We start from the raw sequence: 144,179 nt of genomic DNA on the forward strand, positions 1-144,179 counted from the left end.
GCCAAGATGGGTACAGGCACTAAGGGCCGCGGACAGGGCAGCTGAAGCAGTTTTGATCAGCAACGAACCCGACCGCATCTTGCTCAGGGCGTCCACTTTGCCAAATTTGTCTTCAATGTGTTCCACAAAGAATAAAGGTTTGGTATTGGTGAAAGTATCCCCATCAGTCCTGGTGCAAACCAGATAGCGGGGGAAAGGCTTTGCCCCTAGTGACGAGCCTGACCCTCTTCCCAGGGGGTAGCCATGGAAGGGAAGGCCGAAGGGGGCAGGAGAAGCAGCACTAGAAGAATCAGTTCCATGCAGAGATGGCTGCAGAAGAATGGCCAGAGTTCTGGACCAATATGCGTTTCATTTGCATAGCGTTCGCCCTGATACCACCCACTCCGATCAGGGGCTCTCCTCACGGGCGCCACCCAGCCACAGCAAGGGCTGTCTGGCACGGCGGTCATTGCCGGGAGTTCCGATGCTCCAAAATGATGAGCAGCCTCTCCAAGGCTTGCATGAGGTGGTCACAGCTCAGGTATCAGAAGTGTGATCCCTGTGTGTTCAGAGGGCTCAACCAAAAGGGTACATAGTGACCCCACCACACGGGCAGGCTACTGTGCTGGCTATGCACCCTAGCATCAGACAACGATGTGAAAGAAAAGGTGGAATGAACTAGGAGGGCACACGTCGGAGACACTAGGTAAGGTGCTCTTCCCCAAATGGCTCACACTACGGAAGAGAAATTTAGTAATGGAGGTCAAATCCCAGGGAGTGCCAAAAGGAGGTGATTACGCAACAAAGCTAAATTGCAAAACCAACATAACCAGGAGGATAGCGGGGCCAACATAAGCAAGGACACCAAGAGAGGGTGAGGGGGAAGGAGCAAGGAGAGGAAAGGAGGGGAAGGAAATGCCACCCTGGAAAGAAGGAAGGCTGCAATAGCTCGGGGCCCCATGTTCGCCCTGCATGTACTCACGAAAGAATCGTGAGCCCCCTGGGGGAGGTCTCGATATTGGACGTGTTATGTCATATGTGCACATTTTAGACTACACTCTCACCAATTCTGCAGTCACCGATAGTGTGTTTACCTTAACTTTCATTTGATTCATAATTTTATAGTTGACTTGGTTCGAGCTATATATGTCACAAGTTGCACTCCCAGATATGGCAAATCTTATGGGGGCAGAGACTCTACACCAGAAGTGGACAAGAATTCAGCTCCTGGACAGTACCCTGGTACGAGTGCCATAGCACCCAGCCTGGCTAGCACATTTCCATCACTGCCATGCCATCTCAGCAAGAGGAGTGAACTCCGAATGTTCAGCATTTAAAAGGCAATAAACTCACACTGCTAATGATTTGGTTTTTAAAATAACAGTTAACTACATAGACCAAAAATACAACAAAATTTCAGTATAATTTGTTTTTGGCGTGCTGAAGAAGTATAATTTCGGCCTGGTACAACCTGTTGACATATGGACAGATGTAGACAATTTTATAGATCTTTGCACTTGGGTTGCCATGTAATCATGACTTATACAGTATTTGGCTTCATAATCGACAAGTCTTCCTCCCACACACACATTGTAGCACCTGGGCAACCTCATTGTGTAGACATTGAAACTACCTGAGAAAAGCAATACAGACATCCTAGACAGTTTTAATATTAAAGGGATTTGTCTAAATTGGGAATTGCCATGCAGATGAGTCAGTTACATCTGCACATGCACCGGGATGCTTTCAGCTGAAATGGCACACAGTCTCAAAAATATACATATGATTGGCAGTTTAAGAAACTATTCTTGTAATTCTTTTCAACGCCACAATGAATTCTTCAAACCTAGTGTTTTCTTTAATGCCAGTGAGCTTCGAGAATTGGACTGTGGTTTGTCAATATGTATCCCTTATACAAAGCAGTTTTCTTTTTGAACGCATCCCCATCAAAATAGAAATAAGTTGTTTGCAATGTCTTACTGTGGGAGATATCAGTCAAGTCCACTTAAAAATGCAAGGTCCGCAATCCACTCTGTATGTTATAATTTTCGTTCCTGCACTGTTTTCCTTCTTTAGATTCAACAATACTGAGTGTTATACAGAAATAGCATTTGTGCACTACATTTTCCTTCTTAAGCACAATACCAAGTGTTATATGGAAATACTGTTTCAGACAGGCCCCTTGACTTAATGAACGCACTTTTCAATAATATATACTCTCTGTAGAGTACCATCAAACACTGTTGGCAGCTGATGGCAGAAGGATGTTTGTGACTTCAGAAATTTTACTATTCATACCACTAACTTCTTCACGTGCTCCATGCCTGCAAATTTAGCATTAAGTACTTCTTGATGTACAAAGCACTGAATCTTGTCTGTCGATTGTTGTAATCTTTTGTCTTTCATTACCAACTAAATCTTTAACAACTTTCTGCATGGTATTATGATGTCATTTTGTAGAAAATCTGATGTACATGTTGCTTATGTGACTGGATAATAAATAGTGAGAATCCTCATCCCCCTCTACTGTCATTCTCATTAATTTTTAAAGGGTTGTGACAACTGATCACTAGACTGCTTGTTTATGTGCTACCAGCCACTCAACCTGTAAACATCCTTCACAACACAAATAGCAAATGGTAAACAAAACAAATGACACCAGAATTCTATCAAACTGAAGAGAGTTGTACGAACCAAAATATTCAGTGAACTGTGGTGCTGTTTTGGGTAATTCCAAGGACTAAGTAAAGTCGAGACAAGCCAGGTCTTGGGCCCACTCACCCTGCACTACACATTCTATAACAAGATGTGTTTGAGCATGTGGAAACACTAATTGGCACCTGAAGAAGATAGTCAGGACTTGCATGTGCATGTTTTCAGTGCCTGTGGAACACAGCGTATGGCATTGCTGAAGCACTGAACACTCCATTGCAGTGTGTGGAAGGTTCATAACTGCAACCATCTTGAAAAATTCCAGTTTAATAAGTTAATATTAATAGACAAATTGCAGTGGATTATACTGGCACACACTGAATGACTCATTTCCTCTTCCATTTATCTGGATATTAAGAATCTTTGACATTAAGATGTCAATTTCAACAAGGATACCGAGAGAAGTCTGACCTATTGCTATCAACATCTGAACTTGCAGATGTTCCAAATCATCAGACTACTGAATAATAATTGAGAGGGTTTAAAGGTGCTACATGTACTAGATGTGGATATACGGACATCACCTAGAGAGATGGGAGAAGATATGAACTACCCCTGGAAATATCAATGCTGACAGCACAATTATGAGAAATTTCAATGGTACTTGTGCTATGTAAAGGCTATTATTAGGGTTTCTAGTAATTATCTGAGGATAAGATTCATGACCTCTCAACAATGTTCATGGTACAATGACAAAAACATTTTTTAATAAAACTGAATTCCAGCTGAAATGAAAGTTGGATGTGATAATTCTTATATCACTTAAACAGTACAACATGAAGAAGATAATTAGATATGACTTTTATATAATTCATTACAAAGTTTTAAACATAGACTGTAGTGAAAATTAAAGTAGAAATTTTTTATCAAATTTCTCAGTAAAAGATTCACTGTTTAAAATTTACCCTTTGCCTTTTCTATAATCAGTCTTATTTCTTGAACCATTATTTTAAGACTGGCCCCTTCATTTTCATCAGGCTTTTTTTTCCAGTCTGTACATTCTGTGAGAAGCATTCATCAGCATCAACCTCTATAGCCGAAAGTGGTCAGAGTGATTGTCATGTGAGGGACCCGGGTTTGATTCACTGTATTGCCCAGGGTTCTTCCTTGGTGAGAGGACTTGTGGACAGTGAACGCTGCCTCTTGAGGGCAACTGAGGATTTACTCAACTGAGTAATAGCCGTTCCATATCAAGAAACGTTAACAGAAGAGCTGTGTGCTGACCACATGCCCTTCCATCCATACTGCTTTTGGCAGGGGATGACAAGTCGGCTGGGCCCATCTTGGGCCAGAGCATGGAGTTTTACATTATTTTTCACAGCTAGTACAACTGTCTTCGTAATGTCCACATTCAGTTGTTTCTCACTGTTAGGTACACTGACAAACAAAAGCATCCCATTGTAAAAACTCTTTTCTACAACAACAGTATCTTCAAAGTTTTTGACTAAAATTCCTTTAAGTAGTAAAACTTACAGCACACAGACGCAAATACTGTTCATTACATATCCAGATTTCTGGTACTACATGCTAAGGACACATAATGAACCAGTTGCAATAAGGTAAAATACAAGTCAATCATAAAATAGACACCACTCGAGTTAAAACATCAAAACCACCTATACATGCACATAGTCCCCAGTAAACTTTTCATGTCAAAGGTTGTTTACAATGAGACTACTGTTTACATTTAGAACACAGCTGATTTCAGTGCAGATCATAGCAATCTACAGTACACTTTAACAAAATGGCTCTGAGCACTATGTGACTTAACTTCTGAGGTCATCAGTCGCCTAGAACTTAGAACTAATTAAACCTAACTAACCTAAGGACATCACACACATCCATGCACGAGGCAGGATTCGAACCTGCGACCGTAGCGGTTCCAGACTGATGCGCCTAGAACCGCACGGCCACACTGGCCAGCACACTTTAACAAGTCTAATACATTAACAACATGTATGAAGTTTATTTTACAGTTCATGTTTCACTATTTTAAGATTTTTAAAAACTGATGTACACAAAACAAATAAGCTTGTTGTGACTAAAAACAGTAACACTGGGTATTCCTGCATACTTTAATTGAACATAGTTTAAAAATTAAAAACATCTCGTTCAAAATCCCCAGGTTATTTTTTTTTTTAATCTTCAACAGAAAAGCCCCAGAACAGTGTTTCCATAAAATATTCAAAATGTTCCTGCAAAATCTTGATGAATACAGTCAGCTATCTGCTGCAAATGCATCAGAGTTAAGCATTTGAACTTTTGCTTTGCTACCCTCAATTTCAGTTCCTGTCTCACTTGTTAGACATACTGAGTCTTGCCCAATCATCTCACATGCAGCTTCAATTTTTATCGTGGCGTATTTGAGTTTCTTGTCTACTGCAACAAATACACTACCTACATTTCCCATTTGCCTATCCTTTCAATATACACTTAACTTTTGCCCAAAACTCCCACTGCTATCAATTTCAGGTTTCAACCAGCTTTCTTTAACTAGTATTCTGTGAGCTTCACTGCTTTTCAGGAGCACTGTGAACTATGCCACTTCGTTGCAAATGCTTCGGCAATTTACACTTACTATTTTAATACTCTCACCTGCGGGAGGCATTTCTTCCAATCTTACACTGGTAATTCTGGATTTCCTACAGCAATTGTTATCTGGATCGGATGTAGAGTCACAATCTAAAAAATCCTTGGGCACACTCCACAACCCAGCTACCTAAGTAAGGAGGCCTCTGATGTGTAGCGCACAACTGACATATTTAGGGGGTCCCTACAGTTCTCAGCCCTGTGGTGCAAGTATAGGCAGTCGCAGCCTAGACTGTCACAGAATCTTCGAAGTCTCTGGTTATGAGTCAAGTGGAAGGGCCGAAACAAAGGACCACTATCAGTTCTAGGGACAATGCTGCAAATTGAAACTCTATGTGCAAGGATGGTCTTCTCAACATTCTCTGCCAGTGGCTGGAATGACCTCGGAGCCCAGATGACAGGCATTTGTTTCAACGTGAGTCACAATCTGCAGTTGGTTGCCCCTGGTCCCTCAATGGCTGCCAGAATATACTATTTAACATGTTGAATGAGGCTCCCACGCCCACACATAGTGAACCTAGTGTTCTTTCCTGACCCTTGCCGCCATTTCCCTAACGGGCACCATCGTTCACTGTACGTTTAAACTACCAAGGAATAATGGACTGCTACCCTTTTGCATTTGCCGCCTCCTAACACAGGACAAAACAGGTGAAGTGAGTCCCCTTGGCTCAGTATCAGTTTCAGTGGAAGTCAGCACCTGACACTTGTTGGACAGGGGGATCAGTGCAACACCCTGCATCCTCCCTTTCCCCGTCCACCTGTACAAGACATTTAGATCTGCCACTGACACGCGACTCGCACTCAAGTGGATGGTTAATGACAGGTCCTATACTTCCTGGAGAGGAGACTGGATCCTCAGGAGAGGATAATACTTGAGGTACTTCTGGTGCAGGTATCACAGATATATGACTCTCGGGAATTCTTCCAACACACCGATTTGCAGCAGCTGCCAATCGTTTGACAGTAGTCATGGCAATTTCCAGGTGTTTACGAATGTCAAATAACGTCTGAAAGAAAGGATATTGTGGAGAGACGTGGCTTTGCCAAGCCTGGGGGATGTCTCCGCAATATCCTTAAGGAGTGCTAGTTCTGCAAGGTTCGCAGGAGAGCTTCTGTAAAGTTTGGAAGGTAGGAGACGAGGTATTGGCAGAAGTAAAGCTGTGAGGATGGGGTTTGAGTCGTCCTTGGGTAGCTCAGATGGTAGAGCACTTGCCTGGGAAAAGCAAAGGTCCCGAGTTCGAGTTTCGGTCCATCACCCAGTTTTAATCTGCCAGGAAGTTTCATACCAGCACACACTCCGCTGTAGAGTAAAAATATCATTTTACAAAAATTAATTTTTTCCCATGTACTTGTACAATGAAAGGAACATTGTTTTAAACAAGGATAAGCCTATTGTCCTCAAAAATTTTAAAAGAGCATAATTTAATTGAAGCCTATAATTGACTATAACAGTACTAATTTATTGTGGTATTCGCGAATGTTCAAAATTTCACACTGTATCACAACAAAAATGGGTGTTGATACAATCAATGAAAGATTACACAGAAGCAGCGATGTGAACAGTAAAAGATGTGAATCTAGAACTTTAAATAGACACACGACCTTGTACAAGCAGTCTCACACAAGGAAAAATTCATAAGCTAGCTTTTATATATAAACAAACATGCATATTGCACGTATTTTTCACTTTTGCTGATCTGTGTGCATTTAAAAACTGGCATGACACAGAACACTGCAGCATATGTTTCTCTCATCAAAATCACTTCAAAGTTCAGCACCAAAAAGCACATCTTCTGCCTGTTGCAGCTAACAATGCATGTGTATATGATATGATATGCTTGCATAAAGCAAAAATTTGAATCATACTGTCCATGATGATTTGCGAGATGATGGAAACACCGACAGCAATCCTCACTGTGTTGAGACTTGCTGTATGACTGCCATCCTACTGGCCTCACAACTAAGCTTCTACCTGAGCATAACTACGGATGCTACAAAGTTTGTAAGTCAGCTTGACCACCAGTATGCTGCTGAGGTGTCGGACGTAATTACTGCACAACCTGAAAGCAATTCATAGGGCCAGCTGTACGAAGAGTTAATCAGAAGGGTGTTGGCTTCTCAAGAAAGTTGTCACAGTCATGTTCTAACACAAGAACGCATTGGGGGGTGCAAACCATTGCAGTACTTGTGACACCTGCAGTGTATGATCAACACTGGTATTGTCCTGGACAACCGGCTATGAACTATTTTCAGTAGCTGTTTGGTACCTCAGATACAGACGATAAAAGTTAAAGCATCCCACGTGGATGTCTTCAGATATGGTGGTGGGCCTGGCGGATAAAGTAAAAGATGCAATGATGCCTACACCCACCAGTATGGTAACTGCACAGTACACACACAAGTCAGCAACTGCACCACATGCAGCCTACAATGCACCGACAGCTGAATGGACTTTTTAATCCGGCAAATTAGTGAACTATTGTCTTGCTGCAATGTTAGTAGTAGTAATGACCGACAGAGTTTCTAAAGACACTCGCATAACAAAGCACTGGCAACCTCTTCTGCACCAGTGACAGAATCTGTTGGTATCACAGTAGCTTTAGAGAACAGGCATGCTGCTATACTATGCCCTGCACGTACCCAAATGCCAGCAGCAGTCTGACGTAAGCACCTCACCAGATTGCCATCTACAACATAGCACCTGGTTGTGAGCAACTGATGGACAGGCTCCAATCTGTACTACTACCCACGAACCACATTACACCATTGTCGGCCGACAATGTTGTAATGAATAGAAACATATGGCACACAACAGTTTGAACTGAATTTGGGTCTATGCTGAGCATTCATGTGGAATTTTACCATCACAGAGCCGATTGTAGCAGCAGACTTCTCTTGCACCGCAACCCGCTGTCCAACGTAACAAATTCGCAACTGGATCTCAATGCAATATAGCCATTCACTCTAGCAAGCTCACTGAAATTGCAGACAGGAGTACACCAAGGTACTACAGGATTTTCCGGCTCTGAAAAGGCCTTCCAGCCCATCTAAGTAAAGCGCATCATCACATATTACATCAAGACCATCAAGGGATGACCGTGATCTTCTAGGCCATGGTGGTCGGCTCCGGATCGACCAGCAATAGCCAAAGCAGAATGCAACTGTGTGATACATGAAAGCATCACATGACTGTCTAGCAGTCCCTTGTCTCTGCCATTGTATTTGGTTCCAAAGAAGTGTGGCATGTGGCAGCATTGCAGAGATTACAGTGTTTAATGCCTGGACAGTGCCAGATTCATACCTGGTGCCTTTACTCAGTGACAGCTGTGTGTTGAGAGACACCAGTCTGAACAGTGTGCTACACTTCGCCAAGGCCTACACACACACACACACACACACACACACACACACAAATTATTGAACAAGATGGCTAAAACAACACTATTCGGCCTATTTGAGAGCAAGTTCCTCCGGAACGCTGTGCAAACTTGGCAGATGTTCAGCAACTCTGTTACCCAGCCTGTCATTCAGTTTCGCCTACTTACACAACACACTGGTACCCTCAGTCGTGCTGGAATAGCGCTTCCAGTATTCAGAAGGTTAAATCAAGGCAGGCGCAAGTGGACTTCCTTGGAAACCTCATTTCTCCGTCAGACGCCTTATAACTATCTCACAAAGTGGAAGCTATTCTCCAGATCTCTCTACCAACACAATCAAAGAATTATGGAATTTTCTCAGAACACTAAATTTTACCATTGCCACCTGCCGCATGCAGCTGAAATACAGGAACTTTTGACAGCTGCACATGTAGACCCTAAATGTAAAGGAAACACTACAATTTCACGCACAGAGCACACGACTGCTGCATTTGAGAAGGTGAAGCAGGGAATAGTGGACATTTCAATGCGTACCTGGAGCAGGATGCAACATTAGCATTAATAGTGTATGTGAGCCAGACAGCAGCGGATGCAGTATCATACCAATGCAACTGGCAACTTTTTGCAGTTTTCTCATGCAAACTGTCATTGCAATAACAAACATGGAGTGTGTACAACTGTACATCCGTACCTACTGTCCAACTTTAGAAGTGCAGCCTGTGTCACCCTTGCATTTCATGTGGCCTGGAATTTAGAAAGACTGTGTGAGTGGACAAGATGCTACATACAGCACCTTTGCAGCAAGATCGGTCGGTCACGTACATCCGCCAACTCTTGTCCTCACAGACAGTAACTTGTTTCACTCATGTCCACACAGATGTCATGGGATCTTTGCCTCCTTCAAACAGTCAATGCTACTTGCTAACCACGAATGGCTATCTCAAGCTATGGCCAGAAGCAGCACCAGCTGACAGTACCTCAGGGGAAACTTTGGCATACTACTTCATGCTTAGCTCTGTGTCACAATTTGGATGACTGCTCCAAATCATGATGGGCCCCAGAAAACAGTTCAAAGCAGATCTATTTACCAACTTCACAACGTGCTACAGTACAAGCCATCTTAAAACAATGGCCAGCCATGAGATGATTGAGAATTGGCATTGGTCTATCAAAGCAGTGCTGATGTGCCACAAAACCGGGTAGACATAGGCTCTGCTGACAGTTTACTTTGGATTGCAAAACGCCTATGAAACCAATATAGATGCCTCCTCCAAAGAATTGGTATATGGAGACACTGTAACTACCTGGTGAATTTTAGACTATTCTGCCTGATTTAGACCCTGCTACCTTTATCAGACACCTGAGAGATCACTTGTCAAGGATCCAACCTCCACAACCATCCTGACATACATCTTTCATATTTATCTTTACCAATCTGAGTATATGTTCACTCATCATGTTGCATACCAAGTGTCACACCGGCTCTTCAACTGCCATATAACGAGCCGCACAGAGTTCTCAAGAAGGGAAACTGTACACTAAGGTGTTTCAATGGGAAGCATTCTATATTACACTGACACAAACTGGCATGTTTTCAGTAGGCTGACCTCCCCCACATTGTCTTCACCACTGGACCAACACACCACAAAGTCTGGTTGACACTACATTGTTTATGTTTCTGCTTATTGCTAGGCTCACAAAATTTTATGTTTCTGTGTGCTGCATGCTTCAGAGAACTGACAATATCTGTGTCCAGAGGAGCTGTTGTTTGTGATACACATGGAGTAGTCAACTTGTAATGCCAACTTTATTTTAGTCACTTTCGCATTATTACCAAGCATTCAGTCCTCAATGAATTATTAGCCTCAAAGATCTAACAAGCAGGCTCACAACGTGGACACTACTTATCACTGAATTCGTATTTGATATGGTAGATAGATCGAGGAGGAAGATTTGTGAGAATACAGATGGTCTGAAGTGGAACAGATATGCCGAACAGCAAGTTAGGACATAATTGAAGGCCTGGGCAATGTGATGATGGGAACTTTCAGTGATACACGACAGGATACCTTACTAGGATACATGTCCAGAAGTTAAGTGGTCACTGTTGCATGTAACTTCTTTAGAATCGTGTAACAGTACACACGGAGCCAGTGGGATGTGCAACATATCGCTGAGCTGCAACATCATATTATTGAAAGGCTGGGATAAAATGTAGTGGTAATTAAAGAACTGTGCGTACCAACCTTAGTAAGCCACATGTGCAAAAACGGAGCCCTATTACATTGGTTGCTGAAAGCAGAAAAACCTTTGAAGATGATAGGATTGAATAATATTGTCCTTCACCCACAATCCCACAGATAATACACCATTACAATAAATTATCATTCTTTGCTACAACTGTTCAGAGAGCTGTTGCTCTCACCACAGGATCCTAACAGCTTTTAAAATGTTAATTGGAGGCCAAAAGCAGACAAAGCAAACGTTGATGCCCGATGCCATGTACCCATCAATCGCCACATGCATTTTCGTATAGTACTGTACATTACTTTGTATTTCTAATTCAGTTGACACCAGTGTACGGGAAATCTATTGCAATACCCTGTTCAATATTTCACCATCCAGAAGTATACTGTGCTAAAAACAGTGGAACATCAGGCATGAACCTCTTCTGTGCCTTCCAGGAGCCTCGCAATTGTCAGCATGTTAATACTGAGAATACTCCTCTCTAAAGTGGGTATCATGGAAAACAACAGTCCTCATATAGCATAGTAACCCATGCCAGAAAAGTTAAAAGTTACTAAGGCAGGCAAATCTCAGGAGAGAAGTATAATATGAAATGAATATAACTGGCCAAGCTGATGCCAAGGGCGACTGTGATACATTTCACACAGCTCCCTGTTTTTTGTTTCACATACGTGTATCATTCTCACCTGTAATCTTAGGAATTATCACTGGAGGTATAGGCTTCCCATAAGCATAAACATCAGCAGAATAACATTTTGTAGTTTCCGAAGATATCATTCACACTGTAAAGTCATATTGCAATTAATATTGCTCACTAAGAATTAAAATATCTGATGGAAACTAGCAGTTGTTTCAAATCATATTGTGACCAATACTACCATGAAGCTGATAAGTTACTTTGTTCAACTGGTAAATGCGAAGAGTCTGCTTTTCTCGACAATGCTACATTTTAATAATGACATTTATCTTTTACTTGTGAATTGTGTGTAAGAAAACAGCTTCTTCATTCAGAGTAAGAAACTGCAGCAGGTGAAAATTCAAAAAGGAAGCCAAAAGATGGGAAAGAATATTGAATATGCTAATCAACTTTAATCATCATATAGTGAGTGAAGCGAAGACTGATCTAAATAAGTTGCTACATAAACATATTGGGGTTGAATGGAGGAGAGCTTAGATTTCAATGTTAACATCGATCAATTGCTGGGGTAACTGACAATGAGGAAGTAGTTAGTATGTTAGCTTGCAGTTGTTTAGGAGGAGGAGGACTGTACCAAATTTGAAGATGAGCCAATAGGATGGCCATTCTGAAAATCAAAATGGCTAAGCAGAAGATAAGATTATGGATTAACAGTTTTGTTTAAGGGGAGTCTGATGGTCCTATCTTGGCCATGTTAAATTATATGACTTTAGGAACATTTTTCTCCCTAACCAATTGACATATCATCATGATTTTTTTTGTTGTTTGTTATATCTTTATCTTCATTTTAAAGTGGTATGCCTTAAAAGTAATAAAAACTTGCATTTAAAAAATATTTTTAAAAGTAGCCATAAAAATTGCAATTTTTTTACTTTAATTAAATCTATACCATATTTCTTTAAAACTAACAAATAAGGAACAATTTTTAAAATAATGTTGATAACATTAATAGTAGCCGAGAAAAATGTTTCTAACCATTGAAAAACAGATGTTGGGGAAATGCAAATAAAGATAAACTATTAAACAATGATTTTATTCTTACTTTAGTACATTCCAGCTTCATATGAAGGTCTATCTGGATCTTCAAACTGGTCCTCAATCAATCTTCTTGCTTGCTGTGTGACCTAGCAACACTATTTCTCAATTTCTGTGACAGCCTTTTCCGCTTTTTTAATCCTAAGTTCGTCTCCTTTTTCAAAAGCTTGACACAGTTCTTGCCTGGAGATATGCCTAGATGACTCAAAATTTTACACTTCGCTAAATTTCTTTCATTTAAACTTGTACTAGCTTCGCACACTCCCAACTGAAATGCAGACATCAAAATAAAAGTTGCTTTTGGTAGCCACGACCGTACAACATTGTTGAACGACTCCATGGATTTTGCGTTCCACCATGTAGGCACTTACGCAAGAGATCAGGATGGGCAAAGTCTCTAAATATGGGTTTAATTTGTTCCATGACAGCAAAGGAAGATGAGTGTGGTCATAAGGCTCATTTTTCTCTTGGGCTTTTGAGAATTTGCACCAGCTTGTCCCACCTTTGGGGCATAGCCCGTGTCCAGATGTGTCTTCGTTGGTAGCCGTCAAATGAAAACATTCTGCCCAGACCGCTGCCTTCATGTCCTTTAAGAGATTTTGTAGTATTCCTTCTTACAGCTAGGCCATAATATAGTTGTATTTGATTTACAGCCTCACCAATAAGGCAGCCACGACCCCCAATGTTTGTAACTATATGACGGTAGTATCTGTTCCCGAAAGAACAGTTACCGTCGATGACCATGCAGCATTGCTCGAAATGAAATGATAATTAAATGGACACCCTAGCTGCAAACAGGCGTTGATACACTTCATTGGGGACATGTTGAAAATGTGTGCCCCGACCGGGACTCGAACCCAGGATCTCCTGCTTACATGGCAGACGCTCTATCCATCTGAGCCACCCCACCCCAATGTTTGTCCCGTAGGAATGTCTTGTTCTTCCAAGTTTCTGTTTCAATTTCCTGATGAAACTACCCACCTGCTTCTGGACGTGACCACAACATTCCAATTTCTCATTTGGGAAGTTGGGACCATATGGTTTGGCCTTGCAAACCTTAGGGTAAGAAGCACTGTCCCCGTCTTCTAAACAATACTTGTACTGCACTCCGTGTTTCAGCAGCGATTCTTGGAACATTTCCACAACTCCTTTTACCTCTATTCCTCCACTTACTCCAGAGTGGTTAGCTAGGCAATCAGCATCATGATTGTTGGTTATTCAATTTTCACATCTCTATTACCATCATTTTCACTAACACGTTCTTCAACAGCAGCCTTCATACTCTCTTCACAGACCTCTTTTGCAGCATCTCTAAGCATCTTATTGTAATATTTGAAAGCTGGCGGAGTCGGCAAGTTCATTACACCACAGAAAGTTTTCGCCACTTCTTCATCTTTCCCAATACATTGGAATGCATCTTTCCCAATACACTGGAATGCTTAGGCTAATTGAACATTCACTTCTGATTGTTTTAGAGTCTGGTAAGCATGGAGAATTAGTAGTGGACACTTCTATCATAGCGATCTCCTCCTTTTCCATATATCTCATAATTAGCAAAGTTACGGGTAAGCTTCTTAGAAGAAGAGCTTGTTTTAGAAGCACAAGTGGTGTCGGTACTAGTACTAGGCCTAGGCTCACCTTCACAATGAACTTCAACTTCAGATTCACCATGATGCAAAAACTGTTTTTGGTTACATCTCCCCCTGCTTAACTCACGTTTTCTTTTCTTGTTTTATATTCGCAGCGTTTTTACATACTATAAACTTATTTGCTGAGATATAAACGCTGAAATACGAATACCGTAAACAAACTTCACTTTCAATCACCGCAAACAAAGTGAAAACAACAAAGTAAACTGGCAGCTGTTTTCATCATTGTTGCCAACAGTATTTCATCAGTGTTACCAACTAAGCTTTCAAACAGCTGTACTATAACAAGTAATCATTAGTGCGTAAAAGGAAGGCAGAGTTCATGAAAAGTGTGCGTTGCAAGGTTTTACTAAAATGCTTGTAAAACGGTAACCACTCAACATACATTAATAAATTTGGTATCAATTTAAACCAGAGGTTCCCAAACTGGGGGGCGTGCCCCCCTGGGGGGGCTCGATGATGTTGCAAGGGGGGGCACAGGTGGAGTTAGCGGTATAAACCTAATATTTCTTTTTAATATCGATATTTTAATAAAAATGAATGTGCAGGTATTAATGATAGATTATGGTGCTAAATGCAATCGTTTGGCGTCCCACTTCCCGCAATCCTATCTCAATAAGCTATCCTAGAACATGCAGCTTTTGAAGATCATGTTTAGAATGTCACACACAGAAACTCTCAAAATTACGAAGGCGATATACGTTAATTCCAATAGATCAGATTTGTAAACAACTTACTTCTGACAATTGGAAAACAGAAAAGTCAGGTATTAACTATTCCGTACATTTGTACACATGAACTGAACGTAATCTTGTTATAACTTTTGGCTGTAGTAGGCTATGTTCATCAGAGTAATAATCACTTATACTGGGTAACTGCAAAAATGCCGTTTAATTACCCTGTCAACCTGCGGATCCCCATGTAATGCGATTACAGTGACTTTAATAGACTGTATACGCATCAAATGAACTGGCGGGTTCGTAATTTGGACGCCAGGTTTATGCCCTTTGTCACCAGAAAAATATTCACGACGTGAATGCGAAACTAGTACAAGTGTTCGTTCTGAGCAGAGTACTTCACTCTGTTCTGGAAACATTGTCGTGAGTGCTAACACTGAAACATAACCCAGCTAGGTAGACAATGAAGTCCATTAGTGAGGCTATTTTTTTTTTTCGAACGGTCATTGTTACAGCTCTTTCATTCGGATTACTTATCTGAGAAAACAGTTATTTTTCTTCTGCCTTTTTGAAATACGGCATAATTTCATTTGGAATTAGTGTACGTTCTTTTCTGCGACAATGGCTTCTTTTGGTACGAGTACAGAGATAACTGCTTGGCACTATGCACAGTTTCCAGCGATGTGTAAGGTGTATCAATGACCTTAATTACTGTGAAATTTGACAACCAATTCATTGATGTTATCTCAAAACTTATAACACTCCGTTTATAAGTAACGAAAGATAGGGGCAAGAAAACGATTTTCGCGTAAAACCCCAGGCTGCACTGCTCAGAACAGCACCGCAGAACAGGTAGCAAATTCTTAGGGTGCCTGTGGGCTGTTTCCGCCCTAATCTGGGAAAAGCCCGTTTCTCCCAGCAAGAGCCCTGCTCGGCCACCAGGTCGCAGACACAGTGTACCGACTACCTGCGCTGTGGCTGGGCTTCCCCGTTCTTCGCCCCATTCCTCACAGGCAGTCATCTGAGGTGCCGACAGACTACAGTAGCTTTCCTTTATTTCAGTTGGTTGCTTGTAATTGTTGACACATCTGATGTATTGTATTTTGCTGAAATCACGTTGAATCTTTCACAGTTGTGCCTCAGTAAAATCAGTGTTAGTGCGGAATTATACTGATAACTTCTTGTTTTCTTTTTACTTCACCATGAGTGTCGTGAAAAAACATAAACATAATGATGATTATATCAAATACGGTTTTGCTTCTATACAAAAAAATGGTGTTAACCCGCCGCAATGTTTTATTTGCTATGAGGTATTGAGCAATGATTCCATGAGACCTTCTTGTCTGGAACGCCATTTGTGGGCAAAGCATGGTGCATTGAAAGAGAAGCCGAAGGAATTTTTTGCTGCAAAATGTGATAATTTGAAACGGATTAAGTTGGACACTGCTGGATCCTTCGCTCAGACATCAGAAAAGGTACTGGAAGCCTCGTATGAGTTATCACTACTTATTTCAAGGACCAAGAAAAGTCATATTATCGGAGAGACACTAGTCAAACCCTGTTTGTTGAAAGCTGCAGATAATGTTCTTGGGTCAGAAAGTAAACAAAAACTTTCACAAATACCGCTTTCTGACAATACTGTAAAACGTCGAATTGATGATATGGCCGAAGACATACAAAATCAATTAGTTACGGCCATCAAACAATCGCAGTTTTTCGCAATACATTTAGACGACAGTACCGATGTTGCGAATTGTTGCCAACTGCTAGCTTTCGTTTGCTATATAGAAAATGAAGCAATTAAAGAAGAGTTGCTGTTTTCTACAGAGTTAAAGACAACTTCAAAAGAAATTCATATAATGGCAGCTGTGTCTGAATTCTTTTGTAAAAATGAGTTATCATGGCAGAAAGTGATAGGCGTATGCACAGGCGGCGCCCCATCAATGCTTGGGTGTCGCTCACGATTCGTGCAGATGGTCAGAGAGAAAAAACCTACTGTTACTGCTATCCACTGTGTAATACACCGTCAAGCATTGGCAGCTAAGACGCTTACAAAGAAACTCAATGATGTCTTGAAATTGTTCAACAAAATCGTGAATCATATTAAAAAGAGTGCGTTAAATTCCAGGTTATTTACAGCTCTTTGTGAAGACTTGGGAGCAGAGTATAAAACACTTATTTCATACAGAAGTACGCTGGCTCTCAAAAGGAAATATGCTAGGAAGATTATTTGAACTTCGAGACGAAGTGATGCAGTTTTTGGAAAATAACAAACTGAATTGTATGTGGAATTTAGAAAGACCGGTGTTCATGTTACATTGGCTTATCTGTCAGATATTTTCGAATCTTCAAACACATTCAATTTGAAATTACGAGGTGGAGAGTCAAACATAATTTTTCATCGGGATTCCATCAAAGCGTTTACTGGTAAGTTGCAACTATGGAAACGTAAAATTTTAGCCTGCAATTATTCCTGCTTTCCCAGATTGTTTGGAATCCTGGAAGCAGCCCGATTTCACAACGATTTTAAGGATACTGATACTAAGAGTAAAATATTGAACCATTTGCAGCACCTCATTGATGAATTCGAACGATACTTCCCTAACAGTTGTGATGATAAAATTTATTATAGGTTAGCGACGGATGCATTTCACGTTGATGTGGATGTGTTGCCAGACATACTACAAGTAGTAGTCTTAGAAATTAAAAATGATTCTGCAGCGAAGTAGGACTTTGAGAAGATGGATAAGCCTTTATTTTGGGTGAAATATCTCACGGTGTATCCCAGCACAGCAGAACAAGCACTGAAACTGTATTTACCATTTTCAAACACTTATTTGTGCGACAGAGCATTTTCAGAGGTAGTGGCAATAAAAAATAAGCTTAGAAGCAAACTCAGTATTGTCAATGATTTACGTTGCGCAGTTTCTACTATTCAGCCAAGAATTCAAAATCTTGTAAAAAATATGCAAGCTCATCCTTCAAATTGATTTATTTGTTTGTTTCTTGCCATATGTGTGTGGAAATAATATTTTTAAAATAAATCCTTACATGTAGGTAATCCTGTAAAATTATAAAAAACTATTTCGAAGAAACGATATAAAATAAACATAGTGAATCTGATTTAAATATAAATATTGCGTGTGATCCTTATGGATTCTGATGTTACGTGTGGTATGTTATTTCAACTAATAATAGTATTTCTTCTGGATGAAGACACAGCTAAAGTTTATCCTACAGGGTGTTTCAAAAATGACCGGTATATTTGAAACGGCAATAAAAACTAAACGAACAGCGATAGAAATACACCGTTTGTTGCAATATGCTTGGGACAACAGTACATTTTCAGGCAGACAAACTTTCGAAATTACAGTAGTTGCAATTTTCAACAACAGATGGCGCTGCGGTCTGGGAAACTCTATAGTACGATATTTTCCACATATCCACCATGCGTAGCAATAATATGGCGTAGTCTCTGAATGAAATTACCCGAAACCTTTGACAACGTGTCTGGCGGAATGGCTTCACATGCAGATGAGATGTACTGCTTCAGCTGTTCAATTGTTTCTGGATTTTGGCGGTACACCTGGTCTTTCAAGTGTCCCCACAGAAAGAAGTCACAGGGGTTCATGTCTGGCGAATAGGGAGGCCAATCCACGCCGCCTCCTGTATGTTTCGGATAGCCCAAAGCAATCACACGATCATCGAAATATTCATTCAGGAAATTAAAGACGTCGCCCGTGCGATGTGGCCGGGCACCATCTTGCATAAACCACGAGGTGTTCGCAGTGTCGTCTAAGGCAGTTTGTACCGCCACAAATTCACGAAGAATGTCCAGATAGCGTGATGCAGTAATCGTTTCGGATCTGAAAAATGGGCCAATGATTCCTTTGGAAGAAATGGCGGCCCAGACCAGTACTTTTTGAGGATGCAGGGACGATGGGACTGCAACATGGGGCTTTTCGGTTCCCCATATGCGCCAGTTCTGTTTATTGACGAAGCCGTCCAGGTAAAAATAAGCTTCGTCAGTAAACCAAATGCTGCCCACATGCATATCGCCGTCATCAATCCTGTGCACTATATCGTTAGCGAATGTCTCTCGTGCAGCAATGGTAGCGGTGCTGAGGGGTTGCCACGTTTGAATTCTGTATGGATAGAGGTGTAAACTCTGGCGCATGAGACGATACGTGGACGTTGGCGTCATTTGGACCGCAGCTGCAACACGGCGAACGGAAACCCGAGGCCGCTGTTGGATCACCTGCTGCACTAGCTGCGCGTTGCCCTCTGTGGTTGCCGTATGCGGTCGCCCTACCTTTCCAGCACGTTCATCCGTCACGTTCCCAGTCCATTGAAATTTTTCAAACAGATCCTTTATTGTATCGCTTTTCGGTCCTTTGGTTACATTAAACCTCCGTTGAAAACTTCGTCTTGTTGCAACAACACTGTGTTCTAGGCGGTGGAATTCCAACACCAGAAAAATCCTCTGTTGTAAGGAATAAACCATGTTGTCTACAGCACACTTGCACGTTGTGAACAGCACACGCTTACAGCAGAAAGACGACGTACAGAATGGCGCACCCACAGACTGCGTTGTCTTCTATATCTTTCACATCACTTGCAGCGCCGTCTGTTGTTGAAAATTGTAACTACTGTAATTTCGAAAGTTTGTCTGCCTGAAAATGTACTGTTGTCCCAAGCATATTGCAACAAACGGTGTATTTCTATCGCTGCTCGTTTAGTTTTTATTGCCGTTTCAAATATACCGGTCATTTTCGAAACACCCTGTAGATATGGCAAGCGAAGAGTAGTCCTAAAATCTTATACTGGTGAAGAAATGGTGTGCAGCAAGGGAATGTAATCAAGGTAAGAAAGTTGTTTTATTCATATTTTTTTAAAGTTCTGTGTAGTCTGCAAAATTATTTCGTAAAACTTATTTTTTATTTTCTGTCTGGTTCTGGGAACTGGGCCTTTGTCGCCATTCGGTAACTGTAGTCGTTGACATAAATGCCAACCTATGCGCAATGACAATGGGGAGCGCTATAAGCGTACAAATTAGTGATGTTCGTTAACACCGTGACTATTTTTGATAATGAGTGAAAGTAATAAGCTACACAGAACGTAAAATAATGGCTCGCATCCACTAATCTGCAAAGGTCACAAATATTTTTCCTTGTTTACCAAGGACTTTCATTACTTTAGGAGTGGCTTATAATCACTAGACTAGACTGATGACGTAATAACTGAGACTCGAAACATTAACAGCCCACCATGTTACATGACGTCACCATCACAAATTTTCCAATAGTTTCATGATAATTAATAAAAATCTCTCTCTATATTTTTTTTTGGGGGGGGGAGGGGGGGGGGCACGGAAGTTTTCTTTTCAGCAGAAGGGGGGCGTGACAAACGAAAGTTTGGGAACCTTTGATTTAAACCCAAATACGCGAAAAAAATTTTTTTGAACCAAACAACCATCCAACTCCCCTTAATAAGAACACAAAGAAGCATTTAAATACTACAGTATGTCCTTAAAGAACTATAGCACAGCACAAAGAGATTATTTAAAGGTGATTTTTAGGTGTATATGTTGACTGTGTAATAACACAGTTTCCTACAACACAATGTTAGTTTGATATAGAACCTATTAGGAAGTCTACTGGCAGTAAGGTGAACATTATGAGTACACTGTACATTACAATGTTAATTGTGAAGATTTAAATTTTATATTAAAGGCCCATGTTTTGTTACTATAAAAATAACTGGTTTGTCACTTACCTTATGAATAGTGTATTTTTATATTTTACAAATTATCCAATCAAAGCAAACAAATTTCCCTTAAATTTGAAGTACACAACTGCAAATTCATTTCAGTTTTTCAAGTTGCTAGAAGCAAGCCCCCAAACATAACATCATAATTTAATTTCGTGAGAAGTGTCCCCCAGCTTATTACAAAGAGTCAATTTTTTGTTTCTGTAAAATTTAGTTTTTTGGACATAATATGATTCGATATTATGTTCCTCACATACACTACAATTTTGTCTTGTACTAGAGGAATTTATAACAAGTAACCCGTGCAGCTCACTGCAATACGTACATAGCTCTTCAGATATAAAATTGTGTGTAAGACAGCTATCAGCCTGTTGCACTGCACTACTCTACTGCTTATATTTTCATGGGCTTCAATGTCCACAAAATTCTATGCAGCTTACAGCTGGTTTGTTCCTTGGCAGCTCCAAATCATCAGTGTTCCTTGAACATCCGATCCCCCAAACAATTAAGTTTGTACTGCAAAAATTAAACCTTAATCCTGTTTTATTTTAGAAGTTACCAAGTTCTAATTTCCTTTTTACAGAGAACGAGTGCTGTGAAATAAGGTGCTGACAGTGGACACTTCTGAAAATTATTCATGCCGGCAGTGCAATAAGAAGTCCTTACAAGTTTGCTCCACTGACAGCTTATAGTTTCTTGAACAATGCCAATTTGAAGCTTTAGCTTCTTAGTAAAGAAGAACCACAAACTAATCTTTCATTTACCTGTGCATTACTGCTTACAGATCAGACTAGAGGCATTTCTAGGTCTGCATTGTACTGCACACGTGTGTGTGTGTGTGTGTGTGTGTGTGTGTGTGTGTGTGTGTGTGTGTGCGCGCGAGCGCGCGCGCGCGCGCGCGCGTGTGTGTGCACGCAAGTATGTATACTAATATGAAAACATTTTGATAAGGGACGTGTAGTCATCACTAACAACGAAACTGCTACCAAATGGGTCAACAAACACATCTACATATCTCAAGCTACCTGTTTTAAGCAAAAACAGGAAAGTGTGTGGCATTACAGCATTTTCTGTCAGACAAGTCACATTGGTATTAACATCACTAATCGGGCAGGTAAGTTAGAAAATTTAAAAAGGGAAATGGATAGGTTAAAGTTATAGTGGGAATTAGTGAAGTTTGGTGGCAGGAGGAACAAGCAGATTCAGAAGGACGTAGGTTGCAGTAAGTACTGGGAGACGAAGAAGCTTGCACAGGATAGAGTAGCATGGAGAGCTGCATCAAACCAGTCTCAGAACTGAAGACCACAACAACGATCAGTGCTTAGCGTTCTGCTTCCATGAGTACATGTGAGTGTGCTATTTTTCCCATTTTGGCTATGGTCACTCACTCTACAAGTGAGTCACACTAGCTTAGAATTCGGATGCTAGTTTCCAGTTTAAATGGGCGTTTGTTTCCATAGAAGTCATGTCGAAAAATAGTTCTATATTGCAAATATATTGTTACTTGAAGAATGTGACTAGCTGGTATATGAGAGGGTGTCTCAGTGACTGTATGTGACTAACGTAGATTTATTTAAGAGACAGCCTTGAAGGTGCAATAAAATTTGAGTTCTCTATGCACTGCACTGTTCTTGTGTAAAATATCAAAATTAAATATTCTGTGCACTATTATGCAGTGGTCAGACTACACATAGTACTGACTGGCACTGCACTCTAGTGCCACAGAAATTTAGTCAACACAATTAATATAGTGACTGACTCCACAAGCAAATGCACAAAGCATGGACATCACTTCAACCGATGAGGGGTGGCAGCCTCAAGATTTATGTTCAAAAATATAAAGATTCAATCTGCAGAGGAATCTTCTGAAAGAGGGGCTAAAGCCTTGAAGGTGACCCTTGGATAAAATATTTTAACACAAGAACAACCATAATTATGAAAATTTTCCAAGCTATTATGTTGATCTGACCACTGCATAACAGCCCAGAATATTTATCTTTCACAATGAATACAATATTCAAAACTTACTACACCATAAAGCCAATCACTTATGCAAATTTATGTCAGTCACACAGACACCATCTCACAGTATCAGCTAGTCACATTCTTCAGATTACAGTATATGTGCAATATGGAACTTTGTTTTGGCATGATTTTTCTAGAAACAAATTCCCAATAAAACTGTTCCTCAGGACTTTTAAGAGTGTGTCAAGAAAGTTGTTCTGCTCTGCCGCCATCACAGCACTCTTGTCAGTGTTCCACACATTCACACTCGTCCCTCTGGTTCATTGTCTTTCCACTGACACCCACACAGCTGGATTGTGTTATGTTTGCATTTGTTAGGGATCATTCAAAATGTTTAACACCATCTCTGAGACCACAGATTGAAATACATTCTGTATAAGATTTTTGAACACAAAGAATATTAATCCAGCTGAAATTCATCATCAAGTTTTAGATATGTATGATTGAATGGCGAGAAAGCAGGGGAGGCAATTCAATGCTGGCCGAACCAATGTTCATCTGTTGTCAAAGATGGTTTGGTTGAGGAAGTGAATGAGAAAATTTGTGAAAACAGATAGTTGACAATAAGAATGCTTTGTCACAAATTTGAAAGCCCGTTTTGCAAGTGTCACAAATCACTTAAATTTTTGAGAAATGTGTTGCTGTTGGGTTCCACAAACACTTGCAACAGCTCACGAAATGAATTGCCTTTGCAGTGCTTTGAAATTTCTTACCTAATAAAGTAACAAGGGAGATGAATTCCAAAACAGAATTGTGACCGGCGATGTAGTCTGGAAACAAAACGACAGTCAATGGAGAGGAGGTATTCACAATCCCTCAAAAAACAAATTCAAAATAATGTTGTCAGAACAAAACGTCAGTGCACTGTGTTCCAAGAAAACTGCGGTGCATAATTCAAAAGGTGTGGAATAATCAGAAAAGGCATATGTTGCTTCAAGATAATGCACATTCCCATTCTACCGGCATCACTCAAAACCTTATTCAACAGTTCAGTTGGCAGCAGTTTGATCACCTGCCATAGAGCCACGATCTCTCACCTTCTGACAACCCCACGTTCTTGAACTTTTTAATGTGATTTTGCAGGAAGGCACTTTTACAGCAATGACAACGCGAAAAACTGTTCAACAGTGGCTGTCTTCACTGACAGTATCTTTCTACGATGAGGGCTAGAAAAGTTGGTTTCCTACTACGCCAAAAGTCTGAACAATGGTAGCACTATGTAGAAAAACAGTTTTAGGAAATGATCTATCTTGTAAATATAAATTTTAATTTGAAGCAAGGAAAAAATGGATGTGTGTTTTTCTCCAAAAACTTGTGTGCAGCTTTCAGCTTACCCTATTATTAATGGCTATGTTTTCAAGCCAAAGGGTTAAGGTGAGGTACCATTACAAGTTATGTCTTGTAGGTTTCGTACAAAAACATACAAACACAATGAAATAAATTTTTGAACAAAATGTTTTATAGTGTCTCAAAAGATTCACCTTAAGATTCCACATTTTCAGGAACCTGGACCAGTTCTCGAGAGAAAAAAAATTAATTCTGCAAATTAATGTAACATCTTTTCAGAAAGTGATCAATAATCACACATCGTTAACAGCAATTCAAGGCACTGATATTAAGTTTGGCATTTACAAAAATAATCAAATGAAAACCTCAACGTTTGAGTGCTCATCGTAAACAAACTACTTTGCCAACTTCTGAACTGCAACTAAATGAACAACAAGAAATGATACTTTAAAATAGTGCCACATCTGAATGGTACCACCTAGGGCCAGTTTTAGCTTGAAAGAAAAACATTATAAATTTCTACTTCCACTGTCATCTTTTCATAAAAGCTTTACAATACAGAGTTTTCTAATATCTGACACAAATGATTCAGGAAGGCTTAAAATCTGCAGGAAATTTGACACTGGACCAACTGTGTGTCTGTTTCATCTCAGTCCTATTATCTTAAGATTATTCCCAAATGATTGTCAAACAAGCATGAAGTATATAGGAAGTCCGTTAATACAGTTAAATCTTCAAAATCTGAGCAACAACACTGACAGGAAACTGCGATCCTTGTCCTGCAGCTTTTATTTCTAAACGTGCCATACTCCCACCAACCAATCCTTTGGCAAGCCGCTCTGGATTAACAACCAAGCAACCTTTTATGTTCTGAAACAATTCCATGAAAAACTATAATTAGAAAAAAACTTATTACATCCAATACAATTCCATGTACTATTGGCAATAGAATCAATGTATAAATCAAAATTTTAATAGAGAGAGAGAGAGAGAGAGAGAGAGAGAGAGAGAGAGAGAGAGAGAGAGAGAAATTTTTAAGTCAGAGAGAGAGAGAGAGAGAGAGAGAGAGAGAGAGAGAGAGAAATACTGTTTGTGGGAAACGTACTTTACATTCTACAAGTTATGCACTGCATAAAATTACCAATAGACACTGGAAATATTAAACTCACCTTTATGAAATAACGTAAATCTGATGGCAAAATAAGAATGTGTGGTGCAACAGGAAGATGTGAAAGTTTTTCCCAGTGGCCCAGATCCAAACTTAACTCTTCAGCAGGTGGAAAAAGTGGATAAAAGTTCCGCTGGGACAGAACATGACCAGCCAACCGCCCAAGACGGTCTGAACCCTGAGCAGGACTGCAAGAATGTATTGAAAATTTACGAACTTTATGTACCATGCTCATACATTACTTATGCAACCTAATGTTAGCAATGACCCTTGTCTCAGTTACAACATGGGTGTAACTTACAAACAAATGCCAGAGCACAAATCAACACATTTTGCACACTTTCTACTTTGTAATGATCTTATCACTGAATTAACTTTCAGTTTAACATGACTAAAACCAAATTTGAAGTATCACAAAACAGTCAGATAAGAGGTTAGTTTGGGTTCTGTGGATATTTTAAAACCAAACAGAATCAAACTTCAACCACTTAAGAATTACTTATATCTTACAATATTATCTAGCACCACTTACTAAGATATCTCTTCCTTCCCAAGGTGGAACAAGACGTCTACAGATGTAATACCAAACTTAACACCACAGATTGAAAACTGGCACGGATCAGACATAAGATGCAAGTTAGTATACATTAATCTTTTTGTACGTAAAAATGGTGGTGTTGGGTATATCACATGATGATGGACATCTCGCCAACATGGTACAACAACAACTTGTGTGTGAGACCTAGAAGGAAAATAAAGTTTCACTACTGCGATTTTTTTATACCCTTTCTTGATACACTACAACTAGAACATAAACAATGCTGTCAGATAAATAATATGTTGAAAGCTCATGCTGTCAGCAACATAACCTCACCCTCTAAGTGGTTCCATAATTCCTTCAACTATCTTCTCAAACAGAGAATCATGTGTTTCTGCAAGTTTTCCTTCCTCAACATGTGGATGCTTGGCGTCTACAAATGGCCCCACTAGTATCAATGCATGTGGCTCATGGTTTCTTATGTAAGACACCAAGTCCTCCAATGGCTGATACATCAATGTATCAGTCTGTGTGTAAGGACCAGCTGCGACAACAACTTGAAGAGGTCCTGATACAAAAGATTACACATGTAAAAAATAATCTCAACTAAATAAATGTAAAAACGTTAGTGATAAAGAGAGAATGCATGTAAGATACTGAAGACAATACACAAATTATACACCGGGATTACTGATTTTATCTACTTCTGCATGAAGTGGACAGTAACACTGTTGATTGTGTTCAGTAGTACTTTTTTTCCTTCATTACCTATTTTAAAACCATAAATGTGCCATGTCTTAACAGTTCACAGTAAGTCATAGTTATTGTTGTTTGTACTATTGTGTCAGTATTAGAAAATGATCTGGATTTTATAGTCCAATTTTAATGACAGAAGGGAGTAATAATACCACAAATTTATTAGAGAGCAACCAGCAGATTCAAATGATGATGGAAGGCTACTGGCAATTTAGTTTACTACATATCACCCAAAAAGCAGAAAAACAGGAAGGAGCAAACAAAATTGGAATTTGCGGAGCTCTGATGCCGATTTCACAGGGTGTATACATGGACAAGGAAAAAAAATTCCCAGACTCTTCCCTATTCAAAAATACACTTCCTCCCAGGTGAGACAGTATACTTTCGCTTGGAATGGGAAAACTTGTCAATCCTTTGAATGGTCAAAGTTTTATACACCGGCGTAGAACCTCCCGCCGCCTTAGGAAACGAAGCTCAGAAAAAAATGCGAATTCAAAAGAGATTTAATTTGCAGCAACATGTATGCTGCATATTCTCGAATTACGAACTTATACAATTAAATTCCACCAAACACAGAACATTAGTTTCTGAAGAATTGAAATCGAGATCACGATGCACTTTTCTAAGCCATTCATAGCTCATGTCACACGATTTCGCCAGCTGATGGTAGCAGCGTTCACATGGGGCATACAGAACTGGATTTTATAAACAGATCCAATACCGCTTCTGGGTGGTCATGCAAACACTTCAAAATCTATTCTGGAAATCAGTTTCTGGAAATCAGTTTCTGGCTGCCAGTTTTCCAATTCCGCAATCGATTTTCGCTTCCATGTAAATGCGGCCGATGTGCTTGGGCTGTCAGGTTTAGTCTTTTTTTAAAAAATTTCGGCTAATATTGATGGAGTGCCTTTTTGCACAGTGAAGGATAAGTAGAAATGTTAGACTGAAGCTGTTTATACCTCATCTAATTTAAGATAAATAGCAACTGTGCTGACTAAATCATAAACTACATCGCCTGTTTTCCAGGTGCCTTCGTCAACTGTGCTAACAAATCTGCTTCAGACCTTAACACATAAACACAACAGTGAAAAATGGTTTCCAAAATTCGGTTTTCGTCTTTCAGAATATTTATCGCATGTACATGTAGTGATTCAGCGCATAGAACACAACACACAAATAGGAAAAGTTAATGGCATAAATTTATGTCTGTAGTGTAGCTACAAGAAAAGTTTAACTTTCATGTACAATATCCGTCTTTTTCGTGTGTTACACTTCGATACATCACACAAATGTACTAGTAAAATTTTAAGTAATGACATAAATGTCTGGTTGTCTGGGCTCGAAAATCTTCTCAAAGTGTTAAGCAATAAACGAGAATCAAATGCTCTGTGATTTAATAAATTCAAAGCACGTTTGCACACGTAACTTAACTGATATTGTGTAAAATGAAATTTACTTCAAAAGTAATGCTTTTCAAACCAACAACTGCAGTATTTTCCCCACAACCCATTAAAATTCGTTTTAGCAGTTGTCAGATAGCGCTAGAAAACGGCATTACTGCACCTGCACAGCTATGATGATGTAGGTAGCACTTATGTTCGTACCTATATAGCATTAAGAGACTTCACATTACATCATAAACGAAACAGGACATCAGAGGAAACCATAATAAAACTCATAATTCGACTTAAAGAGCACATTTGTATATCCAGATTCACAAAGACATAGGCCCCAAGCTCATATTAAACCTTTCAGCATGGTTTTTGGGATGCAAGCATTCTTGGAGTACCAATACTGTATCATCTCACGATTAGTTCTTTATTACGGCATAATGCCATATGTCCCAAATGACAACAACGTGCACTTGAAAATCTGCAAACATTTGTCAGTAGGCCAATAAGTGTTTCAAACAAATTGATTGCCTCCGTGGAAAAGATTAATTAAAGCCATTTTTTTTTTTATCAAATTGACAAAACTAACTTGCAGTAGTGGGCACAAGTAAAATTCTTTGTTGGAGTATCAGTTCTTACCAGTCGAAACTACAAAACTTTAACTGAAAACTAAAACAACGAGAAGTTCCCAGAATTCCCTGGTTTTTCCCGGTTTTCTCCAGGATGAAAAAATTCCCAGGTTCTTCCTGGCGCGTATACACCCGGTGTCAATACTCCTGGGAGATAACAGTTCAAATACTCAAAAGATATTAATTGGTATTCTGAACTACAGTGCCAATAATAATTCTCCCTGAAATTTAACAATAGTGAAACATATTCCAGTATCTTTATGTTGCACTCATTGCTATAAATACTGGTTCGGTGCAGCACACCATGATAGGAGTCTATCCTGTGCAAGCCTCTTCATCTCCACATAACTCTTACAACCTACATCCTGCTTACGGTATTCAAGCCTTGGTCTGCCTCTACAATTTCTACCCCCCCCCCCCAAAAAAAAAAAAAAACACTTTCTGCCATTACCAAATTCACAATTCCTTGTTCTCCATGTTACAATATAACTATACTTAATGGCAGGGAACTTATTAGCAGAAATGTTTCACTGTGTTACTATTTCTATTCCTGTAACTGAATGGTGCGTAATTCATTATTAACTCACATTAACATCACTGACCATTCAGAAGATACTGTATGAAATACTTAAGTTTTAACTTCAAATGTCTGATTACACATTATCAGACGAATGCCTCCCGACTCAGTCAAGAACAAAAAACTCAAATGTCATAGCTTCTGTCTCTATGTAAATTCAGGGAGAGTAAACTGAATACAACACAGATACTACAGGAATATATTTACTGAATATACAGTGTAAATGAGTGCCAATGAATAACTGATTTGTGTCTTGAATGAAACATGTCATTAGTGTTTTATGAAGATTTCTGCTGACTAAGCTTTACACTTCCTTAAATAAATGTCCTTTTCCTTTCCTCTTGTATTTCCTTGTTCTCTTACCTCCATCTTTAAACCAACTCATGAAAATGTAGACTCATGAACATAAGCTTTAAAAATTCTGCCCCCTCTCCCCCAATTAACCAAGAGGGTCCAACACCAACTAGAATATTTATGAACAGCAAAATCTTGATTTCAGTCTTCATCCTCAAGTGTAAAGGAACACACACACACACACTCTTTAATGAAGGGATAGCTGAATGGGATGTCATCAGTGCAGTGCCCCTTCACCATACACCAAGCAGTGGGCCACGTATTTAAACACTCATCTCTTACTAGGGAAACTTTTTTCACTTTAACCTCTGGAGCAAGAAACAAGAGCAGTGTCCGAATTTTAAATCGTATTGATATAAAAGGCACAGGAAACCTGGCAAAAACTTCGACTGTATAAAGAAAGCTGCCTTTGCCTTCTATAAAGAACTATAAATAATCATGGCCACAAAGCAGATTGAAAGTGCAGCAATTCACAAATAAGACCCCAATTCAACCCACAAGTCATTTCTTTCTATTATGGTGCTGGAATTTAGCTATTTAATGGATAGGTAGGGTAATACAAATATGGGAAAAAGATTTTAAACAATAAAAATAGTTTCTTTCATTGAGTACTATGCATACAAAAATTTGTTGTAAGGTCTTACCATCATCATTGCTGAATGTTGGGAGTGTGTCTGCAAGAACAGGTTTTATGTCTGTGTACAGTTTTTTAACGATCACTTTCTTTCCATCAAGATTAACACCTTCTATGGCAATTATTTGTCCTGGAAACAGCGAATAGGTTTCAAGCTGGCTAAGGTCGAGAGCAACAGATTTTCCACAACCAAAACTCTGTTCACTCTCCAAAAGTACAGAGGTTGGGTTTAGTCTGCCATTAGCATCACAACAAACTCTCCCAGCAGCTACAAATAGTTCCTAAAATAAAAAATACAAAGCACAATAATACACAATATACTGATTTAACTTTCATAAATACTTTGCAGAAACAAGATCTTTTTTCAGTTTCAATCTCTGTAGAACAACTTAAAATACTAACCGCATGCCTTACAGTTGGGTTTGTGGGTTCAGAAAGATTGTTCTGCTGAAGTAATTCTTGAGCCAATTCATGAATCACATCATCCAAAATTTCCGCTTTCTCCTGAAGACGTTCAAACATAAAACGAAACCTCTGGTGTTTTACTTCATCATAGGTAACTATTGGTGTAAATTTAGTTTGAGCTGACCATGAGGCACCTTCACAGTTCCCATGCTCTAAGACAATGTCACCAGAATTAGTTCGGGACTCATACTTCGTAGACGGAGTTGCACTAGAACAACATTGTTACAGTTATCCAGGTCAGTGCAGTAGAACAACTAATATATATGTTACACACTGTGTGTGTGTATGTGTGTGTGTGTGTGTGTGTGTGTGTGTGTGTGTGTGTCCGTCCGTCCAATTTACAGCATTCATAATTTGTAATACATCTTAGCATATAAAAAGTGAAAACGCTTACACTTTGGGAGAAAAACTTGCTGGAGAGAAGACTGCTCTTGGACTACGCCCTTGTGATACTAGTTTCTTCACTGCACTGCCATCTGGAGTATTTTCCTTAGGAACATCCTCTTTTCTCTGAAACCAGATGTCAGTTCTCTTATATGATCACACAAATGGGAAAATTACTTAAGTTTAACCTCAATGCTTACTGAATACTGCAAAATTGCTTGCTGCAGAAAATTCATCTGTATTTACTACTAGTTAACTTTTGAGGTTTAATTACAGGTATTGGGGGAAAGGGCAGCCCAGTAAAGATTGTAATGAGAGGGGCAGTGTAACTTCCTCTCACTGCACAGTCACTCAACCTCAACTAGATGCTGGGTGTATACGCAGATAAGGCAAAAAAATTCCAAGATTTTTCCCAGTTAAAAACTTTTTCTCGGTCGAAAAAAAACACTTCTCTAGTGAAATTCCAATTTTCCGCAGTGAAAGTGTATTTTAAGTGACATCATACTTTCCCTCGGAGCTGTAAAAGGTATCAGTTTATTCACCAGGGCAAAAGTTTCCGAGACTTTAGGGGGGAAAAACACCTTTTGTAAAGAGCTTTGATGCATGACAACATTTACACTGCATATTTTCATATTACATAAGTATAAACACAAATACGACCAAATACAGCGCGGCAGCTTACGAAGCACTTAAATCGAGATTGCGACGTGCTTTTGTCACCCAATTACAGCTCATTTCACGTGATCTCACTAGCCACTGACAGCAGGTATTCAGAGCACAAGTCACGTGATGTTAGACAATAGCAACATCACTTAAGTAGCACAAAAAGAAAAGTTTATGGTTTAAGGTAATATACATACTGTACAGCTGCAACAAAAACTAAGCTTCCATATGTAATATTAATTGCCAAAAAGTTTTTGCTGTTTTTCCCTCCCAATGACGTGGTTAGGCAAAATCCGTACAGCACAGTTTAAACTGCAGCAGCTGAATATATCTGACAAGCATGATTATAAAATTCACTGCTGTGCATCAAACAGTTCGTGGATTACCTGGCTGAACACATGTTCCACCAAGCACTTACTTTTCCATAGAACAGAAAAGCCAATCACGTGTGAAATTGCTTAAGAACTCTCATAGGATTTTTTTTTTTGAAGGGTAATTATATCTTTGCCATTATAATGTAATTTGTAATCTGTGAAAGAATTAAAGGTTTTTTTAGTGTGCATTACCCTTTACGATATATCAAACATAAACAAGCCAATAAATATTACGTAACGGCATAAACAGCTATTCCTTTGGCCCCAAAAGTTTTTCTAAGAGGGTGGTTCTCGGTGTTAAGTTTCGAATGAGAGAGTAATGCTGAACAACTTAAGAAATTCGTCACACATTCTCACACGCAACATAATTAATATTGAGTAAGAGGAAATTTAGCTTTAAGTAACGCTTCTCAAACCACCATTCGCAATATTTTCTTGCGACCTGTTAGAAATGTAAGCAGTTGGGCATCACGCTCATTGAGAGCAGTTTTTTTGTATTGCACGGTCTTCAAAACAAGGCTCATGAGAATGACACATCATAACCAGTTCTTTTGGTGTTATTATCTCGTTTTAAGTTTCTTTGCTACAGTATTATTCTAAAGTAGTGGGCCAACAAAATTCTGTGGTAGATTGTCAGTTCTAATCACTCAAAATTTAAAAAAATTAACTGACAACTAAAACAATGAAAAATTCCTGCATTTTTCCTGGAAAGTATACACCCTGTAGGTGGCACTTCTACTTTCCTTGAAGCATGGCATGAAGCAACAAGTGGAAACAAATCAAAAAATGTTTCATGTAATTTCAAAATGGTTACCGCACACTACTTCGGTGCTATGACACTTAGCATTTCACTGGCAAGAGACTACAATAGCAGCCCAACACATTTGCTAGCTAGTTTTGAATCTGTAGAAGTCTTAGTACAAATGTATAATATTACACAAGTATTGTATTACATATAAATATGCAGCATGAACACTCTAAAAAGTTTCAAGAATGGAGAAGAAAATCTGCCACTCCCTTTGAAAGAAACCAATCTGGCATTCATCGAGAGAAATTAAGGGAAATCACAAAAAAACCAAGATCTATATGGCTAGATGTGGATTTGAACCATGGTTCTCACAAATTAGAGAATGTGTGCTAACCACTGCATCACCTTTCTGTCCCAACAATTATATTTTTATGAACAATATTTTGATGACCAGACCATTTATTGAAATGTATAATACAAAAATTAAAAATGAAACTCTTAACCAAGATGGGCATCCATAAAAGTTATTTACAAATCATTGAGGAAAATTTCAAAATGTAAATTTTTTTCAAATTTCCAAGTTTCTAAATTAAGGTACTCAAGTAACAGCGTAATTAATTTGTAAAAAATTATTACTTACCTTCAAAGTGTCTCAAAACTTATTTTATACTTGTAAGAAAAAATTTGATTTCGTTTTTCAGACCTTCCTAAAAGCCAGGAGTACCAAATGAAAAGTGTCTGTACCAGTAGTTATAGACGAGTATGGATCTAGTCACGTTCAAACACAACGTCACCTAGACCTAGACCCGCCAAAAGCCACTGGCATTTTTATATTTCACATTGTGCACACACTCCTGGAATGCTTACACACACTGCTTGTACACAGCAACTACACCAATTACAGATACTTTCCTTTAACTAACACCACCTGTGCAGAATTCAGTTACAGAAAAAATGTAGTAAAAAGCTAATTGCTACTGCCATTTTATATCCCATACTCAGATTAAACAGTAACTTCCGCAAACTGGTATTATGCAAGCCTAACATACAGAAAATATAACAAATATTTTTCCCTTCTGCTCTTCTCTTGCACCTTTTATGTCCCACTTCGGGTTTCTATTGACCCCTTGCTGCAACACCTGTAGATTTGACACATTATACTCTGATATAACTATTCTGAGAAACACAAATACAACGGAAGTCCAGACACTCTCACTCTACATAGGAATGTAGGGAGGGTGATGACTATACAGATTAGTAACACACAAACATAGCTTGACACTCCCAATTTAAAGTTGCTGGGTGAAGATTTAAGCAATCCCTGCCCCACATAAAAAAACTGCATACAAAAGACAAAGACCATGATTTGTTCTCACTTAACAGAAGTGGCACAAGGAGATAAAACTTTTTTTTAAACTGGGTATTCAAAGCTAATGTCTTATTGTAAAGAATAATAAAATGCTACTAAGAATAGTTTTGATCATTAACAGTGGTTGCCACTGACCAGAAACAATTATCTGCTACCTTCAGCCTATCCATAATTGACAGAACAGATCCTGTAACCATGACCATATTATTAAAACAACAAGCACACGCTTTATTTTGAATTCAAGTATTAAGAAATTTGAGACTGGCCAAGATATTTTATTGAACCCGTCAGCAGCCAATGAAACTTTGATGATCAAGGCTCCATCAGATGTACAAGGCAATTCTTCAGAACAGTTTATACACATAATTTACAATACAGACAAAACTATAAAATACAACATGTACTCCTGTTTATGTAATTTAGAAAATGAATTATGATCAACTGGGTAAATGAAATAACTAGCAGAGCAGACAATTACTGTCAGCTACAGTAAAACACTTGTAGGCTACTTTACAGGAGTTCTTCAGAAGTGAAAAGATGTTAACACAAAATAAATTACAAGACATGAACCACTTACTGTTCCAGGGTTAATTGAGAATATCAAAATATCACTACTCCTGGATTACAAGTTGGTGGATAAGACTCATATATTGTGAAGTACAGCTATTCCAATATCATTTGCATATATTCAACAGTACAAACTTCTTGAAAGATACCTTTGCCCCTTCTCTTAGTGCCCCCATTTCAAGAGGAGGAAAGCAAAAAAATGTCTGCAGTTTCTATCATATCATGCATAGAAAATTCTATAAAACTGCAAAAATAACAAATATCACAAACTGATGTGTTTATTAGACTGTAACTGAATTCTGCACCATAAAGTTGTGTATCCTACCAACAAAAACTTTATTCACATTACAATAGTAACACACACAAAAACACAAATCATTTCTATAAACATGCAATTATCAGAAAACACCTCCATGGATAGTAATTCTATTCCCGAACCATTTAAGTAATAAGAAAAGCAGTTATTTGACATAGTATTAAATATCTGAAAACAAGCAAGTTAAATATGTAAAGTTGTATGTGTATATTCATGTCATTCGGAACAGAATGTTAGAAGTACTTGTGCAATACTCCAGTTAATTCCAATGCAATAACATTAATAAAAAATCCAACTGGCAAATTACAATCCACTGCATATTAACACATACATGCAAAATTCACAATACAAACCACTGAAGAAAATTTGTGAATCAGAAAATGTCACAAAAACAGTACAGACTTAGTTGTGAAACAATTTACACAAGTTAGGTAAGGTCATAAAATCCAAAACATAAAACTTATGGCACTAGCACTAATACGAACAAAGTATGTAACCTAGGAGCAAAAGCTGATTTAAAAGACATTACTTGCTTATCACATCTAGGATAAACAAAATCTTACAATGATACAAGTGTCAAAATAATATTTTTTTCTGGCTGCCTATCTATATTACTTGCAACCGCTGGGGTAGGGTATATTTTTCAGCTGGCGGTCATACATCCCTTGATGAGTGTGGATCTAGTCACAATTCCAATATATGTACACAAGACCTACACCCATCATGGGCCATATGAATATTTCGGTGATGTCAAAAACACTGTTACCTGTTCCTTTTTAATGATTTAAAAATATCAAAAGAAAATGCTGAAAGAGACTACAACAGAACCAATATATTTTTGCTTATCTGCTTCTGCAGTATAAGCTAACATATTTTGTTCGTATTGATAAAGAGAAGTCAAGTCGGAAAGTTTTTATTCTGAAATTAGCAAAAGCGCATAATTTTATTTATCTTTTCTTTACTAAGAAAATTAAAATCTTTCACACAGAGTAATGCGAAATCTGATCCGGATAATTGCTTGAACATGGTAAGACCATACCAGTAAAACCACAGGACAGTTCCTCAAATATGTAAGCTAACATATTTCTCATTTTAACCGTTAAACTCATTAAAATATAAATACGAGTATATTTTCACAATAGGAATATTTATGATTGCTTGTTACACAATGTGCAAACCACTTCGTACGAAACATTGTGTCAACGATATAGTCATATATTAGGGCACATTTACCCACCGAAAACATTTTACATTCATGCACAAGACAAAAGTTCAAATTCAATTTACCTCCACGCCATTCTACGGTGGCTCCGAAAGCTAGTTGTTGCTAATGCCATGGCAAGAGATTATTGCCGCATCGAATTCCCCAAAATGTAAGCGTGTTCTCTTCGGTGAATTCAACCGTCACCGGCAAGGCAACGCAGCACGGCACGCAGTAATGACCCGCTGGCCACTGACACTAGCTGACCCCTCTACGTCAGAAAAGAAAGAAGCAAAAAGTTGCACGGTTTTTGAAACCATAGGATAATTTTACTTCAACGAGCATCACATCTTTTCAACACAAAGGCGAGATTAACTTACGTTGTATTCTCCCGGAACCTACGTTAACTACGACACACAATACTTCGCAAGTTATTATTTTGTACTTACAATTATTTCCTGTGACAAACAGCCCAACGCCTCACCTTTTCGGAAACAATACCGGTATTCTAAAAGCATAATCTACCACAAGCATCTTAACATATCTCCTAGCGTCTCGCTGTCAAACCAGAACAACTATGGCGGCTGGCCTTGAAGAACGCTCTAGCGGCCAAGAGGTGCTGGCTGTGGAGGGGGGAGAACCTTGTACCTGAACTTGTTGGCGCGCTTCTCGTGCTATCTTTCCCAATCACAAATCACGACTCGGGTGCTTACAGGAGCCACTAAATGTATATGTACTAAATCTTCGTTTCAGTCCTGTTCGAGAGTACGTAATGACTGGTTTACAAAGCATTCGATGAAGAAGTTTTAATTGTAAAGTTTCAATACGAGGCCGATTTTTCTTTCTATTGGAGGTAAACCCGGCAACACAGCGCGTAGAACTGGTTTTGATCTTCCCACCAGCAGCCTCCGACGCCGTGGCAACGTACATGTACCTTTCCATTTCCAAATAGCCTGGAGGTATTCCTACCTGCTCTCTCCCTAACGCAGATCCCCTCGGCGTTTCTACTCTGATAATGGAGAACTATTTAGTAAAATGCAAGCCACAATAAATACTCACCTTAGCTGTGGGCGTCGAGTAGAGTTGTAAAATTTCACTATGATTTCTGAGAAATAGTTAAGACGTTACATTTTACGGCTGATAAATACAGATTTGTTGCGCTTTAAGGATAGAACGACGATACTAAGTCAAAGTGCAATTAATAAATACTTCACACATTTCGTGCTTTGTCGTATAGATTAAACTGGTGTGGAAAAACTAAGTTACGAAACTGATTATCAACAAAATACTACAAGAACAACATATATGCCGCTAACGGCTTTGATTCGAACGTATGAGCAGTAATTATTTTTACAAAATTTAAATATTTTAGGATGTCATACGTTATTCATGTGAGCAAATTGGCTAAACTTCACGGGGCTTGTCACAGAAAACCTCCCCAAACCAAATGACTTCCCATTAGTAAAATGGCGCATGTTTTTCTAATTCTGATGTTCCATGAAAGGCTTATGATTATTAACAGAAAAATTACGCCTCAGACTTCTTTCAGCCTTTCCGAAAACTACCAACTTTTCGTTATGATACGCGAATCTGTAGTTCGGTAGTTGAAAGGCCTACTCACTGACAGATAAAGAACAAATATAGCTGCTGGATTCGTGGTTCTTCGGTAATGGGAGGGAACAGTCGGGCTTTATATATTGACGTAATGCCTGCTCAGACTTCAATTATACATGCTGCATAAGTACATTTTGGAGAACTAAGTTATTTCTATTTCATATAAAATCGTATTTTAAGAAAAAAAAAATACTCATGCATCGCAAAAAACGAATGGGTTTGTTAATGTGGGGAAATTACTCTTTTTACGAGATACTGTATGTGAAGAAAACAATCGTCCATTAAAAAACGTATTATATGTTGCCTTCTCGCCCCAAATGCAACGCAGTGCTTCTAATAGAACTATATACTATTTTGCGAAAGCAATTTCTTTTTAAGGGCTGATATATATGTCGTAATATGAATCCACCAGTCCTTTAAGCAACTTTCCACAATTTTCTTAATCCTCAAAGCTGCTTTACATATACCAACTGAAAAAGTATGTCTTGTTAAATTTGTGGGTAGGTCATCAGTTTTATCAAAATGCTGCTGATGCTTCTCTCAATCTGCAATCCTTCATATTGATGAAGTCTTTACTCTGCATTCCTTACTTGATATCAATAATTTTATGACAAGACCTTGTGCTTGAGGGTTAATTCAAACAGATTTGCAGCATGTTGGTTGTGTGTCAGTAATATTAACTGTGTTACACAGAACTTTTGTCTTTAAATGCTGAAGAGCCATGACCATAGGCATTAACAGCTTTGAACAAGCAGCTCAATCCAAAACAGACAAATCTGCTTAGTTCACAAATACAGTTACAATGAAAATAATTTGTGAGGCAATGTTTTCTCTCTAACCACATCCTTTCAGAGATATTTTATGTCTGCAGATAATTGGTGTGTGTTTAAACTTCATGCACATGGAACTTTTACATTTTGTATACTTTGTGTAGTACTCCATGCTAGGGTGACAAGGTAACTTGTACTGGAAACCCAAATATCAAACATGCAAAAAAATAAAGTGCTACATTACTGAGATCGAATAGTACTGTAAGGCAGGTGTCCAACAAAAGACGCTAAGCAAGTGTCCCTTGAACCAATAGGTACTGCATTTAACTGTGCATAATTGACCTCTGACAGCTAGCCAATCTTATCAGTTGGCATTCAACACCAGAGCACATAACCATACATGAAATCTAGCAAAGGGATGGTTTCAGTAACTTCTCCCAGAACTGCACTATTTCTCCGAGTTGCATCTTATTTTATCCCATGGCTTGCACACACAAGACAGAATTAAAACTCTGGGCTGTTTGTGTGTCTAGTAGTGATCATACATATTTCATATACTGATTTGGGAAGCCTGGGTGTCTCTAATGCAATTAAAAATTTGTCACTGGCAGAACTTTCTAACTTCCCATAACTTGCTGTGTCCTCCCTACTAAAACAAAAATTGTCAACTCAGTCTCAAACTTTGCCAGGTATCCCTTACGACCACACTTTTTAAAGGATAGTTGTGGAAATGAGAGAAATGCTTTTTGGAAATCAAGAAATACTGCACGACTATCTTGATCCATGGCTTTAAGTATTTCATATGTGGAAAGTGCAAGTTGGGTTTCACATTATGTTGTTTTCGGAATCTGCTGGTTGGCAAAGATTTCTGTTGGAGATACATTATTATGTTTGGACTCAGAATAAATTCTAATATTCTACAACAAATGGTGTCTAAACATGTGCTTACACTAGTTTTTATTTGGGATCATCACTTGAAAGAACATTAGAATCTGAGAACAGGTTACTGGTATTTGAAAAACGGGAGTGGGCCTACAATTGAAGTTCAAATAAATTACATTTTTTAAAATAATTAAAATGAGGACATATGCTTCACTACATTGAAACTAAGCAAGGAGTACACCTATATTGAAAGAACAGCTGATGAAATACTAAAACTGGTTTAAAAAACGAATCAAAGATATTCCATGGAAAGAAAGTTTAGACACCAACCGTTTCCTATTACACTGAATTATAATGAAGAGATTGAAAACCTCCACAAAGAGTTACGCAAAGCCAACCTCCACATAGAGTTACGCAAAGCCAGTAAATGATAGATAATCCTGTTACAACATCTTAATCTGAAATTTTAATGCAGAACTTAGATAAAACCTTGAGAACAATTCCTTAGTGGGGAACAAGTGACAGACTTTGAATGTTGACAGAATTTGTAGATAAGAACATTTTCTTAATGTGTGTATATCCCAATGTCTTCTTACAAACAAACAATATCCATGAACGAAAACTTCATAAAAAGTTATCATAGGTGATAAAGCAGGTATTGTGCAGGTATGTTATTTTATTTGGATGTGGGACATCATGTCATGATGGAACAGTGATTCCAGCAACTTTGTCAGGGGGACGTACCTGCTCGAGTGCAAATATGTAAGTTTCGAGGATCACCAACCTACTTTGAAAAGGTGCAGAAGCCATAAGAAGGTATGTAATTTTAATAATGCAAATGAGTCTCCAAAAATGATAAATGGAATCTTACATTCGGGCAGATTGATTTGTTCTATGTAGAGGCAGTGTTGGACATTGATATTGAGAGTAATTTTATACTATACATATGAAGATATGTGTATATTCGGTTAATGTGAAACAAGTCAGTATGTTATTCAACAGTAATTAAAAACTAGTGTTGAGTTTTTTCCAAATAGCTACTGAAAAGCCGTCAGGGAAGTAGCCTCTCTCAGACTTTGAAGAAGGCTAATCTAGAAATAGAAAGAGGCAATAAATACCTACAGAATAGGAATTCCGAGCAAGTAAAACAATACAAACTCCAGAAAACCAAATAGGAAAGGGACTTGGCAAGGAGCAAATTAAACTGACAAACTAATCACATTTTACACACACCAAAAAAAAAAAAAAAAAAAAAAAATCCTTAGAAATACATACTCCATAAGCTACTGCACAGTGTGGGACAGTATTTTCCACAAATGTTAGTCCTCAATCCGGTCACAAATTTCACTTTATAGCCCATATGAATGTACTTTTGACAATAAATCTAGGTGTAGTTCTCAGTCAAATGTTTTTCAGAAATAAAGAAATACTGTATCTACCTGACTACCTTAATCTGAAGCTTTCAGTACATCATGTGATAAACACACAGTGTTGGGTTACATGTGCTCTATGTTTTCAGAATACATGCTTGCCAGCACCAAGGAGGTCATTTTGTTCAAGATACCTCATTATGTTTGAGTTCAGAATATATTCTAAAATTCTACAACAACTCTGTGTCAAGTATGTTGGACAGTAGTTTTGTGGATCACTTCTACTGCACTTCCTATAGACGGGTGTAACCTGTGCTTTCTTCCAAACATGGGCATATTTTTTGTTTGAGGGATCCACGATATAGTTACAAGAGGGTCTGACTCTGCCGCAAATATTATGAATTTAAATTTCGTGCGATGACACAGCATGCCATTTTTCTGTATCTTAATTTTCTGGCAGTCTTACGAATAACACTGTACAACACAGTCATCCAAGAAGTCGCTAAAGACAAGGGCCCTGGGGCTTTGTTCTATTTTTATGATTTCAGCTATTTTTCAACATCACTAACACTAAATTTATCTGGGTTTTCCTTTGTAAAGGAACATTTGAAAAGAGTTAAACATTTCAGATTTTACTTTGCTATCTTCAATTTCAATTCCCATCTCATTCACTAGGGACTAGACTAACATTGGTGCCCTAACAGTCTTTTATGTAACCAGAATTTCTTTGGGTTTTGTGAAAGCTCATTTGACACTACTCTACTACAGCAGCACTGAAGGCTTTATGCATTGCTCTCTTGACAGCCAAACACGTTTCATTCAGTATCTATCTATAGTCAAATAATGCCATTATTTATTTACACTGTATACCAAGGAAGGTTCCTCCCATTATTAACGGTTCTATTGCATAAATATCTATCTGGTGGATGGTCAACTACTCTTTTGAACTTGAGCCATAGTTCCTCTACATGCACCTTCCCCATGTTCAAGGTTTCAAGCTCCTCATTGATATATGACCCTACTGATTTTTTTATCTAGCTTACTGAACATATTTCTGCTCATCTTAGTTGTCCTTTGTACTTTGATAAACACTGTTGTCACAAGCAAGACATGATCACTGATACCAGTTTCAATGTGGACACCCTCAAAGAGGTGATGTCTATTTGTTGCCATTAGATCCAATAAACTTCCATCATGACTGGGGTTCCAAACAATCTGTTCTACGTAGTTTTCAGAGAAAATATTTAGTAATGTTTCTCATCACCCCCACTACTAACGAAACTGTAATTTTCCCAGTTGATTGTTCAACAATTAACATCTCCACCAATCATTACAGCATGACTGGGGAACTTGTGTACAAGCAAAATGAGGTTTACAGTTACATCAAGTAACGAGTCTAGTAGGCAACAGAAGGACCAAATTATGGTTTTATTCCTATCCCTGATACCCAAGCCTTACCCAAAAATAATCTTACATACAGCTTCAATTTCTATCGCTGTGGAGTTGAGTTTCTTCTCTATAGCAATAAATAAACCACCTCCATTTCAAATTTGCCTATCCTTTTGATACACATTTATATTATCTGCAAAAATCTCACTGCTATCAATTTCAGGTTTCAACCAGGTTTTTGTAACCAGTATTATGTGAGCGACATCAAGATTGTGCTGGGTATATTTTAATGCACAACTTGGAAGAGAAGACATGTTCCAGCCTGTAATTGGAGCCCCACAGTAAACATGGAACCACTAACGATAATAGAATAAGATTGATCCTCTTTGCAGCCTCCTGGAATATGATAGTGGGATCTACCAGGATTCCCCATAAGGAGATACATAAGGCCACATGGAAGTCACCTCATGGTGGAACCATTAATCAAATTTATCATAGGCATATATCCAATTTATTGGATGTTCGAATCTTTTGTGACCCTAATTTGGATGTTCTAATCTTTCATGGCCCTAATGTGGATTCAGATCATTTTCTTGTAATGGCCAAGATAAGAGCTAGGATATCAAATGCTCAGAAAGAAAGACATACTCGGTAAGAATGGTACAATATCGCAGCACTTGCAAATCGCACTGTCAGAAAGTTTCACAGGCCTTAGAACAAGAACAAGGAACAATACAAGACAGTAATGACACGAAACAAAAATGGCTGACTATAAAACGAGCTATAGACATTTCAGCTAAGGAAACACTAGGAATGGAGGGAAAATCAATAAGGCCCCAATGGTTTGACAATTATAAGAGTGACTAAATAGAAGAACACAGCATACCAAAAGACATTACAGGCGAACTGCACAAAAAGCTGCTTGGAGGATTATCGAGAGAAAAGAAAGATCAAAGAGGTGACATCGCCGAAAGGAAAGGGAATGGTTGGTTGGTTTAAAGGCGAGAAGAGAGGCCAAACTATGAGGTCATTGGTCCCTTGTTTCTAATAAAAACAATGCCACAAGTGTGAGAGTAAAATGGACGAAACATATAACACAAAACGGAAAGAAAGAAACAGCCACAAGAATGACGGGAAGGCAACAAACACTAAAACGAACAAAAGGACAAGAAAACAACAGAGAAACAGAAGAGAGTAAAACATGAAAGCAGATTGCAGTGGCTGGCCAACCACGAGAATAAAAAAGGAAAGTCAGCCACTCTGCAACACATTAAAACCTCCACCCTAAAACCACTAGGGTGGAGGACACAGAGGGACGAAGGACATGCGCTAAAACCTACATAGGAGTATAAAACCCACACTCACGGATAAAACGTAAAACTAAAGCTGCTGTGGAGACATTGTCGCCCAACACCAAAGGCAGGGTGCTGGGAAAGTTAAAAGTCTGCCACAGAATGGCTAAAAATGGGCAGTCCAGCAAGAGGTGGACGACTGTCATTTGGGAGCCACAGCGACACTGAAGTGGGTCCTCACACCGCAGTAGGTAACATGCGTCAGCCACGTATGGCCAATGCGGAGTCGGCAGAGGACAACTGATTCCCTGCGAGAGGCCTGCATGGAAGACTTCCACACATAGTCTCCTTAATGACACGTAGTTTGTTGTGCGTGCTGTTATGCCATTCCGTCTCCCAATGCTGGAAAACCCTGCGGTGTATGACAGAATGCAGGTCAGCTTCGGAGATGCCTATCTCCAGAAGCAGTTTCTGCATCACCCGTTTCACCAGCCTGTCGGCAAGTTTGTTGCCGGGGATTCTGATGTGTCCTGGGGTCCACACAAACACCACAGAATGGCGGGACTGTTCCAGAACATATATGGACTCCTGAATGGACATTACCAGAGGGTGGTGAGGGTAGCACTGGTCGATAGCTTGTAGGCTGCTCAATGAGTCAGTACACAGGAGAAATGACTCGCCAGGGCATGAGCAGATGTACTCAACAGCACGAGATATGGCCGCCAGCTCTGCAGTGAAAACACTGCAACCAACTGGCAAGGAGTGCTGCTCAATATGTTCTCCATGAACATATGCGAAGCCTATGTGACCATCAACCATTGAACTGTCTGTGTAAACCACTTCAGAGCCCCGAAACACGTCAAGAATCAAGAGGAAGTGACAGCAGAGAGCAGCAGGGTTAACGGAGTCCTTAGGGCCATGCAAAAGGTCCAGATGAAGCTGCGGCCGAGGCGTACACCATGGAGGCGTACGTGAATGGACCGCAAGTAGAGGTAGTAAAGGGAAGGACTCCAGTTCGGAGAGAAGGGACCATACACGAACCGCAATTGTTGGCCACGATTTGGGCCGCCGATCCGGGTGATGGACTGCCGCAGGCGGGAAAGAAGACTTACAGTAATTTGGGTGCTCAGGGGAACTAAGAATGTGTGCTGCTTAACTGGCAAGCAGTGGAGGGACACCAGTGTCCACCAATAGGCTGGTCACCAGACTCCTCCTAAAAGCTCCTGTCGCTAATCGAACACCACTGTGGTGCACAGGGTCGAGTAAATGCAATGCTGAAGGTGCTGCCGAACCATAAACCACACTCCCATAGTGAATTCGGGATTGGACAAGGGCTCTGTAGAGCTGAAGCAGCGTAGAGCGATCTGCACACCAATTGGTGTTGCTCAGGCAATGGAGGGCACTGAGGTGCTGCCAGCGGTTCTGCTTAAGCTGGCGAAGATGAGGTCAATCGAGTGTTGAAAACCAGGCCTAGGAATTGATATGTTTCCACTACAGTGAGTGGATTGTCATTAAGGTAAAGTGAGGGTTCCAGATGAACAGTACGACGCCAACAGAAGTGCATAACACACGACTTTGCGGTTGAAAACTGGAAGCCGTGGGCTGGAGCCCCTGACTGCACCTTGTGGATGGCTTCCTGGAGGTGCCGCTCAGCAACAACAGTACTGGAGCAGCAGTACGAAAGGCAGAAGTCGTCTGCATACACAGACGGTGAGACTGGCAACCCGACAGCTAACCATTAATGGCCACTAAAAATAGACACACACTGAATACAGAGCCCTTCGCAACTCCATTCTCCTGTATATGGATGGAACTACGGGAGTCACCAACTTGGACACAGAAAGTACCGAGCGCCAGGAAGTTTTTGATAAAAATCGGGCGTGGTCCCCAGAGACCACACTCATACAATGTGGCCAGGAAATGATGTCGCCAAGTTGTGTAGTATGTTTTATGTAAGTCAAGAAAGACGGCAATCAGGTGTTGCCGTCTGGAAAAGGCTGTTCGGATGGCAGCCTTGATGGACACAAATTTATCAGCGGTAGAGCGACCCTGGTGGAAGCCGACGTGACATGGAGCCAGCAACCCACGTGACTCCAGGACCCTACCCAACCGCCAACATACCATACATTCCAGCAGCTTACAAAGAACGTTGGAGAGGCTGATGTGCCGATAGCTATCCACATCAAGCGGGTTTTTACAGAGTGTGAGCACCGGATGCGATGGAAAGATGCCATCGAACCAGATCCAGATGAAAATGACGAGAAGATGTTGCTTGTAGTCATCTGGCTGTGGATGTGATCAGGCCCAGGACCTTAGTCGGGCAATGTAAATGGCCACTGAGGAGCTCACCCTGTGTATGGGGCATTGTAGGATTCACAGCAGCATACAGTGAATGAGAGGACGTTCCCTTCCGGCCGCCATTTGAGTGTGCGAAAGGCTGGAGGGTAATTCTACGGTGCAGAGGCTCGAGAAAGTGCTCGGCAATCGCATTTACGTCAGTACATAACTCGCTATTTATGGTAACACCGGGGACAGCTGTTGGGGTCCTGGTACCCGAAAGGACATTTGATCTTTGCCCAGACTTGGGAAGGTGACGTGTGGCACCCAATGGTAGAGACGTATCTCTCCCAACACTACTCCTTCCATTGTTTGATAAGGTAGCGAACACGGGCACGGAGCCATTTAAAGGCTATGAGGTGCTCCAGGGAAGGGTGCCGCTGTAGAGCTCGCCGACGCTCCTTAATTGCTTCAGCAACTTTCGGCGACCACCAAGGGACTACCTTATGCCTCGAGCACCCTAAAGAGCAAGGGATTGCGTTTCCCGCCACAGAAACAATTGTGCTACTCACCTGCTCAACCATCACATCGATGTTACTGTGTGGGGGAGATTCAGTGGTAACAGCAGAGCTGAGAGTTGTACAGTCCGCCTTGTTAAAAGCCCATCTGGGCAGGCGTCCGTGTGCCTGACGCTGGGGCAGTGTCAGGGAGATGGGGAAGTGGTCACTACTACACAGGTAGTCATGTGCTCTCCTGTGGATAGATGGGAGAAGTCCTCGGCTGCAAATAGAAAAATCAATGGCCGAGTAACTACAACGAGCCACACTGAAATGTGTGGCAGCCCCAGTATTTAAGAGGCAGAGGTCGAATTGCGACAGTAAAGTTTTGACATCTCTGTCTTGGCCAGTAAGCATGGTACCACCCCACAAGGGGTTATGGGCATTAAAATCTCCCAGAAGTAGGAAAGGTTTAGGGAGTTGATCGATCAGTGCAGCTAATACATTCAGGGGTACTGCACCATCTGGAGGAAGATATACATTGCAGACAGTTATTTCCTGTGTCACCCTTATTCTGACAGCCACAGCTCCAAGAGGGGTTTGAAGGGGCACATGTTCACTACAGACCAAGTTTAGGACATAAACACAAACTCCACATGATACTCAATTATAGTCGCTACGGTTTGTGTAATATCCCTTATAGCCGCGGAGGGCAGGGGTCTGCATTGCTGGGAACCAGGTTACCTGGAGGGCACTGAAGATAGCAGGTGTAAAGCTTAACAGTTACCGTAGCTCAGCCAGGTGGTGGAAAAAACTGTCGCAATTCCACTGGAGGATGACATCTTGAGACTGGGAATGCATGGAACATTCAATGAGGCAGTTTACGCCTCAGTCTCACCTGCTGCCACCGATTTATTGCCTGAGTGGTCTATATCCGTTGTGTCTGCGGGTCTGGCGGGATATAGGTCCTCAGCGGACGCCAAAATCTCCACCCCATCCTCAGCCCCAGAGCTTGTAGGCAGTGGTGGTGTGGGTGCCACCGCAATTTCCTTGGTATTAAGGGTTTTCTTTTTGTATTTCTCTCACTGCTCCTTGGGTTTCCCTGGTTGGAAGGACTTCACTGGCTCAGTCTCCGGGACTGAGGATCAGTGTGAAGCCCTACGACCAACTGCTTTTGGGCTCTTCTGCCACTGGCGGGTGTCATCTTTCGAGGTAGAAGAAACCTGGGAAGGGAGTGACCCAAGGGACCCCTTCCTAGCGAGAGAAGCTGAAGAAGACTTATGCTACTCCTGCTTAGAAGTGGGGACGGACTTCCCCAATGGTTGGGGGGAGGGAAGGTGTTGCTCCCGAAGTAGGTGGTGCAGGAGCAACATGGAGGGAATGTCCCCACCATCAAGGGGGCAGCTGTAGTCTTTCAGCTCCGAGAGGTAACCTGGGTTGGTGGAGCTGATGGTGCCAGAGCTGTTGTAGCGGCAGAGTAAGATAATGTCGTATGCACAAGATGCAAATTTTCTATTAGCCTCAGTGTAGGTCAGTCAGGCCAGGGTTTTGTGCTCCATGATTTTCCTTTCTTTCTGGAGAATCCTGCAGTCAGGCGAGCAAGTCGAATGGTGCTCTCCGCAGTTGACACAGATGGGAGGCGGGGCACATGGAGTTTCGGGATGTGATGGGCGTCTGCAATATTGGCATGTGACGCTGGAAGTACAGTGGGAAGAGATAGCGCCGAACTTCCAGCACTTAAAGCACCACATCAGGGGAGGGATATAGGGCTCTACATCACACCGGTAAACCATCACCTTGACCGTCTCGGGCAATTTATCACCCTTGAAGGCCAAGATGAAGGCACCGATAGCAACCTCATTATCCTTCGGACCCTGGTGGACACGCCGGACGAAATGTACACCTCGACGCTCTGAACTGGTGCGCAGTTCATCGTTGGACTGCAAAAGAAGGTCTCTACGAAATATGATACCCTGGACTATATTTAAGCTCTTATGGGGCGTGAGGGTTACAGAAACAGCCCCCAGCTTGTCACAAGCGAGTAACTCCCACGACTGGGCAGGGGATGCTGTTTTGATCAAGAATGACCCAAATCTCATTTTTGACAAGCACTCCACCTCCCGGAACTTGTCCTCTAAATGCTCAACAAAAAACTGAGGTTTCATCGTCATGAAAGATTCCCCCATCAGCTCTCGAACATACAAGGTACCGGGGCGAATAAGATCTGCTGCCATCCTTAGCCTGACGTTCCTCCCATAGTGTGGCCAGGGAGTGGAACTATTTGGGTTCATACTTCTGTGCTTTCAATTGAGCTCGTGATCACTTAGACACAGCTGGTGTTTCACCCCCAGCAAGAGATGATGGACTACGCTTCATCACGTGTCATTCGCCGTGATGCCACCCACTCCAACCAGGGGGCCTCCCCACGGGTGCCACCAAGCCGCAACAAAGGCCACCTGGCAGGATGGCCACTGCCAGGAGTCCCGATGCCCCACGGGGATGGGCATCTACCCCTTGGCATACGTGGGGAGTTAACGGTGCAGGCATCAGCAGAACAATCCGTGTGTGGTCAGGAGGCTACAAACAACAGGGTACATGGCGGCCCCACCACAACAGACTGGCTACCATGCTGGATATCAGGTGCAAAGAAGTCCATGGTCATCATTGACGCAGAAATCTACACTGCATAGTGCATGGTGGAAAACGCACCCAGGAAGGTGTCCTTGCCCAAGTGATGGAGAATGGGCAGGACTGCAATGCGATGACGAGAAAGTGGGCTAAAGATCTCAATGCATGATGGACACAATGCACCTTTTAAGGTGCCCTTCCCCAGTTGGCTCGTTCTTCGGGAGAATTTTGAAGAACGGAGGTCAAACTCTACAGGGAACCATCGCATAAAGCTCAAAACACATTAACCTCCTTTTAGTCGCCTTGTACGACAATCAGGAATACCGCAGGCCTATTCTAACCTCCGGACCTGGAGAGAGGGGGGGGGGGGGGAGGGGGGGAAGGGAAGGGAATGGACTAAAGCTGAAATAGAATGTATGGAATTGTCCAAGAAGAATGAATCAAGGACGTTCTTTATAAAAGTAAACAATGGTAGAAGACAATTTGCTCCAATAAACAGCTTGATTAGAGATGAAGAAGGAAACATAATAAGTGAGAGTAAACAGACTCTGGAAAGATGGTGAAGGTACTTTAATGACCTGCTGAATTGAGAGAGAGAGAGAGAGAGAGAGAGAGCAAGCAGAGGTTATCTCTAATGATTGTGAGCATGAATTGGATAATGAACAGCCACTGGATGGCCTAGGGTTAGAGGACATTAAAAAAGCTTTAAAGGAAATAACAAACAAGGAGTGATTTATGAGTGTATTTTTTTCCTATAGTTAGGTATCATACACTACTAGTCTCATATAGAGCTAGAACACTATTTCCTTAATTTTTTATGAATTTTTTTAAATTTGAAAATTTTCATTTTTTGTAAAGTTTGGGGTTAGTTATCCCAGGTGGGACTGAATATAAATATATTATTTTTGCACAGTTGGTACTCCTATACAATAGCAACATACCGTGAAAATTTCAACATTGATACCCGACTGAACAAAGATATGAATTTTCGAAAATGAGGAAATAATTCACATTACCCTAAAACTGATCTTACAGCTGTTGCCATGTTTATTGTTTCATTGTATTAAAATTTAATTGTGACATGTATTTAGTTAACACTATCACCCAATATTAATTTAGTTTATTTATTTTTAATAATGCAATATTAAACAATAGGAGCTTTTGCTTTTGTTCTGTGGTAATAAAACGTTTAGGTTTATAGTCAATAAAGTAGTACATTATTGCTGGGTGTGGCATTGGAGAAGTACATTATTGCTGGGCATGGCATTGTTGTAGTCAGTCTGTTCGGACACCTCTGTTAGAGTGGATGTACATACTTCATTGAGAGTGTAGATTGTATTGTGTGTTTTGTTCTGTGTGTAATTTGAGAGAGTAACTGGAATGCAATAACGTGGATGAACAGTGCTCTGTTGGGCAGGTAGCAAGTGAAGTATGTCACAAAACTGTTTCTGGTTCAGTTTAAAAAAACTTGAAAAATGTCAATGACTTTGATGAAGATAGACAAACTTACTTTAAATTTTGAGTAAGTTCTTCTGTAACATCAGTGTGTTAGTATCATGATAAGAAATATATTCTTTAGTACAACCACATTTTTGGAAGACAGTGCCGTGATCAAAGTTGATAAAATGCCTATTACTAAAGGTTTGAGGGAAATAAAACTTACAGCTTCCCAAGTGAAACTTAATGTGATTCCTGGAAAGTCCGTGCCCAAATTGTTACTCAAAAATATTTGTTGTGAATCCAGAACCTTGTTAATGACATTTATATTCATAATGAGGAAGCTGTCAGCATATTGGATTTTGCTTGTTCTAAGTTAGACGTATCTTCTGCTTCGAAAATAATAAAATTAAGTAGCAGAAAAATAAAAGCAGATATTGAAAATAAGGTACAACAAATTTCAGACAAAATTCGAAAAAGACTTGGAATCAAGCTTTAGTAATACAGATACCAACATTACTTCTAAAGAAGAAGAAAACCTACCACCAGCATCATCAGACACTGAATATTTGAACTTATTAGAGAAATTAAAAATTAATTGTTTAGTGACATCTAAAGAGGAAAAAGTTAAAATTTTAAGTTTACTCCCTGACTCATGGGCAAGAGAAAAAATAGATCCTGAATTTAACGTTTCTCATCGTTTGGTTAAACTAACCCGAAAATTAGTGAAAGAGCAAGGCATTCTTTCAGTTTTAGGAAAGAAGAAAGGAGTAGGTATAAGTGAAGAAACAATTTCAAAGACCCAGCAGTTTTTTGAATATGATGAAAACAATAGAATGTGCCCAGGTTTCATAGATAGCAAAAGAGTTATTATAAATTGAGTTAAAGTAATAAAGCAAAATGACCTGGTGCTGTGAAATTTAAGTTAACTTTATGTAGCTTTCAAAAATTCCCACCCTGAATGCAAAATTGGAAGGGAAAAATTTTGTGACCTCTGCCCTAAGTGTTGTATTTTGGCTGGATCCTTAGGGACACACTACATGTGTGTTTGTTTATATCATCAAAATGTCAAACTGATGATTGCGGGTGCAAAACTCAGTGATCTTAACTACAAAGAGTTACTAGATTTAACGGTCTGTGACACTAACAGTTATGACTGCATGATGAGTTTGTGTAATAAATGCCTGGTAAGGAAACCATTATTGAACTGTTTCACGAATATGATGAGGAAATGCCAGACAGTATTACCTTCAAACTGTCAGTTGTGACGTGGCAGAAATGATAACAGTGGTTAAATCTCAGGAAGAGTACTTGGAACCTTTAATTGATAACTTACAAAAATTCAAAAGTCACCACTAGGTTTCTAAAATCCAAAGTAAGTGTTTGAAGGCCAGAAAAGCACAACTTCATGAAACTGAAGCATAGTGCTAGCTGATACTGCAGAAAATTTTACATTTGTGATTCAGGATGCAATACAAGGGTACCATTGGGTCAATGACCAGGCAACAGTGCATCCTTTTATTCTCTACTTTAAAAATGAGAGAGATGAAGTTTGCAGTTCTTCAATTTGCATTCTAAGTGACTACTTGGAGTACAACCCTTTGGCTGTACATGTGTTTCAAAAGTATGTAATAAATTACACAAAAGAAAATTTTCACAAGTTTGAGAAGCTGATATACTTTCCAGATGAAAGTGGTAGTCAGTATAAGAACAAAAAGAATTTTTCAAATCTGTGCAACCACAAAGTAGACTTTGGGATGGAGGCTGAATGACACTTTTTTGCATCTTGCCATGGTAAAAATGCATGTGATGGAGTAGGAGTTACAACAAAATATGAATTAAGTAAAGCCAGCCTACAAAGACCAACCACACACCAAAGTCTCACAGTACAGGACATGTATGTCTTTTGCAAGGATAATATTAAAGCCATGACCTATTTTCTGATCAAGAAAGAAGAAGTGGTTCTGCATATGAAAACAACACTTCAAACCAGATTTGAAAACTGTATAGGAATTAAATGAACAAGGCATTTCCACAAATCCCTTGGCATTGCAGAAAACTTAGTTCGATGCTATTTAACATCAAAAACCGAAATTTATGAGGATCATTGTGTCAGTAAAATTATATCTGTCTTTAATGTTGAATGACAGTGGCATGTGTGTATGATGGGCAGTGGTGGCTTGCAGAGGTTGAAAGAATAAGTGTGGAAAACAATGATGTTTTTGGGTATTTTTACCACCCTGTTGGTACAAGAACATCATTCAAGAAATCTACTAGTGACAAAGTTTGGATACCAATGAAAAATGTTTTAAGGAAACTTTCAGTGCTTGAACTTACCACGGCAACTGGGGCGTCTTATTCTATATCACAGAAGCTGTCTGAAGAAATCACAGAAGCTGTCTGAAGAAATAAGTGTTCTTAACATTCACTACCAGGTTTAGGAACAGTAGCATCTCGAAGGATGTTAATTGAAAATGGCTCAAATGCCTCTGAGCACTATGGGACTTAACTTCTGAGGTCATCCGTCACCTAGAAATTAGAACTAGTTAAACCTAACTAAACAAAGGACATCACACACATCATGCCCGAGGCAGGATTCGAACCTGCGACCATAGCGGTCGCGCGGTTCCAGCCTGCCAACCCAGCCAGCGTTAATTGAAAATATTTTGAAGTATGTCAAAATAATATAAATGTTAATTTCACTGATGTTTCCACTTTTTGTATATAATTCAGTACATTACTTCAATAATAATTGGTTATATCCCGTCAATATCACACATGAATAGGCAACATCAGTTTTAGAGTAATGTGAATTATCTCCCCATTTTCAAACATTCATATTTTTGTTCACAGTCAGATATCAATGTTGCAATTTTCGCAGTATGTTGCTATCATATAGGTGTACAAACTGTGCAAAAATAATATTTTTATATTCAGTCCCACCTGAGATAACTAACCCCAAACTTTACAAAAAATGAAAATTTTCTAATTTCAAAAATTCATAAAAATTAAGGATACATTTTTAAGTGTTCTTGCTCTATATGATGCTAGTAGTGTATGATATCTAACTATAGGAAAAAAACAGACACTCATAAATCGCTCCTTGTTTGTTATTTTTGGGCCTAAAAAGTGGAATTTTGAAAATTTGGGTACCAAACTTTGGAGGTCAATTTGACTGGTTATTTTTGAATTTAGAGTATTTTGTATAACAGACAATGTTGTAGCGGATACTTTTCTAAAAACTATCATGTCAATTGCAATGTTTTAACTTAACCCAGTGCAGAGACATTCTTATTTTTGCTGCTGCTGCTGTTGTTGTCTTCAGTCCTCAGACTAGCTTGATGCAGCTCTCCATGCTACTCTATCCTGTGCACGCTTCTTCATCTCCCAGTACCTACAGCAGCCTACATCCTTCTGAATCTGCTTAGTGTATTCATCTCTTGGCCTCCCTCTACGATTTTTACCCTCCACGCTGCCCTCCAATATAATCTATCTACTATCTTATAGTATCTCCAGGGTTCTTCCTTGTATACAACCTTCTTTCATGATTCTCAAACCTAGTGTTAGCTATGATTAAGTTATGCTCTGCGCAAAATTCTACCAGGTGGCTTCCTCTCATTTATTAGCCCCAATCCATATTCACCTACTACGTTTCCTTCTCTCCCTTTTCCTACTCTCGAATTCCAGTCACCCATGACTATTAAATTTCTTCGTCATCTGCAGAGCTAGTTGGCATATAAACTTGTACTACTGTAGTAGGCGTGGGCTTTGTGTCTATCTTGGCCACAATAATGCATTCACTATGCTGTTTGTAGTAGCTTACCCGTACTCCTATCTTTTTATTCATTATTAAACCTACTCCTGCATTACCCCTATTTGACTTTGTATTTATAACCCTGTATTCACCTGACCAAAAGTCATGTTCCTCCTGCCACCGAACTTCACTAATTCCCACTATATCTAACTTTAACCTATCCATTGCCCTTTTTAAAATTTCTAACCGACCTGCCCGATTAAGGGATCTGACATTCCTCACTCCGATCCGTAGAACGCCGGTTTTCTTTCTCCTGATAACGACGTCCTCTTGAGTAGTCCCCGCCCAAAGATCTGAATGGGGGACTATTTTACCTCCGGAATATTTTACCCAAGAGGACGCCATCATAATTTAATCATACAGTAAAGCTGCATGCCCTCGGGAAAAATTATGGCTGTCGTTTCCCCTTGCTTTCAGCCATTCGCAGTACCAGAACAGCAAGGCCATTTTGGTTAGTGTTACAAGGCCAGATCAGTCAATCATCCAGACTGTTGCCCCTCTTCAGGAACCACACGTTTGTCTGGCCTCTCAACATATACCCCTCTGTTGTGGTTGCACCTACGGTAAGGCTATCTGTATTGTTGAGGCGCGCAAGCCTCCCCACCAACGGCAAGGTCCATGGTTCATGGGGTTGCTAACATCTCTAAACTGAAACCTCACAAGTGATGTGGGCCATCACCTCCTGTGCACAATCCTTTTGTTCAAAAATAGCCTGTCGACTGTACTGTAACCAATTTGCCCTTTGTATCATCCATCTGATGGTCTCCTGTTAACCACCGTCCTAGACAGTAGACGGACCCAAACTGGGAAGTGGTCTTCCCACTGAACTGAGTCTACAGTAGCTGGGGAACAAAAACAAAGGTCAATGGATGGGAAAGACCCTGTCTCTATGGAAAAAGTGTGTCATCTGACCCATGTTCAGAATGCAGATATTCTTAGAATGAACGAGTTGCTCGATCATCCGACCCCTTGAGCAAGTGGTAGCCCCACAGCACATTGTGTGCATTGAAGTCCCCACAAGGAGGAATGAGCATGGGAGTGCCTAGAAGAGTTCTGGTAGTGCGTCTGCATCCAAAGCATCATTAGGGAGCATGTCCAAAGAACACACTGTTATATTAAAGAGTGCGAGAACTTTCACAGCAATTGCTTACAGTTATGGTTAGAGGGACAGGAGAGGAGTGGCATCTGTCATCAAGGAAAACAGCCACTACACCTTTAGCTCTGTCTCCAGTAGTATTGTCCCTTTACGCATGGTAGCCCCGTAATGCAGGTGTGTCTGTGACTGAAATGCATTTCTAGTAAGCCGATGTAGAAAGGTTTCTCCCAGACCAGTAGCTGAAATTTTTCCAAATATGAGCGACATCCATTCAAATTCCAATGCAACAACAGAAGTTGTGGAAGCCATTGGTTAGCGATGGTTGTTCTTTTTGTTCTCCTTCAGAGGCAGTGATTTACCAGGGAGGTCAGGGGAAATGTTAGCCAGTTCCTTGCTCTCCAGTTCCTCTGACTGGAAGTCCATAACCTCAAGAGCTAAAGTCCCCATCAGAAAGGGTGAGAGCTTGCCGAACTTAAGATTTAACAACTGCCTTTTTGGACTTGGAACGAGGACATTTTTCTTTACTGACAGGAGGAGGTGGCTGCCTGTGTTGTGGGGATGGCTTATGATGTTGGGTAATGGTATGTGGCTTAGATGGTAAGCCTGTTGCTGACCGCTTCCAAAGGACCCCAGTTTCAAGTGGAGTGTTTCTGCCACAGGCACATCAACAAGTGAATGTGCTCATACTTTAATCTGGGGTCTGAGTTTGTGTGGCATCATACTTAGAGATTGCCATATTAAGAGGTGATGCAAAAGAAGAAACAAAAACAGGTGGCCACAGTTTTGAAAGCTTTTTTAGCTTCACCACAGGGTATAAATCTCTACTTTCAACGCCTGACTTTTTCTTTCCTCACTGTAAACCTCACACTTTCTGCTCCATACTGGTGATCCCCAGAGCAATTTACACATTTCGGAGGAAGTGTACAAGAATTGCCCAACTCATGAGCTGAGCCTCCACAATTGCCACTTGCAGTTGTCTCATTACATCCCATAGTGGTATGGCCAAATCTCTGACATTTGTAGCATCACATTGGGTTAGGAACAAGCGGGCGAACTTGAGGACTGATATAGCCTGCAAGGACATGTTCAGGTGATTCTGGAGTACTAAACGTTAGAATAAATGTTGCTGATTTTTCCAATTTACCATTGACTCTCCTCATGTAGTTCTGCACTTCTTTGGCGCCCATATTTTTCCATTCTTCATGTAACTCCACGAGATCCACTTCCATTATATATGAGCAGGTAACCACACCCTTGCTAAAGTTGAGGGTGTTGTGCAACTCAGCCTCAACTGGGTAGTCACCTAAGGCCTTACATCCCAGAAGCTTAGATATCTGGTTAGAATTAACAGTTTCAAGTAAAAGTGTTCCCTTACGAAGTCATTTGATGACTTTCAGAGCCCAGCAATACCTTCCAATGCCTTGTGAACATAGAAATGGGAGATGATCTAAAAGATCAACATTTGCTTGACTACAATGAAAGTGTTAAGGCACACTAATGCCCTGTTACTACTATTCTGAGACATTTTCGGGAGGACTGACCAATTGAACTCTCTTTGTGGAGAGAGTGCAGGTACGGTACTGCCTGACGATACACCCATCCCGTCAGTAGAAGTTTGATGAGACCGTTCCATAGGGATCCCACGAGACGCTAGGGAATCAACCATCGACCCACGCAGAGCCCTGAATGCCTGAGCAAGCTTTATACAATTGGAGGTGTCAGGTGTTTTACCTCAATAACCATTCACCTCATCAGCCCATAGCACACATTGAGGTTGAGGATTTTTTTTAATAGAGGTGTGTACCTTCATCACGGTCCAGGCAGTGAAACCAAGACCACTTTCTCCGAAACACACAATATTCTATGGTGGTCACTGAAGTATGCCCAGAGCTTACAGTGACAGAGGGCTGGCAGCACTTACCAGTCCCCAGCTCAGGAACCCCAGGGTCGCCAAGCCCGTACTCAGCAAACTAATTCAGAGCCCCTGAGGGGCCCTTTGAAGGAAGTGACTAATATTTTGCTTAGTGAGTTTATACCGATCAGAAGATATCATTCCATTCCACAAGACATTAGAAGTAATTCCTGCAGACTTTTTTGTTCCACAGAAAATATGAAGGGTCATATGCCCTCCTACTGAAGAATAGGGCAACTCGTGCAAATTTATGTAACTTTAACCCTTTCACTGCTGCAGACAAGCTCTCTGCATTCCATGCTGCACACAGCTTTCGTTGTGGCTGTACTGGCTCACCAAATTCCAGTGCCTGTGGTAAGAGATTTGTGGCCGATATAAATACTTATCTGATTTTTCAAAACTATTAGGTAAAAAAAGATATTTTTGCTCTTTGCTTGATAAGGGACAATTTCTTTTTGTTATATGCCATAGTTACTACACTGCATCGAATTAAGTAAAACACTGTGCAAAATCTTAAAGGTGTGTGTAAAGAACTATGCCTCTTTTTTCTGCAACTGTACTGTTTCTTCTTGAAAGTTTACATCCACCCAGCAGATCCTTTAAACATTTTCCTCCCACCTTCACTGCTGCTTAACTACCGCACTGCTGTATATTAACATTGTGGATTATCTTTTTCTTGAATGTACTATTAAATTTATCTAGATGACCTGTGTTTACCATTGAAAGCTTTTGTTGATGTGTACTCTGGCATTCGAGGTATCTACTCCAGATCTGCTTAGTTTTAATAATTCAAAGTTTCTCTTGATGATCCTGAAAGACAGATGCCTCTTCTTTAGACTTATCTAAAAGGTGGCAACTCGTTTCACATACTCCTCTGTTATGGACAAGGGTAATGTGGTAGCCAATGATATTACATCATCAAAGCATCATCACCTACTTCCTCACTTTCACATCCTTGTCCCATTGCACCAATGGCACAATTCGACGAATGTGACTGGTGAAAGGGCAGTCTCTTTACTGCACTGAAAATCAATCAACTATTTTGTTCTATACCTAGCACGTCTTCCTTTGTGAAGTTGTCTAATATATCTCCAGTGTAATTGCAATATATAGAGAATAGCGAAAAATAAATCCCTTCAGCTTTTATAAAAGTTAGTCAAATAGTCTCATATAATGATACATGCCAGTGACAGCTTACAGTAGCTCTACCCATTTAAATGTTGCAATTTGATATTCATACCTGATCACTCCTAGAGATGTCACACTATTACTTGTTGGTTCACTGACTACAAACCTCTCCCCCAATCCACTGCACAGTACTTCGCACTCTGGCATTAAGCGGACACAGTGTGGTGGAGAAAGTGACAAGTGCACAAGTGCGCAAGTGCACGAACTTTAAGAAGGGCATAAATGCATAAGGTACATAAAATACCACAAATTTTCGCACAGAATCGATTACTAGGGCTGATGTCATATCTGTGCTTTTTATCCTTAAAATACAAGGTCAAATTGGTGATTTTTCCTTGTACGTGAAACACTGAGCGAAATTCTTGCAGTCCTACTAGGTTTCCTCTCCAGGGGACACCACCTTGAAGTAGCACTGTCCATGTGGGTGGAGAGGCTTGTGAGCTCATGTGAAGCTGAGGGCTAAGCCGGTTGTGGGAACCTACGGTCGGTAAGGTCTTGGCCGATGGACCGGACTAAGTGTGTCCCACAATGACTTGCCATCCCACATCCATTCCTTGTCCTTTCCCAACTCCTCAATACCCAACCCAAGCAGTGACGCAATCCGTGCCAAGGGGTGTGTGGCACATGGAAGACATGTCGTGAACGGAGCGTCAGAGATACCAGGCGACCTCCGAGTAATTAGCCTTGCACTGCATGAGGTTTCCGTGGTGTGGACCGATTAGAACCACAACTCTCGTAGGACCAAAATGGACACGAAATAAAGTAGCAATACTGAGGGGCAAGTTGAGACCTCAGACACCAAAACATCAGGGCTGGAACCTGTGGAAAACATCCCCTCAGCTGAACAGGGGGGCAGACCTGTTCAAGAACTGGGAATGGTTACTAAGAAGTTGGAACAGATTAAGATCAAACACTTGTCTGGGGCTCAGATGAGGGAACTTCTTAGATAACAAAAGCTAAAAGAAGGAAAGGAGTGGCTTCCTAAACAAAAGTGGAGGGAACTAAAAGGGATTGAGCCCAAGATCTCCAAGAAAATGTTGTCCTTGGGCGAAGGGGGTGTACAAACCCCTTCTACATTGAGGGCAGGCAGTAAGAAAACAAGGGAGGAATCCAAGACTCCCACTTCTCAGGATAAGCGTATCCAGAAAAAGCCGAGGCAAGATACAGGGAAACAGACCTATAGTACTGCAGTCTCTGTTTTTAGGATGGCAATTATCCAGCAAGGCTATCCACTGGTCAAGATCACCTCGCAGCAGGAGCAGCTCGTGCAGATGTCGCTCTTTGAGAAGATGTGGGGGATGTTGGTCCAGGATCCAGCCCCTAATATCACCTGGGAGGATGTGAAGCTGCTGGTAGAGACAGCGGCTGAGCTCTTCAAGACTGCAAAGATATTAATGTGTGTGCCAAAACCTCAGTGACTCTGAGAAAATAGGGTCTCAAAACCTGAAAGACTTGACAGAGGATTGGAAGATAATCAAACCAAAGGTTGCACCAAACGGCCAAACTCTTTTAGAAGTTGGAGAGAAGCCCCTGAAGGCAACGCAGGAGCAAGACCTGAGACTATTCTTCGGGTTCTCACAGGTTGCTGTTAGGGTAATCAAAGACATCAGAAGCGACAATGGTGGCAAGATGGAGCCTGGAATGTGCTGTAGATAAATCTGCAACGCAGTAAATGGGCCACTGCTGCCCTGAATCGTCTTCTGGGAAAATGGAGGACAAGAAGTGGACGTGGCCGATTCAGGAAACCTGTGCATATAAAGGGGGTGTACTGGACCTCGGCATCACTGGAGGTAAGCTGGTTTAGGCTAGAAATATAAGAAACTCCAAAACGTCCATTTATGTAAAAAATGTAATCTTCTTCATGCCAATGGCGGACTTTTGTTCTAGGGACTTAGTGACCATTAGGATGCGGCAATGTAAGGAAGGTATCACAAGGGAGTTTGTAATGGCCTTGGAATACTTTCCTTACGGGGACAGAGCTGCTCCTTCTCAGGAGGTGAGGAGACTGACTGAAGCCTGCGCACAACAGGACGAGCAACTATTCATTGGATGCGATGCTAATGCCCACTACTTAGTGCGGAGCAGCACCAACACCAACAGTAGAGGTGAGTACCTTATAGAACTTCTTCTAGCTAATAACTTAAGAGATCCTCAATAGGAGCAAGGAATCTACATTTAGCTATATAATAAGGAAAGAGGTAACTGACATAACTACCCATCAAAGTGGAACTGAAGGTTATGTCAAACAATGGCATGTGGCTTTGGAGACGTCCTCATCAGACCACATGTATATTAAGCTTGAGGTTGAAATTGGCATCAGACAGACCATGTCCTAAGAAATGCCAGGAAAACGGAATGGGAAGTGTACAGGAAGGACCTCGACTCAAGCCCATCGGAAGTCAGTACTTCAATAAGGAATCCAGTAGAGTTTGAGGAGGAAGCAGAGGCAGTGACCTCTGCCATCATGACCTCATACCATGACAACTGCTCTATCTCCAAGAAGTGCATGAAAAGGAAAGTATCTTGGTTAAACAACAACATGGAATCACAGAGGAAACAGGTATGAAGACTGTTTAATCTAACTACTCCTCAAGACTCATTTTCCTCAATGTACTCTCACAGACAACATAGGCCAGGACAAGGTATCAGTTTTCAGGTATTCGAAGGGAGAACTGGAAACCTGCCAGAGAATGTGCTGAACATAGGAAAATCCAATGGGTGGTGGGAACATTCTAACTATTCAAGTCACCTGGCCCAGATGAAATCTTTTCAGTGCTCCTGCAACAAGCAGAAGTGAACTTAATAAGATTTCTATGCAGGTTATTTAGAGTTAGCCTAGCAGCAGGAATCATTCCTAACATCTGGAGGGCAGTGAAGGTTGTCTTCATTCCAAAGTCAGGGAGAACTGATCATATCAAGACCAAGGATATGAGACCAGCCTGTCCACCTTACTTCTTAAAACGTTACAAGAATTGGTCAACATGTATGTTAGGAAGAGGGGGTTAACTAGGATCCCTCTACACATAAACCAACATGCATACCAACAAGAAAAATAGTTGGGAAGGTGGAGAAACCACTACACTTTCAGGAAATAGCCCTCTGCACCTTCTTGGACATCGAAGGGGCTTCTAGCAACACAACCTTCAAATCCATGGTTACGGCAGCAGAGCTGCATGGATTGGAGACCACCATTTGCAGTTGGATTAGAGCCATGCTTAGTGGTAGAAAGATACAAGCCACCATGATGCAACGAAAAATGTTAATCAACACCACCAGAGTAAAGAGGGGTCCTGTCCCCTCTACTTTGGAGCCTTGTGGTGAATGAACTCATTGTAGAATTAAACTCTAGACAGTACTTTTGCCAGAGATACTCCATCTTGTCACAGAAATACTTGGCAAATTTTTAAGTACAGTAAGTGCTATGGCACAAGGAGCATTGAACATTGTGCAAAATTGGTGCAGGAAACAGGATCTAAGGGTCATTCCTAAGAAGACTGTTGTATTATTATTCATGAGGAAGCAGATCCAAAACACATATTGGAATCTCAAGCTTCTCGATGAAGCTCAGCCAGTGATGGGGATATTGAAATATCTAGGGGTAACCCCGAATGAGAAATATTGTGGACCCCTCACGAAGGAGCACCTGTTCCAAAGCAAAAGGTAGTCTAATGAGTACCAGGAGAGCTTGTGGTAAAAACTGGGGCTTAAGCCCAAGAGTATGTGCTGGGTATACACCACAGTAGTAAGACCTGTGATCACTTATGGGGCTACAGTGTGGTGGAAACCGGTGGAACAGCAAGTAGCAGCTAAGGAGCTAGCTAAGGTGCAGAGATTGGCCTGCTTAGCCATTACATGCGGAATTAGCAGCGCACCCACTGCTGGGATGTAAACCATGTGGGACATGTCCCCATTACACCTGTGGGTAAAAATGGAGGCAGCAGCTGGAACACATAGTTTAAAAAACTGGAACTCAGTGGGGTATCCACGTTCTCACACTGAAATACTGATTGAGGTAGACATGGGTATGGTTGGGGAAATGCCGGCTGACTATATAACAACTCCCAGCTGCTTTATATATAGTAACTGAAAGTAGAGAGCTCTGGGAGAACAAATTTCAACACTGTACTGAGGACTTAGTCTGATTCATTGACGGTTCGAAGATAGGCCAAGGCATTGGGGCCAGGTATACGGGGTGCAGTCAAGGCTGGAGAGTGTAATCTCTCTAAGGAAGATGGCCACTGTGTTTCCAGCAGAAATATGTACTATCAGGGTGTGCGTGGAGGAGAATTTGTGTAGGTGCTACAGAGGTCATAGCATTTTCATTGATTGAAACAGCCAAGCAGCCCTGAAAGCACTGGCAGCCTCTGCAACAAGATCAAAGATCGTGGCAGAATGCCACAAAGTCCTTATGGAACTAGGGGAAAGCAATAGGGTGAACCTACTGTGGATACCTGGTCACTCAGGGATTAGTGGTAATAAGCGCACGCGCACACGCACAATGTTTTTTCTACAATATGTGCTTTTTTTATACATAGATTACAGTACATTTACATATTAATGGTATTGGTTGATAATAACGAAGAAGTGTTTCCACATGCCACTCAAGCTGTAGCATGTAGAAGAAACCAGATCCCGGTGCATCACTTAAGAGGCGCAACCATTTTCCATGCCCGAAAAAATTAGTCCCTTTAACTTTATGAAGCCACTTGCCTTCCATTGTCAACTAGCATCTTTCAACTGCTCCTGCATTTCGCCACACCCACAATCAATCTAGGTTTTTACCAGATGCCACACCAAACACGAAAGAATGATTTTTAGAGAGCAGCAGAAAAATCAAATTGCAATGGTTTTGTACAGTGACACACATCATAGATCACACTTTCAGAAATGTTTATGTCACATTCTTTTATGTATAAGAAAAATTATTAAAATTTGTGCAAGATGTGTGAACATTTAATTTGTTATTACTGTACTCTTAACCATGGCATAATAATAAAATACACACTAACAAAATCATGGACTTTCCTTTCTACATTTCTATTACAAAGCTGGTCACAGTTACAAGTGTCATTTCTCTTACAAATTCTCAATAAATTTATGCAACTAACAAATAAGAGGCTTGTATCATCTGACAAGTGAATAAGGCTGCTACAATGGAGCATCCCCACCCGCCATTACAAGATATCATCCTGAACTCGAAAAGCTTCACCATACCCTTCACCAGGACTGATTACCCATCATCATACCCTGAAATGAGGGACAACCTACCCAAGATCCTACCCATCTCCCCCAAAACTGCACTCCATCACCCACCCAACCAACACGGCATTCTAGTCCATCCCTATGCCTTTCGTGTCCACAGCTCGTGGTCTAGTGGCTAGCGTTGCTGCCCCTAGATCACGGGGTCCAGAGTTCGATTCCCGGCCAGGTTGGAGATTTTCTCTGTCCAGGGACTGGGTGTTTGTGTCATCATCATCATCATCATCATCATCATCATCATCATCATCATCATCATCATCATCATCATCATTGCCATTCCCACTCCAAACTCCTTGCCACAGTGATTATATCCCTGTGGCAGACCCAGTGCAAGACCTCACTATCCACTCACTCCAGTATGGTCACAGGCTTATCCTATCCCACAATATTATGTACAGATTTGTTAGTCCAATAGTTTGTTCAGATTCTGGTAATGAGAGCATAATCTGGTAATGAATGTTCTTCAAGCACTGTAAACTGGCCTCTGAAAAGATCTTTCAATACACCAATGGCACGATAATTTCTGTTGACAAACTCTTGTTAATATAGCAAAAAATAAACTATCCAAAACTAAATAGTTTATTAACTATTAAGTGAAATTTTATTATTGGATAAGACATGATTAGCCAATATTTATTTCCTATTCCACCTCTTTACCTCTTGATACATCTCTACTATCTGTATAACTGAAGCCGTATTGAAAAAGATTGCCAGTAGGATTTCACTGTGGCTTGTGGAAACAACAGTGGACGGCACCACTCCAGTTTTGGACAATAATGCCACTTTCTGAGGCGAAATTTTTGTTGCATGTGAAATTGCAACTACTTCTAAGAAAGCTCTAATACGGAAAATACTCTGTAAATCTTTGTGAACAGGCACTGTTCTGAATTCTTTTTTGGCGAGCATCTTTCACTGTGAATACAGGTCTTACTAGTATTACTGCAAATTAACCCAAGTAGCTAAATTTAAGTACTGGTATTTAAGATTCATGTTTACTGTACACGTAGCAATACCTATTGTTGAAGACATCTTTTCTTATTGTACACAGGGCAAGTTACCCATGATGACCAGTAGTGTAATCAAGAAAATATTAAGTTAGCAGGAAATAACCAGCATCTATTCAGTATAAGAAGACACACAGTTAAGTAGCAACTTTCTTGCTAATTTTACAATGTTAAATGTAGTATGAAAAGCAAAAAATAATTCATATCATTATTTATGCATTTTCTAACAGCTGTCTTTATTTGTTACCTTATAGCACGAATTTTTCCACATTCATTCCTTGATGTGATCTGTGGCACATGAAGTAATGACAGTCATGTGACTGTAGCTAACATTTCATCTATGTAAGTTGAACACTGACAGACTGACAGTTGAATTCCTAGCAACCAGTAGCAGGAAAAGTACTCAACATATTGGAAACCAAGAAAATGTCAGCAAAAATCAGCAATGCATAAGAATGTTTTACTGATCTACCGCTCAAATGTGTACTAAATTACTAAAGTTTGAGTATTAAGTGTACTAAATTACAGATTGAGAAGCTGCCTTTTCCTAGTTTACATACTGCTTCATCCACTAATTGCCATTACTGTTAAAAGTAGGTAATACTGACCACACAGCAGAAAAAGTGGGAGCCAACTTTACTACTGTTACTTATTTTAAATAATTTGTTAAGATCTAAGGATTTTCTCTTCCCATGCACGTTGTATTTTTATAAACTAGTGAGCATGTGCGTTATCTTACACTTCAAACTGAATGAACGAAAAACCAGTAAAGGATACGTGTTTTCTGGTAATGACACATTGTAAACCATCAGACTGGATTTTTTGCTGCTATTTTGAGAAGTAGTAGCAGAAGTTCCTATGCTTTTTGCAAGTTCTTTTCGCTCCATCTGATTTAACATATCCACAGTTGGATCCGCATCTCCAATATTTGAAACAGCATAAGCCATCCATGTTTCCAACAGGTCATCTTCGCTCAAGTTGTAGGTACTGCATAGTTCGAGACCTGGAACGTCAGAAAATACAGGAACACCATTACCTACTATGTCAGAATAAGCACAGCCACATCAAATCTGGGGGGGAAATGGCCCGAAAATTAATAAATGACAAACTGTTCCTTGGGTCCAAAATCAATGTGAAAACCAGACAGTTAACAAGATTACCTAATTACGTGCCCTTGTGGAGTAGTAAAAACCAATTAAATACTGCTCCATCAATAGGATTCTGAAAGAGATGCATCTTTGGGTGGTAACAGGAGGAGATACCATGGTAGAATTCTGACGAAGCAGTTTTGAGGAACAACAGACATTTAGAATATACAGCCAATACCGTTTATAGCAATGGCATTTCTAACGATTTGTGGGCTATAACAGCGAAATCTAACTGTCCTATCTAAATCCTATGTAAACACTATACTTAAAAAATTACTTGGTACAATATCGCCTACTGTGCCACATCATCTGAACGACAGATTCTTTTATTACATATTCAGAGAATTATATCTGTTTTAACATCCAATGTTAATTTTTGTTTGTGTAAATGCAAAAAACAAACAAAAGCAACTGATCGTCTTAAGTGGAACAGTATACTGTAATATATGTTACAGCACTGTCTCTGCTGTGATTGTAGAAAATTAGAAAATCATATTTCAGTGTGCTATTTTTCCAATGCTCAGAAGTAGGATAATCGTATATTTGTTACTGACATTTTGTGGTTACGTATTTTGGATATTTTTAATGTGTTAGGTACAGTACATCACCTTTGTACAACATATTAAAAGACAAACAGAAGAAAACGTAGGTCTCCATGAATTTTATGTATATGGAACTGTCTTTTCATTTTGTTGCTGTTAAGCTTTGTAATACAGTAACTGGAATGAAGTTGTGTCATTCATGACTATTATTAGTATACTGAACTTACAGTAAGTTTTTAACATGCTCAACACTTTATTACTTTCATTCTCCAATACTATGTACAGCATTATTGAAAGTTTACATTGTGGCTACTTCCTTCAATTACTCAAGGTTTTTACATTTTGCTGGCATTTTATTGCTGTACATACTGCATAAACATAAGAAAAGTTCCTCTTTAGGCGCTCTCCACAAATACCGTAGACGTACTTTATTTCTGCTTCTTTTTGAAGTGTTAACTCTATGGCAGCCTAAAATTTACATGCGAAATTTTTACTAAAAAGAGCAAAAATCTGGTTTGTACAATCTCAGCTACAACAACCGTAAACTGTTGGTCCCTTCACATTGTCTTAAAGGAAGAATATAAAGTGAGAAACAGAATCACAAAACTACCTGGCAGATTAAAACTGTGTGCCCGACCAAGACTCGAACTCGGGACCTTTGCCTTTTGCGGGCAAGCGCTCTACCATCTGAGCTACCGAAGCACGACTCAAGCCCGGTCTCACAGCTTTACTTCTGCCAGAGTGAAAATCTCATTCTGGAAACATCCCCCAGACTGTGGCTAAGCCATGTCTCCGCAATATCCTTTCTTTCAGGAGTGCTAGTCCTGCAAGGTTTGCAGGAGAGCTTCTGTAAAGTTTGGAAGGTAGGAGACGAGATACTGGCAGAAGTAAAGCTGTGAGACCGGGCTGAGTCGTGCTTCGGTAGCTCAGATGGTAGAGCGCTTGCCCGCGAAAGGCAAAGGTCCCGAGTTCAAGTCTCGGTCGGGCACACAGTTTTAATCTGCCAGGAAGTTTCATATCAGCGCACACTCCGCTGCAGAGTGAAAATCTCATTCTGGAAACATCCCCCAGGCTGTGGCTAAGCCATGTCTCCGCAATATCCTTTCTTTCAGGAGTGCTAGTCCTGCAAGGTTTGCAGGAGAGCTTCTGTAAAGTTTGGAAGGTAGGAGACGAGATACTGGCAGAAGTAAAGCTGTGAGACCGGGCGTGAGTCGTGCTTCGGTAGCTCAGATGGTAGAGCGCTTGCCCGCGAAAGGCAAAGGTCCCGAGTTCAAGTCTCGGTCGGGCACACAGTTTTAATCTGCCAGGAAGTTTCATATCAGCGCACACTCCGCTGCAGAGTGAAAATCTCATTCTAGAATCACAAAAAGTGGCCAGGGAGAAAAAGAAGTGGGTGGAAAAGTGGATTACAGTGAGGGAACAAGACAGTAAAGGAAATTAGAAAATACCATTGCCGGATAATGAGAATCAGTACACCTTTCAGAGATCTCCAGTTCACTCAAGATTTATTGTTGCAACAGTGCACATGTAGTAATGAAATGATTACATTTACAGATCAATAACACAAGCGGTTCTGAGGTACCAGGTATCAGGCGATAGAGAAACACCTATACTAGTACATGGTGTAACCTCTACAAGTGGCAATGCAGGTGCTAACTGGCATTCACCCAATTCTATAGATTGTGAATACTGTCCTGGGATATGTTATGCCATGCTTGACATGTTCATGTAGTTCTGTAAGAGTTGTTGGGTGATGGGTTGCACAAGTCAGTTCTTGTCCCATCACATCACACACGATTGACTGAAGACAAGTTCGGAGATCTTTTTTTATTTGTTTTAGGGTGCAAAAACAACTAGGGTCATATGCACCCATGACAGAATTGTAGAACACAAAAGGAACAAAAAAGTGTTAAAATCAACTACACATTAATCCGAAGTGACGGAAGAGAAGACAGCTAAAAACAGGGATGTGGAGAAAGGTTTATAAAATACGCCCTAGAGAAACAGGGGCCTTGAACTAAAGATTAAATGTCCTTCACCATATTGCTAAGACAGATAAAAATTAAAACTATGTTGACTGGCTGTATGTCATTCACTAAAATGGCCAATAGCTCACACAGCAAACACAAATTAGATCGTAAGTGGTTAAAAAAGGGCATTCCGTCAGGAAACTGTGGACCGTCAAAGGTTGAGGGCAATAAACACAAAGTGGTGAGGGAACACCACTTAATAAATGGTGATGGCTAAAAAAGACACGTGCCCAATACACAACCTAGCTAAAAAGATCTCCTCATGGCGAGAGGGCCAGGAGGAGGTCGTCCAAGCCAATGGCAGAGGCTGAATAATCCAGAGCTTGTTCCCATGAAGGGAGGACCAGTAGTCATGCCAAAGTGAAAGCATCTGCTGACAGATGGCAACACAGAGATAAACTGAGGGAATGGAAGAACTAGCGGTCTGAGGTACGAGGACTGCAGTCTTGGCACCCTCATCAGTGGCCTCATTTCCTGTCAGACAGATGACCAAAACCCACATAAGCATCACAGGGGCTCCATGAAGAATGAGCAAGTGATAGCTTTCCTACACCCGTTGCACTAAGGGATCGACAGTGTACAGCAGACAGAGGCTTTGAGGGCACAGAGAGTCGGAGCAGGTAACTCAACTGAAAAGCCTGTCACCAGATGTACTACATGACCTGATACAGGGCAAAGAGCTCTGCTGTAAATGCTGAGCAGTGTTCTAGAAGCTTATACCAAAATTGTCGGTGCCAGTGGCGAAAGCATACCCAGCACCATGGTCAGTCCTAGAACCATCAGTGTACACGAAGGTACTATTGCTAAGTTCCGTGAGAAAGTAGTGAAATTGAAGGTGATAGAGCAACACTGGAGAGAACGAAGGCCAAGGTGAACAAGGGCCGCCGCACGAAGCCAAGATGGTGAAGGGTTAACACCCCGCAGGAAAGTGGCAGGTAGCGTGAAGTTAAGCTGCTGGAGCAAGAGCCAAAAGCGAACTCAAGGAGGTAACAGAGAAGAGGGACACACCCCATACTGGCGACCAAAGGAGTCATCGGAGGCATTGGGTGGATGGCAATGCATGGCAGACAAACGGCATGCATACCTGCTGAGGAGCAAGTCACAGCGGTAGTTCGCCAGCTTCTGCATACGGTTCCTCAACTGGGCTACTGTAAAAGGTGCCAGTGGCCAAACAGATGCCACAGTGGTGGATAGTATTGAGAGAGCAAAAGAGGGTGGACGTGGAGATGCATAAACGAAACATCTATGGTCGAGTTTTGAACGGACAACAGACCGGTACACATGGAGAAGTGGTTCAGTCTGCTCCCATGGTAGTACCACCGAGTACACACAGGACACTGAGGGACTGCATACAGCAGGCCGCCAGGTAAGACACAAGGGAGGACCAAGGAAGTTTCCTATACAACAGATCACAGCAAATTTCGGATGGAAAAGAGAAGGTTATAGCCTATGCTTCTAGGACCCTTACAAAAGCAGAGAGAAACTAAAGAAAGGGAATGTCTTGCTGTGATCTGGGCCATGTGCAAGTTTCGACAGGATCTCTATGGAAGGCCATTGACAGTTGTTACAGGCCATAATTCACTCTGTTGGTTGACAGGTCTTAGAATTCAACAGGGCGGCTCGCCAGGTGGGCACTAAGTCTTCAGGAGTATGATATTACCATAGTGGACGAAAGTGGAAGAAAACACCAAGATGCCGACTGTCTCTCAAGAAACCCTGTGCAAGACCATAAAGACTTTGGTGAAGATAGTGACTGCCTCGCAGCACTCCAGGATCTCTCTGCTGAGCAGGACGACGTCAAGATATCTCAAATTATGCTTGCCTTAAATCGGTCAGAGGATGTGAAAGGAGAATTTAAGGTAGTTAATGAATTACTTTGCAAGAAAAACCTTGATCCATTTGGAAAGAAGTGGCTACCAGTGATTCCTAAACACATGCACTTAGATGTTCTACAGAAATTCCATGAAACGCCTGAGGCCGGACGTTTAGGATTTATTAAGACATACGATAGAATTTGCACGAGATTTTTTCTGGCTGAGTTTAATTAGTGTGTCCGTCACTGTGTCGTACTGTCAAGAGTGCCAGAGGAGAAAGGCAGTACCTCAGAAACCACCTGGCCAACTCGTACCAATTCCACCAGTCTAAACGCCTTTTCAGCGTGTTGGGATTGACCTCCTTGGACAATTTCTAACATATGCTAGTGGCAATAGATGGATTATTGTTAACACTGATTATCTGACACACTAAGCCAGTACAAAAGCTGTGAAAACAGCCGAAGCATACGAGGTAGCCAAATTCATTGTGGAAGACACCATATTAAAACACGGTGCCCCAAGGTCATTAATTACAGATTGAGGGCAAGTTTTCAATCTAATCTTGTGACAGAGAAACTGTCGATGCAACATTACTCACCACATGATGATTGCCTCCCATCCGCAAACTAACGGGCTTACTGAATGCCTTAATAAGACCTTGGCAGACATGCTATCAATGTTTGTCAGTATTGAGCAGAGCGACTGGGATGAGGTGCTACCTTTTGTGATGTTAGCCTGTAACACCACCAAACAAGGCACCACAAGATTTACGCCATTTTTCCTGGTGTATGGGTGTGAGGTGACTACAACGATGGACACACTGTTTCAGTTACATCCTGATGACGACTACATCAGCCAGGTGTTAACCAGAGCCAAGGAAGCTCTGAAGTTAGCTCAACTCCACATGCTGCAGGCTCAAGAAAATTATCGCCGAAGGTACGGCTCGAGCCATTGCCCTGTTGTCTACCAGCCTGGTGACCTCGTCTGTATCTTCACTCTTGTTCGGAAGGTTGGCCTCTCTGAGAAGCTCTTCAGGCGCTACTTTGGACCTTATAAAGTTGTAAGACAGTTGTCTGATATTACTTACAAGTTGAAGATTTCAATCCCGACATAAGACGACGAAAAATCAGAGATACGGTCCACATCCTTCAAATGAAGCCCTATAAGGATCCTGCAACCCAGGGTAAATTCAAAGCTCCAGCGACAGGCAACAAGTGGAAAGGTGACAAAGAGTGTAGTGGCAAAAGAAGTTCTAAGAAGATCAGTCATCAGGAGTCCGAGTATGCAAGACTGATGCCTTGTTCCTGGACTAGGACAACGTAACACCGAGACGCTTTTCTCTTAAGGAGGGAGCAATGTCGCAGAAGAAGCAGAGTAGCACCATGGTGTGGTGGTTATGATACTAAACTGTTGCATGAAGGGTCGTGAGTTCAAAACTCACCTGGACTGTACAATTTTAATTTCTATATTCGGTTTGAGTACATTCTAGAAGTATCTACAAATGTCAAGAATCATTGTACTGGAATGTTCTGTATCTGTATGTACACTTTACGTGTTCGGGCCGGAGGCAGTTTGCTCCGCGCTCTTGTATGTGAAAGTGCTGAATAAACCTTCGTTAAGTGAAGTTAGTGTTCATCATTCATCTAATTACACCGTCTTCTACGTGACAATATATTAAAGGACAACACTCAGAAAAAGACCAATATAATATGTACAAGCTTAGCTTTTGTAACTACAGTATTTGTGTATTAAATTAAACCATTAACTTTCCTTATTTGCATGTCGCACTACTTGACAATGATGGTGCTATTGGTTACTACATCACATGTCCTATGTCCTGAACATGTGCTGTCATTTTCTGGCGGGATCACATGATGTAAGCTAGGATTGACTGATTAAAGTGCATCGCAATCTCTATTTAATGCCTTGGAACTAACATTCTGTGTTTGGTGGAATTCATGTTGATACTTTTGTAATACAAAAATATGCAGCATATATGTTGCTGCGCATATAAGATTTTTACAAAGTACATTTTTAATGCATTTTGTTTCCTAAAGTGCCAGGGGAAGTTATACGCCAGTGTATAAAACCTTTACCATTCAAAGGATTTATAGGTTTTACAGTTCTGCCACTAACACAGAAAAAGTATATTTTTCACAAAAAAGTGTTTTACTGGAAAAACCAGATCTTTTTTCCCTTGTCTGCATATATAACTTGATGCAGCAACTTCCCTGGCCAGCGTGATCTCCGAACTCCCCCAGGGGGCTTGCTGCTCTTTAGTGGGTTTGTGCTTGGCTAGCATGGGGACCCGGTCTTTGCAGCATCTTTTCCCTTCGTGTTGCATGTCTATCCTGTTGCTATCTGCCCCCCCCCCCCCCTCACAAAAAACCACCCACCTTCCTTCTAGCTATCACCCTATTTCTCTCACCAGCTGTTTTTGCAAGGTGGTGGAACGTATGATTCACGTCCAGCTGGTATAGTGGCTTGAGTCTTGCAATTTACAAACCGCTGCACAGTGTGGATTTTGAATGCGCCGTTCTGCAGTTGACCATCTCGTCACTTTGTCCACCCATGTCGTCAGTGGTTTTCTGCGGAAATCCCAGACTGTGGCCATGTTTTCCAAGTTGGAAAAAGCCTAAGACATCCTCTGGAGGACTGGTATCCTCTGTTCTATACACGTGGGGCTTCTGTGGCTGTCTGTTTCCTTCAGGAATTTTTAAAACACTGAGTTTTCAAGGTAGGTGTTGGTTTGCCTTGTATCCAGGAAAATGGTGTGCCTCAGGGCTCCATCACGAGCATTGTCCTCTTTGTTATCACCTTTAACCCGATAATGGCTTGTCTCCTGCTGGGCATTTCCGGCTCCCATTTCGTTGATTTTGCCATCTGTTGCAGTTCTCCATGGACCTACCTCATTGAGCAGCATCTTCAGTAATGCCTTGATCGTCTTTACTCATGGAGTCTCAACAGTGGCTTTAGTTTTTCCCCTGATGAAACAGTTTGTATGAATTTTTGGGGCCGCTATTGGTTGCTTCCACCATCTGTACGTTGTGGTCCTCTTGCTCTTCCATTCATTGAAACAATGAAATTCCTGGGGCTCATGTTTCATCATCAAGTTTCTCACCATTCAACAATAGAAACTATTCAAGAAACCTGGGTAAAAAGAGAGGACATCAAAGTTAACAAGCACGTCTGATGGATCAAGACACAAAGGCATTAAGTGCCAGATAAAATTCACTTCATTCGAAATTTTTTTAACGCGAGGGCTCAGAACAGAAGCTAAACATGTAGGAGCGCACAAATTTGACACTGAGGAATCCTGTGTTTGTGAGCCTTAGGTAAATCATATAATCTCACGTGAAGAGCACCTACAGGGTGGAGTTTTTTAAGCAACTCTTAAAGAATGGAGTTCTTCCAAAGTCGTGAAAGGGTCTTCTACCTTATTCTTTCTGTACGATCATTCTGTAGTCTTTGATATACCAAATCCCCCAGTAAAACATCCATTTTAGTCAAATAATCTTCACTTGAGAGAAATGACTGTCATCTGGAAGAGTTAGTAAAACTATCTTCTCTCATGGACTGGATGGCCACCCTTTCACTAGCTGAAACGCTACTCCATGGGGGTGGTGCTCAAGGAAGTTTGTGGGAGAAGACTTTTCCAATTTTGTCTGCCTGGTCCTCAGGAAAATGGGACCAGGCTTGCTCCACTGCACAAATGAAATCAGTAATGGGAGACACTCCTTTGTGTGTGAGAAACATTTAAGCCTTTCTTCGAGGCTAACAACAGAGAGTCATCTAGTTTCCCATTAGGTACATTAATGAAATTCTGTCGATGAGTGTTAATGTCAGAGACGGTAGACTGAGTACAAAGTCAACTCTGAAACATGAAGATGAGGCAACTGATTTACATCATCTTGAGCTGACTGCCTTATTGTGTATTTAATGATAAGTGTCAGTCCATGTGAAATAAACCAAAGGTCTGGTTCTTTACATCTCAGATCTTGATAATTCTTGTGTATATCAGTAGTAGCAGTTGCTTACATGAAGAATCTCAAATTAGAACTTTATTGGACCATTCATTTTGCAGTTACTAATTTTTGAAGTTTTCAAAGCTCCCTAATTTTTGACACTTTTTCAAACTTAAAATGGCAATTTCTCAAAAACTACTTGACTTACAGACCTGACATTTGTATCAATTTATTCAGTCTCTTATAAGGTTTAAAAATGCATGCTACTTTAATACATTCTTTAAACAGTTGAATTTTGTAAAACCATTTTTTTTTAAATTCAAAAATTTGACATGTTTTAGTTCTTAAAAAGACATATGTTACTTAAATGCTATTTGTAAATGTGTGTGCCAAATTTCACGATCATATTTCAATGGGATCATTTTAAAAATAAATTTTACTTTAATCAGAGTGTCTACGCTGACAAGGAAAAAAAATTCCCGGCTTTCTTAGTTAAAAATACACTTTCTCCCGGGTGGGGGGAGGGGGAGGGGGGAGGGAGAGAGAGAGAGAGAGAGAGAGAGAGAGAGAGAGAGAGAGAGAGAGAGAGAAAAAAACTTTTTTCATGTTAAGTGACAGTATATTTTCCCTTGGAACTGCATAATTTATCGATCCTTTGAACGGTTATGGTTTTAGACATAGGCGCAGAATTTCCCGGCACTTTGGAAAACGAAACTCCGGGAAAAAGACACGTTTTGGAAATATCTGATGTGCAGCAACATGTACACTGCATATTTTTGTATTACGAAAGTATACATTGGAACTCCACCAAACACCGCATGTTACCCGGATCATTGAAATCAAGATTTCAATGCTCTTTTGCAAGCCAGTCATAGCTCATGTCACGTAATCTCACCAGCCGATGACAGCGGGTATTCAGAGCATAGGACACACTTGATGTAGTCAGCCAACAGCAACATCACTGTTAAGTAGCACAAACACACAAACAGGGAAAGTTAATAAATGTCCAATCTTCAGGGTCCAAATTTCTTCTAAATGGCTCGTCATCAAAGAGTTGATTTTCAAACGAGAGTCAAATGCTCTGTGATTTACGAAATTCATGGTACATTCTCGCACATAGTTCAACTTACCTAAAACGAAATTTACTTTGAAAGTAACGCTTTTCAAACCACCATTCGCAATATTTTCAATCAACCTGTTAGAAATAGGTTCGTTTCAGCAGTTGCCACAGAGCGCAGGTAACACGTGTCATTGTGCTTGCGCAGCTACCATGACGTAGGAGGCCCGTAGGTATGTGTAAAACATTAAAAGAACATACATTATGTCATAAAAGAAACAAGACATCAGAGGATACTCCAAGAGCATCTGAATTTCTAGGACCATACTAAAATGTGCACATTTAAAGTGCATACTTTAAAGTGCACATTTGTATGTCCAGATTCCCAATGAAGTAGACCTCGACCTGATATTAAGCTTTTCAGTGTGGTTTTCTGGATGTAATTTTTCTTGGAGCACCAGTACTGTTTGGTTCTTTATTGTGGCATAATGCCATACGTGCTAGAAGATGAAAATGTGCACTTGTAATGCAGTGAATAGTTTAAACTAGCCAGTACTGTGGATTTAAACATTTCGTTTCAACTACATTGACTGCCTCTGTGGAAAAGATTAATAAAGTCAAATTTCTTTAGCAAACAGACAAAAATAACTTCATTGTTCTGCAAGGCACTTAATGCTTGACTGTCAGAAAGGTGGAAATAAAATAAAATCTGAAACTAATAACATATTTTAGCCTTCTGTAATTATTTGAATGTATTTTAATTCACTTTGTAGCTCCCGGCCACAGATATCCATTTTGTTTTCATTTGACATGAGAGTAATTGGTGGGCAAACAGCAAAATCACTAAACATAAAGACGGGTCACGAGGAGACTATCCACTATAACTCAGACTGCTCTGCGCATCAGCCCTGGATTGACAATATTTGCAAACCGGGTCAATACTTGAAGTGGGGGAAGGGGAGAGGGAAAACTAATTTTCAAAAATACGTTCATGTTGTAGCGTACATCTTTCTGGAAAGTCAGACATAAAACATGTGTGTTCGAGGAAATGTAAGACATGTTACGAGAGTTGGAACTTAAATAGTAGCAACTATTTACTCACAACCAATACAAAAGAGTTACATGTTTGCACCTGTTACTGTTCTTCAAAGTAGTCACCAGCATTGTGAAGAACCCATAGCCAGCGATGTGGAAGGCGTAGTATACTGTTAGCAGAGCCTGTTCTGATGATGGTGCGAATGGAGCGGTCTACTGCCTGTCGAATCTCTGGAACAGTTCTGCAGCGAATGCCACGAAGTGGTTCCTTCATCTTCGGAATCAAATCCAAGTCACAAGGACTTATGTCCCATTGAGAGAACAGAGAAGCTGCAGCTTGGGCTGTATGCACCCGTGCATTGTCGTGCAAAATGATGGGTGGGTTGCGCAGAAAGTGTCGCCGCTTCTTCCGCAAAGCTGTCCGCAGGTGATGTTCCAAAGACAAACAGTAATACTGTGCACTGACTGTCTGTTGTGGAGGAACGTAATGCGTTAGGATAACACCGTCACAGTCGTACACGAGAATCACCGTAACTGCTAACAGTGTACTACGCCTTTCACATCGCTGGCAACGGGTCCTACAAACTCAGTAACAGGTGCAAGCATGTAGTTCTTTTGCATCAGTTGTGAATAAGTTGTTGCAACTATTTAAGCTCCAACCCTCATATTTTGTCTTATGTGTGCCAAAGTGCAGGGCCATGTCTCTCCATACAGCATTTTTCTGTCGCACGTCACTGTATTTCACTCTGTGAAATTGAAACATGTATATTTTGTAATGGATCCCATCAAACTATATTCAGGACAGCGGAAATTGAAGCGTCCTGTAGTGCCTCTCCTGTTCCCAGTCTGTCAGTTTGACAGCCTGCCCCTTTTTTTAAAACAAAAAATAAAAAAACACCTCGCAATTAATAGCGGATGGGATTATTTTTAATTGGGAGAACAAAAAGTCTTCAGAAAATTTGCACTCTTTATTGCCTATTAGCTAATAACTTTCTGTTTTGTGCGACATAAAAAATTATTCCTGTTAGTCGTTTATTTCCATTCTGGTAGTCTGAATCTATGGATTTCGCTAGTAATTATAATGCTGATCATTTGCAAACCCAATCAACCACATAATCAGACAGCGATTAGCATTCATCCGTTAGGCTTTACTCCGCTCAGCTCGTATAGCCCCATCCCCTTTTGTCTGCGGAAAGTTTATTTCTAGATGTGATGAAGATTCCCCTGACAGAGACATCACGAACACTATGCACGCGTTCAAAACTGTTCAAAAACCAACAGGGATGAATTTCAAAATAATATGAATAATCGATAGACCAATGGGTGCTGGATGCCAGGTGCTTTGTGGAACAAACAAGTCCCCCCCCCTCAAGAATATGAATTTGGCGCCCCCTTCACCCGGTAGCATCTAGCTGCTTGCTGCGACTGCTTGCTCAGCCAGCAGCCACATTCATGTAACTAGAAGCAGGAGAATCTAATACTCAAATGCGACTCAACTGCGCATACGCATGAACCCGCTCGTAACTGCTAAAACGAATCTAATGTAAACAGTTGTGACTTCACGCTCATCGGGGGCAATTTGTCGTTATGAAGCATTGCATAGTCTTCCTAAAGCCTTTGCCACACTTTGCTGTTGGCAGACGCTTGCATCAGCACTGTGTCGTCGTATATGGCGCATTTCCTTTGCAATTTATTTTCGTTTTTTATCACGCTTATGTTTTATTGTTGAAGTGTTATTCTGCAGTAGTGGGATACAGTAATATGCTTTGTTAGAGTATCGGTTCTTACCAGACAAAATTACAAAAATTTAACTGAAAACTAAAAGAATGAAAAATTCCCGGAATTCTAAAAAAATTCCCGGGTTTTTCCCGGTTGGACTGGGTCATATACATCCTGTTAATGGTACGTGCACCATCCAGCATGCAGTCAGCAGGACTGCACACTTCTTACCAAGAAACCATAAAGGCTGTCAAATCATTGTATTTTTCATTTAATGGCAATTTATTGCATTATTAGAATTTAAAGTCAGTACTGGCCTTCCCAAGTTAATTATGAAAATATTTGAATATATAACAACATTACATGCTCAAGAACACTATAAATAATTTACTTAATTGAGCCCATATTTTCCAAATACATTCATATTAATTATAGTAATTAAACATTGCTGTAGCTGTTACTATTTAACAGTGAGCTGTTTAAATGTCTTTCAGTGAGAAATTTTCTATTCATCTTCAACAATAAAAATGTTATAATGATCCAGTTACAATCTTTTGGACTCTAAAAATTATATATTGCATTCTTCTTTTGTATGCTGTTACCTAGTCATCTAGAATAGTCACAGATTATTATTATTATTGGCTTAACGACACATTCTTTTACAATATAATCTGTGAGGCTTTTCGACCCTCTTCATGTGATAGTCTGTATGTTCCTCCAGTGGCAACTGCAGGGTGTAATTTACAACATAGAAGTTCTTTGGAACAGTCAATTGATCCTGTCTCCTTCAGTATGAAAGGAAACGAGCTAGTCCCCAAGGATGCATAAATAAAAGATTTAGTTCTGCTTCTTTTTCATATATCGACAGCAGACAACCCATTCACTACCTGTTGCCGTAAGCACAAGCAAGAAATCCTGTATTCTATTTAAAAGGCATGACATCTGCTTCTGGACGCACTTGAATTTTATGAACATCAAAGTCTTTAAAATCAGAAACAACAATTGCTTTAACCTTGTCTTTGCTCAAAGAAATAAATGCATGATATTTCCAAGTCCCTGTGACAATCTTTTTGCCAATATCCTTTCTTCTGGTGCATGCCCATCGTATGACACGCAGAAAAAATTACTTCTGTGCCATTTGCTTTACCTCCTCTCGAACTTTGGAAGATTTCATTATTGATAGGATTTTGCTCACTAGCTTAGGCTACAAATCATTTTACTGCGCCACCAACACCATCACACACCCTCTTCCGTGTGAAGTAGCGTAAAAATGCCATTCTGCCTCATTTCCTTCGAAATCTTCAGCATGACAAGTTAGTGAAGTTTTTTTCGGTTCTCATATTGTGCTGCTGAACCATAACTGAAGAACCAATTTTTTTACAAATTGGGAAGAAAAAGTTTTATAAGCTTCGTCTGCTTTATTGGAGCAGATCTACATGTACTGTATAGTGTGTCAAACTGTCTGATACGAAAGCAAAACTTTCGTAGGTGAGGATATTATTCCTCATTATTTTAAAATTTTTTGTCTAACAACACATGGATGCACTGTGGTCATGGAATTAATCCAATGGAATCCTTGTGCTTCATCTTGTCTTGAATAACAAAAGCTTAATTTTCAACGGTGAGATCATCGGTCTCATCGGATTAGGGAAGGAAGTCGGCCGTGCCCTTTCAAAGGAACCATCCCGGCATTTGCCTGGAGCGATTTAGGAAAATCACAGAAAACCTAAATCAGGATGGCCGGACGCGGGATTGAACTGTCGTCCTCCCGAATGCGAGTCCAGTGTCTAACCACTGCGCCACCTCGCTCGGTGCTCACAGTGTGAAACACGCAATCAACAGTAACCCACTGTTTGTAAGATATGTTTTGTATCATTTGCTCTTAAGTGTAGAAATTAATGTGTCTTTAAAAGTGCTTGCATCAGGGTAGTACTCATTTATTTGTGAACCACTGAGTATTCAGTGGGTTGCCCATTATTTTCAACATGCTGTGTTTGTATGTGGAAAGTGAGTTTTCATATTCTGGTACAACGAGCTCACGCAAGTTTGCACCAGCTGTCTTTAGTTTCACATTCTGATGAGCTGTACAAATGCAAACTGTGGGTCTCACTTGTTCCAGCTATAATACAATTTTTTTGCCTTAACTTCAGCAAATTTTGAGAATCCAATTTGGACTTGTGGGTAATTTCATTTGAAAAGATTGCATACTTCTTAGATATTCCAAAAAATTAATATTTTTTGAGTATGCATAGGCTTATCACCACTATGTTTTCCCATCGTTACAATAAAACTTTTTCACTAACAGAACTGTTTTAGCAGAGGACTGTCCAGGGTGATGGTCAAGAGCACATAGTATATGGACTTTTCTTCCACTTTTTTTTCCCCTCCTCTCTTGCCATGTAGTTGCTTACTCCAAACTTTTTCCACTTTTGCTAGAAGTGTCAAATTTGTCTTTAAACTGATCAATCATTTCTGTTGTGGATTATCAGAGCCACATACTTTCTGATTATCACCAGTTTCACCTAGTTTGCATTTAATTTTTTTGCCTTTATTTTTGCAATATTTCTTTAAGCTGATGCATTTATTCTTTCCCATTGCAGATTCTCTTGTTGAAGTCAAACAGGTATTCGACAAATTATATCTTCCACACACTTCATCTTTTTGATGCTTGTGATTTATCTTTCATTTACTTGTTAAGAAGGAAAGAAACTACGGATAAAAGGGGCCAAAATTTTGACGTAACCCCTTGAAGAGTAACTCTCACTGGGCGAGTAAGTATCTGGGAAAAGCAACTCTCACTGAGTAAGTATCTGGGAAATGTAACTTCTTGAAAAAAAGATTAATCACAAGCATCAAAAATGTGAAACCTACAAAAGATATAAAAATGTAAAATTGACAAGTTTAAATTTATATAAACATTCATTATGTAGAGAACAGAAAAAGTACAACACTTTTCAAAATACCATTTTATGAACCTAGTAATGTAGTACAGTGATGATTCATACTAGTCTTCAGTCTGTAGCAAAACATAGCATTCTGTGTAAAATGCCACTAATACTATTTCAGAATGGCTTCTACTGCGTGCCTGATTCGTGCAGCCAGTTATCTCCCCCCCCCCCCCCCCCCTCTATCTACATCTATATTCTGCTAACTACTGTGAGGTGCATTGCAGAGGGTAGGTCCCATTGTACCAGTTATTGGGGTTTCTTCCTTTTCCATTCACATGTGGAGATAGGAAAGAATGACTTATTGAATTCCTATGTCTGTGCAGTCATTATTCTAATCTTATCCTCACGATCCCCATGCGAGCCACACACAGGGGGTTGGAGTATATCCCTACAGTAATTATTTAAAGCCTGATCTTGAAGCTTTGTTATAGACTTTCTTGGGATAGTTTACATTTGTCTTCAAGAATCTGCGAGTTCACATACTCTCCCATGGATTAAACAAGCCTGTGGCCATTCGGGCTGTCCTTCCCTGTATACATCAACGTCACTAGTAAGTCTTATCTGGTACCGGTCCTACTCACTTTAGCAATATTCCTTAACCAGTCAACGCAAGTGATTTTTAAGCAATCACTCTTGTAGACTGACTGCACTTCCCCAGCATCTCACTAATAAACCAAAGTCTACCACCTGCTTTACCCACGACTAAAACTATGTGATCATTCCATTTCATATCCCTACAAAGTGTTAAACCCAGTGAGAGTTGGCCGATTCCAACAGTGACTCATTGATATTATAGTCATAGGAGAGTGCATGTTTTCATCCTGTGAAGAGCAAAATTTTACATTTCTGAACATTTAAAGCAAGTTACCAATTCTGCACAATGTTGAAATCCTATCAAGATCTGGCTGAATATTTATGTAGCTTCTCTCACACAGTACTTCACTATGGATACTTGCATCAACTGCAAAAAGCCTAATTTTACTATTAATATTGTCTGCAAGGTCATTAACAAGCAACATGAACAGCAATGGTCTCAACACACTTCCCTGGGACACACCCGAAGTTACTTTCACATCTGACGACGACTCTCCATCCAAGATAATATGCTGTCCTCCCTACCAGAAAGTCCGCAATCCAGTCACAAATTTTAGTTGATACCCAATATTATCATATTTTCGGCAGTAAGCATAGGTGCAGTACTGAGTCAAATGCTCTTCAGAAATCAAGAAACACTGCATCTACCTGGCTGGTTGCCTTGACCCAAAGCTTTCATTATGTTATGTGAAAAAAGTGTAAGTTGGGCTTAATTTAGGAGGTCATTGTGTTCAAGATACCTCATTATGTTTGAGCTCAGGATATGTTCTAAGGTTCTACAACAAACTGATGCCAAGGATATAGGACAGTAGTTTTGTGGATTATGTCTACTATCCTTCTTGTTGACGGGTGTGACCTGTGCCTTTTTCCAAGAACTGGTCACGGTTTTTTGTTCGAGGGATCTGCAATGGGTTGTAGCAAGAAGAGGGGCCAAATTCAGTATAGAATCTGACAGGGATTCCATTGGGCTTTGTTCAATTTTAATGATTCCAGCTGTTTCTCAACACCACTGACACCAATACTTATTTCATTCATCTTTTCAGTGGTGTGAAAATTAAATTGAGACAATTCTCCTGCATTTTCCTTTGTAAAGCAACATTTGAACAGAGTTAAATGTTTCCGCTTTTGCTTTGCTTCCCACAAGTTCAATTCCTATCTCATTTGCTATGGACTGGACACTAGTTTTGATACCACTAACAGCCTTTACTCATGCAAGCAAAATTTCTTTGGCTTTTGTGAAATGTCATTTGACAATATTCTGCTACAGTAGTCATTGAAGGCATCATGCATTGCTCTCTTGACAGCCAAACATATTTCATTCAACATCTATCTATCAAGAGTGATGCACTGTGTCTTATATGTATTATGCAGTAATTTCTTGTTTCTTTAGAAGTTTCCCAGTATGAATTATTCTACTGGGTACATGTATATACACTGCATGGACGACTATTCTTTCAAAGTCAAGTCAGAGTTCCTCTGCATGATCCTAACCTGTGCTGAAAGTTTCTCAAGTTCCTCATTGAGATATGACTCACTTTATTTTTTTTATCTAGTTTATTGAACATATACATATCTTTCTGCTTGTTGTAATTGTCCTTTGTAGTCTGGTAATCACTGTCACAACCGTGTCCTGGTCACTGATACCAATTTCGATGTGGACATCCTCAAAGATGTCGGGTCTATTTGTTGCCATTAGATCCAATGGATTTCCATCATGAGTGGAGTTCCTAACTATATGTTCCAGAGAAGGCATTTAATATAGTTTCACAGGGTGTTTTATCACACCCACCAATGATTATAACAGTTATGATTGGGGAACTTACATAGAAGTGAACTGAGGTTTCCTCTGAAGTTTTCAGTTACATCAGGAGATGAGTCTGGTGGGCAATAGAAGGATTCAATCATCATTTTATGCCCACCCCTGATACCGAGTCTTACCTGAACGAATCACACATGCAGCTGCAATTTCTATATTGGTGGATTTTTAGTTTCTTGTCTATTGCAACAGATATGCACCTCCACCACTTTGCTAGATTTGTTTCAACAATTGACCTTTATTGAAGCGAACTAGTGTGTCAATAGAAGTGAATTTTTGGTTTTACTGTTATATATTGGTAGTATATTTTCCATTGTGTGAAAAACAAGAAAATTAAATGAAATGAAAAAGACAAAATATCAGTTACATTATTTAGGTTGTTGTATCATAGTGTTTACTACATCATTAAAATCAAACTGAAGTCTGCTTAGTTAGGACACTATAATTTCATTTTAAACTAAGTTTTATGAACTGCCTGCAAAAGTTGTGATTTAGTTGACAAAGTAAAATGCTGTAAGATAAAATTTATTTTAATATGTACCAATTGGAATACCGTCATGAAATTTGGCACACATTAACAAATAGTGGATAAGTAACATATCTTTTCTAAAGAAAAAAAAAATTGTATTTGAAAATTCGAAGAAATTTAAAAAATTAATTTTATGAATATAAGTGAAGTGTCATTTTTCAGGTCTTTTAAGTCAAATACTTTCTGTAAAAAAGCTATTTTAAGGTTTTAAAACATGCTAAAAAATTTCACAATTGCAGGAACTTCAAAAATTAGAACTCGAAAATGAAATGTCCAAAAATCTTGATTTCAGATTTTCTTTTTTTGACAGTTAGAACAAAATGATAAAAATATTACAAAATTCTGAATCATCAAGGTTCAAATTAAAATTTTTATTGATTCACATGGAACGACTCACACATTTTTTGAGCAATCTGACGGAGTGGTTATGGGGAGCCCTCTCCCCCCTGCATTTTCATGGAAGACTAAGAACATAGTGCTCGGGACTTTCTTCCTTAAACCCACCAGTTTTTGGACAAACATTGATATTTTTATTGTTTGGTCTCATGGAATTTATGCCTTTACAAATGTCTGCTTGTGTCTGTGCGGATGGATATGTGTGTGTGTGTGTGTGTGTGTGTGTGTGTGTGTGTGTGCAAACATTAATTTAACACATGAAATAAAAACAAGTGTAAGACACAATACAGCAAACTTTCAAAACAAAGATACTAAGAAGACAGTTCAATTTTTGGTTTACAGTTCTACAATTTTGTCAAGGAAAGATTGTGGATAAGTGTATTGCCTTGATGATGATGATGATGATGATGATGATGAGGATGATGATGATGATGGTCAAGCTTCTAAAGTCCTAAAATAATGTTGCTCAAAAATCCAGCAGGTGTCTTTAGCAGTTGGCCAGTGGAAGGAACGAGCAGAATCATATGGGTGCATAAAGCTGATGAGGGCATCTTTTTGTTCTTGTGAAACTTCACACATATTTCCAATCCACCAAAATTGCCATACATACATGCAGCATGTCCTGGTTGTAAACATGAAATTGAAATTGCTGGAATTTATTCATCTGCTTCAAACGCATTAATGTGAATGTTGTAGCAACATTAGAAACTCTGCATACTCTAAGCTGATTACAATTAATTGGCTTAAACTGATTATTTTATCTTGTTCCAGTTATTGTGTGTCCCATGGCAAACCTTGTTTCTTGATCAGACTGATTTTTTCCAATTTTTTTCCTTTGGTACATATACAAACTTTATGCCTGGAATAATATCAGCATAGAATTTGGACAAATCAGATGGAGTCAATATTTGGTTATCGAAGGGCCTCTGCAGACTAGCACGAATTGCTAGTCTTTTTCCTGTTCCCAATACTATCCCAAGGTGATTTACCGCGGCTTGTCCCAAAAAAATTCCATTCAGCAGCGATGCCAAAATCATTTTCGTGTAGACATAAATTGAGGAAAGTGTTGAAATTCTTATACTGAATAGCTGAATCATCACTAAAGTAATAAATGTACTTAATGTTTTCAATCTTTGTCTTTGAGTATGCTATTCACTTTACTTGAAAGGCATTGACAGCAATGATATCATGAAGGAGACACTTGCTGATCACACAAATGCTAATGCTTTAACATTCTTTGCCACCAAAATAGACAACAAATGGATGTAATGTGCCCTGACTATTCTCCCAATAAAATCCTTGCACACCGTCCTGAACAACAAATGAATAATTCTCAGCAAAATTCATCAACATAATTAATTCATTTGCTGCAAGATTTCTTTTTAGTTGCTTAAGGTATAAACTTTGGTGTTTTGACGCAGTGATGGCTTCCTAAACTGGTAATTTTCAAAATCAGTGCCTCCATCAAATCTTAACAGTTCTCTGACCTGTCTCTAATGTGCATCTGCCAGAATGGACTCATTGCTTGTATTCCATTGATTCTTCAGGGTCATATTACGCAAAAGCATCTTCAAGAAAAGCCTCTAATTGCATTTTTCCTGGACATCCCTCACAGCATTGCAGAATACAATCTTTTCATTCCAAACTGCATACAGTTTTTTCCATCAAATCCTTGTAGTCATCTTGGATAGATGTTACTTAAGCTAACATTAATTTGACATTTGATGAATTGCACGCGCAATATCTTAATGGAAGAACTTAAGATTAAGCTTCAGACTTCCAATTGCAGTTAAGTTCGAATTTTGACCCTGGCCCCAAATGGCTGGACTATTGAAGAAAAAAAGTCTAAAGAATTTGCTGTTTCAACCAAAATGGTGAAGGGGGTTAGGAAAGTAAAGATAGAAGATGAGATTTTGGCGACACCTGCAAACCGAAAAGAAAAAAGCTGAGTGATGAAGTAAAACAATATGTCCTCACATTTTTCGAAGAGGAGTTTCCTTGTTTGTCCTGGTAAAGAGGGTTGTGTTGCAGTGAAAATAAATGGGGAAAAGATTCACAAGTAGAAAAGCCTGCTCCTGTGTAACATGAAATAAATGTTCCTTGCTTATTGTAAGCAATATGGAAATCAATTGAGCTTCTCAAAATTTTGTGCACTCAGGCCAAAATGGTGTACTACAGTTGGTGCTTCTGGATGACATTCAGAGTGTGTGAGTGAGTGAGTGTGTGTGTGTGTGTGTGTGTGTGTGTGTGTGTGTGTGTGGCCAAAATGGTGTACTACAGTTGGTGCTTCTGGATGACAGTGTGTGTGTGGGGGCGCGCACACACGCACACACACACACACACACACACACACACACACACACACACACAGACTGAATGTCATCCAGAAGCACTAACTGTAGTACACCATTTTGGCCTGAGTGCACAAAATTTTGAGAAGCTCAATTGATTTCCATATTGCTTACAATAAGCAAGGAACATTTATTTCAGGTTACACAGGAGCAGGCTTTTCTACTTGTGAATCTTTTCCCCATTTATTTTCACTGCAACACAACCCTCTTTACCAGGACAAACAAGAAAACTCCTCTTCAAAAAATGTGAGGACATATTGTTTTACTTCATCACTCAGTTTTTTTCTTTTCGGTTTGCAGGTGTCGCCAAAATCCCATCTTCTATCTTTAGTTTCCTAACCCCCTTCACCATCTTGGTTGAAACAGCAAATTCTTTAGACTTTCTTTTTTTTTTTCAATAGTCCAGCCATTTGGGGCCAGGGTCAAAATTCGAACTTAACTGCAAGCATCAACAATGTCCATCTCTTCAAAGGATGGAGATTCTTGCTTATCCTGGTGGGACAGTATAGATATGCACCACTACGCATTGCACTTTTTTTTTTTTAAGGGTGCAAAAAACAACTGAGGTCACATGCGCCCAAGTGAAAACTACAGAACACAAACACAGACGAGGGAAACGACTATATGGACAAAATAGGAGACAGCTAACCAAGGCACGTGGAAAATAGGCTAAAAAAACACCATACAAAAATGGAGATCCTAAACGAAAAATTAAATGGCCTTCGCCATATTGCTTTGGCGGATAAAAAGTAAAACATGGTTGACAGCCCACGTGTCATTTGCTAAAATGGCTGATAAATCAGATGACAAACGCAAGCTGGAACGTAAATCGGTAAAAGAAGGGCATTCAAGCAGGTAGTGGCGGACAGTTAAAATTTGGGCACAACACGTACAAAGTAGTGGGGCATTGCCACTGAGCAAATGATGGTGGCTAAAAAGGTAGTGCCCAATATGCAGCAGAGTTAAAATAATCTCCTCCTGGCAGGAGGGCCGAGAAGAGGTCGTCCAAGGCGCCTAGAGAGGCTTAATAAGCCGAAGCTTATTCCCATGAAGGGAGGACCATTGCCAATGCCAAAGGGACACCACCTCCTGAGATAGCAACAGAGATCATCGAAGGGAATAGAGGTACTTGCAGGCTGAGGTATGAAGACTGCAGCCTTGGCAGAAGCGTCCGCAACCTCGTTTCCTGGCGGACCGTCATGACCAGGGACCCACAGAAACATGACATTGGCTCCACCAAGAGTTAACAAGTGACACTGCAGTGAGGGATGAGCAGTGTACAGTGCACCGAGACTTTGGAGGGCGGTGAGTGGGTCTCAGCAGAGGACGCAATTGGGAAGGCTGTGCTGCCGGATGTACTCCGTGGCCTGATACAAAGCGAAAAGCTCGATTGTAAATACTGAGGAGTGTACCAGAAGCCGATATCAAAAGACTTGGGTCCCAATGCCGAAGGCACACCCGACCCCACGGTCAGTCCGAGAGAGCCATCAGTGTATACGAAGGTACTAGCGCTAAGCTCCATACAAAGGTCGTGAAACTGAAGACAATAGACTGAGGCTGGAGTAGTGTCCTTAGGAAGCGAATGAAGGCAAAGGTTAACATGGGTCACTTCGCAAAGCCAAGGGGGTGAAGGGTTCACACCCAAAGGGAAAGTACAAGGTAGCGTGAAGTTAAGCCGCCTTAGCAAGTGGCGAAAGCGGACTCCAGAAGGTGAGAAGAGGGAGAAATCCCATACTGACAATCTAAGGAATCATCAATAAAGGAGGCATACAAAGGGTGGCCACGCATTGCAGACAAACGGCATGCATACCTGCTGAGGAGAAAGTCACGGTGGTAGGACAGTGGTAGTTCAACAGCTTCAGCATACAGACTCAAACAACCGGGCTGGTGTAAAAGGTGCCTGTGGCCAAACACATGCCATCATGATGGCTAGTGTTGAGACGACATAAAAGGTATGGGCGTGCAGATGCATAAACAAAGCACCCATAGTAGAGTTTCGAACGGACAAGGGACCAGTACAAACAGGAGTGTGGTTCGATCAGCACCCCAAGAAGTACCATTGAGGATGGACACGTAGGACATTGAGCAACTGCGTACAGTGGGCTACTAATTAAGAGACATGGGAGGACCAAGAGAGTTTCCTATCGAACGTGAGTCCCAGGAATTTTGTAGTGTCAACAAACGGAAGGGCAACAGGCCCAAGAGGTAGAGATGGTGGGAGAAACCATTTGCGCCACCAGAAATTCATACAGTTGGTTTTCTCAGTGGAAAAGCGAAAGCCATTGGCGATGCTCCAGGAGCGAAGAGAATCAAGACAGTGGTGAAGACACTGCTTAGTGAGACAGGTCCATGGAGAACTGCAATAGATGGCAAAATCATCGACAAAGTGGGAGCCGGAAACACCCGGTTGGAGACAAGTCATTATAGAGTTAATGGCGATAGCAAAGAGGATGATGCTGAGGACGGAACTCTGAGGCACACCATTTTCCTGAATAAAGGTGTCCGACAAGGCAGATCCCACACACACCTTGACAACTCGGTCTTTTAAAAATGCCCAAAGAAAACAGGGCAAGCGCCGATGGAAGCCCCACGTGTAAAAAGTACGGAGGATACCAGTTCTCCAGCAGGTGTCTTAGGCCTTCTCCAAATCAAAAAACACGGCCACAGTCTGGGATTTCCGCAGAAAACAATTCATGAGATGGGTGGACAAAGTAACGAGATGGTCAACTGCAGAACGCTGTGCTCGAAATCCACACTGTGCATTTGTGAGTAAATGGCGAGACTCGTGCCACCACACCAGCCTGGCATGAATCATACATTCCATCACCTTGTAAATGCAGCTGGTAAGAGAGATGGGGCGGTAGCTAGAAGGAAGGTTTTTGTCCTTACCGGGCCTAGGTATAGGTATGACAGTTGCTTCACACCAGTGTCCAGGAAATGTGCCCTCAGTCCAGATGCGGTTGTATGTGTTAAGCACAAAGTGCTTGCCGTAAGAGAGAGGTGCTGCAACATCTGAATGTGGATAGCATCTGGCCCTGGGGTGGAGGACCGGGATGAACTGACAGCATGATCTAGCTCCCTCATAGTGAAGGCAGCATTGTAGCACCCACGATTCGGAGAAGAGAAGGGTATCGCCCAAACCATCTCCACACGTTTCCGATGGACGAAGGCAGAGTGATAGTGGGAAGAGCTCGAAACTTCCGGAAAATGGTGGCCCAAGGTGTTGGAGATAGCAACAGGATACACGATGACATCTTTACCTACTGTCAGGCCAGAAATAGGGGAATGCATCATGGCTCGAGCGAGCCGTCTAAATTTGGCCCACACGACAGAGGAAGGAGTGGAACTGTTAAAAGAACTCGTGAACAAAACCCAACTAGCTCTTTTGCTATCCTGAAGAACTCGACAACACTTTGCACTCGTCTGTTTATAAGGAATGTAGTTTGCCAGCCTAGGGCGGCAATTAAAAACATGGAGAGCAAGTCTCTGGGCACGAATTGAGTCACGACCTGCCTCAGTCCACCAAGGGACTGGGACATGACGTGGTGAAGAGGAAGTGCGAGGAATGGAACTTTCTGCAGCAGTAAGTATAGCGTTGGTGAGACAGTCCACCTGGTCATCACAAATGAGGAAATCTTGTTCTTCGAAGGTCATCAGAGAGGAGTAAAGCTGCCAGTTAGCCTTAGTAAGCCGCCATTTGGGTATACATGTGGATGGTGTAGGAGTCAGCAGACAGAGAGCACGCGGGAAATGGTGCTTGAGTAGGTGTCAGGAAGAACAGACCACTCAAGACAATGGGTAAGCTGGGCAGTGCAAAAGGATAGGTCCAAATGGGAATAGGTGTGTGAAGAGTCAGAAAGGAAAGTGGGTGCTCCAGTGTTAAGTCAGAAGAGGTTGATTTGGTTAAGAATGTCAGCCAAGAGGGCACCCCTCTGACAGGTCCTGGGAGAACCCCAAAGGAGATGATGTGCATTAAAGTCATTGAGTAGCAAAAACAGTGGAGGTAGCTGCCCAATAAGCTGAAGGAAGTCTGCCCTGGTGACATCGAAGGATGGAGGTACATAAATGGTACAGAGGGAGAAAGTCAGGTGGGGAAGGAAAAGGCGAACGGCAACAGCTTGAAGACGGGTAGTCAGGGAGATGAGTCGACTATGAAGGTCATCCCGCATAAGCAGCATGACGCCCCCATGAGATGGGATGCTGACCTCAGGGGGAAGGTCAAAACGAAATCAGTAACTAATGTATAAGCCCAAAGCGGTCTTGAGGGCACAATTTTGATTCCTGAAGGCAGAGTACAAGCGGATGCTGCAATGCTAGAAGCAGCCGTAAATGCTCTTTGTGGGACCGAAGGCAACGAACGTTTCATTGGAGGATTAGTCATGAGGATGAAGAGATGTAGGGGTGTTAACTCTGTGGCCGCCAAGGGACAGCTGCTGGAGAATCACTACTGGAGGGCACAGAAGGAGGAGGATCCTGCTCCATTGTGTCCACAGAAGCATCGGCGTACTTGTGTGGTCGGTCTGTGGAGTCCAACACAGAAAAACAGTTGGTGGTGGGCACCGGTGAGACCGAGGGCGGCCAGACTAAGTGACCACGTGGCGACTCCGTTGAGCAGGATCTTCGAGTTGGTGAAGGAGAAGATGGTTTGTCTTTAGCGGACTTCTTCGAGCCCTTCTGATTAGAGGGAGACTTGGGTGTTGTTTGGCTGGAGGGACGGAGGCAGTCTTCTTGGGAGTACTCCTCTCCTATCCTACTTGCAGGTTGTGTAGAGGGTAGCTGCACCCCTTTAGGGTATAGTTTGACAGTTTGTTGCACAGTGGGATGGGGGATGGCGATGCTATCTTGGCACTGGGCGACTTCACAACCTCAGAGCCAAATTTGAGGTCACATGTCTGCGTAGCCATGTCCTTCATGGAGCAAGGGGTAACAAGAACTGAACTCTAAGTGCCAGATGGTAGAACACAGGGTTTGCAACTAGCCAGTAACTTGCGAGCTACTGGGTAAGGCACTTTTTCCTTTACCCGAATCTCTTGAACAGCCCACTCAACCACATACATAGGGCAATCCCCAGAGGAGGTGGCGTGGCTGCCATTGCTGTTGATACAGTGGGGAGGAGGAGGCAGACATTCGCCCTGGTGTGCATCCCTGTCACAAGTTACGCATCTGGCTGCATGTCAACAAGACGTTCTAGTGTGATTGAACTGATGACACTGGTAGCAGCAAATCAGATTCAGAATGTATGGCCAGACTGTGATTATTTTGTAGCCTGCTTTAATCTTGGACAGCAGCACCACCCCATCAAAGGTGAGGAAATAAGTGCGGGTGGGCACCAAGGAGGAATCGACCTTTTTCATTACACGATGGATGGCAGTGACATCCTGATCACAGAGGTAAGATTATATTTCAGCCTCTTTTTAGACTCTCAAGCAGCCTGGTGTAAATTACACCACAGGAAGAATTCAAAGTTCCATGTGCCTCGACACGAACAGGGTAGCCGTGGAGAAGCAAGGCAGCAAGTAGGTGGTGTGTTTGAGAAACAGAAGCCATTCCGTACACGAGAGCAGGATTTCACAGGGCCAGCAGTGGCATCAGCATCTTTTTGAATAATAAATGAATTGACCGTGGCGAAGAACTGACCATCTTCAGTACGTGATACCACAAGGAACTGCAGTGCAGCAGGAAGGGTCTTCAAAATCAGTAGCCCCATTACGTTTACATTTTGTCGATGTCACTGGAGAGGATGTATGAGTCATCGTAAGGAAACCCCCATGATTGCCAGCGTCTCTGATGGCGTGCTCCTTCCAACTGGGGGTCCCCTTCACAAGAGGGCGCACCTGCCTTAGGTGAGCACTGCACGGTTGAAACATTCTAAAGCAACATAGTGTTCCATTATGATCATCTACATTTTATAATCTCATGAGCATTTTGTGAGATTTTATTATATTTATATTCTATATGGTAAAATAATGTAAAACACTTCTTATTAGCATAGTTACATTCCCCAAACCACAAGCAAATATTGTACTACTAAAAGACACTGCAATTACACATTTTTGATTTACAACTTCAAATTCTATTAATTTTAATCCATTTTCCCTACTTTTGAAAGATATTCTTACTCATCAACATGCGAGGTCCAGAAATTAAACAATATAGCTTTGAAAGCTTAAAGCACGTTCCTTCCAGCCGTGGCAGGAAAGAAAAAAGGGCTGAACAAGACAATTTAGATACTACCCCCCCCCCCCCAAAAAAAAAATGTAGCAGTGGTTGGTCAAACCCTGGCTCTCAGAATAGTGCAATGAATTTTTTTAGCAATTTAGAGGCTTATATCTGTATTTACGTGTGGCTAAATCCCTAATATTTACAATGAAGTTATTCAGCACGGAAAGTTGTCAATGTATATTAAAGCTACCAACACACAGGGTCTTACACACTTTGGTGAAGAGAGCTTATGTCATCTCTAACTCGGGACATTTGATGCAGAAATTGGACCACTGTAAAGTTGTTTTTAATCAGCTGGAAATATCCTAGAAAATTTTGAGATTTGACATTAAAAGTAGATTTATGCCACTGCCAAAGATCACAAGACTTCTTCGATCAGTAAAGTGCGATTTGGGACTGAGGAAACATGGAGTATATAGAATTCCTAGCCACTGTTGCGTCGTTTATATTGGCCGAACTACTGTAATATTCATGACTGTTGCGTAGAGCACTGCTGTCAAACTCACTTATTCTAGCCTGATAAACCTGCAATGGTGGAACAGCCTTACTGAGAGAAATAAGATGACGTGTAATGAGATGCACATGAACTCTCCCACTCCCCTCTACTGGGAATGTATTTCAAAGGAGTCAACTGAAATTTGATTATCTGATAATATGAATAATAGAGATAAGGGTTTCCCTTTAAGTAAGACTTGCAATCCAAATTTATATGATATTAAACAACAGTTGTCTTCATTTTGACAACTGGATTCTTTTGATTAGTGTCAATTAGCAATACATCACTTTGCCTATTTCTTCCACTGATGTAACAGTTCACTTGCACTTGAGAGCAGTAGCGCTGCTTCTCGCATATGCACAGTGAGCCAGCTGCAGCGTATAAAGGAGCTGCCGATTCTGTTGGAAACTCAGTTCTGGTGAGATCATGAACCAGCACACCCACCTGAAGATGGTAGCGCATTGGTCCTTTAAAACATTATGTCAAGATGACTGCATTATGCGGTTGCATACTTGAGAAGAGTATTGTCACTCACACATGGTTGAAGAATTGCAAACCAAATCTGTATTCGTAGAAAAGAATTTGATAGACTGGAGATTTCAGGTTGCTTATATAATGGTAAATACTTCAGAACTGGATTCTCACTGTAAGATACTTCTAGGTGAAGATGGGTTGGTTTAAAAGCGAGAGAAGGGTTCAGACTACGAGGTCATTGGCCACTTGTTCCTAATAAAACAATGCCACAAGCGTGAGAGTAAAATGGACGAAACATATAACACAAAATGGAAAGAAAGAAAAAGCCACAAGAATGAAGGGAAGGCAACAAATATTAAAACGAACAAAAGAGGACAAGAAAACAACAGAGAAATACAAGAAACTGAAGAGAGCAAAACATGAATGCAGATTACAGTGGCTGGCCAACCACGAGAATAAAAAAAGGAAAGCCAGCCACTCTGCAACACATTAAAACCTCCACCCTAAAAGCACTAGGGTGGAGGACACAGAGGGACAAAGGACATGCGCTAAAACCTACATAGGAGTATAAAACCCACACTCACGGATAAAATGTAAAACTAAAGCTGCTGTGGAGGCATTGTCGCCCAACACCAAAGGCAGGGTGCTGGGAAAGTTAAAAGTCTGCCACAGAGTGGCTAAAAGTGGGCAGTCCAGCAAGAGGTGGACTACTGTCATTTGGGAGCCACAACGACACTGAGGTGGGTCCTCCCACCGCAGTAGGTAACCATGCGTGAGCTACGTTGCGGAGTCGGCAGAGGACAACTGATTCCCTGCGAGAGGCCTGCATGGAAGATTTCCACACATAGTCTCCTTAATGACACGTAGTTTGTTGTGCGTGCTGTGATGCCATTCCGTCTCCCAAAGCCGGAAACCCTGTGGTGTAACACAGAACGCAGATCAGTTTCAGAGATGCCTATCTCCAGAAGCGGTTTTTCGCGTCGCCTGTTTGGCCAGCCTGTCGGCAAGTTCGTTGCCAGGGATTCCGACGTGTCCTGGGGTCCACACAAACACCACAGAACGGCGAGACTGTTCCAGGGCATAGATGGATTCCTGAATGGACGTTACCAGAGGGCGGCGAGGGTAGCACTGGTCGATAGCTTGTAGGCTGCTCAATGAGTAGGTACAAAGGAGAAATGACCCGCCAGGGCATGAGCAGATGTACTCAACAGCACAAGATATGGTTGCCAGTTCTGCAGTGAAAACGCTGCACCCAACTGGCAAGGAGTGCTGCTCAATATGTCCTCCATCAACATATGCGAAGCCTATGTGACCATCAGCCATTGAGCCGTCGGTGTAAACCAGCGGGACCGCACACGAACCGCAATCGTTAGCCCCAATCTGGGTCGCCATGGAAAATGGACTGCACCGGTCGGGAAAATTTTTGTTTGTTTGTTTTGTTTTGTTTGGGGTTTAAGGGCGCTCAACTACTGAGGTCATTAGCGCCCAGTCACAATTGTTAGAGCACACAGAATCTAGTAAAACTCAAGGGGGGGGGGGGGGGGACCAGAAAGTTCTTACAAAGATGCAGATAAAATAAGTGAAAGATTTAGATGTCTTTGGACAATCCAGTCAAAGTAATGAAACTAAGAACACGAGCAGCTGCTCGAGCGTCATCTGCTAAAATATCCTGTAACAGGACAACACGAGATTGACTAAAACGGGGACACGACAATAAAACATGGCGCACTGTTAATGCATGACCACAAGGGCACTGTGGGGCTGGGTCACCGGAGAGCAGGTAGCGGTGGCTAAACCGGCAATGCTAAAATGGTTCAAATGGCTCTGAGCACTATGGGACTCAACTGCTGAGGTCATTAGTCCCCTAGAACTTAGAACTAGTTAAACCTAACTAACCTAAGGACATCACAAACATCCATGCCCGAGGCAGGATTCGAACCTGCGACCGTAGCGGTCTTGCGGTTCCAGACTGCAGCGCCTTTAACCGCACGGCCACTTCGGCCGGCAAACCGGCAATGCCCAATCCGCAACCTGGTCAGAAGGACCTCTTCTCGCCAAGATGGTCGGGAGGAGGTTGTCCAAGCTGTTGGGAACGGTTTTACTGCCCGGAGCTTGTTTTCTTGAAGTGAGGACCAAGTATCCCACCACAAGGACACAAGCCTCTTACAAACAACCCCACTAACGTCAGATGACGGGACACAATGGGAGGCTGGCCGAGGCAGGAGGACTGCAGCCTTGGCTGCAGCATCAGCAGCCTCATTCCCAGGCACTCCTACATGGCCGGGAACCCACAGAAAGCTGACAGGAGAGCCACCCTCAGCGAAAGAATGGAGGGACTGCTGGATCCATTGCACCAAGGGATGGACCGGATATGGAGCTCCGAGGCTCTGAAGAGCACTGAGTGAATCAGAGCAGTGTACATACGATGAATGGCGGTGGCGGCAGGCATACTGAATGGCCTGATGGAGAGCAAAAAGCTCGGCCATAAAGCTGGAACACTGGTCGAGGAGCCGGTATTTAAAGGTGACGGCCCCAACGACAAAGGCACAGCCGACACCATCGTCAGTTTTGGAGCCATCAGTGCAAATAAAGGTGTGACTGGCAAGTTGCGCAGGAAGTTCGACAAACCATGAGCAATACACTGCAGCCGGAGTACCCTCCTTCGGGAGCAAGCTGAGGTCGAGATAAACATCAACTGGAGCCTGGAGCCAAGGTGGTGTCGGGCTCTCACCCTCTCTGAAGGTGGTAGAGAGGGCAAAATCCAATTGTCGAAGCAGGCGACGAAAGCGGACTCCAGGGGGCAGCAGGGCAGACACATACAACCCATACTGACGGTCGAGAGAATCGGCGAAGAAGGACTGATAAGAGGGGTGGTCGGGCACTGACAACAGCCGGCAGGCATACCGACAAAGCAGTTCGTTGCGCCGGTAGGTCAATGGTAATTCGGCAGCTTCAGCATAAAGACTCTCGACGGAAGTAGTGTAGAAAGCTCCGGTCGCAAGACGTAACCCCCTATGGTGGATGGAGTTGAGACGGCGTAAGAGGGATGGCCGAGTAGACGAGGCTCCCATAATCCAGCTTTGATCGGACTATGGACCGATACAAGCAAAGCAGGACAGTGCGATCCGCTCCCCAAGATGAACCACTAAGAACTCTGAGGACATTAGGGGAACATGTACAACGGGCAGCCAAATAAGAGACATGCGGAGACCAACAAAGTTTCCTGTCCACTATGAGCCCTAGAAACTTAGTTGTTTCCACGAATGGGAGAACAACGGGACCGAGATGTAAGGATGGCGGAAGGAACACTTTATATCACCAAAAGTTGATGCAAACCGTCTTCTCTTCAGAGAATCGGAAGCCATTTGCCACACTCCATGAGTATAGGCTGTCTAGACAACGCTGAAGGCAGCGCTCCAGGAGGCATGTTCGCTGGGCACTGCAGTAGATCGCGAAGTCATCGACAAAAAGAGAGCCTGAGACATTAGGTGGAATGCAATCCATAATTGGATTGATCGCTATGGCAAAAAGGGCTATGCTCAAGACGGAGCCCTGAGGCACTCTGTTCTCCTGGAGGAAGATGTCTGACAGTACGGAACCCACACGTACCCTAAACTGTCGATCTGTTAAAAAGGAATCAATAAAAAGGGGCAGGCGACCGCGTAGGCCCCACCTGTGCATAGTGCGGAGGATACCTCCTCTCCAACAGGTATCATAAGCCTTCTCCAAGTCGAAGAACACAGCGACCGTTTGGCGCTTTCGCAAAAAGTTGTTCATGATGAATGTCGACAAAGTCACAAGGTGGTCAACAGCGGAGCGGCGGCGACGAAAGCCGCATTGAACGTTGGTAAGTAGCCGTCGAGATTCAAGAATCCAAACTAACCGAGCGTTAACCATGCGCTCCATCACCTTACAGACACAGCTTGTAAGAGAAATGGGGCGGTAACTAGAAGGAAGGCGTCTATCCTTCCCAGGTTTGGGTATAGGAACAACGACGGCGTCACGCCAACACATGGGGACTTGACCTTCGGTCCAGATGCGATTGTAGGTACGAAGAAGGAAGCTTTTGCCTGCCAGAGAAAGGTGTGGCAGCATCTGAACGTGAATGTATCTGGCCCCAGAGCAGAGGACTGGGACAGTGCAAGTGCACGTTTGAGTTCCCGCATAGTAAAGGGGGCATTATAATTTTCCAGATTCAGTGAGTGGAAGGAAGGTCGCCGAGCCTCTTCTGCCTCTTTCCTGGAAAGGAAGGCAGGGTGGTAATGGGTGGAGCTTGAAACCTCCGCGAAAAAGCGGCCGAAGGCGTTGGAGATATCCATAGGATCAACAAGGACCTCATCACCTGAAGTCAGGCCAGGTACCGAGGAGTGGGCCTTAATGCCCGACAGCCACCCCAGACGACAGAAGAGGGAGTAAAACTGTTAAAGGAGCTGGTGAAAGAGGCCCAACAAGCTTTTTTGCTGTCTTTGATGACTCTACGGTATTGCGCTCGGAGTCGTTTGTATCCAATACAATTCGCCAACGTAGGATGGCGGCAAAAGGTGCGTAAAGCACGTCGTCGAGCACGGATAGCGTCTCGACAAGCCTCATTCCACCAGGGGACGGAAACGCGATGTGAAGAAGAGGCAGTACGAGAAATGGAACGTTCAGCAGCATTGATGATAACAGCCGTGAGGTATTCGACCTGACTGTCACAACTGAGAAAATCTTGGTCCGGAAAGGTCGCCAGGGAGGAGTAAAGTCCCCAGTCAGCTTTCGGTATGTTCCAGCTCGAAGGACGTGGGGATGGGGTGTGGTGCAGGAGACGAACAACACAGGGGAAGTGGTCGCTCGAATAGGTGTCAGAAAGGACATAACCACTTGAACCGACGGGCAAGAGTGGTAGAACAGATCGAGAGGTCCAAGTGGCAGTAGGTATGAGTAGAGTCCGAGAGGAAAGTCGGGGCGCCAGTATTGAGGCAGACAAGATTGAGATGGTTGAAGACATCCGCCAAGAGGGAGCCTCTCTGACAGGATGCAGAAGAGCCCCAAAGGGGATGATGGGCATTGAAGTCGCCAAACAATAAAAACGGCGGAGGAAGCTGAACAATCAGGTGCATCATGTCAGCCCGACTAACTGCGGATGATGATGGAGTGTAGACAGTGCAAACAGAAAAAGTAGAGGCAGAAAGAGTAATACGGACAGCTATTACTTGGAGTGGGGCGGTCAATGGGAGGGGATGGTAATAGACATCGAACGAGCAACATGACCCCACCATGAGCTGGAATACTGTCCACAGGGGAGGAGGTCAGACCACTCCGAGGTATAGTGGGTAAAAGCAAGACGGTCAGTTGGGCGCAACTTGGTTTCCTGGAGACCAAGGACGAGCGGACAGTGCAGGCGGAGGAGCAGTTGTAATTCCTCCCGATTAGATTGAATACCTCTTATGTTCCAATGTAACAAAGCCATCGCTAGTCAGAAAAGAGGTGGAACGAAACGGGTGAAGAGGTGGTCACCTTGACGGCCACGGAGGGCCAGGTGTCGAGGGAACAACGCTACAACCGGCGGGAGGCGGATCCTGTTCCATCGAGTCGTCGCCAGCGGCGGCCGCTTTCCCAGGTTGCGTAGGAGGGGCAGCATCATTCGCCGACGAGAGGCCAGCTGAGCACCTGGCAGCAGAGCGTCCCGGCGAAACTGAGGACAGCCGGGAGCAGCGACTCATGGATGGAGCGTGAGACGAAACGCGCCGGGGTGGAGAGGGGGATAAAGATTTCTTCTTGGAGGCCTTCTTGGAAGTCTGATGAGGCACAGGGATGGTGGGCTGGACCCGAAGAAGGTCCTCACGCGCGGGGTCCGTGTTGGAATGCCGGACCTCGGAAGCCGGGGTCCGGAACGTTTCCCCGATGGAAGCCTGAGAAGAGGATCGCTTCTCAGGTGGCGGAGGGGGAGGAGGAGGAAGGGTGGCCCCCGGGGCAGAGGGGGCAGGGGCCGCGAGGGAGGAGGATTTGGAAGGGAGGGATTTGGGAGGCGGAGGCATAGACCCCGGATGGGGTGAGGAGGTGGAGGGGGGACAGGAGAGGGGTGAGGATACTGTGGAAGGAGTGGACACGACTGAGGCAAACGAATTTGTCAACGTCACGGGATGGAGGCGGTCATACTTCTTCCTGGCCTCAGAATAAGAGAGACGATCCAAAGTTTTTAATTCTTGAATCTTCTTCTCCTTCTGATAAGCGGGGCAGTCTAAAGATCTAGGTGAGTGGATGTCAGGACAATTGACGCACCGAGGTGGTGGGGTGCAAGTATGTTCCTCACGAAGAGGACGTCCGCAATCGCCACAAAGGGGCTCAGCCTCACACCGTGACGACATGTGCCCAAAGTGCAAACACCGAAAGCAGCGCATAGGAGGCGGGACGTAAGGTCGCACGTCGCACCGGTAGCACATCACCTTTACCTTCTCCGGGAGAACGTCCCCCTCGAAGGCGAGGACAAAGGCTCCGGTGTCAATGTGACAGTTTTTGGGGCCGCGTTGAACTCGCCGGACGAAATGCACGCCTCGGCGCTCCAGGTTGGCCCTGAGCTCCTCATCAGATTGCAGCAGGAGGTCCCGATGAAAAATAACCCCCTGCGTCCTATTCAGTGCCAGATGCGGGACAATAGACACTGGGATGTCCCTAGTCGGTCGCACGCCTGGAGCGCCGCCGACTGTGTGGCGGAGGCGGTCTTTATAAGAACGGACCCCGAACGCATTTTACTGAGAGCCTCGATTTCCCCGAAGATGTCCTCAATGTGCTGGACAAAGAACATGGGCTTGGAGGTGGCGAACGTCCCCCCATCGGTCCGAGAACAGACTAAAAGTGGGGGAAGTACTTCGCCCCAAGCCGGCGGGCCTGTTCTTCCTCCCAGGGAGTGGCCAAGGGGGAAAGGGCAGGAGAACCAGAACCAGAGACAGTACCTTTGTTTTTAAGACTGCCACAGAGCGACCTGATACATGTTGACGTTTCATCTGCGAAACGTCTGCCCCGATACTTGCCCCCCTTCTAACAGCCGTGTACCGCAAGTCTCTAGAGGAACGGAGGGTTCCAAATGATTGGAAAAGAGCACAGGTAGTCCCAGTCTTCAAGAAGGGTCGTCGAGCAGATGCGCAAAACTATAGACCTATATCTCTGATGTCGATCTGTTGTAGAATTTTAGAACATGTTTTTTGCTCGAGTATCATGTCGTGTTTGGAAACCCAGAATCTACTATGTAGGAATCAACATGGATTCCAGAAACAGCGATCGTGTGAGACCCAACTCGCGTTATTTGTTCATGAGACCCAGAAAATATTAGATACAGGCTCCCAGGTAGATGCTATTTCTCTTGACTTCCGGAAGGCGTTCGATACAGTTCCGCACTGTCGCCTGATAAACAAAGTAAGAGCCTACGGAATATCAGACCAGCTGTGTGGCTGGATTGAAGAGTTTTTAGCAAACAGAACACAGCATGTTGTTATCAATGGAGAGACGTCTACAGACGTTAAGGTAACCTCTGGCGTGCCACAGGGAAGTGTTATGGGACCATTGCTTTTCACAATATATATAAATGACTTAGTAGATAGTGTCGGAAGTTCCATGCGGCTTTTCGCGGATGATGCTGTAGTATACAGAGAAGTTGCAGCATTAGAAAATTGTAGCGAAATGCAGGAAGATCTGCAGCGGATAGGCACTTGGTGCAGGGAGTGGCAACTGTCCCTTAACATAGACAAATGTAATGTATTGCGAATTCATAGAAAGAAGGATCCTTTATTGTATGATTATATGATAGCGGAACAAACACTGGTAGCAGTTACTTCTGTAAAATATCTGGGAGTATGCGTGCGGAACGATTTGAAGTGGAATGATCATATAAAATTAATTGTTGGTAAGGCGGGTACCAGGTTGAGATTCATTGGGAGAGTGCTTAGAAAATGTAGTCCATCAACAAAGGAGGTGGCTTACAAAACACTCGTTCGACCTATACTTGAGTATTGCTCATCAGTGTGGGATCCGTACCAGATCGGGTTGACGGAGGAGATAGAGAAGATCCAAAGAAGAGCGGCGCGTTTCGTCACAGGGTTATTTGGTAACCGTGATAGCGTTACGGAGATGTTTAATAAACTCAAGTGGCAGACTCTGCAAGAAAGGCGCTCTGCATCGCGGTGTAGCTTGCTCGCCAGGTTTCGAGAGGGTGCGTTTCTGGATGAGGTATCGAGTATATTGCTTCCCCCTACTTATACCTCCCGAGGAGATCACGAATGTAAAATTAGAGAGATTAGAGCGCGCACGGAGGCTTTCAGACAGTCGTTCTTCCCGCGAACCATACGCGACTGGAACAGGAAAGGGAGGTAATGACAGTGGCACGTAAAGTGCCCTCCGCCACACATCGTTGGGTGGCTTGCGGAGTATGAATGTAGATGTAGATACCACCCACTCCGACCAGGGGCTCTCCCCACGGGCGCCACCCAGCCTCAGCAAGGGCCACCTGGCAGGATGATCGTTGCCAGGAGTCCTGATGCCCCAAGGAGACGGGCATCTACTCCTTGGCCGACGTGGGGAGGGTGCAGCTCACGTATCGGCAGTACGATCCCTGTGTTGTCAGGGGGCTACAACCTAGAGGGTACATGACGACCCCACCACAACGGGCTGGCTACCGTGCTGGATTTCGGGTGCCATGGAAGGTCCATCATGATCGTAGGTGCAGATGGGGACGCACTTTGGGCGTAACTTGTGCAACCCATCAGGCGTTTAGGCCCAATTTGAGGAATAGTGGGTGTCGTTACAACGCCGTTACAATGCTGAGTGCCAAGGTCTTAGTGCACTGAGGACCAGTGAGACACCACGTAAGGCGTCCTTCCCCAAAAGGCTCGTACTTCTGTAGAATTTTGAAAAATGGAGGTCAAACCCCAAGGGGAACCATCACATGGAAGGCCGAAACGGTTGAAACTCCTTTTAGTCGCCTCTTACGACAGGCAGGAATACCTCAGGCCTATTCTTACCCCGGACCCGCAGGGGGACCGGTCGGGAAAATGAGACAGTAATGCTCAAGGGAACTATGAAAATGGGCTGCGTAACTGGCGAGCAGTGGAGGGACACCAGCCTCCACCAGTACGCTGATCACCGGACTCATCCTAAAAATCCTGTCACTAATCGAACCCCACAGTGGTGCACAGGGTCGAGTAAATGCAATGCTGAAGGTGCTGCCGAACCATAAACCACACTCCTGTAGTCAATACGGGATTGGACAAGGGTTCTGTAGAGCTGCAGCAGCGTAGAGCTATCTGCACACCAATTGGTGTTGCTCAGGTAACGGAGGGCACTGAGGTGCTACCAGCAGTTCTGCTTAAGCTGACGAAGATGAGGGTGCCAAGTCAATCGAGTGTCTAAAACTGTCCTAGGAATTGATATGTCTCCACTACAGTGGGTGGATCGTCATTAAGGTGAAGTGCCAAATGAACAGTAGGACGCCGACAGAAGTGCATAAAACACGACTTTGCGGCTGAAAACTGGAAGCCGTGTGCTAGAGCCCATGACTGCGCCTTGTGGATGGCTCCCTGGAAGTGCCGCTCAGCAACAACAGTACTGGAGCAGCAGTACGAAAGGCAGAAGTCGTCTGCATACACAGAAGGTGAGTCTGGCAACCCGACAGCTAACCATTAATGGCCACTAAAAAGAGAGACACACTCAATACAGAGCCCTGCGAGACTCCAGTCTCCTGGATATGTTTGGCACTATGGGAGTCACCAACTTGGACACGGAAAGTACAGAGCGACAGAAGTTTTGGATCAGGAGTGGTCCCTGGAGCCCCCCCCCCTCCTCCTCCTCATGCAATGTGGCAAGGATATGATGCCATCAAGTCGTGTAGTATGCTTTATCTAAGTAAAAAAAAAAAAAGATGGCAATCAGGTGTTGCCATCTGGAAAAAGTTGTTCGGATGGCAGACTTGATGGACACAAATTTATCAGTGGTAGAGCGACCCTGGCGGAAACTGCCCCGACACGGAGCCAGCAAGCCATGTGACTCAGGACCCAATCCAACTGCCGACACACCATACTTTCCAGCATTTACAAAGAATGTTGTTGAGGTTGATGGGCCGATAGCTATCCACATCAAGCGAGTTTTTACAGAGTTTGAGAACCGGAACAATGATGCTCTCCCGCCATTGCAATGGAAAGACGTCATTGCACCAGATCCGGTTGAAGATGACAAGATGTCGCTTGTAGTCGGATGAGACACATTTAATCATCTGGCTGTGGATGCGATCAGGCCCAGGAGCTGTGTCAGGGCAATGTGCATGGGCACTGAGGAGCTTCCACGCTGTAAATGGGGCGTTATAGGATTCACTGCAGGATGTAGTGAATGAAAGGACGCTCCCTTCCAGCGGCCATTTGAGTGTGCAAAAGGCTGGGGGTTTATTCTCTGACGCAGAGGCTTGAGAAAAGTGCTCAGCAATCAGTTTGCATCAGTACATAACTCGCTATTTATGGTAACACCGGGGGACAGCTGTTGGGGTCCTGGTACCCGAAAGGACGTTTGATCTTTGCCCAGACTTGGGAAGGTGACGTGTGGCACCCAATGGTGTAGACTTATCTCTCCCAACACTACTCCTTCTGTTGTTTGGTAAGGTAGTGGACACTGGCATGGAGCCATTTAAAGACTACGAGGTGCTCCAGGGAAGGGTGCTGCTTATGCCGCTGTAGAGCTTGCCGACGCTCCTCAATTGTTTCAGCGACTTCAGACGACCACAAAGGAACTGCCTTATGCCTCGGGCACCTAAAGAGCGAGGGATTGCATTTTCTGCCACAAAAACAATTGTGCTAGTCACCTGCTCAACCATCACATCGATGTTACCGTGTGAGGGAAATTCAGCGGTGACAGCAGAGGTGAAAGTTATCCAGTCCGCCTTGTTAAAAGCCCATCTGGGCAGCCGTCTGTGTGCCTGACGCTGGGGGCAGTGACAGGAAGATGGGGAATTGGTCACTACCACACAGGGCGTCATGTGCTCTCCAGTGAATAGACGGGAGAAGTCCTGGGCTGCAAATTGACAAATTAATGGCCTAGTAACTGCCATGAGCCACACTGAAATGTATAGCTGCCCCAGTATTTAAGAGGCACCGGTTGAATAGCTACAGAAAAGTTTAGACATCTCTGCCTCAGCCAGTAAGCAAGATAACACCCCACAAGGGGTTACGGACATTAAAATCTCCCAGAAATAGGAAAGGTTTAAGGAGCTGGTCAATCAGCGCAGCTAATACATTCAAGGGTACTGCACCATCTGGAGGAAGATATACATTGCAGACAGTTATTTCCTGCGTTGTCATTCTGACAGCCACAGCTTCAAGAGGGGTTTGAAGGGGCACATGTTCACTACAGACCGAGTTTAGGACATAAACGCAAAATCCACCGGACACTCAATTATAGTCGCTACGGTTCCTGTAATATCCCTTATAGCCGCGGAGGGCAGGGGTCCACTTTGCTGGGAACCAGGTTTCCTGGAGGGCAATGCAGATAGCAGGTGTAAAGCTTAACAGTTGCCATAGCTCATCCAGGTAGTGGAAAAACCCACTGCAATTCCACTGGAGGATAACGTCATAGTGAGACTGGAAAGGCATGGAACATTCACTGTGGCAGTTTACGCCTTAGAGTCACCTGCTGCCACCGACTTATTGCCTGAACAGTCTATATTCACTGTGTCTGCGTCTGGCAAGATCTAGGTCCTCAGCGGACGCCAAAATCTCCACCCATCCTCAGCCGCAGAGCTCGTAGGCAGCAGTGGTGTGGATGCCATCGCAATTTCCTTGGTCTTAGGGGTTTTCCTTTTGGATTTCTCTTGCTGCTCCTTGGGTTTCCCTGTGGGTGTCTTCTTTCCCACTAAAAGAAACCTGGGAAGGGAGTGACAAGGGACCCCTTCCTAGCAAGATACTTACGCTTCTCCAGCTTAGAAGTGGGGACAGATGTCCACGATGGTTGGGGGAGGTGTTGCACCTGGGTTGGCAGAGCTGATGGTGTGAGAACTCTTGTATCGGCAGCGTACGATGATGTCATACGCACAGGATGCAGACATTCAAATTTTCTCTTAGCCTCTTAGTGTAGGTCAGTTGGTCCAGGGTCTTGTACACAATGATTTTCCTTTTTTTCTGGAGAATCCTGCAGTCAGGCGAGCAAGGGGAATGGTGCTCTCTGCAGATGACACAGACGGGAGGCAGCGCACATTGAGTATTTCTGCGATCTTGACATGTGACGCTGGAAGTACAGCAGGAAGACATAAAGCTGAACTTCCAGCACTTAAAGAACCGCATCAGGGGAGGGATATAGGGCTTTACATCACACTGGTAGACCGTCACCTTGACCTTCTTGGGCAATGTATCACCCTCAAAAGCCAAGATGAAGGCACCGGTGGCAACCTGATTATCCTTTGGACCTCGGTGGACATGCCGCACGAAATGTACACCTCGACACTTTAAATTGGCGTGCAGCTCATCGTCGGACTGCAAAAGAAGGTCTATGTGAAATATGATACCCTGGACGATATTTTAGCTCTTATGGGGTGTGATGGTTACGGAAACATCCCCCAGCTTGTCACACGTGAGTAACTCCCATGACTGGGCAGAGGATGCTGTTTTGTTCAAGACTGACCCAGATGTCATTTTGGACAAGCCCTCCACCTTTCGGAACTTGTCCTCTAAATGCTCAACAAAGAACTGAGGCTTCATCATCATGAAAGATTCCCTATCAGCTCTCAAACATACAAGGTAACTGGGCAAATAAGATCTGCTGCCATCCTTAGCCTGACGTTCCTCCCATGGTGTGGCCAGGGAGGGGAAAGATTTGGAGTCGTACTTCTGTGCGTTGAATTAATCTCGTGATCGCTTAAAGACTGCTGGTGTTTCACCACCAGCAAGAGATGATGGACTACGCTTCATTACCTGTCATCCGCCCTGATGCCACCAACTCCGACCAGAAGCCCTCCCCACAGGTGCCACCCAGCCACCTGGCAGGATGGCCACTGCAGGGAGCCCCGATGCCCCACGGGGATGAGCATCTACCCCTTGGCATACGTGGGGAGTTAACTGTGCAGGCATCAGCAGAGCGATCCGTGTGTGGTCGGGAGGCTAAAAACAACAGGGTACATGGCAGCCCCATCACAACAGGTTGGCTACCATGCTGGATATTAGGTGCAGCTACCATGCTGCATATCAGGTGCAAAGAAGTCCATGGTTATCATCGACGCAGAAATAGAAAGTGCATAGTGCATGGTGGAAAACGCACCTAGGAATGTGTACTCACCCAAGAGATGGAGAATGGGCAGGACTGCAATGTGACGACGAGAAAAAGGACTAAAGATCTTAATGCACGCTGGACACAATGCACCTTGTAAGGCGCCCTTCCCCAATTGACTTGCTATTCGGGAAAATTTTTGAAGAATGGAGGTCAAACCCTACAGAGGACCATCACATAAAGGCCGAAACGTGTGAAACTCCTTTTTGTCACCTCGTACGAGACACAGGAATACCTTGGGCCTATTCTAACCCCCAGATCCGCAGGGAGGTGGGGGCGCTTCCATGTGAAGATGTGGACTCTGTCCATAATTTACTGGATATGAACTGCAGATTAAAACAGAGAAAACTGCAGGACTACACGAAACTAAGGAGTTCCGAACTGGATAAGCTGAAAGAAGAGTTTCAAAGGGCACATTAGGAAATGATTGACTAAAACAGGGAAAATGAGTATGTTAGAACACAAATGGGTAGGTTTGTAAGACTAAATAGTGAAGGAAACAGAGGAATAAATAGAAACGCCCATCTTAATAGAAATCTTAGGATATCACAGGAGATGATGAATTTAATTCTTGAAAGAAGAAAATGTAAAAATGCAGAAAATGTTGCAGTCAAAAGGGATTACAGAAGTCTACAAAGGAATACTGATAAAGTACTAAACGGCTAAATAGGAATGGCTACAGGATATACGCAAGTCTATAGAAGCCTGTATACTACGGAAAAGGTAGATACTGCTTACAGGAAAATTAGACACACTTGGAGAAGAAAAATCAGCTGTACAAATGTCAAGCACTCAGTTGGAAACCAGTACTACACAAAGAAGGTAAAATTTAAATGTGGAACAAGTTTATAAAGGGACTATACGAGAGAATTAACTTAGAGGAAATTGATGAAGGTAAAATATGATATGATGCTACGAGAAGAAGTTGACAGAACACTTAACGATGTAAACTGAAATGAGACTCCTGGAGTAGACAATATTCCCTCAGATCTACTGATATCCTTAAGAGAGAGAACAATGAAAAACCTATAGTACAAGATATATGGAACTTGCAAAATACCCTCAGTCTTTTAGAAAACCACAATAATTCTATTTCCAATGGCAGCATGTGTTGATGAACATCATTATCACTGAAATACCAGATCCATAAGTTATTGGTTGGAAAATACTGACAAATTATTTACAGAAGAATAGAAAAACTGATAGAGGCTTGTCTCCAAGAAGATTAGTTTGGATTCCAGATAAATGGAGGGACACACAGAAAAATACTGTGCCTATGAATTACCTTAGAAGATAAAGAAAGGCAGACCTATAGTAACTGCATCTGTAGACTTAGAGAATGCTTTCACCAATGTTTACTGGAATACACTCTTTGAAATTCTAAAGGTAGCAGGGATAAAATACAAGGAGCAAAATGTTTTACACAGCTTGGGCAGAAAGCTGGCTGCAGTTGTAAGATTCAAATATGAAAAGGAGGCCGTGGTTGAGGAGACAGTGAGACAGCATTGTAGCCTATTCCCAATATTATTGTATCTTGACACTGAGCAAGTAATAAAGGAAACCAAAGAAAAATATGAGGAGGAATGAAAGTTCATGATGAATAAATAAAAATTACTGAGGTTTGCTGATGACACTGTAATTGTTTCAGAGACAGCAAAGAGTTTGGAAAAACAGTTGAAAATAGTGGACAGTGTCTTGAAAAGGGGATATAAATGAACATCAACCAAAAAGGTTACTCTCCAAGTTGAGTACAAATTTGAATGCTTAATTCACAGTTGAAACATTCGGAACATGTGTATAACTCAGGAAGAGTTAAACTGGTACTCAATGAAATATAACGTGGAAAAAACAAAACTATATAAAAATTCATGTGTCAAAAGAATCAACAACACAAAAGAACATAAAACATTATGAAACTCAACACCCCTGGCAGTTGGAGGAAAGCTGCTTGACAGCTGCAACTGATTTGTTAAAACACATGCACACCACTGTACACAATAACATTGCCGGTTGGCACAAACTACACTACAGTACTATCAAATGATCCCATCATTTAGTCAAGTTGTGCCATAAATTTCTTTTCTCTCCAATTCAATTCAGTACCTCCTCATTAGTTGTGTGATCTACCCACTTTATCTTCAGTATTCTCATATATCACCAATTTCAGAAGTGTCAATTTTCTTCTTGTCTGAAACTGTTTATTGTCCACAATTCACTTTGTACAAGACCACACTCCAGACAAATACCTTCCAAAAATACTTCCTAATGCTTAAATCTACATCCTATGTTAAACTTCTCTTTATCAGGAATGCTTTTCCGACCTACATCTTATCTCTACTTCAGCCATTATCAGTTTTTTACTTTCCAAATATCAAACTCGTCTACTACTTTCAGTGTCAATCTAATACTCTAAGCAATGCCCATTGTAATTTAACTGCATTCCATTACCTTTGTTTTACTTTTGCTAATGTTCACCTTTTAATCTCTGTTCAGGACACTTAATTCTTTCCAACTGCTCTTCCCATATCCTTTGCTATCTCTGACAGAATTACAAACTATTAATTCCTTTTCCAAATGTCTCCTCGGTTTCCTTCACAGCTTGTTCAATGTAGACACTGAACAACTCTGGAGACAGGCTACAGCTCTGTTTCATTCCCTTCTCAAGTACTGCTTCCCTTTCTTGTCCGTTTCATAAAATCAGTCTGGTCTCTGTGTAAGCTATGAATAAGCCTATTTTCCCTGTATTTTTCCCTGCCATCTTCAAAATTTCAAAGATTCTATTCCAGTTAACAGTGTCAAAAACCTTCTCTGAATCTACAAATGCTATAGCATAGGTTTGCCTTTCATTAGCCTGCCTTTTAAATCACCATGACTTGGCTTGGTAGTATTCAAAAGTCTGCACCTGCCTCCTTTAGGATTGCAATTAATATATTCTTCTTGAAATCTGAGGCATTTCACCCCTCCCATATTTTCACACCAGGTGGAATCATTCCGTACTGTCAAATTCTTCTTTCAGTATCACATATCTCAATTTACTTCCTCTTTCCTTTATTTGCTTAGTACTGCCTTGCCATCTGAGCTGTCGAGATTCACACAGCTCCTTTTTGTAAAGGCCTCTAACTTTCCTGTAGGCAGTATATCTTTCCCCTGGCTATACCTGCCTTTATAGACCTGCATCTGTCCTCTAGCCATCCTGCTCTGCCATTTAGGACTTCCCATCAATCTCATTTTTAGACATCTTTATTCCCTTTCTTTATATTTTCTCCTTTCATCAATTAAATTCAATATCTCTAAGTGTACTGGATTTTAACTATGCCTTGTCTTTTTACCATTTTAATCCTCTGTTGCCTCCTGTGTATCATCCCTCAAACTTACCCATTCCTTTTTATTTTATTCCTTCCCTGCTTCAGTACAATGTTGCCTGATGTTGCATCAAACTCAATGAAATCAAGTTCTTTCATCTTATCCAGGTCCTGTCTCTTACCTTTTTGCAATTTCTTCAGTTTTAGTCTGCAGTTGGTAACCAACAAATTATGGTCAGAGTCCACAATTGTCCCTGGAAATGACTAATAATTTAACATCTGTAAGCATAGGTTTTTGCAGCAATTGTAACTGTCAAAATTCTTCAGGACTGTTGATTGCATTGTCAATACATAAGATTGTCCAACATTTTGCCCACTATTGTAAGTAGCCTTCTTCAGGGCTATGTGCTGAATTGGCTGTCAGAATTCGATTGACAATTTAATACCTGGTTTTTAAATTGCTGTCTTGCCATTATACAGGTTGTTACTTTCAACTTCAGACAAATACTCCAACAGCATTGTACGAAAAAATCTGTAGGTGAAAAGTTTAACATTAATAAATGGGACATACGTCAGTATTACAACTTGCCATCTCCTAACTACTCCCTGAGTGGGTGGTGTCAACTTTTGTCAAATGGGAACCACCTCTACACAAGTTTGGTTCAGTATTCGGATACTATGCCAAAAAATGCCTATGTTTACTAAAACCATTGTTTCCCATTTGTGGTGGATGGCACTATTATTGGCAAATATCAAGTGTGCCCGTTTCTGCAATTTAGTACCAACAAATTTGTCATGATGTAGATGTAAACCTTTGAGTTGTAATGGTTGATATTGATGTTCAGACATTACTTGAGTGTGCAAATGTGATTGTATAGTACCAACAATATGGCTAGACATTGATGTTTTTTTGGCAAATAAGCTACTTGTATGGTAACATAGAATCTTTTGGCATAGAATCCAAATATTAAACAACAATGGGGACGTTGTTTCCCATTTGAAAATATGAAGTTGACCCTGCGCACACTGGGGGAGGGAGGGGGGGAGGGGCAGTAAGACACAGCCACTTTTATCACAAACAGATGTCCCCTTTACTAATACTAGCTTTTCACGTATAACACATTTTGGTACAATATTGTTGGAGATAATTCTCTCAAGTGAAACAAATGTGTATAGTGGCAAGGTAGCTATTTAAAAACCAGATATCATTTTCGAAAGATTTAGTTGTCTCAAGTTAAAACAAACATCCTGTATAATCAGAAACCTGCTAATGCCTCAGGTACCTTCTTTCACAATTGTTAAATCAAGTGTTGGTCACGACTACATTATGCTCTGTGTAACATTCTACTATTTTTGCTACTCTTCCTTTGCGCACTATCAAATTCAAGTCACACACAAATAAATTTTCGTCTTTAACTATGTGAATATTTTCCTTCCTCTCCCATCATAAATTCTTTCAACCTCTTTATCTGGGCAGCTACATGGTATTTTTAGCTTTCACTTCTGTGGCGGGTGTTGGCATTTTGTATATCTTTGCTACGACAACGTGTTCACTATGCTCTTAGTAGTAGCTTCCCAGTGTTTCTATTTTATTATTCTTCATGAGACTCCTACTGAATTAAACCTATTTGATTTTGTGTCTATTACTTTCTAATGAATAAATGAAAAGCACCAGTTTGCTTTTGTTCTACAGTATTACTTTTATTGTGTTAAAAGTAATACTGTAGAACAAAAGCTAACTGATGCTTTTCATTTATTATAATGTTGTTCTACAAAGAAACGATGGAAGACTCTGTTAACACTTTCTACTGACCTGATCAGTAGTCCTTTTCTTCCTGCCACCAATTCCCACTACATCAGACTTCAACCTATCCAATTCCTTGTTAAATTCTATTACCCACCTACCCAATTACGGGAGATAATATTCCACATCTCAATCTATAATGGCAGTTTCGTTTTTTCTTGATGACAACCTCGTGAGTTGACCCTACCCAGAGTTCCAAATGAAGGACTATTTTACCTCCAGAACATATTACCCAGGAGGATGATATCACAGCTGCATGCCCTTGGGGGAAAAACAAGGCATTTAGTTTCCCCTTTTTTCAGCAATTTGCTGTGTCAGCACAGCATGGCTATGTTGGCAAATAGTAATAAGTTTTATCAGTCAACCATCTACACTTTTGGCCGGGTGACAACTGAAATAGCTGCTCTCTCTTCTCAATAACTATTGGTTATTCTTTACTCTCCACAAATACACTTTTGCTGTGGCTGCATTTACATTACTGCTACCTGTAGCATATAGGAACCAAGCCATTCCACATCAGCAAGATCAATGGCTGAAGTTAAAAATATGAGCTATGGACTGACTGACAAACACATTGAGAGCGTGTATACGAATATGAAGAAAGGCTGGATTCAACTGTACAAAGTAAATAAAATAGAAGAAATTGCTTGGCCCAAGAGTTTCATGAGCTGGTATCAACAGCTGACCTTCCAAACACATGTGAACACTAACTTACCAAAAGCTATAGCTTTTTAACTAACATCCCATGTCACATAATGTTGTGAGCTATTCATTCTGATTTCGCAGAAGACTCAATATGCAACCCAGATGATGTAGGCCTAGGTGGTTCTTAGAATGCTGCAGTGAACTCTACAATTGGCATAATCTGTATTACTTCAGGCAGGGGGGGGTTATCTTCATAGTCTCAGATGTTATTGAATTTAGCATATGTTAAAATTCTGGCGTAAGTAAGAAACACACATTTTTTGTTTTCCCCAAAAAAAATTCCCACCGTGTGCCCTGAGATACTGGCCTCCAAAGATGACACTGAAGCACCATTTTGAAGATGCAAATTTCTGAAGAATTTTTAAAATGCTGTATCTCTGGAACAGTTATAGATAATAAATGAAAAGCACCAGTTTGGTTTTGTTCTACAATACTACTTTTGTTGTTAACCGGTTTTCAGCTTACAAGGCCATCTTCAGGCATTTACTGAGTATTGTCACTAAAGAAGTTCTAAATATTTCATTAAAGTTTTTTATTTGAAAGACAATTGCTTTATGGTTAAAATGGTATCCTCCATTCCGACATATCTGTCAAAGCTTTTACTGTCTCCTTTTGAATTTTCTTTATAATTTAGGGGAAAATTTTTTTCCAAAAAATGCCAATCCAGAAAAGTTAGATTTTTTCCTGTTGTTTAGTACCATGTAGTACTGTATCCTCTGTAATAGAGAGCTTCCACTTTTAAGTGGGACAGGTTATTTTTCTTCGCTGAAGTTCTTTCTTACTAATTTCTTTGTTACGATGATTATTTTTATTGTCTGTTGCAGTTACTTCTAGTCACTTTCTTTGTTGCAGTTATTTCGTTGCAAATATTTCGTACATTCTGTTGTAGCTTGTCAGTTTCTTTGTCATGGTTGTTCATTGCAGGTGTCTGTATTGTAGTCGTTCAGTGCTAATTTGTTTACTGAAGAGGCTTATAAGAAATCTGAGACCATCCAGTGAGTTCTGTGTTTTTGTGAGGAATTTACCAGTTGACATAGTGCAATGTGTTTTGTGAAAAGGACTGTTTGAAATGTCTCCTGACTGGGGCCACAAAAGAGTGAAGTGTGCTGACTATTTGCATATCCATAAAAGAGTGATATATGAGACAAACAAAAATACAGACTTTGTTCAGGGTGGGAATAAGTATTCTCATTTGAAGACTGTTTCAAAGTGAAAATGTTTCCAGTGACGACTTTTTGTAATTAAATGTTTTGACAGAATAACAATGATAGTATCTTAATAAAGTGAAGCCTCCCACGGTGCAGATGATGCAGGTTTTCCATCAGGAAAAATTAAATACCTTGAATCAGTCAACTACAGAGGTGGGCGTTACTCCTGTTAAGAAACCGTGGTCCGTGGAAGTCGATTCATAATCTCTATACACGAAGAAAGTGCAGAGAAATTACGAAAGCTATGGATGAATACACTACAGCAAAACTGTGCACTCTCTTCAAAGTAGAAATTCCATCTTCAGAAGAAAATGAACCAAAGCACTCTTGCACCTCTAACCAGGAATTTTTCACAAATATCAAGTCAGCTGTTGAATACTGTGCATCCTATAGTGAAAAGGTGCAAGTTTTAACTATTATTCCAGAGACATTTTCAAAGAAAACAATTCTGAACCACATTCCATCAGTATCAAAGTACATGGTAGACAAATCAAGAAATGTGAGGTCTGTAGAAGCAGTCTTTCCAAGACCAGATCCCTATTATGGTCATTCTGTAGAAGTAGCTCAAATTCAAATAGTGTAGTCATTTTATCTGGAAGATATATGGGACTGTTCTCACCAGAATGCCAACAAAAAAAGACACTATAACTAACAGCTGAAGGTCAGAAAAGATAACTCTGCAGAAATTACATATGCAACATGGGAGGAAAACAAACAGTTAAGAAAACTGTTGCCTTTGGCAGTTTCATTGATGAACTGGGTAAATGGTCAGTGAAAGCAGTAACACACCAGCATCTGAAGAAATTGCGACAGCAACACATTTCAGATGTTTAGTGCTTCACTGTGATTTTGCTGAGAAGTGGTCTGTAATCCTACCACAAGAAGTACGAGGGTATCATTGGAGTAATGACCAAGTTTCAATTTTTACAGGAGTGACTTATTTTCAAAACAAGATCACAAGTGTTAGAAGTGATGACACAGGGCAGGACTCAGCACATGCTTTGCTAGCGATGCGCAAAATTCTTAAACTACAAACAGGGGCACAGAAAAATCATTGTTTCTGATGGTATTCTTAGTCATTTTAAAAATCATTACCAGCTGCTTGAATTGAGTAAGTCGCTTGTGCCAACTGAGTACACGGTGCTACTGGTCACAGGAAGGAGCCTTGTGATGGTGCAGGAGGCATGCAGAAGCACCATGCAACAAAACAATCTTTCCAGACCAAATACAGCTGCAATTCAGAATGCTGAGGAATTTTCAAGAGTCGTGAAATCTTACATATCCACAGCCTTCATTCTCTTGTCCAAAGAGGAAATTAAGAATTCCGTGAGCAGAAAAAAGAAGAATGGTCCAAACAAACTACTCCTGTGAAAGGAATTTAGAAGACTTTTTGGATTCAAAATGATGGGCAAACTCATATTGCACACACTTCAAAGAGCAAGAAAGTAGAAATTTTGTTCGTTCGGCCAACATCTCAGAAACAGCAGTACAATATTCAGATTCACAACCTGAGAAGGGGGATGTTTGTGGCGCATGTGTATGACTATGTCTGGTGGATTGCAGAGATTATAGACACCAGTTATGAGTTAAACGAAATTGTAGTGAACTTTATTCTACCACATGGACCAGCTGCTGGATACAGGTTTCCAGCTGAAGGACAGCAACAAAACCATCAGTGCTCACTTCCTGTTCACAATGGTTTGAAGATTGCAAGTACTTCAATTCCTATTGGTTCAACAGGAAGGCAGCACTCTATATCAAAGCAGTGGAACACCTTTTTAGTTCACTGACTGGCTAATGCTAAAAAAAAAGATTGCACAGAAGTTGTATAAACTGAAACCATCTTCGAACCTTTCACATACATTTTGGGACCATTTAAAATGCCTCAGAAATGAGTCTCTCACTCATCTTAAAAAATTAAAATTATGTTAAATATGGCTAGGTTTTGATTTTTATGAGCCTGTTATGTGATAATGTGGCAATAAAACATGTTTTATGTACAGCAAAAATTTGAATTGTTTATAAAACCTGTTTAACCTAAAAGTGGAAGCTCTCCTTTTCAGAAAATTTAGAACTATATGGCACTGACATTTAAAAAAAAAAAAGTAAAGAAAAAATTTATATACTTGCATTTTTGAAATTTTTTTTCCATAAATTATAACAAATGTTCAGAAAAACTATAGTAAGAACTTTGACAGATAAGTCCAAATGAAGGATTTCTTTGTAATCATAAAGCAATTATCTTTCAAATAAAAACAACAAAATATGTAGAACCATTACAGGGATCCATCATTTTAACATTTTTTCCAAAATTAGCGTCTTTAAAATGGGATGCACAGTGTCATCTTTGGAGGAATAACATCCGAGAATATGAAGGTACGAGTTTTTCCTAGTGTGCCTGAATTGATATGGGACTATATCATAAATTAATTTTCGAACATGTTTTACAGCACCATCGTAAATATAAAAATTATTTTTGACAGTGATCCAATTATCATCCCAACTTTCAGGATATGTTTGACTTTTGAGAATTTATTTTTAAAATATTTTATCAAAATCCATACTATTTATGAATAGTACATGCATACTTCATTTTAAATGAATTCAAAATGTTCAGGTTTAAAACCATACTGTCATTTGTTGATCTGACATGGAATGACCCTTCTGCTAGTATGATATGAAGTTTAATAACGCACCAAGTAGTTTTGTAAGTTAATTAAAAAAAACTGCATGGAGCCCACTCTATTGTCAGTATTATTAATTTTCCAAGAAAATCTACTTGAGCATACTTGTCCATTTCGTTGCTCAGTTGTATCCACCCACATGCAACCTTTCTGTATCTGTGTTCGAATGATGTTCAGAAACCCATTACATTCGCAGGATGTGAAACTTGCAGTTCTAAAAATACCGTAAGTTCATTGATTTTAAGTTTAGCCATAAAATATTTTGATGTCAAATTCATTGTAACTTCTATACATTTTGCAAATTTAGGCTCAAAATTAACTTCTTTTAAAGTGATCGCCTGAAATCTGAGTTAAGCAACAACCTCCCTATGACTGACCCCCCCCCCCATTTAAAAGTTTTCTGTTGGCTGCATGGCAAGCAGTAATATTCTTTAAATGTGCATTTCTTATTTTTAAGTCATACAGATGACAATCTCTGTGATACAATTCAATGCAGGCAACTGAAAACTCAGCAATATGTTAAATAGCAACTGTTCAATAACTGATGCAATGAATGCCAGAACGGCACACTCAGATTTAACACGCCTAGAGTAAGGACAAATTGTTTACAACAGTTAACAATGTATAGTCTAATTTTTTCCATTTCCATATCTGTACAGACTTTCTTGCAAATAAGTTCTAGAACATATGACTGAGCAAATGAATGAGCATGTACAATAAGATAATATTCGTAAGATGTAGGCCTATTGATAACAGTCCAACCAATGGAGAACAAAACCATTGGTTCTACTAAAGTCTAATTGAGTTAAAAAAAATAAAACCTACGTTAATTTTACTGAAAATACAGAAAGAGTAAGCCAATACTACACACTGCCACGAACAAAATAAGAATAAACCATTTTAATGTTTGGTTTTTGTAACAAATTGCAGAAACTATGGACAAGAACCCAGTATATAAATTCTTTGATTGGTGCATTGGCAAAACAAAATTGTCAGAAGCAAATTGTACGAAAGAGAGTTTTATTTCTGATCAAAGAAAAACCTACTGTGATCTAAGAAACAAAGTAAGTGAGCATTGTTATATTCTAAAACATGGATACAATTAAGTGTTAGAACTGTGGCCTTTTGTGGTAAACAGTTCATTCGGTGAACATAAGTTACAAATTTTGCACACTGCGGTGATCAATTTTATGGCGTTTAACAATTGCGTACCGGTTGTATACCATGATTTAAAACAAAAACCTGTTTGTGTCAATAATATCACTACAGAAGCATCATAGAGCAGTGTACAATAATGCTCATCACGACAGCTTACGCAGTACAGAACTATAGACTACTTTGGGAACAATGAATATAAATTTGCTACATAACACAAAGATAATTGGAAAAAATATCGAGACGTCAAAGTTAAAAAGAAGGGAGTGGGGTATTTGATAAAAGAATCCCCACACATGATCGCCAGATTCGAGTTACAGTGCCACTACGCGTGACAGAAAGTCTTTTTACCTCAATCATTACTAGCCACTATGACAAAGTGAGGGTATGAATTCATAAACGACCATCGATTACACGTAACACTACAGCGTTAATAATATACCAATGAGACAGATAGTTAAAAGCAGTCAAAAGTACAGTACTACAAAAGATAGTAGTTATTACTCACATTTACTTAACGCTACGTCACTTATTCTCACGCCCATCGACAAAAACTGCTCTCTTAAACCCTCTTTACTAAACATTTCGAACAACCATTGGAACAGCAAAACGAAATATTGGCGCGCTTCTATGCATTCTTCATTTGTCATTGGCCATTCCTGACCAAAGCTTTTACGCTTCGAAGTACTATTTGTTCCTGAAAGATGTTCTGAAGCCGGCAACACAGTTAGTGGCATATTGCAGTTATGATTTAGCAGCATGTGCGAATTCCAAGTTTTTAGTGGCGCAACTTAACAGACGGAACTATTGTCACGCCACATAAAGCTCAACTTCGTAGCAATTCGTTGCGCCACTTTCCTTCCACCGACACTCCCTGGTGGCAGTATTTCGAAAGACGAGGATTCTATCGCAGTAATCGTGGAGTAATTGCTGCTGTACTCCATTCGATTTCAGTGTTTTCGTTTTACAACTGAAAAAAGTAAAACAGAGATCGACAGGTAAGCTTTCACAGCTTCTGGAATAGAAAGAACGGCAACCTATATTTGATTTTCTGCAGGAGTGTGTGTGTATGTGGGGGGGGGGGGGGGGGGATTTCCAAACCAATGACATATTCCACAATCTTAAAAGATTTTTGAACGAATTAATCAGTAAACTTAATATATGTAATCAAAAAAAAGAGACTCGTACAAGTTTCATGATTTGTGAGACCAAGCAATCTATAAATCGTGGATTATATTCAGAAAATAGCTCCGGAATGGGATGTGGTAGTTGTTAAACTAAAGATTAGTTATTCAAAATGTCTGTATCAACAAATACAGTAAGACTCTAAAATCTTGGAAGAATGGCGTGTCTCCATATGATATTTACATATCAGCTCTTGGTTAGTTTGCAATTGCTGACAGCATTTTCGTCTCTGTTGTTCCTTTTACAAATGTGTTTATGGCTCCTGACTTATCCCTGTGCGAAATCTATTTTCGAATCTAATATTTGAGTTTCGTCTTCCTTGTATTTAACTATTGTCACAGCTCTAATGCTATAACCTGCACTATAACATTCATATCAGCCCATGTGATTTTAGTTGACGCCATATTGAAAATTGTACAACTACGTAGAATTTGTGGCGACCTGTGTGAACGGTAGCTCACGATGTCACGACAGACAGTCACAAGGTGTGGCGCCACATTAGATGCTTGGGTGAACCCTGCTTAAAGCCAGGTACCCACCGACACGAAAAATTGCACAAGCATCTCCAGATACGTTCATCGCCCATTGTCACGCCCATTGTCAGCAGAGGATAGGTGATGTCTCTCTTTAGACTCAAATTACGTCTTTACAATATACCGGATGATCATAATTAAATTTCACTATTTAACACATTATAACGCGCAAACTAATTACTGCACGAGTACCAAACTTGGTAGCATTAATATCAAGGACGTGGAAAAGAGAAATAATGCAGAATCAATTCAACTGAAACACTTTTAATTTGGTGCTATGGTGTAGCATACCATTACTCCTACAAAAGGGGTTCAATATGGCGCCCATCAGTGTCCAGAAGAGTCTGAAAGCACAGGATTGCATTCTGCGCAGCAAAACGTAGCATGTCTGTAGGTATGCTGGCTACCTCTCTTGATATGCTGTGCTTCAGACCAGTACATGTGTGAATGTTCCCCTGCTAAGCCCTGTCCTTCAAGTAGTCCCACAACCAGAAATCACAGAGAATAAGATCACATGATAGTGCTGGCCATGCTATTGGAAATGATCGGCTGATAATTCGATCGTTTCCAAATGTGTTTCAGAGAAGTAGGTGAACTTCACGAGTGAAGGGTGGTAGGACAACATCTTGCATGAAAACTGTTGAGTTCAATGTGTCTCTCTCTGTAGGGCAGGTATGACATGCTGACGAAGCATATCACAGTAATGCTAGCCTGTCACACTGCACGCCTTTGGTCATTTAGTGACAACCTGTTCAAAAAGAATGGCTCAGTGATGAACATAGCTATGAAACCACACCATACAGTGACACATTCACCATAAGAGAAACTTGATATGCAGTTAATGGACGTGAAGATCCCCCCCCCCCACTCTGTGTTTTCACCTCACATATCAGAGAAAAATGAGCTTTATCTGTCCATAGGTTTGTCCAGGGTCAGCCCTCATCAACTTCAATCCTTGTGAGAAAATGGAGAGCAAAGTCAACAAGTCGTTGTATGTCCTGTGGTGCAAGCTGCTGTACAATACGGATCTTGTACAGAAACCATTTGAGAATGGTTCAAAGCACCTTCCATACAGTGGACCACGGGATGTTCAACTGTTGTGACAGCATGTGCAGTGCCTGACTGTTGGGAATTGTGTGCAGCATTGTCTGTCATAGCAACAGCGACTTCGTCAACCACCTGTCGTGCAACCAGTCGTCGACCTATTCCTGGAGTGACACCCAGTACTCCAGTTGATTCGAACTTCTTCATTATGCTCCGCAAAGCAGGTGGAGAAAGAGGACCCTTCCATAATCCTTTCAGCCGACGATATTCTGGAAGTGCAGCTGCAGCATTACCATTGTTTTGATAATAGAGCTTCATAAATAATGCCCTCCTCCTTTTGCAAAGCTCATGTTTACACATTAACAAGTGCACTGCAACTAGCCATGTGTATTAGACTATGAACCACGATGGGTGATCATGGCAACTGGTGGCCATAGTGGGATCTGTTTGAAAATAAGCAAGTCGCCAGGTCCAATTCAGTTTTACAGAGGGTATTTTTGCAACATTGGCCCCATCCTTAGTTTGCACTTATTGTAAATCTCTCTCCCAGCGTGAAGTCCCAAGCGACTGGGTGACTCCTGTATATAAGAAAAGTGAAAGAATGGTCCCGCATAATTACAGACCAAAATCCTTAACATTGGTTTGTCGCAGAATTCTTGAACAAATTCTGAGTTCAAATATAATAAATTTCCTTGATACAGAAAAGCTTCTGTCCATATATCAGTACGGTTTTGAAAAGCATAATTAGTGCGAAACTCAGCTTGCACTTTTCTCACATGACATCCAACAAACCATGGACGGAAAGCAACAGTCAGATTCCATATTCCTAGATTTCCAGAAAACGTTTGACACAGTTCTCCACTGCAAACTGTTGAGGAAGGTCCGAACATACTATTTAGGTTTCCAGATATGTGAATGGCTGAAAGACTTTTTAAGTAATAGAACTCAGTACATCGTCATCAATGGTGAATGTTTGTCAGAGACAATGGTATCGTCAGGAGTGCCCCAGGGAAGTGTGATAGGACAGCTCTTATTCTCTGTATACATAAATGATCTGACAGACAGGGTGAGCAGCAATTTACAGCTGTTTGCTGATGATGCTGTGGTGTATGAGAAGGTATCATCATTGAGTGACTGTAGGAATATAAAAGTTTACTTAGACAAGATTTCTAATCGGTGTGACAAACGGCAGCTTGCTCTAAACGCAGAAAACGTAAGTAAGTGCAGCTGCAGCATTACCATTGTTTTGATAATAGAGCTTCATAAACAATGCCCTCCTCCTTTTGCCAAGCTCATGTTGACACATTAACAAGTGCACTGCAACTAGCCATGTGTGTTAGACTATGAACCACGATGGGTGATCATGGCAACTGGTGGCCATAGTGGGATCTGTAAGGTGGCGCTGTAACACATGGAAATCGTGCACCCCATGCTCTGGACATTAAGCCTGCCAAGTTTGGTACTAGTATAATAATTAGTTTCCATGTTACAATGTGTTAAATAGGGAAAGTTCAGTTATAATCACCTGATAAATAACTGTTTAAACAAAAGAGCAATTAGTGTGCTCGTTATGAGTTTGTGAAGGTTTGTTCATGATCTCACAGAAACATTAACAAAGAGAAAAAACCAACAACTAGCGTATACTAAACTGAATTTATGTAGAAATCATATTGTGGAAAAGCATTCTAATACAAGAGTTAATTTCAGTATACACTCGGTTTCAGCAGAAGAAAACGAGAAGCAACGTTTACTTTCGATGAATGTCCACACATCAGTTCACTTAGTCCAGGCTCGAACAGTGAAATTTAGATTACGAGGTGTAGTAGTAATAGTGGTGGCTTTATACATACATTGATCAACAATTACTAGTATACTGAAAATGTCTTCACATTGCAGTTAGAACCAGAAAAGCAGGTAATCATAATTATAAATATGTACAGGGCACCAGTACGAAATATCCCAAAATTCCTTGCTCAGCTGGAAACTGTCCTTGTAAAAATTTACAAGAATAACAGTAAGATTATTTTATATGGGGATTTTGACCTTGACTTTCCATTACAGAAGTGTTCAAGTGGTTCGAACACGATGGCGTCGTCCTAAACAAGGCTAAATGTGTCTTTGGCCAGCCCCAGGTGAATTAACTAGAGCATAGAATAACAGCAACAGCCAGAGGAGGTGGAACCCTTCTTGAGGATTTCACGCCCAAATACGGCCAAAGAATTGCCTTGATTCCATAGTACATTAAAGTTTTATTATCGCCACTTACCACACTCTGCTGAGTTACAGGAGATGTTAATTGCAGCACTCACCGGCCCAAAGAACAACGATAACTCGCCTATAGCATGAACTGATATAATGTGTGTGACGTTTGACGCAGACAAAAAGAGCATCGCAGAAGCCCCACTTTTAGCGCATCCTGAACCTTTTGCATCTTTGGCACTAGTAATAGCCGCGCGTTGTGGCCGTATGGTTTGAGGCGCCATGTCACGCATTGCGCGGTCCCTCCCGCCCGAGGTTCGAGTCCTGCTTCGGGCATGGGTGTGTGTTGTTCTCCGTATAAGTTAGTTTAAGTAGTGTGTAAGTCTAGGGACCGATGATCTCAGCAGTTTGGTCCCTTAGGAATTCACACACACACTAGTGATTGTCTCTAGCCAGATGGCGATCAGCGCAGCATTGCAACAATGGTGTAGTGACACATGACAGCCACTCGCATTTTCCTCGCAAGTTATGGAGCGCCTACGACAGAGAACTTCTGGCTCTTTATGGGTCTGTCAAAGACTTCAGGAATCACCTAGAAACTAGAGACATTATTATTATCTACACGAAACACAAATGGCTAACTTACTCCTTTCGCCGAAACAAAATGAACTGTTTACCTAGGAGAACACGAAGAGTTACTATTTATCTAATATTTCAGCACAGACGTCCGTCACATCTCTGACATTGACAGTGTGGTGGCCGATTGTTTATCTCTGGTTGGAAACATTACTAGCATGATCGATTACATCAAACTCATCGCCACTCAAAATCAGATCAAGAACTACAGGGAATTTTATCAGCAGTAACATCTGCATTGTATCTCCAACTTGTTCAAATTCCAGGGAGTGATTTCAAGCTGTATTGTGAAACGACCAATACAAAACCGCGGCCGTTCTTACTTATTCCCTTTAGAAGTGATGTCTTCAGTATGTTACAGGACTTGTGTCACCCCTGCGTTTTATTGACGACCCGCCTAGTCATGAAACGTTAGGTGTGGCCGAGAATACAGACAAAATGCTGTGACTGGGCGAGGTGGTGTCTTAAAAAGCAAATCCTTCGAGTACACCACTACATACAAGCACTGACAGGAAATTTTCCGCTCACGACGGTGTGTTTCACTCACGTCCACATTGACGTCGCTGGTCCATTTCCACCATGCGACGGGCAACATTACACGCTTGTAATGAGAGATCGTTATACACGCTGGGTGGAAGCTGCACCACTGGAGAAACAGCAGAAACTCAGGTTTTCGGTTTCATGTCGTATTGGGTTTGCGCTTTGGCTGTCCATTCCGAGACAGAGGGCGACAATTTGAATCCTACCTGTTCAGGCAGCTCGTGAAATTTTGCAGCACTTATCACCACAGAGCGCTGAACTATCACCCAGTCAGTAATGGGATGACTGAGAGATGGCACTGCTGACTTAAGGCAGCACTAATGTGTTATGATGCTGAGTGAACCAGGGTCCTTTCCACGAAACCACTCGGCCTCAGAAACACTTTCAAATCGTATCTAGACCCTTCTTAGGCGAAACTGGTGCACAGTGAGACGTTGAGGCTCCCAGGAGAATTCGTGGAAACAAACACTCCATCACAACCAAGAGAATATCAGCCAGATTACTTATGCTGACTGCAAGAGCACATGGCGCGAATCCATCCACACCAGACTCACAGACATGATACAGCTACCACCTTCGTCCATCAAGATTTGAAAACCTGTTCACATGTCATGTTATGCCTGAAAGAAGTCAAACAGTCATTCCAGCCGCCATACTCAGGACCCTACAATGTAGTCAAAAGGGGAGACAATACACTTGACATTTCAGAAATGGAATGGCGACCATTGTTGCTATAGAAAGGGTTAAACCAGTTTATGTCTTCCAAGAAGCAACAAAGTCGAAGCTCCCAAGACTACAGCCTCACCCAACAATCACCTCACCACTGCCTTTCCAGCCAATGGCACAAATTACATTAGCAGAGCTGACAATACATACCTCAAGATCCAGTCATTGCATCCACTTTCCTGCCCACTATTTGGATAATTTTCTACTTTCTCCATGGGGGCTGATGTGGCGACATTGTGCAGTTACTTAGTGTTGAAGCATGCATGCCATGTCCATGTGTTTACAAACACCACACTGTGAAACATTTAGAGTGAGATATAAGGGCACTGTGTTTTGTATGTATATGTTTTGGTTTTGTTATTATTTGATTATGCTTTTTATATCTAATGCTTTTTATATCTACTGTACATGTAGTGGAGCTGGTGCATAGTTAAGAGATAACACTGATGCTTTGTTCTCAGTACGTTCAATGATTTGGAACTGCAAGCTCGGAATGATCAAACAAGCTTGTATTTCTCTCGGTCTTCTGTGGCTGTGATCAATAAAGTAATGTTAATTTTTGAGGGAGTTTATGTGTACTTTTGTTCTGTTGTATTGATACATGCAGTTTCTAATAGTCAAACTCCAATGCCTGATCCTTGACCACTAATCTTCTTTGCGTACATTAATGACCTACCAGTAAACAACAATGCAAACATAGAAATGCTTGCTGATAACACAAGTGCATCGATTCAGGGCACGAAATCCTCAATGCAGATTACAACTGAAACAGTAACACAACAAATAAACAGATGATTTTCAGTAAATAGTCTACCATTAAGAATCTCAAAAACAAATTTAATGCGGCTTCAGAGAGAAAACAGCAAGCTAAAGGCTCTTGAAATTGATATCAATGGTCAGAAAATAAATGAAACTGCACATCTAATATTTTTGGAATACAAAAGGATAATACATTAAAATGGAATCAACATTCTGATTACACTGAACAACAAATTTTAAGTGAAAGTCTGTACATTGCATGATTTTGAGTTAATTATGTTTATTTCATTATAAAATGGTACAAATTCATCATCTTTTTAGCTTTAGTTTTTTTAAAAAGTAATCTACATTTTTGTATAAATAACTCACTAACTAAATATGTATTCATGTTTCAAGATTCAGCATAAAAAATTTTAAGTGAATAATTACTTGAATTATGTTATGTGTTATGCATTGATAAATTTCAGTGCCATTCTGTAAGTACAAAAGTAAAATATTAAGAAAAAATAAAGATAATGTAGCATGAAGAAAAATACTTTCTAAGCGACTTTGTACCAGAACCATATAAAATACAAAAGAAAATATATAAATTAACTGGTCACAAATGTATATAAAGGATTACAAATGTTAAATGTCCATATGTACAGTATATACAATTATTTATTTTGTTCAGAGCTAAATTCAGAAGATGATCGTTTTCGCTTGGCTTGACATTTATACACATACTTGGGAACATCCATTATGACAGTCCAGCAGTAATCTGCTAAAATAGTAGGGCTCCACTTTCCGGCATACCTCTTCTCAAAAGTGGCAACATCTCGATGAAATCGATTCCCATGTTCATCACTTACAGCACTACAATCATTGGGGAAGTAGTCAAGATGAGTACGTAAGAAATGCATTTTCAATGACACGTTGCTACCAAGTTTTTCAGTAGGTGACAACATGTTATCTACAATCTCCTTGTAATTTATTACTCGTTTGTTCCCTAAGAACTATAAACAGACTGTCTTAAAATATTCTCATGCCTGCTTCTCATCACTTTGTATGATTCCATTAAAAGTATTGTCTCAAAAAGCTCTCGAATCTGTGTGCTTACAAGGACGCCCTCATTTACTTTGGCATCACTTATGTAAGGGAATTTTTGCCTTAAGTACTTAAATGCGTCATCGTCTTTGTTCACTCCCTTAACAAAGTTATTCATGAGACCCAACTTGATGTGCAAGGAAGAGAGCAGAATCTTTATTAGGGTCTATTAGAGATTCACTCTTAATTTTCTTTATGCCTAGTTGAAGAGATTTTCTGGTGGGATATTCATGTTTACTGTAATGAGAATCTCGAGCTCGGCTACCCAATTCACAGAGAAATCAGCAATATTTACTATACCCTTACTGCATGCCTAATAGCAGTGCAACTGAGAGTCATTATACTTGATGGCTTCTAGTAAAATTTTCATTTTCTGGTATAATACTTTCATATGCACACTATGCCAAACTGGAATAAAAGGAAGCTTATTACCAATATGTAAAAGCACTGTTTGTAAGTTCAACATTGATGAATCAATAACGAGTCTCCACTCATCAGGGCTGTAATTCATTAGACATTTATATCCACACATGCCACAATACTATCTTGCATGATTAAAAAAAATTGTTGCTCTCTTCTGTGGTGGAATGAAACATTTACATTGGTTTCCAGACAATTGTGATGCTGCAATCTTGGTGCTAAAATCTCAGCCTTAGCTTTAGAGAGCTCCAAAATATCTAATGAGACAATTTTTGTAGATCATCAGTTGATGATGTATTTGGAAGAAACTCTAGATGTTGTGATGTACATGGTTCAGGACATTCAGAAGTAATCTCGTACTCTGCCGGTGGTTCAGGTATTGGCAATCCTTTCTCATGTAGAACTGGATATATGGCAGATGGAATGTTAGGACAGATCATTGTCCACTTCTTCTTCTTAGACGTTCCCTTCTTGATAGGAACCATACAAAAGTATCAGTCACTGACGTGGTTAGTTGACTCACGCCAGATCATGGCCACTGCAAAGGGCACTGAACGTCCTTTCCCATGCATCCAGTTCCTGCAGTTGCTGGCACAAGTGTTGCAGGTCACATGTGGAACCCAGGGTTTATCCTGATCACCTATTTTGTACCCAAAGAAACAACCGTAAGCTTTTTTAATCAATGGAGTTATTTGCTGTTTTTGTGAAGCAAATGTCACTTCTCCAAAAAATAGCAAAATGTGTCAGCACTGTTAACACAAATGTGTGGCATTTTTGTTCACTTCAATAGCAGTCAACTTGAACAACTGGTAGTTAATCTGGAAACAAATGTGCAAAATTTATTACATGCATTAATAAAGTCACTGACGTTGAAGAGGAGGAAGATGAAAAGATCACTAAAATTGTTAGTACCAAAATGTACATACAGATTAATACCTTCGTGTCTCAGTGGTGTGGAAATACTCTGCAGGCTGGTTCGTAGTTCCATGACTTTTCTGCAACGTCACTGCGAGATTGCATAGCTCGACACAGCTGCCTTGTGGTGTGCAAAACAGACGGTTGTGGAACTACCTATCAGTGCCTATGTGCCTGACTGTTTGTCCCACATACAGTTGCAATGCAGCTTTTTCTCATATAGTAACTCACAAACTTAGCGATGGCGTTACAAACCTCCCCTCTTGGAGAAAATCTGAACCCCCGGTGTGAATTTGTGAACGGTATGCAACAGAAGACTTCAACATATAGTTACAACCTAGATTATTTACAATTTTCTCCTACATTAAGCAACAAAGCTCAGAAGCCCTATATTCCCTCTATAATTCTTAGTCGATTGGTTTACCCATCCACCCTTGTGCTACTACACACAACTTCCATTCTCATTTAAGCTACGTCTGATGATTAATTTCTCCAGAACACTAACCACCTGTTTACATGAATGTTCACTCATTGTGCCCTTACCGCGTTTTGCACAGCAAGCAACAACGCTCGTTTTAACACCACTCAGGGTTCCTTGTCTCGTATTACTATAACCAGTTTCTTGTCCGCACCCGGTAGCTGAGTGGGCAGCGCGACAGAATGTCAATCCCAAGGGCCCAGGTTCGATTCCTGGCTGGGTCGGAGATTTTCTCCGATCAGAGACTGGGTGTTGTGTTGTCCTAATCATCATCATCATTTCATCCCCATCGACACGCAAGTCGCCGAAGTTGCGTCAAATCGAAAGACTTGCACCTGGCGAATGGTCTACCTGATGGGAGGCCCTAGGGACACGACGTTTATTTATTTACCAGTTTCTTGCTGCACTCATACCTTCTCATGCACGAACAGTTAACCAGTTCAACAGTGTCTAATCTAGTGGAGAATTACATTCACGGGCAGCCTTCCACTTGAGAAAAAAAGCACTCCATCTTCAGGCCACAAGTGGCCCATCGGGACCATCCGACTGCCTTGTCATCCTCAGATAAGGATGTGGGTAGGAGGGGCGTGTGGTCAGCACACCGATCTCCCTGTCGTTACGATGGTTTTCTTTGACCAGAGCCGCTACTATTCGGTCGAGTAGCTCCTCAATTGGCATCACGAGGCTGAGTGCACGCTGAAAAATGGCAACAGTGCATGGCGGCCCGGATTGTCACCCATCCAAGTGCCGGCCACGCCCGACAGTGCTTAACTTCGGTGATCTGACGGGAACCGGTGTATCCATTGCGGCAATGCCGTTGCCCCCATTTGAGAAAGATAGGCTGCAAAAAACAGAGTCAGCACCAACATGGTGCCTGTGGCTGTGACGCTTGAGGTCTTGATCGTGTGCTGCTATTCATATTGTTACTGCTGTAGATGTAGAAGAGTTTGCTCTACGAGGTAACACGTCCCTCTTGTATATCTATTAGCTGGTACAAGGATAGGACTAGGTTGAAATTCAACGTTTCATTCAGGTACGTCATATTTCTCGCTGGAAGGATCGCTAATGGCTTCTCTGGCTGATGGGATTCCAGTTGCGTAATGTTCAACTTGGTTTCCCCTGTAACAGAGGCTGACAGATGAAAGATCTGCCCTGTTCCATCACAGTCCATCTCATTAATAATTATTCCACCTTCGTGCACTTCCAAACGTTTAGCCTCCATGAGACTGCCTTGCACATAGCAGTTTGCAAAATACAGCTTCAGCAATGTTGACTGAGTAACCCTAGTGTGGACCCACTCGCTAGAAATAATGTTGTGGCTCCAGGACATCATGGGGACAACCATGACCTTCCGCTTTACCTAATTATAATTGCATGTCAAAAGTGCTGATACCCCTGTGCATCACCAAAGTTGGGCGGATAGTAACCGCCTCCCTCTGACAATTTTTGAGTTCCGTTACAATCAAACACTGGAAAATCCAGGATGGAATGTAACGATATTATGAAAAGGAAAGTTGCTACTCACCATATAGCGGAGATGCTGAATCGCAGATAGGCACACAGTTCAACATATTTTCTGCAGTTGGTAGTACCTCTAATGTCTTTACTTGGGCAGATTTCCCCAATGCTCTCTAGTTTAACAAGACATTTGAAACTGCTTCGCTAGTTATTACATACAGTTGTGCTCAATCCGTCCTAATCTCAAACGTTGCTATGTGATATACAATGGTACATTTGTCTTTTCTGATTCAATTGCAAGTTCCTATTGAAGTGCCAATTCTTTCTGCATTTTCTGCAGACCTACCAAGTACTGCTCCGGCATCAACAGAAAGGGACTCAGCTGCCCCGAGCTGCATATAAGAATGCTTCCCGCAACTCTGTTACCACTACCAGAGCATCCCACAAGCTATCAGCTAAAGACTGCAAGAATCTTGTTACTGACGTTCTCTTGTCCAAATATTTTCCCGAGCCTGTATAACTTACAGGTCCCAGTTTACAGTATTTACTGACGTTTTTAGTGGGTGCGTTACCTCCATTGCTAACCATCGTAATACCCATGTATTGTTCAATACCCCTTGTTCCAGTCTGTTTAACTATGTAGTATGTCATTTCATGGTGGCCATATTCATTGTTTCTGCATCGTTCACTTTTTCCATTGTACCGTTCAGTTCCCAGATGTCTACAGTCCCAAAAACCGTTTTCAACAGCCCGTCTCCTGCATCTAACTGAACTCACTCACATCACCGTACTGTGAATGGCATTACTTCGATTATCTACTGCATTTGCACTCACTATTGTTCATATGGCTAGTGCAACTTACTATATTTGCTCACTTCCTACAGCGCACCTTTTCCTTCCCTCTCCCACCATAGCTCCATTAATACATCTTCTGGATGTCTCACCTGATTATCCATTTCGAAGCTTTAAGGGTCAGATTCAGTGGTCAACGGTGGCTTCTGACTATGTCCTCTTGCCGTAACGACTCCCTTATTTTTACTTCAACCAGTGGCAATCTGGGAAGAGGAAACGCCCATCATTCCTTGCCCCTTACAAATGTCTACTGTCTCACAGACATATAAAAAGAAAACTCAGCCCTAAAATTCCCAGCTTACACACAAATGACCATAGAAGTATAACACTACATATGATATGAACAAAACTCTTTCCTCCTATTCTGAACCTCAGCTGATACACTGATCACTTATGCATCTAAGTAACGTGTCACCCAACTTATCTTTCAACCATATACATTCTAACACAAAATGTAAACTATTCTCTCCTACTTTCTTGATCTTAATCCACAGGTTGTGCAAGGTTTCCGCACTTCTCCTTCTTCCTCCTACCCATACCATAACCATCAATGGATGATGACACTTGTGTCAACGTATTTGGAGCATGTTGAAGCGACTTCAGACACCTGACATTACTATTACTTGTATGAATTGGTAATTAAAGTTTAACGTTTATGGGCAATGTTGTTTAAATTACTTGATAAGGCCTCTGATATAGAGTTACAGATTTTTGGTCTTACCTTTCGGAATGTAATGGTTTGATAACATTACCCAATTAGGCTTAACAGTCTGTGACTTCCTTATTCAGTGTGCTTTTCTGGTTGGTCCTTTCGTCTTCCACCAGTAACGTCTAAGTTCAAATGTTCTTATCATTTACGTTTTTACTTTAGTTAATGATTTTATGAAATTGTTATTAATCTTCTACCGGTGCAACTAATGTTGACAGTACTGCCGGAGGAGAATAACAGTGTTCAGATAATGAATATCAACTAACAACATTGTACTGCTTCGTGCCACACTCAGTATATAATTTCCAGCTGTCTGTACAGTACTGCAGCACAACTTAGTCACCACTAGCAGGTGCATTCCCATGCTCTGAAACCATCTGCTACATAGCTCAATACATGGTACTCTCTCCCTGCCTCATTGCTACTGAATGTTCCTGTCCAATTGGTAGCAAGTAGAAGTAAAATAAAAATGTAATGTGAGCTCCATTATGACGGCCATAGAGGAATTATGGGTAGAGTTTATACTGATTGTAAATCGTGCTCTGGAGACATATGTGCTAAGTAAATGGATTAAGGATGGAAAGACAGCTTCGTGGTTCAATAATAAAATTCGGGAAATGCTGAGGAAACAGAGATTGCTGCACACTCGGTTCAAAAAAGAACACATAAACATTGATAGAAAAGTTCAGTAGAAATCTGTGTGTTTGTAAGTAGATCAATGCGCAAAACTACAACTTCCACCGTCATACCTTAGCAAAGTATTTTGCCAAGAATGCTAGAGTATTCCGGTCATACATAAAATCACTAAGCAGATCGAAGGCTGCTTTACAGTTACTCATAGAACAGTCTGAGGTGGCAATAAAACACAGCAAAAGGAAAGCTAAAGTTTGAAATTTCGCGCACAAGAAATCATTCACGCAGGAGGATCATCGTGCAAACATTGCGCCGTTTGACTGCCGTACAGACTTCTGCATGACCACAGAAATAGGCATGTGTGGTGCAGAAAACCAAGCGAAAAATTTGAAAATAAGCAAGTCGCCAGGTCCAATTCAGTTTTACAGAGGGTATTTTTGCAACATTGGCCCCATCCTTAGTTTGCACTTATTGTAAATCTCTCTCCCAGCGTGAAGTCCCAAGCGACTGGGTGACTCCTGTATATAAGAAAAGTGAAAGAATGGTCCCGCATAATTACAGACCAATATCCTTAACATCGGTTTGTCGCAGAATTCTTGAACAAATTCTGAGTTCAAATATAATAAATTTCCTTGATACAGAAAAGCTTCTGTCCATATATCAGTACGGATTTGAAAAGCATAATTAGTGCGAAACTCAGCTTGCACTTTTCTCACATGACATCCAACAAACCATGGACGGAAAGCAACAGTCAGATTCCATATTCCTAGATTTCCAGAAAACGTTTGACACAGTTCTCCACTGCAAACTGTTGAGGAAGGTCCGAACATACTATTTAGGTTTCCAGATATGTGAATGGCTGAAAGACTTTTTAAGTAATAGAACTCAGTACATCGTCATCAATGGTGAATGTTTGTTAGAGACAATGGTATCGTCAGGAGTGCCCCAGGGAAGTGTGATAGGACAGCTCTTATTCTCTGTATACATAAATGATCTGACAGACAGGGTGAGCAGCAATTTACAGCTGTTTGCTGATGATGCTGTGGTGTATGGGAAGGTATCATCATTGAGTGACTGTAGGAATATAAAAGTTTACTTAGACAAGATTTCTAATCGGTGTGACAAACGGCAGCTTGCTCTAAACGCAGAAAACGTTAAGTAAATGCAGATGAGTAGGAAAAACAATCCCATAAACTTCCAATAAAGCATTAGTAGTGTGTTACTTGACACAGTCACATTGATTAAATATCTAGCCGTAACGTTCCAAAGTGGTATTAAATGAAATGAGCAAGTTAGGTTGGTTGCAGGGAAGGTGAGTGCTCGACTGTGTGTTATTGGGAGAGTTATGGGAGAGTGTAGCTGTCCACAAAGGAGACAGCATGTAGAATGCTAGTGCGACCCATTCTTGAGTACCGTTTGGAATCCCCATCAGTTCGGATTAAAAGTAGTCATCGAAGCAATTCTGAGGCGTTTGGCTATATTTGTTAATGGTTGGTTCTGTCCATACTCAAGTATTACAGAGATGCTTCACGAACTCATATGGGAATCCTAGAGGGAAAGCAACGCTCTTTTCACAAGGCACTATTACAGTAATATAGAGAATCAGCATTTGAGGCAACTGCAAAATGATTCTATTGCCACCAACACGCGTTTCATATAAGGACCACGAAGGTAAGATGCGACAAATTAAGGTTCGTACAGACGCTTTTAGACAATCGTTTTTCCCTCACTCCATTTGCGAGTGGAACAGGAAGGGAAAAGACTAATTTTGATACATGGTAGCCTCCTTTATGCGCCATATGGCGGCTTGCAGACTATGTATGTAGATGTAGGCTGCTGCAGTCTGGTGTGACGCTGGTGTTCTCGGCTATGGTCTTCGACAGTATGCACAGTTTGAGTTATGTTAGTCATGCCACATTGGCAGGGATTATGATAGACTGCGGATATCTGTACTCTGAGGACACGCTTGACTCTACCAAGGAGTGCCTGCGATTCAGCTGGTGTGCAGACGACAGTTTTGACTTTTGCTGGATAATGCTCCAAAATGGAATAATTACAATGGCTGCATCCTCCCGAGGTTCCTCTTGCGCTTCCACCAGCTGCACAGTCAGTGTAGGACGTAGAGCTCTCCAAACCTGCCATTCTGTGTAGTTGTTTTCCTGGAACATCATCTTCAGGTGTTCAAAATCATGGTTGAGACTCTTTATGTTGGAGAGAGTGCGAGGCCTGTGTACCAATGTTTTGAGCACGCCATTTGTCTGCAGCTGTCGGTGACAGCTGATAGCATGTAGGTGTTTATCAGTGTGCACCTTCCAATGATACACGCTGTGACCCAATGGACTGCCTACTCTTCTTTTTACCAGAACATCTAGAAGGGAGTAATCCATCCACTTTGAATTCCATGGTAAAACTGATATTCTGAAATATGGAATTGAGATGTCTCTGAGGAAATTATTCGGCTTGTGTCCTTCATGTGGCCATATGACGAAGGTGTCGTCGACATACCAGAAGAAACAGGTAGGTTTCCATTGAGCTGAATCTAGGTCTTCCTCCTCCAATTGTTCCATAAATAAGGTGGGTGAGAAGTCGCTCCCTAGTTTTAAATGTCCATAAGTTTTGTGACTGTTGATATCTATTAATGAACATTATTGTGTTTTGTTTCAGGATCCCTGAGAATACTTGGACCAGCCTTAGCATCTTCTTATGGTGACAGATGAGATGGCAGGAAAGCTGACTTTACGAGAGTGCGCCCAGGTCGCTTCACTGTTTGCAGTGTAGGTGATCGGTAGCCCTTGTTCAGCAATGGTGGCGGGGTATTCATGGCGCTCATGCCATACTTGATATTAAAAAAATTACAAATTGTCACACCGATTTAATGATAGCTGGGCCAGTTATGGATAAACCACGAGGAGGACGACCTTCAGTGGTGCAATCTCCAGAAAATGTAGCAGCAATGACATCTTCATGCACAGTCCAGTAAATCAATATACCAGGCAGCTTGTGAAATTGGAATCATTAGGCACGCAGTGTATGTATTGTGTTAAAGAAGAACCTTATCTTGAAACCCTGGAAACCCCATTTTGTTCAGGAGCTATTGTTGGACGATTGTGACAGACATGGACTGTGGGGAAATTATGGTTTCATGGCATAATGATTGGCCGCCTGCGTTCAATAACATCATTTTGAGCGATGAGGCTGTGTTTGACTTCGGGGGACTCGTCAGTCGACGTAATTGCCATTATTGGGCAAAAACAAATCAAGGAATGGCAATTTAAAAAGGCCCAAAGTCGACCAAAATGGACAGTTTGGTGTGTTATGACCGCAGATTGTCTCATTGTTCCACCATGAACAGCGACCAGTACCGCCAGATGCTGAATGAATATGTGACCACTGATATCACAATGGGACAATGTTGTGGATATCCTTTATCACCAAGACAGAGCACCACCTCATTTTGCCTGCATCAGTGCTGAGTGGTTGGACAAACTCTTCCCAGGACCAGAATGAGATTTTCACTCTGCAGTGGAGTGTGCGCTGATATGAAACTTCCTGGCAGATTAAAACTGTGTGCCCGACCGAGACTCGAACTCGGGACCTTTGCCTTTCGCGGGCAAGTGCTCTACCAACTGAGCTACCGAAGCACGACTCACGTCCGGTACTCACAGCTTTACTTCTGCCAGTACCTCGTCTCCTACCTTCCAAACTTTACAGAAGCTCTCCTGCGAAACTTGCAGAACTAGCACTCCTGAAAGAATGGATATTGCGGAGACATGGCTTAGCCACAGCCTGGGGGATGTTTCCAGAATGAGATTTTCACTCTGCAGCGGTGTGTGCGCTGATATGAAACTTCCTGGCAGATTAAAACTGTGTGCCCGACCGAGACTCGAACTCGGGACCTTTGCCTTTCGCGGGCAAGTGCTCTACCAACTGAGCTACCGAGGCACGACTCACGTCCGGTACTCACAGCTTTACTTCTGCCAGTACCTCGTCTCCTACCTTCCAAGCTTTACAGAAGCTCTCCTGCGAAACTTGCAGAACTAGCACTCCTGAAAGAATGGATATTGCGGAGACATGGCTTAGCCACAGCCTGGGGGATGTTTCCAGAATGAGATTTTCACTCTGCAGCGGAGTGTGCGCTGATATGAAACTTCCTGGCAGATTAAAACTGTGTGCCCGACCGAGACTCGAACTCGGGACCTTTGCCTTTCGCGGGCAAGTGCTCTACCAACTGAGCTACCGAGGCACGACTCACGTCCGGTACTCACAGCTTTACTTCTGCCAGTACCTCGTCTCCTACCTTCCAAACTTTACAGAAGCTCTCCTGCGAAACTTGCAGAACTAGCACTCCTGAAAGAATGGATATTGCGGAGACATGGCTTAGCCACAGCCTGGGGGATGTTTCCAGAATGAGATTTTCACTCTGCAGCGGAGTGTGCGCTGATATGAAACTTCCTGGCAGATTAAAACTGTGTGCCCGACCGAGACTCGAACTCGGGACCTTTGCCTTTCGCGGGCAAGTGCTCTACCAAATGAGCTACCGAAGCACGACTCACGTCCGGTACTCACAGCTTTACTTCTGCCAGTACCTCGTCTCCTACCTTCCAAACTTTACAGAAGCTCTCCTGCGAAACTTGCAGAACTAGCACTCCTGAAAGAATGGATATTGCGGAGACATGGCTTAGCCACAGCCTGGGGGATGTTTCCAGAATGAGATTTTCACTCTGCAGCGGTGTGTGCGCTGATATGAAACTTCCTGGCAGATTAAAACTGTGTGCCCGACCGAGACTCGAACTCGGGACCTTTGTCTTTCGCGGGCAAGTGCTCTACCAACTGAGCTACCGAAGCACGACTCACGTCCGGTACTCACAGCTTTACTTCTGCCAGTACCTCGTCTCCTACCTTCCAAACTTTACAGAAGCTCTCCTGCGAAACTTGCAGAACTAGCACTCCTGAAAGAATGGATATTGCGGAGACATGGCTTAGCCACAGCCTGGGGGATGTTTCCAGAATGAGATTTTCACTCTGCAGCGGTGTGTGCGCTGATATGAAACTTCAGAGATCAATACACTAAGCAGATTCAGAAGGATGTAGGTTGCAGTAGGTACTGGGAGATGAAGAAGCTTGCACAGGATAGAGTAGCATGGAGGGCTGGATCAGACCAGTCTCAGGACTGAAGACCACAACAACAACAACCATGGAATTACTCAAAGAAGACAGCTTCCTAAATGAAGTTGTTAAGAATTTATGACAGAGAGCATCTATTCCCTCGAGACTTTATGGACTTCCAAATCTACACATAGTTGGTGTGCCTTAACGCCCTGATGCTAAAACATCGGCTCCCAGTGTACGCACTTGCTAAATTCCTGACAGATATGCATTACCCTCATGTCGGAAAAGTCCCCATCACATTCAAAACTCCATGGATTTTGTAGGCACTGTAACAACATTAAGCTGTGATTCTGACATCCTTGTGTGCTTCGATGTTGTGTCTCTTTTCATCAGAGCGCCTTTACAAGAATCTTTCTAACTTATTGACCAGAAATTTAACATAGAGACGACCAACCTTTCTGGGCATATCTTGACATCGTCATATTTTCTTTTCGATTATGGCTCCTGTGACTGGGTGGAAGGGGTAGCCTTGGGGAGTTCACTTTCATCAACTGTCACCAAAATGTATATGGAAAATGTGGAGCAGAAAGCCCTGGAATCAGCTCAATGGAAACCCACCTGTTTCTTCCGGAATGTTGACTATATCTTAGTCATATGGCCACATGGAAGAGACTAGATGGATGATTTCTTCAGACATTCAGTTCCATTCAGCAGAATATCAATTTTACCATCGAATTGGAATTACGCTGTGCACTCCTTTCTGCATGCCCTGGTAAAATGAAAAGAACAGATTACACATTGGGCCACAGAATGCACCATAAAAAGACACATATCACTTACACTCTGGCAGCGGACACCACCAGAGGCAGAGGAATTATGTGCTCAAAAGACTGGTACTAAGGGCTCGCACCCTATCTAACATTAACACCCTCAACTAAGTACTTGGTATCTGAGGGTGGTGTTGCAGAAAAACGACTACACAGAACGGCACTTTTGGAGAGCTGTACATCCTACGCCAACCATACAGTTGACAGAAGCAGAAGAGGAATCTCAGGAGGACGTGGCAGTGCTTTTATTCTACTTTGTGTCTCATTATCTGGGAAGATCGGGAGAATTACACACAGGCATCAAATCCAAACTGTCTTCCACCCTCCAGCTTGGTAGTATGAAGGATGACCTTGGACTACAGAAATCCTGTGCCCATCATATCCCATGCCCAAGTGGCATGATTAACATAGGCCAAACCGTGCACACTGCCGAGAATTGTTACCGAAAATACCAAAGACACACAAGATTGCAGCAGCCTAACATGTCAACAGTCACAGAACACTGCCTACCGGAATTATATGTAATGGATTACGTCCATACATAAAGATGTCTAACTTACGAAAGTGTGTCGTTAAAGAATATATCGGTATTCAAGTAAGGGAGCTATTGATAAATAAGGATAGTGGCTACATCCTCAATAAAGCCTGGGAACCCAAGCCGAGTTACAACAACCTGATTTCCAAGCAATCAGAGCTACAGCAGATACATCATCAGCTCATGTTTCTGGGTGCAACCCTCTGATGGAACAACTTGGCAGGAGGAGGAGGAGGGGTAGAGGAGACGGTGGACGCACACCCACATCTAGCTATTGACCTTGTACAGAATGCCAGGTATGAGGGAGGGTGGATGAGATATAAGTCCTGTGTCAGCTCTGAGTTACTCAGTTCGTCAGCGCGCCTCATGATGACTATCTGTCGTTTGCAAAATATTGTGCCCTCTAGACACTCACATCCCCCTGTTCATGAGTGAACGATTTCATCTTGAATTATGCTGGGAGAAAGAACAGACACCACGCCTTCATGTACAGATTTACCTCGTTGGGGGTGAATCCATCGCCTTCAGTGCAGATGCCCGTACTCTGTACTCTGTACTCTGCCCTGTACTCTGGCAGAGATCTCAAAGTAGGAAGCATAGAAATAATGGACGGGAACTGTGAATAGGTGGCACTAGGTGGAATGTGGATTGACTGAGAGGCGTGCTGAGACAGTTCACGCAATTGCGATAGACACTTTGTCCAGGTGGCACAGTGACTAACTTCGCTGCCTAGAAAGTAGGAGATCCTGGGTTCGAATTTCGGTCCAGCACAAAATATCGCTCATTTCCACTGATTCCATAGAATATCCCGATGCAGCTGACGTCAGTAACCCCTTCCCTTTCCTTTCCTTTCTCCACCCCCCAACACCTTAAATTTACATAACATGCTTCACAGCTGGGGATTCCTCATGGTTTCTGTTCTTTCGGACATGTCCGAAAGAACATATGCCATGCATTCATATCTGATTCGCCCTAATGGGAAATGAATCCACAATCTTTAGTGCGGATAAACAATTAAATCTGACCTCCTGTGAGCATGGACTATATGAACAGGAACTGCAGATATGTGATGCTAGGTGGGAATGTGGGTCAGCCAATAGGCATTCTGACTTGGTGTGTACAGTTGTGATAAATGCTGTCTGGGTGGCAAATTGGTAAAGTGAACTACCTAGAAAGCGGGAGATCCCAGCATTGAATCCCAGTATGGTACAAATTTCTCTCATCACCACTGAAAGTCTCGATGCAGCTGACATCAATAATCCCTTCCGTTTCCTTTCCTTTCTTCCCACCCCCCTTCACTTTCAGTTTACATAATAAGTATCACATCTGCAGTTTCGTCCTGTTTGTTTTTTCAGACATGTCCAAAAGAACAGACACCACACATTTATGTAACTGATTCGCCTCAACGGGTAATAAATCCCCCACTTCCAGTGTGGATGCGCAATCATGTACGACTTCCTGTGGGACTCTCAAAGTAGCGAGCATGGAAGATATGGATGGGGACTGCATGTAGGTAACACTAGGTGAGAGTGTGGGTCGGCCGAGAGGCATGCCAAGATAGTTTGCACAACTGCGAAAAACACATTGTCCAGGTAGAGCAGCGGTTAATACAACTGCCTAGTAAGCAGGAGATGCTAGGTTTGAATCCCACTCTGGCACACATTTTACTCATCGTCGCTAATTCCACAGAATTTCGCAATGCAGCTGACATCAATAGTCCCTCCCCTTTCTTTTTCTTTCTCCGCCTCCATCTTCAATTAACATAAAATTAAATTTACCACCTCATGAATGTTTACCTAGAGGGACAAAGCTGCTATCACACGTGTTCCTGGCCGGTGATGCATTTCCAGGAACTCTCAACCAAGGCTCAAAAGAAAGTATTTTTAACTCCTTATTGTCTAGGACCCTAGAGTAAGGATGGTTGTAGAAAATACATCCGGTATTATGGTCTCAGTGTCTTGTGTCTTCCAAAAACCAACGATGTTGCAGTCTGAGAGGGTATGAATTATCACTATGACAACAGTGTGTCTCAGTTATTTCCTAAGGTGAAATACCAAATTAAGCAGATATTACTGCATCGATTCTTATTGTCTACAGACAGGTAAAGTGATCTCAGTGGCATGGAGATGAGACACTGCAGCGTCATATATTACTGCACTCTCAAATGTACCAAGGAGAACTTCTAATGCAAAAAAAGAAATTCGTTACGATCTTGAAAATTATTTTGTAAGCCCAAGAGAGTTGTGCCATGATAAAATAACTATCGCTGAGTATTGTTATATAGCATGCTGTAGAATACGAATAAACACAAACAGTCACAACCTTGTTTACCTATTTATCCACTGTATCTTTTTTTTTTTTTTTTTTTTTGGTTCCTGAATATCATCCAGGAACTATAGATAATTGAAACCAAAGCACTTTGGTTGTTACAAAGACCCTACTCCACTTCAGATTTCTTGTTGTCTTCAATTTTTTGTTTCTTACGTAGGCACTGTGCTCCAAGAGACTTCTTCTGTATTTCTCACATCATTGCTGCTGTTGCCAAGCAACACAGCAACTTTTTGGACAGAGTTATGCTACAGTTTCTACATCTACATTTACGTGATTACTCTGCTATTCACAAGAAAGTGCCTGGCACAAGGTTCTATGAACCATCTTCAAGCTGTCTCTCTACCATTCCACTCTCGGACGGCGCGCGGAAAAACGAGCACTTAAATTTTTCTGTGCGAGTCCTGATTTCTCTTATTTTATAGTGATGATCATTTCTCCCTATGTTGGTAGGTGCCAAGAGAATGTTTTCGCAATTATAGGAGAAAACTGGTGATTGAAATGTCATGCGAAGATCCCATCGCCACGAGAAACGCCTTTGTTTTAATGATAGTCATTCCAATTCACGTATCATGTCTGTGGCACTATCTTCCCTATTTCGCGATAATACAAAACGAGCTACCCTTCTTTGTACTTTTTCTATGTCATCTGTCAGTCCCGCCTGATGCGGATCCCACACCGCACAGCAATACTCCAGAATAGGGCAGACAAGTGTGGTGTAAGCAGTCTCTTTAGTAGATCTGTTGCAACTTCTAAGTGTTCTACCAATGAATCCCAATCTTTGGTTTGCTCTACCCACAACATTATCTATGTGATCGTTCCAATTTCTCTGTAATTGTAATCCCTAAGTATTTAGTTGAATTTACAGCCTTAAGATTTGTGTGACTTATTGCGTAATAGAAATTTAACAGATTTGATGTGAATAATTTCACACTTTTGTTATACAGGGTCAACTGCCACTTTTCGCACCATACAGATATCTTATCTAATTCATTTTGCAATTCGTTTTGGTCATCTGATGACTTTACAAGACGGTAAATTACAGCATCATCTGCAAACAATCTAAGAGGGCTACTAAGATTGTCTCCTATGTCGTTAAAATAGATCAGGAACGACAGAGGGCCTATAACACTTCCTTGGGGAACGCCAGATATTACTTCCTTTTTACTCGATGACTTCCTGTCTATTACTACGAACTGTGACCTTTCTGACAGGAAGTCACGAATCCAGTCGCACAATGAGGCGATACCACATAGGCACGCAGTTTGGTTAGAAGACGCTTGTGAGGAATGGTGTCGAAAGCCTTCCGGAAATCTAAAAATATGGAATCAATTTGACATGCCCTGTCGACAGCACTGATTACTTCATGAGTATAAAGAGCTAGTTGTGTTCCACAAGACCGATATTTTCTGAATCCGTGCTGACTATGTATCAATAAATCGTTTTCTTTGAGATACTTCACAATGCTCGAATACAGTGTATGTTCCAAATTCCTTCTGCTAATCGACGTTAGTGATATGGGCCTGTAATTCAGCGGATTACTCTTACTTCCCTTTTTGGGTACTGATGTAACTTGAGCAATTTTCCAGTCTTTAGATACGGATCTTTCTGTGAGCGAGAGGTTGTACGTAATTGCTAAATATGGAGCTATTGGATCAGCATACTCTTGAGAGGAGTCTGGCTGGTATACAATCTGGACCGGAGGGCTTGGCTTTATTGAGTGATTTAAGCTGCTTTGTTACACCGAGGATATCTATTTCTATGTTTTTCATCTTGGCAGTTGTTCTTGATTGGAAGTCAGGAATATTTACTTCGTCTTCTTTGGTCAAGAAGTTTCGGAAAACCGTGTTTAATAACTCTGCCTTAGTAGCACTGTCATCAGTGACTTCGCCATTGTTATCGCGTAGTGAAGGTATTGATTGCGTCTTGCCACCGGTGGGCTTTATGTATGACCAGAATCTCTTCTGATTTTCTGCCAGATTTCGAGACAAAATTTCGTTGTGGAAATTATTAAAAGCATCTTGCATTGAAGTACGCGCTATATTTCGAACTTCTGCAAAACTTTGCCAATCTTGGGGATTTTGCATTCTCTTAAATTTGGCATGCTTTTTTCGTAGCTTCTGCAACAACGATCCGACCCGTTTTGTGTACCATGGGGGATCAGTACCATCTGTTATTAATTTATGTGATATGTATCTGTCAATTGCTGTCGATACTATCTCTTTGAAAACATTCCACAACTTTTCTACACTTACATGATCAGATCGGAAGGAGTGAAGACTGTCTCTTAAAAAGGCGTTAAGAGCATTTTTATCACCTTTTTTAAATAGATATACTTTGCGTTTCTTTTTGATGGTTGTAGGTATTACGGTATTCAGCCTAGCGGCAACTGCCTTGTGGTCGCTAATCCCTGTATTCGTCACAATACTCACTATTTGTCCAGGATTATTTGAAGCTAAAAAGTATGCTTTCGCAACCATTTACGCTTCGGGTGGGCTCATGAACTAATAGTTCAAAATAATTTTCAGACAATTTCGGATGACGTTTTGTGCCTGCCACCGGCTTTAAACATATAATTTTCCCAGCATATTGAGGGTAGATTGAATTCACCACCGACTATAATTGTATGAGCATGGTACTTATTTGAAATGAGGCTCAAGTTTTCTTTGAACTGTTCAGCAACTATATCTCCTGAGTCAGGGTGGGGGGGAGGGGGTGGTAAAACGATCCAATTAATAGTTTATTCCGCTTGTCAGGTATAACCTACACCCATACTATTTCACACAAACTATCTACTTCAATTTCGCTACAAGGCAAACTACCTCTGACAGCAATAAATACTCTACCACCAACTGTATTTAATCTATCCTTTCTGAACACTGTTACATCGTTTGAAAAAAATTCGGCTGAACTTACTTCATGCTTTAGCCAGCATTATATACCTGTAACTATTTGAGCTTCAGTGCTTTCTATTAGGGCTTGGAGCTCTGGTTCTTTCCCAACACAGCTACGACAATTGACAACTACAATACCGATCGTTTCTACAACTACCTTACTGTGTTTTACCTGCCCCTTTTTAGACGGACGTCCTTTCTGTGGTTCCCTGAGACCCTCTAATCAAAGAGACCGCCCAGACCCTTCCACACAGTCCCCGCTACCCGTGTAGCCGCCTCCTGTGTGCAGTGAACTCCTGACATATTAAGAGGAAAATAGGAACCCACCACCTGATGGCACATGTCAAGGAATTTGCAGCCTGCTTGGTCACAGAACCGCCTGAGCCTCTGATTCAGACCCACACCTCGGCCTTGCACCAACGGACCACAGTAGGTTCGATC

At 41.5% G+C, this 144,179-nt stretch overlaps 1 protein-coding gene, 1 long non-coding RNA gene and 2 other non-coding genes across 5 annotated transcripts; 1 reads left to right on the forward strand and 3 right to left on the reverse strand.

Annotated features, from left to right (window-relative positions):
- Positions 1 to 24,193: 24,193 nt before the first annotated feature.
- LOC126193802 (DNA polymerase alpha subunit B) lies at positions 24,194 to 118,537 on the reverse strand. 2 transcript variants are annotated; one of them, XM_049932715.1, is made up of 10 exons: positions 118,381 to 118,537; positions 65,384 to 65,609; positions 37,237 to 37,282; positions 30,950 to 31,065; positions 30,493 to 30,763; positions 30,101 to 30,371; positions 26,086 to 26,317; positions 25,744 to 25,953; positions 25,213 to 25,399; positions 24,194 to 24,913 (listed from the first exon to the last, which is right to left on the reverse strand). In XM_049932715.1, the coding sequence occupies exons 1-10, from the start codon at positions 118,520 to 118,522 to the stop codon at positions 24,770 to 24,772; spliced, it is 1,845 nt and encodes a 614-aa protein (XP_049788672.1). In that variant the 5' UTR covers positions 118,523 to 118,537; the 3' UTR covers positions 24,194 to 24,769. The 2 variants fall into 2 exon arrangements, with proteins under 2 accessions (XP_049788672.1, XP_049788673.1); XM_049932716.1 differs by lacking the exons at positions 37,237 to 37,282; positions 65,384 to 65,609; positions 118,381 to 118,537 and adding an exon at positions 36,627 to 36,761.
- Positions 59,963 to 64,786, forward strand: LOC126193828 (uncharacterized). The gene is made up of 3 exons (XR_007538486.1): positions 59,963 to 60,133; positions 60,231 to 60,448; positions 64,651 to 64,786. It is a non-coding gene; the product is annotated as an uncharacterized LOC126193828 (long non-coding RNA).
- A 17,375-nt stretch (positions 118,538 to 135,912) lies between the features above and the next one.
- Trnas-cga (transfer RNA serine (anticodon CGA)) lies at positions 135,913 to 135,987 on the reverse strand. The gene has a single exon. It is a non-coding gene; the product is annotated as a tRNA-Ser (tRNA).
- Positions 135,988 to 136,213: 226 nt separating this feature from the next.
- Positions 136,214 to 136,288, reverse strand: Trnas-cga (transfer RNA serine (anticodon CGA)). The gene has a single exon. It is a non-coding gene; the product is annotated as a tRNA-Ser (tRNA).
- Between the last annotated feature and the right edge of the window lie 7,891 nt (positions 136,289 to 144,179).

The sequence above is a fragment of the Schistocerca nitens genome, chromosome 1 (assembly GCF_023898315.1).
Source record: "Schistocerca nitens isolate TAMUIC-IGC-003100 chromosome 1, iqSchNite1.1, whole genome shotgun sequence".
NCBI lineage: Eukaryota > Metazoa > Arthropoda > Insecta > Orthoptera > Acrididae > Schistocerca > Schistocerca nitens.

Coding starts and splice junctions, on each gene's coding strand:
- LOC126193802 (XM_049932715.1), bottom strand. CDS start 118,522: ATGACAAATGAAGAATGCATAGAAGCGCGCCAATATTTCGTTTTGCTG. Junction 25,954..26,085: donor ATTATGGAACCACTTAGAGG/GTGAGGTTATGT, acceptor TTTTCCTTCTAG/GTCTCACACACAAGTTGTTG. Junction 25,400..25,743: donor GGGAAGGAAGAGATATCTTA/GTAAGTGGTGCT, acceptor ACATTCTTGCAG/TCCTGCTCAGGGTTCAGACC.